The sequence below is a fragment of the Lycorma delicatula genome, chromosome 1 (assembly GCF_047948215.1).
Source record: "Lycorma delicatula isolate Av1 chromosome 1, ASM4794821v1, whole genome shotgun sequence".
Lineage (NCBI taxonomy): Eukaryota > Metazoa > Arthropoda > Insecta > Hemiptera > Fulgoridae > Lycorma > Lycorma delicatula.
In genome coordinates, this window is record NC_134455.1 from 287259151 (window position 1) to 287403329 (window position 144179).

At 31.9% G+C, this 144179-nt stretch overlaps 3 protein-coding genes across 3 annotated transcripts; all 3 read left to right on the top strand.

Annotated features, from left to right (window-relative positions):
- Positions 1-576: 576 nt before the first annotated feature.
- LOC142332546 (basic helix-loop-helix transcription factor scleraxis-like) lies at positions 577-52372 on the top strand. Its single transcript, XM_075379004.1, has 5 exons — positions 577-712; positions 8745-8867; positions 35403-35533; positions 50637-50731; positions 52061-52372. Exons 2-5 carry the CDS (start codon positions 8755-8757, stop codon positions 52196-52198), a joined length of 477 nt encoding a protein of 158 aa, XP_075235119.1. The 5' UTR covers positions 577-712; positions 8745-8754; the 3' UTR covers positions 52199-52372.
- An 11677-nt stretch (positions 52373-64049) lies between these two features.
- Positions 64050-88255, top strand: LOC142332533 (pancreatic lipase-related protein 2-like). Its single transcript, XM_075378981.1, has 11 exons — positions 64050-64199; positions 67584-67637; positions 70536-70707; positions 77643-77808; positions 78467-78570; positions 79258-79388; positions 80471-80614; positions 82426-82533; positions 85287-85407; positions 86347-86486; positions 87998-88255. The coding sequence occupies exons 2-11, from the start codon at positions 67595-67597 to the stop codon at positions 88054-88056; spliced, it is 1188 nt and encodes a 395-aa protein (XP_075235096.1). The 5' UTR covers positions 64050-64199; positions 67584-67594; the 3' UTR covers positions 88057-88255.
- A 19738-nt stretch (positions 88256-107993) lies between these two features.
- mRpL46 (mitochondrial ribosomal protein L46) lies at positions 107994-109009 on the top strand. The gene has a single exon (XM_075378995.1). The coding sequence runs from the start codon at positions 108090-108092 to the stop codon at positions 108942-108944; it is 855 nt and encodes a 284-aa protein (XP_075235110.1). The 5' UTR covers positions 107994-108089; the 3' UTR covers positions 108945-109009.
- Positions 109010-144179: the final 35170 nt, after the last annotated feature.

Genomic DNA, 144179 nt, shown 5'->3' on the forward strand with positions numbered 1-144179 from the left:
TTGTGACATCTTTCAAGCAAGAATGAAAGAAAAAAATTGCGAGATCATCCTAATTGATGCCATAATTTGAATGTAGATTGAAAACCCGAGGTTTTTGTTATATAGACTACCAGTAGGGTGATGGTAGAAACGTAATTTATATGAGTTTTTTTTTTATATCATGAAAGACGGTAATTTTATTGTCTGTTCAGTGAAAGGTCTTAAATTGATTTTTCACTGCATAAAAATTGATATCACCGTTTATCACTTACTTTGAATATTTAAACAGATTTACAGTCTATCTGAAGTATGCAAAATCATCATTCTTTAAAAAAATTTTACATATTTTCTTGATCACTACTCATAAACATACAGAAATAAATGCACATGCACGTAAGTTTATGCGAAAATAAATTAAGCTTTTAGGTAAACAAAAATTTGATAAGAAAGAAATGAATATATACTTCTTTTGCGATTAACAGAAAAAAAATTTAAAAATAGGTATTGTATGCAGCAACAAATAACTTTACTTGTTTTAAAGAGTCAGAATCAAATAAGCCAGTCGTTTATGCGTTCACTCAATTTCGACGCGAAACTAAAGAATGTCATGTTTCAACATCCCTTGGGATTTGTCGGGTGTAGACAAATGCGTAGGAAGGAGAGACAACAGAAACTTGTGCAGTCTGTAAAATTAACTCTGACAGTTAGCTTCTCTACTAGAGCACACCCATCGGTGAGTAAGAAGAGATTAATATTATTAATATGCAGTCGTAGTAAAAATAAAATGTTGTATTAAACATTCTGTTAAATAATTCGATATATTATATAAAGTTCCTTAAAAATTTATCTGGAAGAATACTTTAATTCATGCATTTGTATAATTTCCTAATATTTAGGTTGTTACTATAGACTAGTCGCTATCAATACAATTAATACTTGTCAAAAAATTAAAGTATCTTATAATGATCTAGTAGTTTAAATTTCTATAATTAAAAAGCTAAGCAGAAACTTAATATATATAATATATGTACAAACTGTAACTAATTTATTCATTTAATAATAAACCATTAATAATTTTGATGAAATTACTTCTCTAGTTTCATGACATTCAGAGATTATAAACTCAGTAATAGTCTTATTTAAAATGTCTCTTAAGGTTCTATTTAGCTTAAAATTTAAAGAACATTTATTAAATTTGTTTTATTGTAAAACGTTTTCGTACTTGGTATTAAACCTTTCGACCATTAAGGAATTCGGCACATCAATTTTTAAAACGAATTCGTTTGTCTAATGAATTATTTTTAAAGGATTTATTTTTTATTTATGTAGGAAATTTTAAATATATGTATTGGATAATAAATATTATACACACAACCTTAGCAGTCAAAGCAGATATTAAAAATGTTTATTTTAATGAGAATAATCTAGCCAACTGATAAATATAAATTCAAAAATGAGAATTAGGTTATGAATAATAAAAATAAGAGATTGCCAAGGGATGTTCAAGATTCAAGAATTCAATATGTAAGACAGCAACTTACAATATTCCTATAACTAAATTGCTTTTGGACATATTTATAATTATCCGAATTTTCAGATTTTATTTTTGTTTACAATTAACTAAACGTGAGAAATGAATCTTTTCAACAGCTTATCCAAACCAGTATTTTTTTATTTATTTTTTTTTCTTTCAGAAAATAAAAAACTGTTATGAACAGTTTGAAAATGTTTTATTTTCAATCAATTTTGTCCGTATTGAGGTCAGCCTCTTTAAGCGTTTCTTACTTTGTTGCTTATTGTTTAAAAAATAATCAAGAATTTTTAATTTGAGAAACTCCTTCTTGATACTACTAATTGTAACAACGAATTTCTTCAGCAATCGATGAAAATCAAAAAGTACTATCTATTATAAAACAATGCATGTCAATAAATTTATTTACTACTTTTAATACTGAAAATATGAAAATTCTTACTTATGATTTATTTCATCCTGGCAGTAGATAATATTTTTTTACTTTATCTTGCTTTATAATATTGCTACATAAGCATGAAGTTTGTACGTAGAATATGGAAATGGAATTTTTTAGCGTATGAAAAATGCCATATCTGACCGGGATTCGAACCCGGATGAAAGGCCGAGACGCTACCACAATGCCACGGAGGCCGGCATTTATTAGTGACTCATAAGAAAAATGTATATGTAAGTTCATCTAATATAATTTAAAATTGGGGCTTAAAATGATAAAATTTGCACTACAATAGACGATTTAATATTACATAAGAATAATAATATAGATTGCTTGCATTTATTTTACATATAAACTTTAAAAAATTAATGAAATAGATAAAACTTATATAAAAAAACCCCTCTAAAAAATATTTTTCAAATCTTTAGATTAAGACTTTTTGAAGTTGGCATTAGATTAAAAACTAATTGCTAATATGCTTAATTTGTCCCCGAATTAAAAAAACTCGAAATTTAAAGAAGAGTAAAATGTTTAGCAGTTAGTTATTTTTAAGATTATTTTTTTTTTTCATTTGTTAGTTTTATTGTAAATATGAATAGGCCTACAAAAAATGGTGCCTATATGAAAAAAATATTTTATAAAACGATTCAGCGATTTTCAAGGGAGGAGCGTGAACTAGGAGTTTCGTCTTCTTATTTCAAGTACCTTCTTAGCGAAGGTTAGCGGTCCACATAGCCAGCTCCGAACGTGAACAGAGCCATGCCATGCGAACTCAAAGGGATATTCTTCAGGATCTTTAATGCAGTGGTTTCCCGTTGCCCTCTGCATACTAATGCCGTTGACTAATTTTGGTTCTTTTGCGTTCTGGGGCCATTTTCTGTCCCAAGGACAATAAATTGTCTTGATCTCTACTCGCTCATTCACCCTCAAAGAGGTTGTTGGCACTTGGTAGAGTGGATTTTCTTATCCCGAAAGATACTCGGTCTGTTCATTCTTTTGCCGTCTGCATTTAACATCGTAAGTTTTCTTTAAATTTTCTGACAAAAATAATTTGAATTTTAGACTGACGTCAGATTTTATACCATTATGCTCTAGTAATCCAATATCAAGCAATGGTGAAAAATAAAAAAAATAAAAATCAATTGTGTACATAGGGTTTTATTTTAAATACACTCTACACGAGTTAAACGAATAATATATAATCATCTGTTAGAACTAACGGGTACATCAGTTAGAGTAACTTTCTCTAAAAAAAAATATTAAAACATAATAATTGAAATCGGTTCAATCGATGAATAAAGAACAAAAAATACCGGTTAAAACGAGAACTTCCTCCTTTTATTGAACTGGTTAAAAACATACTACATGAACATAATTGCAGGACAAAAGTTTGAGACTTTAAAATTGTGATTTTATTTAATATTTCCTTCTTGTTATCATTATCTGGTTAAAAGTGTTGAAGAAGATCAAACTGTTATTGTCATCCAGTTTATTTGAAAACTATGTTTTTAAGCCATTTTTTCAATTTATTTGTTGTTAATTAACTTTTTAAGAAAAATCGCAATTAAATTTTTCTTTTTTTTAATTTCCTTGTATCTCTAAAATTGAATCAGTCTTCATATAGTACAACTGCTACTATGTTCTTGTCTCCAAAATAGTGAAAATAATAATAATACAGTATAATATAAATATATAATTTACTTCTAATTCTAAAGAGTATATGAGACGTTAAACTGCTGGTATAGTAGTTTTCACCTTTATCTGATCCTATTTCTTAACTATGGTAACTTTTCTGAAATCGATGAATATTTTTTCAGTTTCATGAACTCTATACATTTTTAATAGATTATTCAGTCTTGTATCTCCTAAGTAAGAATAACTCTAACATATATTTTTATTTCCGTATTTCTATTTAAGTACTGTATTTAGGAGTTCTATCAGTCTTTGGTGACAATAAGTCTCGTTATCTGAAAACATTGGTCAATAATAATTCTGTTACATGTAACAAATTCAATATTTGTTGAAGTTTGTGTTTTTTTGAGCGCTGATTCCGAATATGAAGTCAGGATTTCCCTATCACCCTCCAATATTTTGTAATGCCTTTTCATATTTTCCAGCAAGTACATGTGCATAAACAATGCAATATTTGATTTTTTTACGTTATCTGTTATAATATATTATCTACTTATTTATTCTATTTATTGTAGCAATTTAGTAGCTAAATAAACTATAATTTATTTCAGTTTATAGATAGCCACGAAAAATAATAATATTATTATTATTTACACAGTAATTAAAACTATTACAGATGATACATATATGATTCATGTCATCTATTTCTAAATGTAATTTTTGTGTTTTTTTTTGTTTTACTTCTGGGGCCACCGTTATGTATTACTTCAGAGAATGAGATGAATGACAAGTAGAGTGTGCAAATGCCATGCCTGACCGGGATTCGAACCCGGGACCTCCAGATGAAAGGCCGAGACGCTACCAGTCCCGCCACAGAGGCCGGCTTTCTAAATGATTTTATGTCACTAATTAGTTACATAATGCGCAGCATACATAAATTTTGTTTAGGTGACTCAGTGCTGGATGTAAACAATAAACAATGAATCATGCTAGTTAAGAAAAATATCTCAAGTATGAGCTCTCGTGTGTGTAATATTTAGTGATGTAACTGCTTTTCCTACCAATTTGTGATTCTATCTTTCCCTGTAAAGTCAGTGTATATACACCCAGATAGTTTCTGATTCATTTGCAGTGAGGTAAAATAAAAATTTCAAAGGAGAAATATAGCTCCACTGATAAAAAAATCATTTAAATTATATTTTGGATATAAAGTGGGTGATCATAGCAAGTTCTGGGATTCTCATATTTGCTGCAATTTATGTGTAATCCTGTTGATTGCTTGGTTGAATGATCTTGTCACATGACGTTTGGAATTCCAATGGTTTGGAAAGAAGCGAAGGATCACTTCACAGTCTGGTATTTTTGTATAATAAAAATGCCAGGAATAAAAGCTAAGACCAGACACACTGTTTAACATCTTTATATTCTCCTTGCTATAAGACCAGTGCCTCACTGTCCACAGTAACACAGGAGTACCACAAGAGTGTGGTAAAAGTTTCACACTTTCCGTGACATGAGTGAATTTGAAAGTTTCTTCTTCCAGTAATAGAATTTAACTTACTGTAATGTTGTGGACAATGCTTTTAATTTATGCAGCCTATGAAGGAGTCATATGAAAATATAAGACTTCTGTTAAATATTTTTAACATGAGAAACATTTTTGTCATATTTGTGAAGACTTGAAACTGATAGCACTATTACTTGGTTTACAATTTCAGTATTGTAAATATATTTTTTTTTTTGAGTGTGTGGTACAGCAGAGATAGAAAGTATCATTATGTTAAAATAAAAGTGGCCAAAAAGAGAAGCACTTACTGTAGGGGAGAAAAACATTGAGTCCTGCACTAGTAAAATCTGAAGTTTACTTTCTCCTCTACTATTAAACTAAGTTAGAAGAAAAATTTTATTAAAGCAACGGGTCAGGATTGAACTGGATTTTACTTTCTAAAAACCAAGTTCCCTTAATGTAAGTGATATTAAGGTAAAGGAAGTTATACTTTTTGGATCACAAATAAGAAAATTAATGAATGATATTTAAGACAGTTTTTATGACTGCGGTTGCTGCGTGGAAATCTTTTAAGAAGGTTATATAAACAGCTTCCTTGGAAATTATAAGGCAAATAACTACAAAGAATTTCTAACTAAGCTTTTAAAAAAAATAAAGCACTTTGATATAAAATGTCACTAAATATCCATTAGGATCCCCATCTAATTTTTCCCTTACCAGTCTTAGAACTGTGAGTGACAAACATGGAGAATGCTTTCACGAGGATATATCCAACATGGAAACACTCTTTCAGCAGAAATGGAACCCAAGAATGCTGAAGTATCAAGACTGATGTACCTACAGCAAACTAGACCAGAAAATCCAAAGAAGCATATTTTAGACTTGTAGAAATTGCATGTATAATATTGTTTCACTACTATTCACAACGTTTTTTCTTGCAACAAAAATGGTAATTACAAAAAAAACCTATGCCTGATAGAAAGAAACTATTTACATATTTGTAATCAGCGTCAAAAACAGTAAAAGATTCTAATATTATTAACATTCTTTTAACAAACAAAAAAATGGAATTTTGTTGTCTAGTGTAATTTTTCAATTTTGTATAGTCCTATTGCATTATATTTATGGTCACTGTAAATGTGCCACCTATTAGCTCTTTCTTCTTTCCCTAGCGATGAATGGGAGGAAACATACACCTCTGTTATAACTTTTCACAGCAGAATAGTAGCGTTTCTCAATTTCATCCAAAAGGTTCTGGATTCAAATCCGGATCAGGATTGGCATTTTCACACGCTACAAATTTCATTTATCATAAACCAACTCTAATAAGTATAAACCTGTTGTTGCCTTGAAAGTAAATAAATTAAATATCTTTCAAGACTTACCAACAAATAAATACAGTTCAGCTTCCAGTTAAGCATAAAGTATTGGATCATGTAATATAGCTAAGGATTAAGTTCTCCTTCCTAACCCACCGGGTTGGTCTAGTGGTTAACGCGTCTTCCCATCAGCTGATTTGGAAGTCGAGCGTTCCAGAGTTCAAGTCCTAGTAAAGCCAGTTATTTTTACACGGATTTGAATACTAGATAGTGGATACCGGTGTTCTTTGGTGGTTGGGTTTCAATTAACCACACATCTCGGGAATGGTCGAACTGAGAATGTACAAGACTACACATATACATATCATCTTCATTCATCCTCTGAAGAATTATCTAAATGGTAGTTACCAGAGGCTAAATAGGAAAAAGAAAGAAAGAAAGAAGTTCTCCTTCCTGCAAGAGGTACAGTGATGCAGAATTGATCACCATCTTTTTTATTACGAATTAGTATTTAGCTTTGTTTTTAAATTATTTTTTTAAAAATCTTATTTACAACATATTCTTCCATTGTATCTCAAAATTCCCTTTCATATTTTTATTGTTGATTTTTCTTTATATTGCTAATATCTAGTTATTAAAGAGTGCATGATAATTTTTAATAAATAAACATATTATAGTCTGGAAATCTACCTAGTAAGCCTAAGGTTCAAACTTTGTTTCTTTTTTGTGATAAATAAAACTTGCAATTTGCGAGAAAATAAAAAATTTAGATACCGACTTATAAATGTTCAAAATGGATTGGTTTCATGATGTAGAATTGTGTTATGAGGGCAGTATATCCTAAGAGTTCTTAAATCTATTTTTATTACAATTTTATGTTGTGTAAAAATGAGTTTAAACTCGATATGAGCTTTCACTGGTACTTTATTCCCTTTGATATATAATACTGAATGAAGTAATAAAATCAACCCATATAATTACACTTTGAGCAAAATAAAAGTTTTATCTCAACTGCATACCTTCTAAATATAACAAAATCATCAAGATAAGTTCTTACTGAAATATGAAACAAAAGTTGAGGTAGATTGGTAAATTTGACTTTATAAAAGTAAGATTACTTTTAGAGCTTATGAAAAGTGTTATTATTTAGTAATAATAATAATAATAATAATAATAATTCACTGAGGTAGGTAATCCCCACGTCCAGAACACAACATCTACGTTCCACGTTCAGGGCGGCAACAGCTGTACTTATGTACAATACACATAGCTGGCTAACGGGGTTCCGAGTAAATTCCTTGGTTATGCTTTTTTACGTTTGACCTGTTTCCAACTTCAGGTCACCAGACGGACTGGATTTTTCGGCAACCTACAGGATATGAACTACTAATGATTTGGAAATGGACTCACACCATATTTAGAGCTGGCGATGTGGTGGCCAAAGTCAATGTTATTGCAGGTGTAACGGAGACCCTTCCGTTGTCCACATGCCCCCTGTGTTGGCAAGCATATAGCAATGGTGCCCATGTATGTCGGTGCATGGGAGCTCTGAAAGCTTCGGTGAGTAGGAGCCTGGAGTCAGTGCAGAGATTGTGCACTCGCTCTCTGCCAAGACATATGCCGGTTCCACCGGAGTACCGGATCGGACCTCCAAGGTTAGTAGCCCTGGAGTGGGGGTGTACCCCGGCGGCTAGCCTTGCTACAGAAGAGATAAATGTTCATGAATATTCTTGAACAAACAAACGTGGCAGAGGATGCACGCAAACACCCTCGTTTAGAAACCTCCAATTCGCTACAAGCGAAGAGGAAAAAGAGCAAGGAGTAGATAAAATCAGGAAAGATGCTGACAGAATCAGTAGAGAATTGAAAAAGTCGTTGTTTGGAAACAATGTTCCCAAACCAAGATTTTTAATTATTATTAATAATTATTATTATTGGGGAAGTGCTAGAGAGCAGAAGTGCTACTCGTCGTGCTGCTGGAATTTTGTTTTAAAAGTGGTTTTATTTCGGTTATCGGTGAACCCAATTTATTGTGTATGGAGTGTCAAAGAGACTTCCCGTGCGAGGTTAGTAGGCAACCTGACATGAGTCATTTCCAAAAATGGTACACCCACACTCAAGAATAACAACCTTCTCATCCTAGGCTTAATACAGAAAATTCTCACTTTAACTCCTCAGTGAAAAGATTTTCTATCTTCCTCACTGATAATGTTATAACATTCCAAATCACCATGTCAGTACACAGAAACCCACTTTTTATGGGAAACATTGAATTATGTTCTCTGTCACTATTAATTAAGGGAATTTTGATTAAATAAATGCTAATTATTATTATTAAAGGTAACGGTTAATGGAAAGGTGCAGCATTAACAAACACAGACGCAAGAAATTCAGTACCGCTTCAGGCTCAATGGCACGTCAAAGGAGTCAGGCAAACGCTCGAGAAAGAGATAGAACACACAGGTAAGCTCATGTTTTACAATCTATTGTGTTATCTATCTATTTTTTAAAACCTCTTAACTAGTAATCTAAGAAAAGATGCTACTCAAGGAATATGTCTTTCTTCTTAAAATAATTATTCGGTACAAATAGAGGTAGTGCACAGGAGATTATACAGTATTAAGATTTAATGAGAAATTGAAAGCCAGATTAAATAAGTTGTAATGATAATCATTAAAAGTAAATTAATAAAATTGTACAAGTTAATAAAATTCTCTACAAATTCAAGTGTTCAATTCTTATTACAGCCAGCCATTTATTTTTCGACCACGGTACAACTGAATGACGGGTCTGGTCGGAGCTTCACAAATATTTTACTTCAATTACAGCGTAGGAGTTATTATTTATGTTTATTGCACACAAGTATATAGTTATCAAAATTGAATCTTAAAGATCATGACTTATAAACATTAATTATTATATTACTACTTACGAATATAACATAAGCATTTATATATATTCATATAAAACCGTATATATAAATTTACATGGTATGAATTTTAACACTAATAGGAATATGTAGGTTTTCCGCCACCGGCCAAACAGATTGCAGTATTTTATTTGAACTCCTGACACAGAGCCCACCCATTACCCCATCCTCTCCTCCAGAAGCAAATAGGATTGAAGGCCGGGTCCATCCGTCATCTTGAATTTCCTCCTCACCACCTTCGTGGAACAATGAGACTGCAGAGTTTTGGTTCCACTCTTCTCTCCTCACTGGTACCGCTACTTTTCAACTGACAATCCATCATTTGAAATTTACCTTTTTCCCTGTGAAAAACTCCCTGTGAAGGTTGTCAACTTAATGATGATTCTCCTGTTAAAGCAGGAGAAACCTGTTTTTATCGTCTGCTAAGTTCAGACGTGACAGATCGGCGGTAAAATTAAAAAAATAATATTTGAAGTGTAAAAGAGCACTTGGTGTGGCTAAGTCTGGAACTTGGTAAGAGGTCTCTCCGTGTAAGAGTGGAGGCTGTTACCTTAAGCCTCGCGGCCATACGCTCTGCCAAGTGGTGAATGCGAAATCTTTTCTGCATAATCCGTGAAATAAAATCTGTTTAAATAAAATTAAATATAGATTAACAAATTTAATATTAAAAATATACTTTATTTGTGTGTGTGTGTGTGTGTGTGTGTGTGTGTGTGCGCACGCGTGTGTGTGTGTGTGTGTGTGTGTGTGTGTGTGAGTGTAAAATAATAACGTGCCTCGAGGAGGATCCTAACCGTTATAATCGCTGCACCGGGAGGCGGAAGGCGATAGTACCACAATGTATACCGTATGAATTTTGGTGTGCAACTGAAAAGGAACTATGTGTGAGATTAGAAGTACATGAGGATGATCCTGGAATAATATCACCTACTAGCAGGCATTTTGACAATCTGAACATTGGTAATGATGACCATACAGACCATCGTTTTTCATATGAGAAGATATATCTTTACACGGTATCATCTTTAAAAGACAAAGATATAAAGGATCTTCGGGTAAGGAATTATATTCACAACGATTTAAAGAAGCTATATTCAGTATAGTTTTAGTAAGCAACAGAAATATTGTTGACTTATAAACTGATGACAACGAAATTCTAGGTTCTTATTAAATATTTTGTTTCGATACTTCACTATGCAATCGTCCAAAAAGCGGAGCCAATCGCAAGGGGGTCGATATGATCAGAGAAATGTATGCCATAATCGAGAGAGACAACTTGTGCAGGGGATTACATTGACTTTATTTGGCCACTTCTGCTCCTCTCACAATTTACACCAGAATATTATGTACACATGCACTCAAATCTTGGTAAATGGCTTGGGATTTTCTCATCCAGTTACGTGTGTAAACTATTGTTTGAAAAAATAAATCTTTAACAAACAATAGGTATACATTAATGTACGGGGATTTAGAGATCTCTGAAAAGGGCCTTTGGGAATTTGTGATTGATGAGTATGCTATTAATTTTTTTAAGGATGTTTGTTTTATTCCTGAAATTGATCCTATGATTTTTGGTATTATTATTAATTTTATTCTGGTTATTTGAGTTGAAATAATTGTTTGAATTATTTTTTGCAGGGTTATTATTATTATACACATATTTCATCTTATTATTTTTATTATTTTTGGTAATCATAGGTGAAAGGGGATTATACCTAATTTTATTAGAATTCTCGTTATTATTAAAATTCCTTCATTAATGGGGCAATTAATGGTTATATTAATAATTATTGAGGTTATTATGATTGAGGATGATATTCTTTGAATAATTAAATATTTTATTGATTGTTCATTTATTTTACTTATTTTTTTAAAGGGGTAAAAAGGAAATTAAATTGATTTCTATATATTCATGTAAATATTACTCTGTTTGATGAAATTGATATAATTACTCTTGTAGTTATTGTTAATAAAAATATTATTTTTGATAAATTTATTTTAAATAAAAAGAGAATTTATTCATCGAAGGAGTATGAACCCATTAGCTTTAATTACTTTATCTTTTTGTAGAAGAATGTTTGATGCATAAAGAATTTTGATTTCTTTAGTTTCAGTTTAATTCTGGATTTTACAATACTAGCATGGGTGAGATTTCACTTAATTTACTTCATTAAAGTAATCCTTTAATCAGGCATCTTGCTTAAGTATAAAAATCCATTCTCTTTTTCCTTTTTTATTATTATTATTTTTTTTTTTTTAGTACTTTGTTTTTACTTATTTATTTATTTTTTTGAATTTTTTTGCAATTTTTTTTCAAAGAAAAACAAGGAGGAGGAGGTTGTATTCAACCTCCCTTCATCCGGGTGGTGAAAGGAGGTTGAATACACGCTTCTTTGGCAGCATAATCTGCTTTTTCGTTACCTAGAATCCCTACGTGGCTAGGGACCCAGGAAAAACTTACTTCTGTGTTGCGATTACCTAACTCCGCGATTGCATCGTAAATTTCAATGACGACAGGAATTTTGGAATAAAAGTTTTCTAGCGCCTGTAGAGCACTAAACGAGTCACTGCAAATAAGAATGTTTCTATATTTAGGGTTAACGATATTTAGAGCCCTATTTATAGCGAGTAGTTCAGCGGTGAACACACTTGTAATACCGGGTAGGCCAAACATATAAGTCCTTTCATTGACAACAAAAGCACAACCAACGGTACCGTCTTGTTTCGACCCATCAGTGCAAATCACCGCGTCAGGGTTCGTCTTGGTGAGAATATACTGAAACATTTGCCGGAAAACAGTAGGTGATGTTGATTGTTTATCTTATGTTGTAAGGTCAAATGTAAAATTTACAAGGTTTATTCTCCACGGAGAAGATGGCGGCTGCGACACTAGCGCTCCTAGCGACCACTAGGAGAACTACTGGCGCAGTGCCGCTATTTCCCCACTACTGACGAATTGGCTGGCTTCCCCTAGCACCAAAATTTGGATTGGTCACCATCGCTGCCGATCACCGCTGTGCACCGATTGGTTGTGGCTGTACAGGAGCCACAACCACAACCTCGTCTGTGTGAGAGTCGTCTTCCGGGTCAGCGATATGACAATCAGGATCATCCTCATGTACTTCTACCTACACACAGTTCTTCTTCAGTCGCACACCAAAATTCGTATGGTAAACATTACGGTGCTCTCGTCTCCCGGTGCAGCGACCATAACTGTAACGGTCGTCCTTAAGGTACGTCTTGTTTTTAAACACTCGCGCGCGCACACACAAACACATACATAAATTAAATTTATTTTTAATGTTAAATTTGTTAATTTATATGTTTAATTTTATTTAACATTTTTTCGCGGACTAATAGAAAATATTTTGCATTTACCACTTGGCAGACGGAGTGGCGGCGAGGCTTAACGCACCAGCCTCCACTCTTACCGGATGACCTAGTTTGAGACCTAGCCAGACTAGTTACTTTTTATACTTTACACACTATTTATTTAATTCTTCTGTGATAAGTCACGTTACAAATAAGCACATGCCACTAATAGCTAATGATCCTGTATTACCAACCTTGAAATAGTTTGAAATATATGATTAATATTTATTGTGTAAAAGTTAATTAGGTTAGAACCCTAATTCCTCCGAGGGAATGGGAATTTCAAAATAGTGGAGGGGCAGTGTCAGGGACGATGGAAATCGTGGGACCAAAACACTGCTATGCTACTGGTCTAAGTCAGTTGTGGGGGGGGATCCAATATGGCGGATGGGTCAGGCCTACAATACTATTGGCTTCTTGACTCGGTGAGACGGAAGTGGGGTGGGACCTGTACCATGTGGCCGAAATACTTCAATCCTAATGGTCGGTGGAGCGATATTAGCATATTCCTACTAATTTTAACCTACATGTTTTAACATATATATATATATAGAGAGAGAGAGAGAGAGAGAACGTAAAAATAAATCTGATAAAAAACAATTTCTTGAGTAATCGAACTCAAACCATTTTTATTGAAAGAGCAACAAAATTTGTTTCCTTCAAGATCTTGAACAAAAATATTATTTTATTTCAAAATGAAAGTAAACGTTGAAATAATTAAAGTGAAGAAAAACAACGTTTATGATATCTAGTATTCGAATATAGCTTTAAAAAATAATATTAATTGACAGAAACTGTGTAAGATATGTTAGTCATATTCTTTCACCTCCTTCTTTAACTTGTCTAAGCTTAATAATGTTCATTTCTTCCTTAATAATAATTTGCTCTGGAGCAGCAAAGCAATAATTTAATATCTTATTTCCACTAGGCGATATAACTTTTACCTACATAATTAAATATTTTATCCACCAGACCTTCAAACGTGGGCATTGAACATGATAATTTGATCTGGAATTTTTTGAAATATTCTAAAAATCGCCAGGGAAAGCAAAAAATTCCGTTTTACGTGAAGAAATAAAATTTAAACATAATAAGAATCAGTAAATCAAATTAAATACAATTTTTAATGTAATAATAATCTTCTGAACATTGGTAGATATAATTATTAATATTTTAATTGCTCAGTTTTTCGGACATAAATCATTTTAGTGACTGCTGATGTATCGTTTGTTTTACTAGCTTCTACGAAACATGACACTTTGAAAAAGAATCGATTGAATTTCCCATGCTCCTTTTTAATTTTTAATTAAAGCCTGTTAATTATTACTGGCGTGAAAAGCTGCATTTTAATATTTTTTAAGTAGGTAAAATACGTTTTTTTTTTTAATATTCTAATTTTGTAGTGTTTTAATGGTTGCTAACTGAAGTGGCTAGGGACCCATAAATTCTTTTGAGCGCAAAAAGACATGAACCTCTTCTTCTTTTATACAACTTTTTTTTAAATAGAACATGTTCTATTTAAAATAGAGCATTTATATTTTGAAAAGAATATTAACATACTACAATTTCTTTTACTTTAGGGGCTTCAGGGCCAAAAATTCCGAAGATTTTACAATTCAATATTTATTTTAACTTTATTTTTATGGTAAAACACTATTTTTAAAAATGATTGGAATATTGCAACACTTCACATTTTTTTAACAGAGGATCTGGTGGACTAGAGTTGAGGACCAGAAGGTTTAATCCACTTGAACATCTACACTTTTCCTCAATTTTTTTGAAGAATCATATGTTGAAAAGAAAGTTTTGAATATCGAAATTTACAATCTTTTATGGGAATAAATAAGTGGGTACTGAAGGGGATCAGATCACAAAGTTCTGTGGATGTGTGATAAACGGCTTTCTCAACTTCAGACTTTATTTTTCACTGATATATTACTAAAAATATTTTGACTTTAATATTGCTAGCCAGACAATTAGATAGTCTATTAAGTTCCAAATAGGAAAAAGAATTAATTTGTGCAGTATATTTAAAAAAATTAATTTAAACTCTACATAATTATTCACTGTTCCCGAATTAGTAATTAAGTTAATCGACCTGAATAAATACCATAAATTAATTTCTCAAACATAGTACCGCTGATATGTTAAATATCATATAAATAAATTAATTAATTAATATAATCTCTCTACATAATTATTCACTGTTCCCGAATTAGTAATTAAGTTAATCGACCTGAATAAATACCATAAATTAATTTCTCAAACATAGTACCGCTGATATGTTAAATATCATATAAATAAATTAATTAATTAATATAATCTATCTTACCAGCACATTGATACGTTTTCTAGATATTTCGGATTACTTGAAAGCCATTATCAGGAGTTGAGATTAATGCATTTTAAGTCAAAGTTTAAAAATCATAGTTAAAATTTAAAAACAGGCGTGACTGCCCCGGTCCTACTAGTACACTGAAGGATACAGTGTGTATAAGAATATACATATACTCTGATGGATTAAAATGAAATCAAACGGAACCAATTATCAAAGAGATAATTATTAGATTAAATTATTACTTCTTTATATTTATGTTTAGTATGATCTTAAATAATATATCGTCTTTTAAAGATTTTTGTTCATTAATTAAATTTTTATTATTACAATGTATATGATATTTTTCCAAATTAGAAGTATTATAATATTTTTTTTAAATATCTAAGATTTTCATGAAATTATTATGATTGTATATGTGACCGTATTCTATTATATGTTTGGCAAAGTTAGAGTTTTCTGGTTTATTATTTCTAATGCTATTTGTATGCTCTTTAACACGTGTGGAAATTTTGCGACTGGTCATACCCACGTATATCAAGTCGCAATCATCACAAAAAAAAAACTGTGTACTCCCTGTTTATCAAATTTGGAATCATCATATAGTTTTTCATTAAAAATCATAGCTAATTTTAAATGCAATAAAATATGGATTAAAAATAATATTACACTCAACTATGTTAATATTCATATTAAAAATAAAAGTAAATCAGCCTTATAACTAAAATCAAAGCTAAAATAATATGGATTAATAACGAAATAAAAAAATTATATATTAATAAACAAAAAATTAATTTTCAATTATATTTAACATATTCTGATTTAGTTCATGAATTAGGAAACATCATGTTAAATCAGGTAATAAAGATTATAGATCATAAGATTACAATCATATTGAAACAGAAATAAAATATAATGAAAATTAAAATAAATAAAGTTAAAGATATACGTATTAAAAGCAATAATATCAATTTTAATAATATTATATATATTAAAACAAGTAGTTCAAATTCTTATCATAAATTTGGAGATAGTGCTGTCAATATGACACAGATTGATTTTAGTAAAGAGGAACTTAATAAGATGACCTATGCATATAAATATAATATTAAACAAGATAAAATAAAATGCGTAACGAAGCAAACAATAATTGATACTGACGTTAACATTTATAAGATTCACGACAAAGAAATAAGATATAATTTTAGAAAAAAATAAATCTAATTTAATAAATAATAATAATAATAATTACAAAATAAATAATAAATTCATAAAGGACGATATACGTAATATAAATTCTAAAATACAAAAATATATTAAAACTAAATTAATTAATAATAAAGCACATATAGTAAAAGCTGATAAAACAGTACACCCATTATCAGGAATATAGAATGTAAATAGAACTAATGAATTTATAGATATAATAATTTTTCTGAAATCAAAAGTCCTACAAATACATATATAAATAAAATCAAAACTTTAATCAATAAGTCAAAATGTGTTATCCCAGATGAAAAAAAAGTAATAGTTACGCGCCATATATGAAACCCTTATCAAAAATAAATAAAAATAACATACGGATAAGACCATTAATAGATTTTACAAATTCACCATCATAATTTTTAAGCAAATTTTTAGTTAATATATTAAAGGAATCAATTAAATAATAAAATTTAAAAAATGATTATAATATCATAGATTTTTACATAATATTAACGTAAACAATAACGCAAACTGCATATCTTTAGATATCTGTAATACGTACTCTACAGATTTAAATAAAACTTTAACTGTCATTAAAAACATTCGAACAACAATAATGAAATAAATAAACATTATAAAAACAAATTAATTAATATGATCAAAATATGTTGTGAATGCAGTTACTTTACTTTCAACAATCAATATTATTAACAACCATTTGGCTTGGCTATGGATGAACCGTTGTCGGCAATTTTGGCAGAGATATATTTGCAATTTTTAGAAGATTCTTGTATCAATAAAATTCTGATTCAGCATAATATACTACTGTGTAAACGTTATGTAGATGACACTATAATTATATACAATGAAAATGTTAAAAATGAATCAAATTTAATATTAAATGAATTTAATAGAATTGATAAATACATAAAATAAATAGATAAAATAAAATTAGAAATATATCGTAAAGACCCAATAATTAATTACCATTCATTTCATACATGTCCCAAAAGATGGCTGTTTTTAATTCATTGCTATATAGTGCCATAAAATATCTCAAACACGAAAAACTTCCTTAAAAAAAGAAATAGAAATAATTAAAAACATTGCTGTTGCTAACGGTTATAATGTCGGTACTATAAACAAATTATATAATAAAATAAATAACAAAATTAATGTAAATAACAATACAAAATTATTACCTGATAAAAAAGATAAAATATATATATAAAATTAATATACACCTTTTAGTAAAAAAACTGAAAAATCTAAATATAAAAAAGTGGTTTAACACCTGCATATCCTACTAATAACAATTTAATTTAATAGATTAATAATAATTTTAATAAAAAATCGTATGATAATGATTCAAAATTTGATAAACAGGGAGTGTACAGTCTTTTTTGTGATGATTGCGACTTGACATACGTGGGTATGACCAATCGCAAAATTTTCATACATGTTAAGAGCATACAAATAGCATTAAAAATAATAAATCAGAAAACTCTAACTTTGCCAAACATATAATAGAATATGGTCATACATACTATCATAATAATTTCATAAAAATCTTAGATTTCTTACAAATATTATAATACTTCTATTTGGAAAAAATTACTTATATATTGTAATAATAAAAATTTAACATAAATATAAAGAAGTAATAATTTAATTAATAATTATCTCCTTGATAAAATGATTTGGTTTGATTTCATTTTAATCCACCAGAGTACATATGCATTCCTTCAGTATACTAGTAGGACCGGGGCAGTCACGACTGTTTTTAAATTTTAACTATGATTTTCAAAGTTTGACTTAGAATGCATTAATTTTAATTCCTGATGATGGCTTCCAAGTAAGCCGAAAGATTTAAAGAACGTATCAACGTGCTGGTAAGGTGGATTATATTAATTAATTTAATATCATAAAATTAAATAAAATTATTTTTTTTTAAGTAACGAATGTTTAAAGAAACTCTTGATTACTCTACTCATACATAATGATGCACTCGATGATTGCTCAATATCTACAAGAGGCTAGCAAAAGTCTGAGCCGTTGTTCTCACTTGTTACTCTTTAGTTTCTTAAGTCTCTCTTTACAAACCCTACTCTGTGATATTAGAGCTTTATTCTTAACCTAATTTATTCTTCTAGGACATAAAACTTCAGTGATTTCAAAGAGGTCAGGGATCCCTTGTAAATCGAAGTTTTCAATTATTAAAATTTTAATTATTTCCTGGTTTCAAATTACGAAATTATAATTACATTTTGAATATTTTACTAAATTTTTTATTACATTATTTTTGGAGCAAGCAAAATTTCCAGTCTTGTCTGGGCCTTCCTTTGTTCCTTCCTCGCTACCCTACTGATATAAAAGTCTGTCGGTCTTCTCAATTGCATAATATAAATGTTTACAGAAATTAATAATTGTTGAAATTCACATATATAAATAATATTTAACTCTTGTACACAAAACTTTAATCAATGTGGTCTTTATGTCTTAGGGATTAATAAAAAACTTCATTCGAACAAGCTTATTGTATCACATTTTGTACTATTTCTATCACTTAATTACTTTCATATCACGTAACTATAGTACTAGTTTTAATAAAATTGGCATGGGAAATTGATCGTAAATCACGAGTGAAATATATTCTATTTTTTAACATGAAATATTTACGGAACAACATTCTCCCATCTAATGGAATTCAAATCATCACACCTGTGCTTAATAAAAGTTATGAAAATTGTATTTTGTTTCATTTGGACTTATGTATGTTTTCTGGAAATAATATAACTTCTGTGAGTGATAGTCGTACATTACCACCCGGATGAAATCGAATACTCCTCTAATGTATATCATTAATTAAAGTGAACACACACAAACAATATATATATATATATATATATATATATATATATATATAATAATTTATTATAATTGTATCAAAGATTAAAGAAGAGCTCTTCCTTTCTTTCCCCTAGCTGCCATTCCATAATTGTCAAGCTGTCCATTCTTTTTAGAATGGTTTGTCACCAAACCGTTTTAGCCGATTGCATTCAAATATTTCCAAAATCGATATTTCTACTTGTGTAAATCGTCTTCATAATCTTACATAATCGTCATCTTTATCTTTCGTCTTTAATTTTCTCACAAATCTTTAGAAGAAAGGGGTTTATTTCAGTTACCATTACTCTCTCCTACTGTCTCTTATTTTTTAGTTTTCTGATCTACATAGCACCACGGTTCTAAAGATGGTCACATAGATTGTAGTTTTAGTTCTATTAATGAGACGACTACTTTACAAGTTACAAATTACTTCTAATAACTTTTGTACCCGAAATAATTCTCTGAAATCCCATTGTAGAATTTCCACTCCTTTACAAAACCGAATTACAAAAAAAGGTTTATGGTTTTCTTTTAACATTTATAAATAGTTTATCAGTCATCGGTCAGATTTTTGTATAATTAAAATTAATTTTTTAAACGTTACTACCGATAATCGTCAGTAAGTTTGTTACAAATAATAGTAGTATTTTCTTCTTTCTGGGACGTTATTATCTGGATGTCTGCAAATAAAAAGTGATGTAAATAATATACCATCGATCCTATTTTTCTGTACTCATTTCTTTACACTTGACATATTCCATTCGTAAACTCATCTCTAAAAAACAAAAACATTCTAAAATATAAGTTTTAAATAAAAACATAATGATGAACTTGTTCCTGATATGATTATCAACAAATATACAAATATAATTTAAGCTGGGCAATTTTTTTTTCCTAGCAGTTTTCTCAGGTTGAAAATTATGCAATCTGCATATTATCTACCAGTACGAATAAATTCCGATTGTTATCTATTCGTTACTAAATTTCCACCACTTCATAAATGAGCTAGTAACAAAATGTTCTCGATTATAAAGGCAGTTTTATTTCAGTATTTCTTCATAAACGTTATAGTAACGTAAATCGGCTTCATTTCACTCGATATCGTATTTCTAATACAATATTTAACTATTGTTGATATTATGAGTAAAATCTTCTCACTGAATCTCATAATTTATCTCTTAATCCCTCATATGAAAGTTACACAAATAACTTAGGTCTGAAAACAGATTTGTTTTAGGCTTCCAAAAGAAGGTAACTTCGAATTAATAAAACATTTACTTGTTTTACTGTCAGACTGTCAGAATACAGTATTATATGATTTTGCAAAAACCGGTCGAAAACATAACCAGTACTGAACTAGGCCTAATAACTTTCTAAATTGTAGTTTATATTTGTCAAGACAAGGTTTTAAGAGACAGGATAACAGTGTGTATATGAATTTGCTATATTACTATGATAGTCCCTACAAACAAGGCCCAACTGTTAAAACACTGAAAACTTTGAACGAGAAAGATCAAATCTTACTGACCGAATGTGAGAGACGGTTAACAAAATTACATTATTGAGTGTGTACTGAGCAATCGTCTATGACAGGCCATTGTAACGTTGTGACATTAGATCCGCTAGAAGAATTTGCTATCATACGCGTAGTAATGAGCATTAAAACCTGAACATTATAAATTATTATAAAAGTTATTTAAAATCGCAAACAATAAAACTGATTTTTTTTTTTTTTTTAATTTTTCATGAAAAGAAAAAATCTTGAGTGTCTCATGTAAATTGATCTCAATTACAATCAGAAAAAATAAACTAAAACAAGTAGTTATTCTGAAGTTGAAGAGCCAAGAATTTGGAATATAAAATCAAAAATAGCTAAAATTACAATCGCAAACACTAGGTTTGAATCCAAGATCCTTCGGAAGTCAGCTCGGATAGATTCCGGTGAAGCAATCAAAAAGAGCAAGAAATCTATCTTTAAGAAATTACTCCGAGCTACACAACTTGGATAACTGTGAAAGATTTACCGGTTAAGAAATAAGGTAAAATTTGTATCTCAGGTAGCTCAGGTAGAAAGCAGAAGAACTGTGTTTTAAACGTTCTCAACTATTTGTTTGGTTGTGGAGGTAAATATTTGTAAGATAAATAAAGTAATAATCATATTAATAAAGTTTATCTAAACTTAGCACGTATAATAAAAAAGTGTGTTGTGTAAACTGTTAGATGAAAAGAATATGACATCACTGGTCGGCTTAGTTCAGCAAACACAAGAGTCATCTGTACACTTGCCTAATACTACATTAACTCGACCGACGAGCAGTCAACCTGAAAAAACAAACAAGAAAACCTCTGTCTGTCTTCATCCATCCCCTACCACTCGGTTCCCTAGACAAATGGCCTTTATTTTATTTCAAAACAAACGTTTCCTTCAAACACTTATTTCATTAGACATAATCTACGCATTTTTTTTTTTTTACTCATTAATATATATTAATGTGTTTTTAGCTTTAGAATCTTCTTTAATGTATAAAGTTTAACTTACTGAAGTTAATATAGACCAACACTCTACAAAAATAATACTTGGAACAATAATACTATTATAAAAAGATTATTTTTAATAATTAGAATTTCACCAAAACTGTAATTAGAATCGCTGTTTATTCGAACTAGTTTATTTATAATGTTAGTTTTTATATTAACCATTACTTTTTTAAATGTTTACACTTGAGAAGAAAAAGGTTTCAAAATAAAATCCCAGCCTATAAATTATAAAACAATTAAATTTATTAAATCGATTCTGGACGCACTTCTAGTTACAAGTTAGATATTTTTTCCAACCTAGCATAAATTTTCACTTCTTTTCAAACTATTTCAAAAACGTAAAGTAAAACAACCCAAATTAATATGGCCTTGAATTTCGAAAGATTTAACTTTATTAATTTGCATTTTACTCGCAAATTCTAGAAAGACAAAATATGTTTACAAAAACTTTCATTTCTTTAATCATATACCTTAATTTGAACATTTACCAAATTGAAGCCTAAATGATAGCTTTTGTTGTTTTTACGTACCTGAAAATTACCTTTCCCCCCCCCCCCCCGTTGATCCTAAAACGATACCAGAAGGTTATTTTGTACACTTGCCACGGTTTCTACACAACCTTCGGCGTCACTCATATCGTGAGTATCATTTTAGAGGCACCGTGATGAGCAGACGTTTCAGTTAATAAAAAATAAATAATACTACCATCTAATTTGATTTTTTGAAAAAATCTTTATATTTTTAAAAGGTAAAGTTGGATCTTTCTAAAGCAAATTTTCTCTTCAAACCAAACCTAAGTTAACCTTTTTACTTTCTTTCTTTTTCCTGTTTAGCCTCCGGTAACTACCGTTTAGACAATTCTTCGGAGGATGAATGAGGATGATATGTATGAGTGTAAATGAAGTGTAGTCTTGTACATTCTCAGTTCGACCATTCCTGAGATGTGTGGGTAATTGAAACCCAACCACCAAAGAACACCAGTATCCACGATCTAGTATTCAAATCCGTGTAAAAATAACTGGCTTTACTAGGACTTGAACGCTGGAACCTCGACTTCCAAATCAGCTGAATTGGAAAGACGCGTTCACCACTAGACCAACCCGGTGGGTTAAACCTAAGTTAACCTAACAAAATTGCATCAAGCCTAACCCAACTACTAGTACTTTACAGGCAAAATTGAGATCTTTCCAAGAATCATATTCTCATTACTGATTCTTTAATGAATCTAAAACTGATGGATTCCCAATCATTTACAATGGTCTGATTCTTGTAATTCCCCAAACATCTTTTTTTAAATTAATCCTCATCGGTGCCCAGTGCAGTTGTCAATGATATAAGCTGTTAATGTTCCTTAAATGTATCTAAGTTTGGTAATGGGAATTTCCAAAATATTTCATAAAAAGCAACAAAATACAGTAAATTTATCGATGAAACAGATTATTTTGCAGGTTCTGCATCAATAGTCGTAGTTTGATATTAAACAATATCGTTAATGTAACATTAAATAAAATAATAATTAGTGTTTTAAATGAAAATTATAGAAATTAAATTTAAGACAGCTATTAATAATATAGTAGATAGCATTGACTTCAAGGAACACTCACAAGGCCGGAAAATGCGGCTCACGCCACATTGACTCGCCGCTTATGAGTGGCCAATTTTCCCCTTGACCTCTAAGTTCCAGGGTTGTCTGAGTTCTGACCCCCCCAAAAGTTGGGCAGTCGAACATCATATGTTCGTTCGACTGGACCTCCCCGCAGACGCATAGCTCATCAGCTGCCGGGTGGAATCGAAATAAATATTGGCTTAAGTTCGCGTGGTTGAGAGGGGCATAGTTGAGAGGGCCCCCCAAGTCCTGTATAAGTCTATACAAGGACCTTCCCTTAGTCGTGGTATGCCATTCTTGCTACCATGAATCTATCGCGAAGCTTTAAAGCCTCCTCCTCAGGCGGAAGATGGGCAACTGAACGAAATTTAGAATAGCTGCATTGTGATCACCGTTCAGCTCCGGTACAGGCCCGGCTCGAAACCGCATCCCAAATACCTCAGCCTCCCTAACTCTTCATAATTTTACATGACCGTCCAAACTTTCACCACTAAATCAATTGTAGAGGCTTTCCCAACACGGTGGTAACTTCATAGGAGGATGTTTTAAAAATACCAGTGCATACTATTAATGCTCTGCGCTGAGAACTCCTTAAATTCTGAATAAGTGCTCGATTTCTCTGCAACCTATGCGCCCAAACGGAAGCAGCATAAGAAACCATACTTTCGAAGACACCTCGGTACACCATGTACAAATGACGGCCCGACAGCCCGTAATCCTTCCGAGCAATCCTCCTAAGCTTGTGCATCACAGAGACATCCCCCTACTTGCCTAATGTGGTTGCTAAACAGCAACTTCTCATCAAACAAAACACTTAGGTAATTATGAAATCTAACTCGGCTGATCACACAGCCGAGTTTTTGTTAATGTCTTACTTAATGTGGGAGTTGCTGCTGTACGATAATTTGTCTGTACCCTTAAGAAGGATAAACTTCGTCTTGGGCACAGAAATCTTTAAATTTTGCACGTCCATCCAGCCCTGTGCGGTCGAAAAAGCCGCCTGCGCTCGGTCTTTTAGCTGCAGTCGTGAATTACCACGAACTAACAGGAAACAGTCATCGGCGAAAGCCAGGGCCGTGACCCCTTCTGGGAATGTCAGTCTAATAAATCTGTCAAATACCAGGTCCCACAGCAGGGGACCAAAAACGGAACCCTGCGGGCTTCCCCTGGTGACGGACATTTCCACAACTAGGTGCGCATCTCTAAACAGAGCCGTACGGTTAGACAAATAGTCACGCATTGCGGCCTGCAGAGCTACGGGAACATTGCGGGGTTCCTACTCATAGAGAACAGAACTCCAACACAAGGAAGGAAATGCTGCCTCTATGTCAATAAAAATTGCCAAAACATATTTACAGTCGGCGCCTTCACCTCGGCAAGAGCATTTAAGATGCAATCCTTGGTGCCAACCCCTTTCATGAAACATACTGGCCTCGATTTTGAAGTGAGTTCATATCGATGCTTTTCCAGATTTCGCTGTTTCCCAAATCACTGTTTATTTAAAAGATAATATGACTTTAGCATGTTAACTTTTCCAGTCGAGATAAAAGATATAAAAAAATTTGAAATCGCCAACAGTTTCTATAAATATATGTACGCTAACAGATAATGATGAAGTTATAGATGTATGCAAACGTTGTTTTACATTCTATTAAAAAACAAAAATAGCGAATATAGAATGAAACCTCATTTAAAACGTTGTATGTACAATGAATCGGCACATAAAAATGCCAAAACCGGGTGAAAATATATTAAAATTTAAAAATTACGAAAATCAATTTTCAATGCCTGTTGTAGCGCATGTTGATTTTGAATGCATATTGAATCCGACAACGTATTGTCCAACATACACAAAATCTTATAGTTATACAACGTACGTACACGAACCCATGAGTTATTGTTATGTTGATGTTATTTTGTTTGTCATGAATTGGTTTTTTATGAAATAAAAAGCAGGTTTTGTCACAAAAACCTATACTTTATAGAGGTGAAAAAGCTGCTGAACATCTTATAGAAACTCTATTCTATTTCGCAAATCAAGTTACAAAAAAAATGAAAGATATTAAAATGGCAACCTTTTCAACCGATGAACGAAGAAAATTCATTTTCTATGCTAAGATTCCGAATTCATAATTATGTCATTACCTCCGACATAAAAAAAATGTATCAATAGGTTCTAGTTAAATCCAGTGATTTAATTTACAACGGATTCTCTGGCGTTATTCTCCAAAACACGAGATTATGCACTATATTATTATGCACTATTGCACTATTATTATGCATTATTATGCACTATATTATTATGCACATTATGCACTACGAACCGTAACTTTTGGAATCTCTTGTGCACCATACTTAGCCACAAGATGACTCATTCAAATATCAATTGAAAATGAAAATGATTTTCCCTAAGCTTCAACCCGGTGGGTAAGCTTCTGAAGCTATTAAAAGTGATTCTTACGTCGATTATCTCATTACCGGTTTAGACAACCTAAATGAAGTTATTCAGTTAAAGGACGATATCTCCAAATTATTACAACAGTATGGTTTTTCACTTTACAGATGGTATTCTAACACTTGCAGTACTTCTACATCTAATAATAATTCATCCATTTAAGCAAGAACACAACATACGTACTCTAGGAGTTCTATGGAACAAAAAGTCAGATACACTAAAATTCCAAATCAGTCATTCTAATAATTCTAAAATTTATACCAAAGGGAATATTCTTCCCATCATAGCAGGTGTCTATGATTCTTAGGACTCAATGGTCCCATTATATTTTTATATAAACAGTTTATGCAATCATTATGACAACTCAAAATTGACTGGGACGAAATATTACCCAAACTGTTAATAATACAACGGCTTTCACTGTATAATTATATTTAATTAAGTCAATTAAGATAAGTAGATCCTTTAATTTTAATAATGATAGAAATATTCATTCTATTCAATTACATGGACTTTTTGATGCCTCTATTATAAGGGCTACGGTTGTTGCGTTTATATACGCACCTTATTCGCCAACCATATAATTACATCTAATCTACTATGTTCTAAATCAAAACTAGCCCCCTTAAAACATAGCACATTTCCCAGACTTGAATTCTGTGGTTGTTTACTACTTTCACGTTTATACTGCGTACTTTCTACTGCGTTAAAGATATTCTTTGACGACATACGCTTGCAGACTAATTCCACAATAAAACTTGGCTGGATTCATGGACATCCTTTGAGTTGGAAAGCATTTATGGGTAACAGATTTTCTGAAATTCAACAAAACACTTCAATAACCAATTTGCATTACATCAAATCATCTGATAATCCAGCAGATATTGTTCAAAGGTTGCTCACCAAGCCAGTTAGTTTATATGGCACTGTGGTGGCATGGTCCTACTTGGCTATTACAATCTTCTTCCATTGGCCAACCCTATTGGATCGTAATATTACGTTTAATGATAGTAATTAAAATCCTTAATTAGAAAGGCATAAAATTATATTAATTTCATGTGTATTTAATGTTGTATGTGATTACACCCATCTTTACATGCTTTATTACGAACATTTCTTCTTCTGTTTCAGATTCATTCACAATATTAAATCAAAACCGTCTGAACGTAACTTTGATACTTAACCGCTAAGGAATTAGGTCATACTCTTTACTTTTTTAAATGTCAATCACAATCTATGTGTTTCAATAAGTTAAAGAATTTAAAAATAATCAGATTATTGATAAAGAAAGTAAGCTTAGTTCACTAGATCCATTCTTAGATGATTAATCCGTGTAGGAGGCAGATTTCAACGTTCTCTCCAACAATATCACGTTAAAACATCCTATCGTTTTACATCCTAGTGCGAATAGTACGAAATTAATTATCAACTCTGAACACTTAAGAATCATACACTCTGGTGTACAATTAACACATCATTCATTGCAACAGAGATACTGAATAAGTAGTAGCTCAATTATAATTCGTCATGGCAAGCAGAGGTTTAAAACATTGAGTTAAGATTACATAGCGGACTTTATATGTTTAGCCACTAAGACTATTCATTTAGTGTTAGTTTCTCATTTGACTTCACAGTCATTTATTTTCGCATTTAAAAGATTCATTTCACGCAGAGGTATAAATGCTAAAATATTTTCTCGTAACTGTGTTAACCTTCAATCTGCTAAAAATAATTTTACAACTTGTACCAACTTTTAAAGTCAGACAAATTTAAAATAAATATTCAAACCTTTTCAACATCACAAGGGATTCTGTGGTCATTTATTCTTCCTTCATCTCCTCAGTTTGGTGGTTTACGAGAAAGTGCAGTCAAAACTGTCAAATATATCGTATAATAGGAAAAACAATTGTCAACTTTGAGAAATTTTATACAGTGTTTACACAAATTGAGGCTTGTCTGAACTCTCTCCATGGTTTTGCTATTTCCACAGACCATAGAGACCCAGTACTACTTTCACCGGAACATTTTCTTATTCTATGTCCTCTCACATCTTTACCTGAATCCAGTTATCAAAGGGTTGAAATTATGCGATTACGTCGATACAAACTGCTCCAAAAATGTATATAATCCATTTGGAAACGATGGTCAAAAGACTATCTGCACTATCTTCAACAACGCAACAAATGACATTTTCCCAAACGTAACCTTTCGGTTGGAGGTCTAGTTCTGATCACGAACGAAAATACTTCACCCATGCATTGGAAGCATAGAGTTGTAACCCTGTTTTATCCGGATTCTGAAATTTAGTCAGAGTTTTAATTATATGAACAGCTAATGGTTCACTAAAGAGACCTATTTATAAATTATATTTTTTACCATTTTTTAAAGAATAACTTAAATTTTGTTATTTAAACAAAAAATTAGATAATTTAAATGATGATATTTTTAAGGTATATGGTTTGATTTAACGCATTATGTTATTATTGTGATTTCATGTTATAATTGTAATCTCCTGCTAGATTTAATCTATTGATTAATGTATTATTGTTACAAGCTAGATGAATATCAGTGTATCTGTTGCATCATGTTCATATTGGTCTACACTTTTAAAGGTACTTACGTATTAACGCCACCGCAGCTACAACTTTATTTAAAAACAAAGTAGTCAATCGGATTTTGGTGGAAAATGGGCCGATATAGAGTTTAATATAGATTCAAAAAAAGTCTCTTTATTAATTTTAATAAATGGTTATTTATATTTATTTTTTTTTATAAATATAATTTAACCAAACTTAACCTACGCTCGCTAACCTTGACTAATTAACAGGAGTGTTTTGATTATTTAAATAATAAATAATTGTAATAATTACTGAATTTATTAATTAAATACTAAAAAAATTACGGTGTTAATTAGTCACGGTTAGCGAGCGTAGGTTAAGTTTGGTTAAATTATGTTTATAAAATAAATAAATATAAATAACCATTTATTAAAATTAATAAAGAGGCTGTTCATTTTCCACCGAAATCCGAGTGACTACTTTGTTTTTAAATAAAGCTGTAGCTGCGGTGACGTTAATACGTACGTACCCTTTTAAATGATTTACAGACTGGCTATTATACTACATACATGTACATACATATATACATTACAAACATGTACGTTCATACAACATACAACATATACATATGCTCATTCTATTGAATTATCAATGCCAATCAATGTTCATTATAGCGGATTATCGATCCCAAACACAACATATTCCGATATTTACGTATTATTTATTTTAGCAGATAATCGTTCCCAATGGGAATAGATTTCTGATATTTATGCATTGTTTACACTAACTCTTCATTAGAATGAGGTGCTCGCCAATGAATACCCCTGGACGTCATAAGGACTCACGAACAACACTTTTAAATAAATCCTACTATCTATATGAGTTAGGTACAATAAGCGGTATAGATTACCCGATTTATTAGAAAAATTATTAAAATATATATGCACTTACTTTTTACAAAAGAAATATTGCTGATAAGCAGCTTATTATATATCCGAGCTCTATGATGATTATTATTATTATTTATTATTGAATTATGTACAATCGATGAGAACATAATTTGAAACTATTAATTCAATAATTTAACTATAAGTGACATGTATAATTAATTTTTTTTTCTCTGATATTTATATCATATTGTATAATATACATATAAAATTATTTATTTCATGTAATTAGCCGTAAATTTTCTTTAATAACCATGTTATTATACAGCACCTTAGATTATCTTACTTTATACAATATATATTAATAATTAATTATATTGTTAAACTTGTTGAGATTACAAACAAAAACTATTAATATTTCATGTTGTCGGTTGTAATATCTCATTACAATATTGTAAAAGTAAAATTCTCGGGAATTTTGACGGGCAGTTATGTTCAGTTTCAAATCCTCCTTTAAAATTACAAACTATGTAACTCTTTTCTTCTTACTTATGTAAGGCGTATAAATATGTTAATCTAAAGTTTAGTTCAACAGCTGTTTTATAATATATGTTTTTTTCTTTATAATACTATTTTTAATCAATTCAGTTCAATTAAAGATGTAGTTAAAGTTAAATCAGTTCAATAAAAGATGTAACTTAAATAGGAATCTAAATAAAATACTTTAATGTAATATTTCTTAAAATATATAAATAATGTACATGTACATCATAATTAACCTCAGCAATGTGAAATAAGTTACTAATAATACAATATTAAAATAAATGAAATGTATCTAAATATATTATAAACTACAAATAATAAAATATAATTGATTACACTAACAAGGTATTTATTGAAGACATTAAGGATCCAGCGGCATAAGTTCTGAATACTGGAAGGCGCATTTAGGTACAGTTACTCGAACAGGGAGAATCTGAACCGCGGCTTTTATGATAAAGAGTTTTACGATAAATACTGTGATATATTAAAAGATTGTTTTATCAAAGATTTTAAGGAATATTAAATTAATAATACTCAGCTGCAATTAAAAATACAAGAGCTTGAAAATATTGCGGAAAAATTACAAGATGAATAATTACAACTTAGAAAAGAAAACAATCGTCTTGTACATAAAGATTTAAATCATACATTACAAAATAAGCAATTAAACGTTAAAGTAAAGAAAATTAAAACTGTGGCGGCACCATATACAATTGACGAAAGAAAAATCAACAGTCTTGTAATTTTAGGTAAACGCGAACCGGACAACTATTACAAATATTACGCTCTTCGTATTCAACATTTCAATTTATCGAATGCAATAAATAAATTAAAATTGAAATATTCCAATTGCGAAATCGTGGATGAAAAATTAAAAGATCCAAACAGCATAAAATGTTTCAATCTCATTCAAGAACGATTCCAGTTTAAAAGGAAATTCAATCATTTTCATACAAAGATGAATTTTGATAGTTCATATGATAGAGTGATAGTGATAGTTTAGCTAGATAGTTTAGTTAGATAGTGATAGTAAGTGATAGTTTATATGATATGTGAGGAAATGATAGTTTATATGAAACATAATTTTAATAATTTATAATTGTTTTATTCTATTAGTTTGATGTCAATTAAAGCCGACTAGCAAAAGAATTACATAAACCAGCTGGGCGCCATTATTCATCTAGAAAAACCGAGATTATGGCATTGGGTGACCTATATCAGACAGATCTAGATAAAATGATTCCTTATTCCAGACTCAATAAGGGTTAAAATTACTTGTTGACCGTTATCGATTATTTTACTAAATTTGAGTACCGTTAAAGAAAAAAAACGGGTATAGAAGTCGCATCCGCCTTGCTGCGATCGATAATTGAAAAATGCAAAATTAGACTTTTTCAAACGGATCGGCCGAAGGAATTTTACATCCCGCACGTTAATGCGTTGATGGAATAATACAACATAACCCATTATTCGACATTTTCGGATAAAAAAGCGGCTATAGCGGAACGTTTCAACAGAAGGTTGAAAACGAAGATGTGGACAAGATTTACAGAACGGGGAAGTTTAAAGTAGATGGATATCCTGCAAGCATTAGTAGACGAGTACAACAATGCCTTGCATTCAGCTACAAAATTTAAACCGAAAGATGTAAATAGCGGCAACAAATAGCAAGTGCTGAAAAATCTAAACGAAAAATGCAATAGAAACCGATTAAAATCAGATTTAAAGTTGGCGATGGGGTTTGCATAAGCAAATATAAATAGACATTTGAAAAGGTTTATTTACCGAATTGGACAGATAGAATATACAAAATACGTACGGTACACGTCGAATGTCGACCGATTACGTATGAATTGACTAATAGTAGAAATGAAATTTGAAAAGGTCACTTTTAAAATTTATATCTCCTAGTAGGCCAAGACATAAGCTTAGTAGATTCCCTTCTGTAGTTCAACGGTATAAATTCTGCTTCTGATAATATGCTGTCAATCGGACTGGTACGGAAAGCTCCTGTAGCAAGCCTGATTCCTTTGTTGTAGATTACGTCGAGTTTCTTATGATGAGACTTTTTTGGAGGAACCATACGCTAATACTCCGTAATTTATTCTAGACTGGACCAATGCTTTGTAATGTTTTAAAAATAATTCTTTATCTTAGCGCCAATTCAAACTTGATAGACACTGGAACGGCTCTGCAAAGCATTGAGGGGAACGGTTTTCTAAACCGACGCGAGTATGGCTTCACAAAAGAGGTTGGCACCAAGGATTGGATCTTAAGAGCTCTTGCCGAGGTGGAAAGCGCCAACTGTAAATACGTTTTGGCAATTTTTATAGACATAGAGGCAGCATTTCCTTCCTTGTTTTGGAGTTCTGCCCTCTATGAGTTCGAACGCCGCAATGTTCCCGTACCTGACTATTTGTTTAACCGTTCAGCTCTGTTTAAGGATACCCACCTAGTTGTGGAAAAATCTCTTACCTACGGAAGCCCGCAGGGTTCCGTTCTCGGTCCCTTGCTGTGGAACCTAGTATTCGACGGATTTCTGGACTTGACATTTCCAGAAGGGGTCACGGCCCAGGCTTTCGCCGATGACTGTCCCATTTTAGTTCCAGATAATTCACGACCACATCTAGAAGAACGGACGCAGGCGGCCTTGTCAAACGTAGAGAGCAGGATGGACATTCGACATTTAAAGATTTCTTTGTCCAAGACGAAATTTATGCTTCTTAAGGTGCAGACAAATTATCGTACAGTCACAACTCCCATATTAAATATAAAGGCTGTGTAATAAGCTGAGTTAGAGTTAATAAGTTCCTCGGTGTTTTGTTTGATGAAAAGATGCTATTTATCAACCACATTAGGCAAGTAGCGACGGACACCATCTCAGTGACGCAGAAACTTAGAAGATTGCTCGGAAAGACTATGGGCCGTCAAATGTACATGGTGTACCGAGGTGTCTTCGGAAGCATGATCTCACACGCGGCGTCCGTATGGGCGCATAGGTTGAATATGAGTAGAACATTTGTTCAAAATTTAAGGAGTGCCCAGCGCAGAGCCTTAATTGTATGCACTGGTGTTTTTAAAACAATCTCCTACGAGGCTACCACCGTATTGGGAAAAACTCTGATTTAGTGGTGAATGTTGGGGCAGCAATGTTGAGATTGTCAAGAGCTTAGGAGGCCGAGCTATTTGGGATGCGGTTTCGAGCTGGGCCAGTACTGAAGCAGAACGGTAATCACAATGCACTGGATCTAAATTTCTTTCAGTTGCTTATCTCCCGCCGGCGGAAGAGGCTGCAGAGCCTCGCGATGGAAGCATGGCAGCTGGAATGGGACACCTCGATTAAGGGAAGAACCTTGAATAAGGGAAAACGGGTGCCCGGGTGCTCACCAACCACACTAACTTGAACAAATATCTGTTTCGGTTCCGCCTGGCAGCTGATGAGCTGTGCGTCTGCGGGGAGGTCCAGTCAAATGAACACCTGATATTTGACTGACTTGCTCTTGGGGGGCCAGAGACCGGGCCATCTGTAACTTAGAGGTCAAGGGAAAAATTGGGCACTCACAAGCGGTGAGTCAATGTGGCGAGAGCCGCATTGTCGGACCGTGTGGGAGTTTCTGGATGCGTTTGCTTTGTTCAACCGGCATCCGTAGTTCGTTTAAGGGAAAGACTCTTATCGCATTGCCGTGGGAAACTAACCCTAAGTATGGCTGACTACTAGCAAATTATTATGGCTCCAAGCTCTATCAAATGATGGGACAGGTACTTTCTGACATTCAGTAACCTAGCCGTGTCAGCGAATTGCGGCTTAGACGAAATAAATTTTATTATGGATGTCATATATGGTTTTAATAGTTGACGGGGTGCGCCTACCCATTTTAGTAAATGTATGACAAATGAGCGGTTGGGATACGTAATCCGATGGTGTATGGCACCACGCCTAGTCCACTCACAGTGTTAGGTAAGCTCTAGGAGCTATGATGGGATACTAGTCGCTAAACTGTTTGAGGATACCTGCAGCAGCCTCGAACCCATCCCGCTGGCGGGGAGACGGGTGCTGGCGCTCTTCGCCATCAACATCGAGGGAGAGTTGGTCCAGTCGCGGGAAACCACCAAGTGCTTGTGTTCGTGGCTGGACCACAAGCGATCATTCACCAACTATATGAAAGAGGTTAGCGAGAAGGCGGGACAAATGGTGGAGTATTCTGGCTGGATTGCTCTCAAACATCGGCGGACTACGAGCATCGAAAAGAAGGCTATATTCATATGTGGTCAATGTAACACTTTTCTATGGTGTTTCAGCGTGGAAGAGGACCATGGCCATGGAGCGCAACAGGAGAATCCTACAGAGGCTACACAGCATCGCATGGCCCTCAAGCTGGCATCAGCATATGCCTTAGTGTCGATAGAGGCGGTGCTGGTAATTATGGGGCAGCCACCCCTTCAGCAGCTGGCAAAGGCTCGAGTGTTGGGCCACCGGGGAATTTCCAAGGGGGACATACATGCGGTCCTGTTTCGAGATTGGCAAGCTAGGTGGGATGCGTCTAGGTGGACGCACGGCCTTATAGCGGATATAAATGTGTCGGCCAGTCGGAGGTTTGGTGAGCTGAACTATTGGCTCACGCAACTCTTGACCAGCCATGGGGTCTTCCCCGCCTACCTGTGTGGTAGGAGGAGGACGGATGACCCCTACTACCCATCTACGGCGACCCGGATACACCAGAACACGTCGTGTTCTGGTGCCCGCAGTGGGATTAATACCGCCTAGCTAGCTCGGCGATTACCTGACCGATTGTTACCATCAGATTGCTATTCCAAGACTTGTTCTTAGTGTTGGGGTCGCCCATGAGTATCATGGGCCCATCCCAATTTCCTAGCACGGCATCTAGATCTGCGCTGGGTACCGCTGAGTTTGGTTTATTATAAGCCGAAATCAGCCGATACACCGTGCCTAGATGCTCCACATGTACACAAGTCTGCTCCATTACGTTAGTGTAGAGGAGGAACCGCGTGTGTATATGGCGCCTGTGGACTAAAATTGCAGTTCCGCTGCTGGAAGGGCGTCCGGGTCGTACTGGCCTATCCGTCCGATACGTAAAGTAATTCCGAATGGTCAGTTGTTTGTTCGCGTTCAGACACGTCTCAGACAATAGTATTACGTCTATTAGTAGATCCTCAGCCAAACGGCAAAGTTCTGCCGTCTTGCCTACTCCTGAATTGTACATCTCGTAACGCCTGTATCAACAACCATCAGATTCTTGACATTCCGATGGTTTCATCTTCTGACTTATTTTGTTTCAAAATTATCTTTGAAAAATTTTTAGCAATATCCATGAATCATGCTGTTTTTTAAATACAGATTACCTTTTGATTAAAAAAATCAAGAAATTTACAGATTCAAATAAGCATCAAGTGTTCAAATACATATGAGTAGTAGGCATAATGAACAAAGGCATACATATTTTGAAAAAGAGTATACGATTTTGTTTGTAAATAATAGCCAGTGAGAGAAGAACATTTCTTTCGTTTTCAAGCTATCACCTCATCTTATTTTTAGAGTAATAAATGGTATTTATTAGAAAAAAAATTAATTTTATTATTAATATTAATGTAAAACACTCATACTCTTATTAGCTAATAAAAGAGATATTTTTTACTTTTAATTATGTTCACATTTTTTCAGTGTTAATTCTGCATTCACTGTATTAAGAACACTTATCCCAACTGAACCGGTCGATCGTAAATTATCAAAAATTGAAACTCTTCGCCTAGCAGCAAGTTACATATCACACCTAGGAGCTCAGCTGCTTGCAGGTAATGAAATTAATTTAGTAATAATTCATAACTCATAACCTTGGTGCATAGGCCAAAATCAAGTCTCTGTTATCATCTCAACTTATGTTAATTTTTTTGTTATTTTAAAGTTTGCCTTGTAAGAAATTATTCTTAAAACAATATTGCGCACTTTATTTTAAATAGCTTGCTATTATTTTACTATTAACACTTTGCTTTGTGTAAAAATCTGAAAAATTCGTGAAAAATCCAACTTTGTTCAAAAACATAAGCTTTTTGTTATACTTCTTAAACAGTCTAATCTAATTTCTTCTAAACTGTTACTATTACTATTAAATTAGTCAGTATAAAGTTTGAGATTTCATATGCTTGTTCATATATACCACAAAGAGTAACAGAATATAGTTTTTATTTACATGTTTGAAGTAACGTGCTCATAATTTTTTTTATGTTAATCCTTCATTTACCATATTTTTTTATTTTTTAAATTCCCGTGATTCCAAGAGCTGGATACGCATTAAAGCATCACACAACTCCGGGAAGTGCGTTCGCCTCTAATCATGAGGGCGCGCGGTCAGGCCTAGCTATGCCATTTCCAACTATCTCACCTCCGCAACCGGGTCTTGGTCTTTTGTGCCTCTAACAGGGGTAACCCCGAGGGGAACCCCTGCCGGGTGTCGGTCTTAATAGCTCAGGGGCTCGAAAGTCCCTGACCTTCATCGCCGCCGCCCACCCGTGTAACATGTTCCCACAGAGAGAATGGCGGAATATTCTCTACCTCTATCTCTTCTCTGGGGGGTTCCTCCCGGTCCGAAAAAAGCGCCCTCACTGCTGTTCTGACTTGCGTCTCAGTTAATGCCGGCAAAGATCGACAAAGTTTCCCAACCACTAATCGATAGCCACGACCCCACGAGACATCGATATAAAGACATAACTCCTTCCAATATTTCCTCTTCTCCTGTTTAATTTATGCTTTCAAGGCGGCACAAAACGCCATATACTCTAAGCGGGTATGTTCCATCTGTACAGGATCACCTCTTCGATTAGCCCATTGGTTAACCCTCTTCTTAACCCCTGCTTGTTTGTGCAGCCGCCCGATCTCCTCACACCACCAGTACACGTGCTGTCTTCAAGACCTGCTATAGGTGACTCCAGTTTTTCTGCATTCATCTTGCACAATGTCCACAAATTCTTCTGGCATTACCCTCTCCGTTAATCTTTGACGTATTCTCTGCGCAAACTTCATACATCCCTTCTTAGAAGTGGCCAGTTTCGTCAGCCGTTCTATTTTCTGTTAGGTGAGTCGTACCGAAATGTCAGATGATACGATAGGCTCTCCTCCTGCAGAACCTCCCTATCACAGTAATCGCCGATGTAGTTTTCGTTAGTAAACGCCAAGTCGAGCACCGAACGCGACTCCCTCCGTACAAATGTGTAACCTTCTCCGTTAAAACATATCAGCCCCAGAGCATACGCTCATTCATTTAAGTATCGTCCTCGTAGTGTAGTAACACGACCAGCAAGATCAGGACACTTAGCGTTGAAATCTCTCACTACTAGAACCCTTCTACCTCTGTTTCTGTTTACTTTTTGGCTAAGGTCTTCCAAAAAATCAAAAAAGTTTTCAGTGATTGTATTGGACGAGTGATAAAAACTATACACCATCTCGCCCAGGTCACCCCACACATATATTCGTCCCGTATCATTTGTTACTACCGTCGTACTATTCACTGGGAACACTATCGCCGCCTAGCCCCTGTGGTTCACCAACCATCGAGGCTCCGCCACCACCGCCGCGTTCGGTTCAGCTACAAGTATTATGTCGACGTCCTCTCTCTGTGTGACTTTGCAACAGAGTTCGATAGCCCGACTGTCCTGCTTTCCTGCAATTGAAAAAAAGGATTCTACCCTGACAATTTGATTCCACGTGGCCCGTCACGCAGTACCTGTAGCACTAGCGGCTGTCTCTCGTACATAAGCTAGACAGTGCACCCATAAATGTGTACTTAGGGGTTTGACTACAGAAGCATATAATTGACCATGAAAAGGAGCTTACGAGAGTATTCACAGAACTGCAGGCGCTGAAAGAAATGTTTCCTCCTTTAGTCAGCATTACCATAGGCGACTTTTACTGAGGAAATCAGGGGCAGAGACGTGACCAAAATCATGGAGGAAAATATTGATGACGAAAAGCTCGAGCTACTGGTGACCAGACGTCAGCCAGCGGAGACGTTAAAGAACCTCAAGTACATTAAGAATGTGGCGGAAGCGGAAGTCTAACCGTTGCACGGTGATTAGTAACAACTGTAGCATTCCTCGTTTCTCCAAAGACAGGACGTACTGATGTCACTCTAAATTCCTCCTCGTCACCAAGCACCTGAGCTACTGCGTGTTGGATTTTCTGCTCAGTTGTTTCCCTCTCGATGTCTTTAATTGGTACTATGGCTCTTCGGCTCGCTCTTGTCCTGAAATTAACATCGAGATCGGCAGCTTTGTTGCGCAATGTATTTTTTAACTCTTCTGCTTTCTGTGATCCTTTAACTCTTATACAAAGTTCCTCTCTCGCTCCTCTTGTGAACGAGAGAAGTTCACTCGCCTCCTCCTGTGTGACGGTCTCCTTCATTTGTCTCAGGAGATCAGCATAAGTCTTACCAGTCGCTTTCAGTATCAGAGTTCTACTTTCCTCGACCGCCAGCGTAGATCTCTCAACTCTTGGCGATTTAACTCTTTGTGTTCTCTCGTTCGAAGAGGTAGTAAAGATTTTAATCGAGTCCTCCCATCCTCTGCCTGCGTATGCCATCATCTTCTCTTCATACTGCCAAGTCTACCTTCCGGTATGACAAACGTCAGTTTCTGCGATTCATTTAAAATCGCTCTGATCCACAGCAGTATTGCAGCCAGTGTCTTCTGCACTCCGTCCGCCTACGCGTAATGCACTGTATAACGCGTAATGCATTGTATAACGCGTCTTGCTCACAAATGGTGCACCTCTACCCATAATTTTTGTACCGTTCCGTGTAACATCTCCGGGCTTAATTTCATGTTTTAGCAGTAATTCCGTTACAACACCGGTCTGTAGTACTGATAGATCGTACAACTGCGCCACGTCACCTTCCGCTTCCGCCACATTCTTAATGTACTTCAGGTTCTTTAACGTCTCCGCTGGCCAACATCTGGTCACCAGTAGCGCGAGCTTCTCATCATCAATATCTTCCTCCATGATTTTGGTCACGTCTCTGCCCCTGATTTCCTCAGTTTGGATTGCCTGTGTTAGTCTGACTAAAGGAGGAAACATTTCTTTCAGCGCCTGCAGTTCTTTGAATACTCTGGTAAGCTCCTTTTCACGGTCGATTATATGCTTCTGTAGTCAAGCCCCTAAGTGCTGCTTCAACGTAAATAAACATACTCCTAATTGATTCACCAGATCATCCATGCTCGTCGGATTCACCTCCTCTTCATCAGACGACGGCGGTCGGATCCTCTTCTTTGCAGACTTAGCTTCAGTCATCTTCACCATGATCGACGGCTTAGAAGTGCCTGGCACCACCATTTCTTCAGATGTTAAGGAACTACGCCTCTCCATCACACTGTATCTTCTAATAATTAACAGAATCGGTTTGAGCGCCCAATTCCGTGTAATTAAACACGCCACAAGCTTATTTTTAAGGGGGAAGGATTAAGAGGGTTTGGGGGGACCGAAAATATGTCCCTCCAAATCCGACCCCGAATATGGTGGGATGGGAGGAGGAGGGGATTGATGTAGATGGATATCCAAAAGGGTTTGACCAAATTCGAAGGGTTGTAGGGAAAAAGGAATTTTAGTTTCCTCCTTATAATCGTACTAGTTAGCACTTAGAATATTTTAGCCTACTCACCAGTATAAATTGCAAAAATTTTTCTAAGTCCTTATTTATTGATGACGTCACCGTCTTGTCCAATATCCTATAGTTTAACATGTAAACACTTTACAAAAATCTAAATAACTGGTCAGACCGTCGTCCGATTTTCACCAAATTTTGTACACACGTCCGGTATATGTCCACCAACAATTTCCGAATGTCCAAATCGATTAAATCACAAAAAATCCTGTTCAAAAAACACTTCAGCGCGGAGTTAAAAATTCCTCAACCGTACAGCTCGGGTTCCTAAACTCCATATTAAGAACATTAATTTTTAGACTCCATATTAAGAACATTTACCTGACTCAACCAAATGGAGTGACATTATTTTTTGGTTAATATTGTGATTATTATTCAGGTTGACATAAAAATGTTGTATTGGAAGAAACGTTTTATCTGTATGTAATTTCCTTACACATGAATGAAATAACTATATATTGTTACCACATATATGCCTAACTTAATATGGCGGAGGGCAACGGTAGCTCAGATCAGCGGAAGCAAGTACACTTGCACAAGCGTCACTCTCGCAGCGCAGATGACCGCTCAGTTCTCCCACCATAGCGGCGCTGCGGCGCCACCACTCTCAGGCTCCAATAAAAGAGCGTGCACGAAAGAGAATTTTTAATTCATTCAGACAGAAGAAGTTCCCTGACCCCTGAACGTGAGACCTTCCGGCGGATGCCAACATCCCCGCCGGAGCAGCAGGCCTGGCCGGCCGGCCGAGAGAGCCGCTGGACGCGGACGCTACCTTTCCGCTTCAGCTTGCCGAACTTCAATCGACCTGTACGGCGGACTCAGCAGCAGGAGCCGGCCCAGCGTGGAATCGCTCAGGGAGATCCAGCTCGGCCGCTCCGGCAAAAGGCTACCGACGCCGACCCGACACTGTGGTACTCTGGTGGCCACCACTGCCACGCTGTAGTGGGGAACCAACGGCCGCTGAGGGAAGCCCGGTCTGATTTCAATGAACGAGCCGCAACTCCTCGACTACAGCCAAGTCGACTTCACCGGAAACCAGCTTCCGGGCCCAACAGCTCTTCTCAGAGCTAACGACTAAAACTGTCCTTTTCAGGGCTACTACAAGGTTATACAGGGCCAAGTGCCATCGTACCCTTTCGGCGACACTGTACTAAAATTGACTCATATCATTGGCTGTGATTTCTAAATGACAGTTTTTAAACAACTTTTTTTAAGATCCTATCTTACTAAACGGCATTTGTATGTGTGTCTGTGTGAGCGTCCCCCTCAGCTTAACAACGGAATGTACTGATCACTAGCAGAAAATCCCGATTCGTTAGTACATATTTCGTCGTGGTCAGGTGTATATTTGCTATATTATTATAAATCGATATACTGTATATATATAGATTTATACATACATAGAAGTTTAGGAGAAATATAGTACTTTTAAATAATTTTAAGATGGTATCTCAGAATAGATTTGAGAACAAGCTTTGATGGCAATATATAAGATTATGTGAGTCACAGCTTCAAGTTAAAAATTTGATGTTTTTGCCAATTTTTTCTTGTGCGTGTGCACCCCACTCTTTAAAATGACCCTGCCCTTAATATATGAAAATTAAAAAGTGATATTCATACTACTCTTTTTCAATTCCTTTCTACCATCAAATAAAAGTAAATATAAAAACTCAGGTTTTAAAAACCTTTGAGGGTCATTTTTCTTCTTTAGATAAGCAGTTCCCTAGCTGGCAACAACTAACAAAAAATAAATATAATGATATTCAGACTTTCAAAATGCATTTTACTTTCAGGTAAAAATTAAATTTTAACATGCCAAAGAAGTTCAAGCCTTCGCGATTCCCAAGTCTCCAATTAAAAGAAATGAAATATTAAAAACTGGTATTTCTAAAGAGGGTTTTTTCCAAAAACTTGTTTGAAAACTCATGCTGTCATTTGGAAGTAACATCATGATGAAATTTGGATCTCTTACGCTCCATTCTAAATTTTGTTGCTTATCTGAATAAACAATTGAAAGATATTTTAATATTTGGATCTAAATTTTTTATAATGCCTTCATATTCAGCAATAAGTAAAAATAAAGCACCCCTGTGTGCTCAGGATCTCTAAATCTCAACCCAAACAACAAAAGTTGAAAATATGTACATTCAAAATGTATTCACCTTCCAAGGAAAAGCAGTAAACACTAACTAAGCAATAAATTGTCTTAGACCTCTTTCTCCTCAGGCCCTCTATTCTCATAGCTTTTTTAGCAAAGAGAAATTTAAATACAGCCATAATCTTTTTCAAAAAGATCTGTTTTTGAAGCCTAGTAAAAACAGTCTGTGCCCTGTTGTCTCCTGGGCACCTCTATTCTAGCTCCATTAAAATAACAAAAAACAAATTAAATATTCTCAAATTCAAATTCTTATTTTAAAAATACATTTTATTTTAAATGACAAAATGTATATTTTCTGCCATATTAGACTATTTATTATTTTTGTAATTTCTGTAATGTTCAAGAAATTTAGTTTTAAATGATCTATTAGTCTTTCTTATTTAAATATCATCACAGTCATTATATTTAATTTTATAAATTTCCACACAGATTGTTTATTTTATTAGTATTATTTTTTGTTTGTTTTTTAAACATTTTATTATATGGTTATTAGGTTTGTGTGCTAATTTAAATAATCCTTTATAGTAAGTTTTAGTAATGTTTTCAATGATTTTATGAGTGTGTAAATACTTCATGTATATTTTTCCATTCTTTTGTCCTTTAATATGTATTGGTTGTAAGTTAGTTATTTTGATATTGTGTTTTGATAGTTGTCTTTTATAAATATTATTAATTAAAGAAGTATCATATCCATTTTCAACTACTATATGTTTTATGGTATTTATTTCATTATTTAAATTTTCTTTGTTATTATGTAAGTATTTGATTGCTCTATTAATCTTATTTTGGTAAGTGTTAATTTTATAAGAGCAAAGGTGATTTGATTCTTTATGAATTGTTTATTAGATGTAGGTCTTCAGAATACTGATGTTTCAATTTGGTTATCCTTGTTTATTTCAATATTGACATCTAAATAATTTAACATTTTAGTATTATCTATTTCAAATGTGATTTTCATTATAAGAATTTAATTTGTTTAATATTATTAGATGTTTATTGTTTATTACTGGGTTATGCATAGTGAGAATATCATCAACAAACTGTGTCCATATTAAACCTTTATGTGTATGAGTGATGCCATGCACTAATTTACTCTCAAAATCCTGTAAATATGTTTCTGACACAATTGCTGATACTGGAAATTCAATAGTAAGGTATTTTTTTTATGTATAATATTAGTTATTAAATTCAAAATAGTTTTGTTGACATATATTTCTTATAATAGTGATGATACCTTAATAAATTTTGGATCTTCTTGATTACATTTAATTTATTTTTTATTATTTTCAAGATATGACCTATAGGTATGCTAGGATACTTGTTAGTCAAAACGACCATTCTTGTGTCTTTATTTACATTTATACTTTTTAATTAATTTACTAATTGATAACCATTTTTTAATATTAATTTTAAATTAGGTAAATTCATTTTATTCCTAAGAATTTTATCTATTACTTTGCATATAAGAGATTAATCAATTTCAGGGGTCAGATTTAAAATTGATTAAAGGTCACACTGGAATACTTAATTTATGAATTTTTGGTAGTCAAGTTAACTTAGGGACAACCGGTTCAAAAGGAAATAATCTAGAATGGTATTTTAAATAATTTTTTTAGTTTTATGGGCATTGACTGCTGTGGTCATTAGCCTTTTCCACATAAAAAAATGAAAATATATCTTTCACTACTTGTTAAAAAAACACCAGTGATTATAGTCAGAAGATTAGTCTTGTCAAAATAGTTCATCTAATAAATAGACTTCCTAAAGGCCTCAATGTCGAACTCCAGGGTGTCAGAGGATTTGTAGATGAATGGATTCTTCTTATCCTCTGCAGTAAATCACGTACGATCTCCTGTTGCTGGCGTCAGCTGACACCAACTCTGATGTTGTGATCAGCAGTGCATCAGAGTCGAGACTTGATGCACTGCTCTTATTTAAAGGCTTCTTATGGTCTTTCAAAATCTTTTTCTTCTAACATCTTTACTTCTGGCTTCCCAGATCCCTGAATGAGGATTTTTTCAATCTGAATCTTTTCTGAGCTTTCACTTCATTTGGCTTTACATTAGAACTGGTTGAAGGCCCAATCCTTTACGTAGAAGAAATCTTTGTTTCTGTAACAACTGCTACCTTCTGCAGTGGTTTATGACTCATTTCTTTAATTGCTTTGTTTTCAATTTCTTGTTAATTATACGTTCAACCATCTTGACTAATGCTAGTACCAGTCATGTCTACTGTTTTAAAGACAGCTGCAGTTACTGCTGGAGCTGCGGCATCCTAAGCATAGGATGCGGACTTCAGTGATCTACTAATCACAATTATGTTTGCATCATAGTAGCTGACCTTCTGTATGGTCTTCACTTCCTAGATAGCTACTTCTTATTTATAAACTGGACAGTTATGTGATCTTGCTGAGCAGTGTCCTTGGCTATTGACATACAGAAGTGGGTCCCTGCATGGATCATCAGGGTGCAATGGCTCACCACACACACACAGATTTGTTTTCTTGTATATCATTGCTGCTGTGTGTCCAAATTTCTGGCACCCAAAACATTGTAACAGAGTTGGGATGATTTGACAAACATCTAGTCGATGAAAACATCTTCTCTGGAGTTGGCTGAATGTCAGGACATGTGACATGGAGAGTATAACTTCTTCATTGCGTAGTGTTCAATCTTTGACATGCTTTTTAATCACTCCTTGTAGATGAAACTCCTCAATGATTTCTTCTTCTATGCAGTTTAGTAGATCCCTGTACACAACATCCTTGGATAAAGTACTATGTGGGACAACTTCAATGTCGATGAGTCCCATATTCTTTGTTTTGAGTACCTGTGTTGATTGTAGGTCACTGACTGTTTCAACAAATAATCCTGTTGCAATCTCTCTTGTTTCCTTATGAGATCCTGTGTTTCTGTGATGCCTCAAGCTATCATGAAAGGACTATTTGAAAAATCATTTTCCTTCCTCTTGATTACCACATATTAAGGAATCGGTCTGCCACTCTTTGTTCAAAACTTTGATCCTTCTTTTGCAAAACTCTGCACTCTACTTTATCACTAAACTCTACACTTTTTCCCCTCTTTGCTTCTGAAGAAGTGGTTCTCTAAGACAAAGGTTTTTACAAGAAGATATGGTTGGGCATGTCCCAGATCATAGTTCTCGCCTGGGTTCCTCCAGTAAGTTGCCTCCCACAGATTTAACCCAAGCCAGAAAGTCAAGTATTGCCTGACCCACAATACCGGTATCCCAGGGATTGGATGTAGCAACAAGGGCTTCAATACTTCGATACCCTTATCCATGGAACAACCCTTGCTAACAGCCAATGTGACTGACCCACAATGGATAGTGCAAAATTTTGGCAGAGCAAGCTCACAGAAGTGAAACGCTGTGAGCTTGCACCCACCCCTGCTGCAAGCAGTGAAACGGATAATAACAACCACAACCAGGTCCGATAGATCGAGATTGCCAATCCAGTACTCCAAAGGGAGTTCCTGAGCAAGACCATTTTCTCGTTGGCCGACGTAAGTGCAAGTACCGAAGTACCATGTCGTTGCCTGCCAGGACGTGTGCATAGATGTTGTTGCACGGACGTGGGGTTGGATTTATCCGGGGCATTATTATTCTTCATTACTTATTATTTTTATACCAAGACTTTCCTTTGCAAACTACATCTGGTAACGGAACGGAACGCAACAATGGCGGGAGTTTCAATATTTCTCCCTACATTTCGCAGAGCCTGGACAATGTTCCTTGCTGCTGTATCTTTCTATTATCGGGCGGATTTCATCGGTTATTTAGTGGCGGTTATAAACTTTAAGTTTTATTTATGGACGGATTTGGTCATTTGCGTTCCTATCCGTATGGTCCAGCGTGAAATTTATTTACTGGTTCTGACTAAGCTTTTGAGACTAATAATCCCGGCGTGATTCCCCTTCAGTCCATCCGCTGAAGTCCTTTCGGTACCGGTACCAGCACCTATGGGGTAGCAGGAGTGCCCCTAACGAAGCCCTAGTTATTTGAAGGGAGAAATGCGCCCCGTTCTCCGGAGGGAGTCGCATATGCTGACTAAATGAAATTGTGGTCTCTTCGTGGAACGGTGTGGGGTGTTGTCTAGCTTTTTATAGTATTAAAAAAATTTAATTGTGAAAACGGTCAATTTCGCGGCCGGAATTTTTGCGCTGTTTCCATTTATAGGTTACGCGATATAGAGGCTCCTAAGCCTGGTATGTCATTTTTGACTCTCGTACCGTCTCTTCACGGTGGTTCGTTTAATATGGCATTTCTTAACCCTGTAGAGTACGGTCCTCTGGGCAGATGTCCTGGAGATGGCCGTGTCTGGACACGGCCGCTCTCCCGAACAGTCTGCGTGCCTGCGCCACCCCCACCTCGGATACGGTGTGTAGTCCCGCATCGTAGCGAAGAGTGACGTTTCTGATTAACCACGGTACTCCAAATATCGTCCGCAATGCTATATTTTGGACGGCTTCTAATTTCTTTTGAAGCGAGCAGTTCAACAAAGCTCTCCATGCCGGGTAAGCATATGTTAGAATCAGCAGGACGTATAGCCGAAAAATGAGCAATTTGGTCGCCAGTGGATATGAGCTGGCACTGTTCAGTACTGGGTATAGTGAGGCCCTGACGGTCTTTGCCCTTTGGGTCATATATTTAACATGTTCTCCTAAGGTAAACCGTTTATCCAGGACTACTCCCAGGTACTTGACTGTTTTCCCAAAGGGGATTTTCTCTCTTGAGATTTCGAGCTGCCTGGTTGGAGCACGTATCCTGTATGTGAACATCACTGACACCGATTTTTCACCGTTGACCTTGATTCTCCACATATCAAGCCACAGCTCTACTAGATCCAATTGCCGTTCGAGTCTCTCGATCGCGTAATCTACACTTCCGGATTCATAATAATATGCCGTGTCGTCTGCGTATAGAGCTGTTTTCAAATCTTTGGGAGAGAGTCGCTTGGAGTAATCGACCGTGGTGTGGAATAGTACACGAGTTTTTACCTTTGACCTGGTTGAGGGTGTTCAGAATAGATTCTTGAACTGGATGCGTTTTAAGTTTAGAGATTGTTTTGTTGGTGCTAGTAGAGAAGACGTTGAGTAGAGAAGAAGATATTGAGGCGACTAGACCTTTCCAGATTGTCTGATAGAAGAACATACTTTGACATGGTTTTCTTTTATAAAGCTCTACACAATAAACTTCCGACGCATTACCAAGTTGTCTTATAAAACCGGACCAGGTCAGTGAGGTCTTTTAGACAATTTGTGACACCGGATGGTTGGTTCTACCGTGTCTCTGATTGAACGCTGTATCAGCATTGCAATGAAGTTCCAGGATAAGCTAAGCTTTTGGGTGTACGAGAAAAGACTTTCATTAAAAATTTGAGAGGGTTACGTAGCGATGGATTATTATCCTTAGAACTGCAACAGTAGAGGCGACACATAACATATAGTTAAAAATTTCTTTAGCTCTTAGAAATTGTTCTTTGACTCTCTTAGAAATTATAAACCTGGTGGTAATGCTCACTTTTATGATTTTTAAATTACTGTTATTTTTAAAGGATTGTTACTTATAAATTGTTGTGATATTTGAAATGTATTAGTATTAATGTTGTGTTTTTGATTTAGTATGTTTTCATCTATGTGTTTTTATTATCAGTCCATAACTACCGTATTTAAAGTTCTAATTATTATTATTTTTTTTTAATATTTGAATATATTATTATTATTATAATTATTGTGTTTTAAGTATTGTGTTTTTAATTTATATGTGAGTTGTTGACATGCAGTTATTGTTGTGATTGTTCTATATGATTTTATGTAATATTTGTAATACAAAACTTAAAAGTAGAAAACATGAGAGTATAAACATTTGAAACAACTTTTTCAAGAAACAATCCCTTTAATTCCCACCAAATTACCCCTCACTCATAATAAAAGTTAATAAAAACTTTTATAATACATTTTTGAATCAAATTTATATACCACAGATTCTGGGAAGTGGGTTTCATTAAAATATTAAAAATGATTTAAGCACCTTTACACTAATATTTCACGACCTCCTTAATAATACTCATCGCATTACATATTTTCTAGTGAGTTTCAAGGAGCACATTTCATAAGAATGATAAACTTTCAAGCATGGTTTCATTTTAAATCCTTACCATTCATTTTTCTATTCTACAAATTTTCATTTCATAAGCTGAAAAAATAGTAGCAATTTTACCTATTTATCATTCAAATAGAAGTACTGTATTATTACTCAAATAATTTTACAGAAAAAAGTAACATTTTCTTTTTTTATTTTTATTAAAAAAGGCCGTTGGTAATCTAAACCCTAGTTAACACAAATCAAACTCAAAAATGTGACTTTTTTATGAATGACTCGATTATGTGTCTTTTTTACCTTAACTGATAAATAATTTGATTCTTTTAAAAAACACACCATTAATAATAAAAAAAAATATTGAATATTGAAGAACACTTTTTTAAAATAATAAAATATATAAAAATACGTTTTCTCATGCTTTTTTAATCATCTGTGTCAACATTAGTGCTTTATAAGTTGGCAAAATCTGACATTCAGCAAAAAATGTTTGTTTCATTCTGGTACATACTATTTTCTTTCTTACAAGCCTGCCATTTTACTTGGCATAATAGTTACTTTTCTTTGTAGACTTTATTAATTAGAAGAGACACATATTCACTTTTTAGTGAATATGTTCAGCTAAAACATTCAGTTTTAGCTGAACAATCATTGAACATGAACTCCTTATATATTCTCTCTTCTTGCTTATATGTGTAAGTTGTCTGAATTTACTGATAGCAAATAACACTTTTTTCTGATGAATACTATTAGGAAATTTTACAAAATATTATGGTCATACATTACATAAGTAAATTATAGATTATATAAATCATCCTTAAATCAGTCATTCAACCATTCATCATTTATGAAATTTAAGAACTTCATATGGAATTAGTTTGTTAATAAAATTTACTCCAAATGAACACAATTTATCTAACCATTTTTTTGGCTACAAAGTTTGAGTATGTATAAAACACAGTAGGCTAAGAGTTCAGGTCATAACTATTAAAAACATAATACCACAGCCAATAAAAATTTTGCAGGTAAAACATTTTTCTATGAGCATAAAGCCAAGGGAAAATTTTGCATTTAATCTCACATGGCCACAACACTTGATCATTTTTTTCTTTATTCACTCTCTTTGTTCAACTTGATATAAAATTGTTTGGCCCATCTTTACCACATTATGTATTCTGCCACAGCTACATTTTTCATCATCATTTAGACTGCATCATTTTATTTTGTTTCAAAGTTATCTTTGAAAAGTTTTTAGCAATATCCATGAATCATTATTTTTTTTTTAAATACAGATTATCTTTTGATTAAAAATATCAAGAAATTTACAGATTCAAATAAGCATCAAGTGTTCAAATACATATGAGTAGTAGGCATGATGAACAAAGGGATACATATTTTGAAAAAGAGTTTATACAGTTTTGTTTGTAAATAATAGTCAGTGAGGGAAGAACATTTCTTTCGTTTTCAAGCTATCACCTCAAATCAACAGCTGATTTGTTTGCTGCTCCAATATGTCAATCTTATTACTACTTTATATGAAATAGCATTCAAATTTACACATTCATAAGCTTTATGACAAAACCGAATGAATGTTAGTTTTTAAATGATGTGTTTCATTTAGTCTTCAGTAAGTAATGGTACCTAGACATTGACTCTTTCTATCAAATTCATCAATTGTGTTTTTTTAATTTTTAAGTCAGGTCACTTGCTAAATAAATTTGGTCATATTATGTTTTGTTTAATTCAAGTAAAATTCAAGAAAAATTAGCCATATAACCTTTTTGATTTCCACAATCTGGTCCAGTTTTTCTGTCTAAACCAATAACCTGTTGATATAACAAATTCTTCTTCCTTTCTTTGAAATAATTTCAAAATATTTTAGCATGCCATTTCCTTATTAACCTTAACTTCTTTTTATAGATTCACTAAAACTGCTATTTCCACTTTCCATGTTTATATCATACATGAATATTTAAGTATGTATTTAAGCATTTACACATTTCAATACTGATGAAAAATATGGTAATTTTACCATACAAATATTAATTTTATTAGTAATTATTATATTTACATACTTAAAAAAAAATAATCATTTCAATTAAAATGTTAATCAGTGCAAAAAAGACCCTTGTAGTATTTTAAATTACAAAATAAACCCAAAACTTTCAGGTCAGTATCAAAATATACGTAATTTTAATAATCCATGTCAGCAAACAATGATAATAAGTAGGTGAGCTCGTTATAAACATAGTAACTAAACCAAGAACTGAAGTGCTAGCTTTATCTTGAGTGGAAAAATTTACATATTCATGTAGTGTTTCTTTTCTTGCATTCACTCTTACATCAAAGCCTATTTTCTGGTGTAATGCAATGTTTGAATTTACTCCTTTTTCTGCTGTCTTATGGAACTACATTTTTACTAAATATAAAATATAAATATAATATTAACTATAAGCTATCTCAGTTTAACTGGTCTTTGTTTTTTTTTTTACTTTCACTTTTATCCAGTTTTACACCCATAAAAAAACATGCAGATAAAACTTCTAAAAACATATCCTAATAACTACCAAACAATTTTATTTTTTATCTTGCTCTCAACCAATTTGGGTACATTAAATAACTTTTAAATAATTAACAACATTTGAAAATAAAACTTAATTTTGTATTTCTGAAGTTAAATGATAACGAAGGCAAGGTCAGTACTATTTATTTATACAGCACTGTGATTGCTGAACAAGAGTCGTCAACTAATGACTATTTTTAATATAAATATAATGACTATTTTTTTATAAATGTCATCTTACGACAAACCTTCTTCAATTTTTTTATCAGCGTTTAAAAATTTTATGTAGTAAATAGTTTCCTTTTACCTAAATTATTAAATTATATTCTGCTAAATAATTTTAAATGATTTGAACTGAAGGTAATATTTCATTTTACATAAAGTATAGAATTCTTTAAAAATGTTCAGGTCCAGTGGATCAGCCTTGTCATCAGTTCCAGTTTGTATCCTTGAATGACAATGGGACAAATGTTTGCACATTTTGTCATGCAATGTACAAAAAGGTAATTAAATATTCATTTAATTATACTGCACAACTGCCTCTAAGATTACTTATTTAAGAAAGGGGAGGAAATATAGAGTTTGAATTGAACTCTAATTTTAGAGTTTTAATTGCATTCCTCCTTATGATATAATTCAATATTTGTATACAGGTTTAAACATGTTTTGTAACATAATTCACTATGAGAGTAGTTTTCTAAGAAAGTATTAACAATTAAAATTATAGAAAAAAATATATACTATCTTTGCCAATCAGATCATGATTCCTAAAAAAAGAACAAAAAATTATTCGTTAATTAAAATAAAAAAACAAAAAACAAATTAATTTCTAGTATATTGAACAGTTAAACAAAATATAAATATAAAATGTGAAAATCATAAAGTGAGACTTAATGTCAAAGAAGCTGAGACACATCATCTGAAAACCCAGCTGTACAGTCATTCAGCAGACAAAAGATATTCTAACTCCTACAAAACAGAAAAAAATAGGTGAACCTATAATTATTTTCTATTTAAACAACTGAAAAGAAGAATCTTATGTTATATTCTTAATACAACAAATAAAATAAGTACACAGTAAGTCTATTATTGAGTTTCCATTTATAGAGGAGATAATCTCCAAACCTGTGATTTATTTAAATTTTCCATGTATAGAATATTTTAAATTAATCTTGACACTTTCTTATTCCCAGCACAGGAGTCTGATAAGCTAGATTTAGCCTAAGAAATTTACTATAGTTAAATTATTATGGTCAATTATTTTTTATGGTTTTCTGATAAAATAAATAATAAAACCTAAATAGGCAAATTTTGCCATGGAAATCCTCAAGTTAAGAGATTATTTGTCTGTGGAGCTGGCCTAAAGGTTTACATTTGAAACAGAGTAAAAATAAATAAATTAAGAAATCACTCATTGTTATGAGACATACAAACACACTAAATACATCTTAATGGACAAATTAAACATCCACTTATCCAACATACATACATACCATACACAAAAACCACCTGATAAATTACTCAAATAATTATTTCAAATATCTCACTTGTCTCTGAATACCCCTCTATTATTAGTATTCACTTCATTAACAGTTACATTATTCTAACATGTAGCTTATTATTTAATATAATTGTTGCTGTAGATGTGCAAAGAAAACAGCATGCAATGCTTGTTTTCAGACCATGTTCAATGAATTCTACTAAATACAAGCCATATTTTTGTTACAGTTTTACTGCATATTTATTAATAACATTTTGCTTAAGATATCTATTATAATTTGGGCACAAAAACCTACAGATTGTAATTCATAAATAAAATTTTTATGTTTTAGAACAATGAAACAGAATTATTCTCATACCATAACACAAAATCTCCAACATCAATAAGATATCCTTTGCCTACATTGGATATTGAGTGTAATGACTTAATACAACCTCTTGCTGAACGAATAGGATGTACTCAATTATGAAACCTCATTTTGTTTGTATTATTATTTTTTTTAATATAGATCAATAAATTTCAGTAAAATTTAAATTCAAATAAATAATGTAATATGTATAAAAAATATTTACCAAAAAAAAAATTAAAAAAAAAAGAAGATTATTTGTTTTATTTTTAATAAAGTAAGCTTTTTTAGTGTCATTGTTTCATTTATTGTTTACCTGATCAAGAGATTATGGTTTTATTTTATAACAATTTTTTTTAAATTCTCTAGCTTTATGAGGGAGAAATCTTGTGGAATTTTCATGGTCAGCTTCGGTTTCTGCAATTAGTCTACTGTAATTTTCAAAAATCTTCATTTTATTACTGTGTATAATATGTAGTTAAAATCCATCAGATTTACACAATAGATAGTTCCAATCATCTAGACATCTAAGATCTATCAGCAAATAAAAATCATCAGTTGTGCTCATCATAATATTAATTTGAAAAATGGCTATCATTTGTCCTTAGATGTCTAGACAACTGATATATGTAGTTGTAAATCTGTTGGGTCTTAACTACCCAATAATAATATCTTTATATTCTATAATAAAATGAAAATTTCTGAAAATGTCATGGATATTATTATTACAAAACTGAATATAGCAGCTCTACTTAAAATGAAATTTTTAATGAGTAAATAAATCCTATAACTAACAGCTAAATTTTCATAAAATTTTATTTTACCAGTATTCTTTTTGCTCTCTGAATGTTTTAAGTCTTTTTTTTTAATGTAGTTTCTTGTTTTACTGTAAATGTTGACAAATTTGTATAGCTGTTGATTATTGTATTTTTATATGGTTTTTTTTTTTACCTCAACCAGATGTTTTATTGCATTTAGAGTTCTTCATTTCTTTATCATTCAACTACAAAAGCATTCATCTAACATAGGAAGATAAAAACAATTCACCTTTTGAGGAAAGATTTTAAAATTCTGGTCCATACTTTTCAAATTATTTCACTTCAAATATGGTTTTGAAGTTGAAAGGAACTGGCATTCAGAAAAATGAAAAACACAACATTATCCTGCAATCAGTCCAACTGTATTCTATATAAGCCTAAAGAAACTGTTAGAAAGTGATTGCTTATTCGTATAAAAGAGATTTGATTCAATTGGATATGAGATGGAATTAGATTTAAAATACTGCCCAGGAAATCCTGGAATCCAACAGTTATTTGATGAAACTGAAATTATAAATTATAATATTGACAAAAAAAGTTCACTTAAATTAAAGAAAAATAATCTATAGCTAATATGAATATCTTGAAAAAAGTATTTCTGAGCCAGTTACTTTCTGTGCAGTAGACAAACCACAACTGCAACATCTTTGAGAGAATGTGAAGGATTTTTTTTTTAGATAAATCTTACAAGATTTATCTGCAATAAAGTTTCTATATAAGTTTCATTAGAAGTATTATAGAAGTTTCATTACTTTAGCTCATACATTCTAATTCCCACTGTGGAAGACACACCTTGTGACGATTCCGATCACACCATTCTCTCCATTCCTAGTGCTGATGGGCTTTACCGAAGGTTGTCTTATTGACCCCCTTCACTGGCTAACTTTTACACTGATGTTCATCAGGATGGTAGAACTTCTTTTACCACTTTACTTTAAATATCTCCAAATGTCTACAATCAAAGCCATTACAAAGATATCATTCTGAAAATAATACAAAAACCAAGAATTGATAAAGAGAAACAAAGATACGCCAGAGAATAAATTTAAAATGTGAAAGTTATAATAATAACACTGAACAACTATTCCTTCCTTATTTCTTAGGAAACAATTCCAAACAATATTGTTTGGAATCAATTTTATTCAGCTTAGCATGTATTTTTTGTCATGTCTAGTATTCATTAGTATTTATCTAGAAAAGTAAACATTTGTGTTCTCATCAAATTTTCATACGAATTATTACACAATATTAATATTATTTAAAATATATATTTGTATATAAGTTTTTTTTTTTTTTATAATAAATGACAGCAGATTAAATTTCATGTATAAATACTAAAATTTCCTATTAAGTAATATAATAACTATTCAGGCTAACAAGCTTTTGAGTTCGTATTATATTTTCATTAAAGTAAAATCTGTCATATCCAAACTTCTTGTAATCGGATACTTATAAATTGAATAGTCAAGAATCTGAAAAATCAAGATTTTTTAATCTGTAGTAAGAAAGGAAATTTGGTAACATAGTCTTTAATTCTATTTTGACATAAAAATAAACTCATATTAAATACGAGTATTTGCTATTATTTTATGTAAATAATAACTCTTAAATGATGTATATGTATGGTACGCATGTAATAGACACCAACCTGGGCAGTTTGTTGTGGTTTATTCCATCGTTTAGGTAAAAGATTGCAGTAAAAACTTAACCTGGGCTATTCAGTATAAACTATAATTGTTTAAATGTCAACAGTTATTATTAAGTGTTTGACATACATTCAGCTAGCAGATGAAAATTCAAAATAAATATTTTTATTGTATTTGCAATTTCCTGTTTTTTGATTGCATTTTATTGTAAATTTTTTTATACTGTAATTTATTTTTCACAATGCCCTGACATCTGCAGACCTCCAAGTCATAAGGAAATGGCAGATGAAATCTTAAAATCATTAAGGTTTATGTAAATTTTAACCACTAAGAAATTTCCTGTTTCTTATTCTATAAATAAACCTATCATTCAACTTTTAAAAAAGTGTTTGTACACTTTTTTAAAGTGTAATTAATTGTAATTATGTTAATTAATTTTTAATTATTAATTTTTTTCTTCCTTAATGAATCTATTTAATTCATCACTTCACCATCAAGGGGGCTAAGACCTCGGTCTATGGCTTAAAGCCTTTCCTGAGATACTACGAATCTATCATAAATACATTTGTATTTGTGTACATCTGAAAAATATTCATGTTTTTATTAAGTAATTTGGTGAATACTACTGATGGATACATTCACTGAATGTATACAATCACTGCAATTCAGTGCTTGTATCATTCAGTGATACAAGCACTGAATTTTAATTTAGAATAAAATTAAAATTCTTTAAAAATTACCTCATTCTCATCTTCATATTATTCATCAAATAATTATGAAATTTATTAATTCTTTGGATTAATATTGTTATGGCTATTTATATAAAATAATAGATAATCTTTTTACTTTCATAACATTTTTTGTAGGTAAATTGTTAAGAGTCCTACAATATTATGGTAATTTTGACACCTTCCTTTCAAGTTCATTTATCTGATACTCACTTGAATTTTTAACTTTGAAAGTTGTATACTTGAAAGGGGATTAGTTTGAACCAAATCATGTAATGACTTCTAAATGTAAAAGCAAATTAGGGGACTATCACAATAAAAAGAATTTTGATTATTTTATTACTGGATTCAAGATGCCAAATCAAATTTATTAAACTGTTTTGTTGTGGTCATTGTAAAGTTTTATTTTATTGTGTCAGTTTTTGTATGCAAAGGTTTTATAGTTTGAATAAACTGCATTGTATAACTAACTGCCTGGAAAAAATATCCCATTTAATGAAAATGTGTTAAAAGTAGAGCTACTTAAAATAATTAAAAAAAAAAAATGAAAGGAAAATATGTCTAATCAAGAGCTCTTAACAAGAGCAAAATATTTCATAACCAAGAGATCATAATATAATGAGAATTCAGGTACATCACTTCAAGCTACTGAAATACTCTTGATAAATGTAAAAAAAAAATCAGTAGCCGAATAAATTACAACCTTCAAAATTAAAGATATTAAATGTTTATGCAAAGACAAGTTCAATTCACTGATGGCATGAAATTAGATTTCCAAATTTGCACATGTTAAAGAATTGAAAATCAGTATTACAAAAATGTTGTGACATTATTTCATTCATCAAGGTTCAAGTATGGGTTCATCTTAAATAAACAGAGACTAAAATTACTTTATCTGGATTCAAGCATTTAAGAAACTGATTATACTCTACTTATAATATGTTAACCTCATTCTATTGTGACACCTTTTTTTCACTGATTTTACACTGCAATACAATCTCCACCTTAATTTATTACCCCAAAAATAACTTTCTTCCTCTTTTACTCGGGAAAACACAACAATTCTTTTCATCTATAAATATATTTGTGAATTATTTAAAACATATAAACTGGTTAGTTTTAAAATATTTTAATGAGTGAATACTTTACATTAATTCCCAAAACATTTAACTGCTTGTAAACTTCATAGTTAAAAATAAAATCCCGCAGATGGAATGGTTAATGAACTTTTGATTTTCTAAATATTAATTTTAAAAAAATATTTTATGTTATTAATTACAATTACTCAAGTAGTGGTTAGATGACCACTTCGCAGTAAAGATTTCAGAGATGAGATTCCCTAAGTGTTCTTGGTCTCTTGTAAATTATTTTCCTAGTCATCAGATGATTCATCTTTCTGCTGATAACACTACTGCTGACAATCGTATTAACTTAGATTCCACTCTCTGTATCATTTACGAATCTATATTTATATATTTATTAATATAAATTATATTATTAAAAGTTTTCTTTTAATAGAAGAATAGAAACTAAACATATATTATTTCAATACATTTATCATGTTAAAAACTGTAATGGAAATAATGTAATAAGTTTCACAAATCCCGGGCTAAGTCTAAATCCCTTCTAACTAAACCTGCAATAGGTGATTGAAAAGCAGAATTGTTATAAGATATACTCTTTGAACTGTTATTGAAGTTCCCAAAATAGATATTAAAAATCCCAAAAATATATATGTATTTTTATTAATCATGGATGGATTCTAACTATGCAAATTATACGAATAGAACCATTGCAATTCTAATATCCAGCTCAATTGTGTGAATTGTATTTTCATTAATGGAAGTAATAGTAGTTTATTCATGTTAATTATATGTCAAAAATTTTTATAGTATTTTTAAATAAAAGTTTTATTAGAAAATCAAATCGATTTTGTTACCAAGAAAATCAAACTGCAATACATTTCTCTGAAGCATCCTAATCGATAAACTCATTATTGAATATTTATCGAATAAGCATCACTGCTGAGTATTTATTATGTGTATGGTTACTACTTTTTAAAATAATCCCATTAAAATTTTGGGACAATCAAAAAATCAGAATAAATTTTCAAGACACAAAAAGAGCTAAGATCATAAACTTGGTTCCAGTAAATATTATAAACACAGATTTAATTGTAGTAAATAAAAAATTATATAATTTCTATGAATTTAAATAGGCCTATTTCAAATCTGCAACTGGTTTTATTCTCATTATTCCCCCAAAAATAGCAGTATTTATTCATTTCCAACTTGACAACTCGTAACTATTCTCACGTTACACATAACCTGATAATTCAGTCTACAAAGAAGGGCATTTATTACAGATCAATTTCTTTTTTTAACAAAATAACTAAAGATTTTAGTAACCTTCTAACTTATTTGTTTAAAATTATCATTAGTTTAAAATTATACAAAATTTTCTGCAGAATTGTTAAATATGTACTCTTATATATTTAAAATACATAAGAGTATTATGTATTATGGTTATGAACACAATGTAACCCTAATTCAAGTGAATTTCACGTAAGTATTTCATGTAAATTCTTTCCTCTGAAGGTCCTCTGATAATCTACAATTAGTATCTCAAAATCATTTTATTTTGTACTAGATTTTTTTATTTATTAACTTCACCTAGTGCTTAACACTTCATGGGTCATGTAATTGTTATTTTTGTGTATTAATATGTACAATAATTTTTTCTGTTTGTAAAGATTACTTTTGTATTTCATACTGATGCACTGATCAAGGTTTTTCCAAATTTTCCCTCAATCTTTCCGTTCTAATGCTGGAGTAGTGCCTTTTTGTTATCTGTCAAATATAATACATATCGTTCTTCATATATATATATATATATATATAATTATGCTCTGATTCGAATAAAAGATAATATTCATTAATTTAACTAAAAAAATTATTATTGAACATTATGAAAAAATCATTATGAGAAAAGTAATCCTAAAATATTAAGTGCAAAAAAAATAGTAAACATTAATTAACTATTTGATCTGTATCACTAAGTTTATTAATTAATAGCCGATGTAGTGAAACGTAAAACTTTGGAGCTTGACTCTGATTTCTGTGGTTGATTCAGTCCATTATTACGACACAAGTTGAAAGACAATGCGGTCTTTATCAGTTATTTATGCATATCTATCTGCTTCATTTATGTGCCTTTGATCATGTATTTCTTTAAAAAATAATTTACAGATATTGAATAAAAAAGATTATTTTAGAATTGCATCGGACTGAAACTCATTCTCTTATCAGTATCAATGTAATGACGAGGTAGGCTGGTGTATTGTCTAGCTACTGCTTATTAATTAAAATAATATCAATCATATTATTCAACAGAATTATTTGTAAGCAGTTCAGAGTGTTATCAACTTAAGAACTTATTTTTTCAGCACGTGTTTATCATGTAATAGATGTCATAGATAAAACCTATTTTATTAATTTTTTTATGTAATTATCTCTGTGTTTTGATGTGCTGTAATGGTAAAAAGATGAAATTCAAACAGGTGTTCAACCAAAATGAATAATTAGTCTTTGTTTTAATATAACATTTAATCTTTATTAAATGTTGATAAGGCAGAACAAAATTTTAAAAATAATAAAAGTTATGAGGACATGGAAAATGTGAATTAAGTGATGCATTTATAAAAATTCTCATTGAATTTGTTAAGTTATAAATTGCACATGCAGCTTGTCGGGGCAAATCACTTATATAAAATCCCTGATTTTAGGAAAGGGATTTAGTAAAAAAAAAAGTTTTCTTATGGGTATAATTCAATAAGTAAATATTTAATAAATAAATTATGTTATGAGGAAAGTCATGAAACAGAAAATTCACATTCTGATCTATTCTAATTATCTCTAATCCTCTAATCTTTTGTCTCATTTATGCTGCTGGAAAAGCTTTAAACTACTAGCGACGATGGAAACTATTTAGGTTGGTTTAAATGTTATTTTGTTTTAAAACAGTACTGTGTTTCTTTAGCAAGTAACAAATTCAGTGAAAGCAAAACAAATAATTTTGATGTTAATAGGGTTGTTAAGATCTGTCCCTTTATAAATTTATCCTTCTAAGTTCCTTGTTTCTACTGAAGCAGTTCTAATAAAATAGCATATTTTATTCAGATTATCTTATATAAGATTATAGAGTACCTATTTATAATTGTATTTAATAGTGGATGATATGGTTACTGTATTAGGTGTTTCATTTTTTTTTAGAAATTTTCCATTACATGGTACAGGCCTTGAGTCTAATCCAGTACTTTTAAACATGATGATTAATAAATTAATGTAAAACGTATCAAACTATCTCTCTTTATAGTTGAATTTCTGAAACAGATTAAGTATTGCTTATCTGAGAAGTAACTTTACTGAAATGAAATGTTCGTCTGCTGGATACAAGGAATTTTAGAAAACCGAAAGAGTCTCATAAAGGATTTTTTTTACCGCTAGTGTTACACTGGTTTGAGTGTTCATTTAATAAAATAGCAGACGGTTGAATAGAATATTCTTAATCGTGTTATATACTGTCAGTAGAATTTATGTGTTTCAATACATCGCGTTAGAAAGGAAATCTCCTGCTGCCCTAAAGCACTTGTTACATCGGCTGTTATTTAGATCTTTAATTATCTTCCGTCAATATCTTTAATTAAGATGATTTTATTTTAAAAGTATCTATATTCTTAGTATTTTTCTGGTTATGTTTGAATTAAAATTAATGTTCGGTTCTTTCCTTAAAAACCAATCAGGAAGTTCAAAAACGCAATAACGAAGAAACTCCAATCACAGTTTATCTTTACAAAAAGATTTTAATACATCTATTGAAAAGGTAGATACTTCATTTTCATTATTGTTGTTTTTATTTGCCGCAAAAAAGTAGCTGTAGGAATCTCACAAAAAATATATACGAGTATATTGCAGAATCAATAGGAAACATTTATGTTTGTAAATGTAGTATTTTTTCTTGTTTCTAACCGACTTACCGACTTCAATAAAATGTGAAGGTTCTCTGTTGGATGAATATAATATATAATATATATATATATAATTTTTTTTTTTTTTTTTTTTTTTTTTTTTTTTGCTAGAGATCGAGCCACACATTTACCTAAATGGATTGAGTAGTTCTTGAGAACAATTTTTATTTTTAATAACAATACATAAAATATGTAATATGAAAATAAACTTGTGTAAAAAACATCGTTTTTTTTTTAAATAACTGCTCTAAAACAAAAGAAAATAGTATTTTTCATTTGTTATTTAAATTTCAACCTTTTGAAGTAGAACCAAATTGTTTTTTTGATTAATTCTTCCTTTAAGCTCGAAGCTTATGCATGGAGGTATGAAATAGAAATTGGGTAGCGTATGAACAATGCAGTACTCGACTAGGATTTGAATCTGAGATCTTCGAATGAAAGGTTGAGACGCTACCACTTCAGTGGTTGGTGGTATTCAGTAAATTAGAGGTTATTAAATAGTTAGTAGTCATTTTTATTTGGCCTCAACTCAAAAAAATAAATTTAAAGAAGATTTGAAAGCGTCATTACCTTCCTTATTTAGTTTGATTTCTTAGTTTATTTATTTTTTAATATATTTTAGTTTAAATTAGTGCTTTCAAACATTTTTTATCGGCATGAAAAAAAAGGAAGAATGTTCTCAATTCGACTCGTATATTTTTTTATGTGTATGTAAGCTGTACTCATCAAATTTTCTGACTTCGAGGATTATTTTTTCGTTTCTTGGTGAACTTTCTATGGTAATCATGATGTCATTTTTTACCACAAAAATTACGTGAACGATTTTTAAGCGAAGAATTGGGGGTAAAGAAAAAAATTTTGTGCTCACAGTTTGAAATATTCCAAACAAATTACATTTGAATAAATATTTTTCTATTGAAATCGATTAGAGGTGAATTGTATCGGAATATGTACCCTGAATTTATTCTTATTTTCAGAATATTTTCACTTAAAAATTTAAGAGAGTACCAAAAAGTTCAGGTTGTTAATTATCCATGATTCTTTCTTAATATTAATTTGCTGATTTTTATTTATTCGATTTAATATATTACTCGTATCACTGTTACTATGTAGAGTTATCACATCAGCCTATTGTTATTTGAGATTGTATGTATTTGTTACTAGGAATACCAAAGTAATTTTGTATGCTAAATCATCATTTTCTTTCTTAATAATGTTGTAATTAATTTCCTACGTGAATTAACAGTCATTAACATATCATTTTTAGAAAGGAGGTAATAAAGTATTTGGATGATACCACCAATTTTAATGTGATTATGAAAATATTCGTCTCATTTATGACGATTTGCATTAAATGACCATTAAAAATCAAAGAAACGGCAAAAGATAATAAAAAAAAGTTTCTGAGACTAATTACATGAAGATACTAACAGCACAAACGTATACTGTTAATTTATAATAGTCATATGTGTTTAGTTATATATGTTAAATTATATATATATATTATATATATATATTAGCCAATTAGACAATTAGTAAACATAACGAAATAACTTTGTTAAACAAAAGTCAATCACTTTAATCAGTTTCAAAATTTGAATTCGAAAATAGTGTTAAATTATGTACTTTATAAATTAAGTAACAAATTGTATCAAGCCGGGAATCTCTTGTTTAGTTTTATTACAATTTCCACTAGACTTTCAAAAAGGGCACTGATCGTTATACACATTCGATTGCCTTGTAAATTACAGGTAGTGTCTGTTGGATAACCGTAAATTTTGGGATAAGTGTAGTGTTCCACATATATTATGAAACAGAAGTGTTGTCTAAAGTATTAAGTAAACGTAATCTAATGCGAATAGAGTGTTTATATAGTATATTTTTTACAGCAACGTAGTTAAATTTGCTGTTTTATGACACTTTATTCATAATTTATAGATAATAGTAAAAAGAAAACATTATTAAAGATGGTGGTTGCCTGACTGTGCATGAATATTTCATAAAATTAAATAATTACAGTTATTGAAAACTTAAATTTCGTATGCGGTGAATAACGTGTGACAAATTCTGTTTGACTCTAACATGTCGCTCGTCAAAATCGATGTTGAGACACAACTTAAAACAAAAACGAAAAAAATCATCGTTGTTATAATTGTCTATGTTAATGCTGATCGGTTGAGAAAAATCGAAAGAAAGATTTTCACCATATTGTCAATAATTCAAGGTACATTTGTCTCAATGAAAAAATTGTATTTAGAAAATTGAATGCGTGAGTTTCTAATTGATAACAAAACACATGTCACTTTAAGGGTATTTTTGTAATACTAATACTAACAATCAGTAAGAGTTAAATAAGTAAGAGTTAAGATTGAATCTTTGAAATCACCGTAATTAAATATTATTGTTTTGCGTGTTCATAGTCTTTCATAATATAGACCCCGAGCTTGACCATATTTGTTTCAATCCTACAAACTTACTTTGAGAACCACTAATAAAAAGTATATATTAGTTTTATTATTTTAACAGCTTATCCTGCACATACTAACAAAAGGAGTAAAGTAACTGTTTAAAAAAACAGTTTTTGAAAACTGCCTTTGCAGAAGTTTCAGAATATCCTAAACCGTAGCCAGGTATAAGTTTATACCTACAGAAATGTTTTTCACTCAGCCTTGCCCATTAATCAAATTAAAGTTAGACAGAACTAAGACTGAAATATTATAAAGGTGCTTGGATTTTTTTAGAAGATCTCAACAATTTCAAGTATTTTTGTGTTGTTTACAACAGAATGTTTACAAAAGCAATTCATGAATCAAAAAGACCCTACTACACGATACACTCGATATTCGTTACACCAAGAGCACTTGAATCGTTAAAGCACCTTGATACTGATTTATATCATAACAAGTACTTATTTTATTTAAATAAAACCTGCAGTTATTTGAGTAATAGAGATTAAAGCACATTTAAAACAGTATAATTAATAAAGCAAATGATTTTCCCAAATCTCGAAAATCAGAAAATCCAGTTCTGGTTAATTGAAAACTAAAATAAAACGTGATCTTTCTACAGATTTTATTTGTGAGATTCATAGATTACAACGATCTCCTCCAGAAAGAATTTTCTTTAGAGGCTTAATATTTGCCTTCAAGAGAAACACTGTCTTTTATTTTAATTTAAAATGGCGAATCATGATCTAAAGCACAGTTATTGAAAGGAAAGAGAAAATTTTTAAAGAAAAATAAAATAAATGTATTGTAATTGTTTACGGCTAAGAAATTATGAATTAAGTTTTTACCCGTTAGAGTTCAACACTATGCAGTGAATGTTCCGTCATGAAGTAGCGGGTAGGTATTCTTTTTGAACGGAAAAAATTTCAAAACTTTTTCTAATGGTTTTTTTTTTTTTAAATTAAGACAGTAAATTTCCTCAACATCTTACAAGTGAAATTTTACAGAAACATTAAAATCTTTAAAGAGTTATAATATAAAAAGATCAGCTTACATATTTGGTCACGCGCACAAACTACCACACGTGTAAAAATAATATCTGTTATGAAGTTGCTACGTAATGCAGTGTTGTTTCCCCGCTAAAAAAAAAACAAACAAAAATTCGACCAAACTCTCGTGTAAGATTAAAAGAACTTTTTGTAACAATTTCTTTGCTTAGTTAAGCGGTAATTAAATTGCCTAAATATTTAGACTTCTCAAATTATTGATAATTTTATCATCTAAATAATTGCAATGTAATACTTTTGCAGACTATTTAATGACTGTAATATGGAAGCTGGTCGCAGTTCGATTGATATTTCTATTCTGTGAATATCTAAGCATACCAAAATAATTATTAAAATAGAGTATAATCTTTTAAAAATAATTTCAATTGCAGATTGACAACGCTTTTACAAAGGTATGATGCATTACTTTACATACATATATATTTTTAATTATATACTTGAAAATTATCTATTTATTAATACTTATTATTTTATATTATTGTAGAATATTAATAAAATAATTTTTTTCAAAACCAAAAATATTCCATTTTTTGAATTAATTTTATTTGTAATCAGTTTAATTAAAAACTTCGCATAAATATGACAAAAAACTAATTAGCTGGGTTTGGAAGAAAACAACAAGCAACAATATTATTTCCTATATATAAAATTACTTAAAAAATTTTTCAACTTAATAAAATTCTACTCAGAAGTAGAAAAAATGATGGGCACATTTATCCTTTGTTCATTGACAAGGTGTGCAATTTCTACTTGTAGATTATGATATGGAAAAACTAGTTCTTTTTTTTAATTAATATATTATCAAACATTAACATTAAGATGTAACTGCTGAAGAATAAAAAAAAATTAATGTTATATGTACCAATTAATTGATATTACTGATCATCCAAATGATAAGTAAATCATTGTAAAAAGAATCTTTTTGGGTTCTGCATTTCTAAACAAGCTTCTGAGATGATGTTGTGATTATCCAGTAAAATTGCAAATTAATGTTCTTATCATTATTCTATCAGCGGTTATGAGCAGATGACTCACATTCAAATAATGTTGTAGACTTTCATCAACCTTCTTCCTCAATTTTTATTGTTGTAATTATCAGTGTCTAGACTTCTTGACTTCGTATAAAATCTATTTGCTTAAATATTATTGCATCACACATATAATGAAGATGCTGTTATAAATTGTATTTATAAAGTTGTCTACAGGTTAGTTCCTTATTTCTAGCATATATCTAATGGTTTTTTTGTAGACTAATGCTTCTTTCTAAATTTTGTTCAGAAGATTTTTAGTTCAATCTTCATGGACTTGCATTGCCTATTCATGGCATAAGTTTCTCATCATGACATATTTCAGCCTTTACTCAACACTACTTTGCACTGCTTATAATATTAGAACAGGTGTCCATAGGGGAAAAGGAAGCAATCTACATCATAAAGATTTATAATTCCTAAGTCAATAAAATGGTGTGTGATAAAATGTTTCAGTTTAAAATTTAATTAAAAATAAAATAGACAATATAATTGTAATTTTTTAACTGTTTTTCTTAATTTACTCTGATATACTTGCAGTAGTTTACACTGATTTATGATGCATGAACAAATTGCACTTCTTTCTGATACGTTACTTAATATTAGTGAATAAGAACACTTACGGGGTAACTTTTAGATGTATCATGACAAATGTGTATTACTAAAAATGACATTGTTATGCCACATACTATTTGAAATAACTCACCTTTGCACTAATATACCTATATTCATACATACTTCACATCTCACCCATATTTACAGCAACTATTACATTCACCCATTTCTAATAAAGGGTTCAATTTTAAAACTCCTAGTTTGTATATTATTATAATGCTTTGAAAAAATATTTTTATATGTTTATTAAAATACAAATCTCACAAGATCACATGACATATTAACAAACGTCCTTATGGATATCTTAATGATTAAGAGATCATACATAAGAAAAAAGTAGATTGTAATAAAAAAGAGATCATATGATGTAATGGTACTCATTTTTCAATTTGAATTGGCATACTATATAAAAGAATCACCTTTTAAAATACTCTTGTCATTCTGAACTAACTTCTGACAATTTAAAACTCTTATTTACTCAAAAAAATATTTTAGTAAAATATCAGAATAATTTCATTTATTTTAAAGGCATGTATTAACTTAGATTCCACTCTCTGTATCATTTATGAATCTATATTTATATATTTATTAATATAAATTAGCTCCCAATCAGTAGCTATCTCTCTGTTATCATTTATACTGAGTGGATAATTTGCATTACCATTACAATAGACTAAGTTGTGGTAACTTTTTTATTTTTAAGAAAAGTTTTCTTTTAATAGAAGAATAGGAACTAAACATATATTATTTCAATACATTTATCATGTTAAAAACTGTAATGGAAATAATGTAATAAGTTTCACAAATCCCGGGCTAAGTCTAAATCCCTTCTAACTAAACCTTCAATAGGTGATTGAAAAGCAGAATTGTTATAAGATATACTCTTTGAACTGTTACTGAAGTTCCCAAAATCGATATTAAAAATCCCAAAAAGATATATGTATTTTTATTAATTAAGACAGTGGTGACGCACTGATTATATTAAAAATTCCATACTACATCATCTGTTTCTATTATTTCCTTTATTGTATCTTATTATTTCTTTATTTGATATGTGAATCTTAAACTCATACTTCCATATGGTTTGGTATAGAATACTAATCATATTAACAATTTGTTTAGGAGCTGCCTTACTGAATAAGTTACTTTCAACATTTAAGTATTCAATAATTAATTTTTTTTTAAATTCTAAAGATTATTTATTTTTCTTTACATTCTCAAAAGCATTTGATGAAATGAGATTGATTAAAAATTTTTCCAGTATGTGCTTTGTAACCTAATGAATCATATTCACATCTAACTAAATATTATCCTTAACAAATATTTGTAATAAAAATTAATGGTCTTCTGACAGATACATTTTTATGAAAAACTAAATTCTCATAAATTGAAAATGTGATAAACAATGCCAAGGTGTGAAATGAACTAGTTTTTTTGCAATAGTGTACTTATGGCACTGTGGCTAATACACTTGAATGCCTTTAGAAAATAGATACTGGAAACCTACATCTTGCTGAACCTAAGTGATCTCTTATCACTCTAGAGGATTATGTTTCATCTTGGTTATAATAGCAGTAGTATTCAAATTAGAATAATATTAAAAACTAGTAAACTTGCCTTATTTAATTCTATTTATCAAATAAGACTGTTTTCAGCAATATAATATTAAAATAAATATAAGAGAATAAAAATTCTATAAACATTAGTTTAACATTTCTGTAATGACAACATTCATAGTCATTATTTGGATAAAAATATGTTTCATCAAAAGAAATTGTTCAAAATTTCAGGGTCATATAGTAAAATTTTAACAGTACTTCAGAGCTTTTAACTGCTTCTTTTACCTATAAGAAACTGTAATAAACAATTTTTTAGAATTATATTTTACACTTTATGTATTTTCAAGAGTAAAAACTTCTTCAAATAATCATACTATTACATTTGTCAATTTACACATGAATGGCAAGTTGCTAATCAGTTTGATATATTTCTATTAAATTTATTATTACAAAAAAGACATTAAGAGTATTTTTCTTTTACTTAGACTCAAATTTTAATTTTAAAATTCTTTTACTAAGGAGGATATTATGAAAATTATAAAATAAATTAACTCAAGTTTGTTTTATGTTTTAGTTCTCATCATCATGTTGTTTACTATATTCGTATTGGCATTGCCTTTTAGTAGTGGTAAGTAATATTAATACTTATAGTTTCTATAGTAGGTGAATATTTATTGATCTTACATATAATGTTATTTTATAAAGTATTGTATGTATTGTAAAATATGATGGTTATTTAAGTATTTTAATTACTGAAGACTAAAGAAAATAATCTACTACCTACAGTTATCGAAATTTATAATAATAATTTACTTGTTGAAATTTATAGTGAGCTCATTACATATTATATTTCTAAAACTTAAAACTCTAAATAATTGTTTTCCTTCTAAGAGATACCAAAAATGACTAATGGAAACTGAATGATACAAATAGAGTAGATCAGTAGGTAGTTAGCAAATTCTTTATTTAGTAGTGTTAGAAGTGCAACCAGGCTGTATAACTGACAGCAATCAATGATTCCACTATTTGTATTTGTGGAATGGCAGTTTATATTTAAAGCTGACCCTTATAATTGAGCAGAAATGAATCAAAGACCAGATTGAGAACATATTTCTACCTTAGAATTCCAATTAGAAGTATTAGGAAAATGTATACTGGTACCTTTTAGATTATTGTACTTAAAGTAATATATTATTTTTTATAGCTACACTAATTCTCAAACTAGAAAATACATATTAATTAGGCTTTTTTCTAATTTTGTCTCAGAGCTTTTTAATTACAATTCCATCTAACTGTTTTCAGACAATTGCTTATTTTAAACTTGATCTGAAATATTTTTGCAACTAACCTTTTTAAAACAAATATAAGTAACACTATTATCAATTAATTTTATTTTACATATGTTTATCATTTAAATTGCTTATGTTTTATTATGTAATAAAGGTAGCAATTAAAATTATTAATCACATCATTGGCCATTATTATAGCATTATTTTTACTTATATATAGCTAGTTCACTGTGTTGATCTAGTAGTTAACTCATCATTGCAAATCAATTACTTAATAGCTGATTTTCAAAGTTCAAGGTTCTGAGGTTCAAATCCTAGTAAAAGTTACTTGCTTTTATATGGATTTGAATGGCTATCAGTGTACTTTGGTGTGCTTGAGGTTCAGTAAAACCTACGTCTGTGGAATAATTAGCCTAAGTATGTGTAAGACTACACCTAATTTACACATACATTTCATCCTCATCTCATAGGGCCTAGGGGGGGGGGAGTTACTTATTGTTCACTTGTTGAACAGATTGCAGTGTACATATTAGGAAAAATAAAAAATAAAATATATGGCTGACTGTCCAAGAAACACCATAGAATGACCTCTACCTTCAGTTTGAATACCCTTAGTTATATGAAAGTGATTTTGTTTTACAACATAACTTTTTCTATTGCTGTTTGACAGAATAAATTATTCAGAAGCTCTGACAATATTCTTGCTTGCAACAACTCAGGCAAGGATACACTGAAAATTCACTTTAATATTTATTTATTTTCACTTTGATTTACAGAATTATATACAAGGTACTAAGATAATAAAAGGTACTTAGATAATGGCCAAGAGAACAATAATGAATTTCTTGTTTTTGGGAAATAATGAATAAAACTCTCTTTACTCACTTTTTGGATGAGTTCTCCTTTTATGCAGTATCAAATTTTGGGCATAAAATTAAAACACTATTCATTATAACATTGTGCAGATTACTTTCTAAAAAAAAAATAAAATATAAGCATTACTTGTTTCTAAATACAAGAATGTGCTTCACTTCAAGTTTAATTTTTGTTGCTAATATAGTACTTTTTTCAATGCTGTTACTGGTGTAATACTGTAATAGAGTTCACTCTCATGTTCTTATCATTTAAGATAAACAAATTATATAACTCTTTCTTCTTACTTATGTAAGATATATTATATATGTTAATCTAGTTCTACAGCTGTTTTATAATAAGAAATACATATTATATCTATTGTAAAAAATATTCTTCTTTTTATGTAATTATTAAAGCTTTTTTTAGTCTAATACAAAATGGTATATAGTAAACAATTCAGTTCTTAAGAAGTAATTCTAATAAGTTATTAAATATATTAAAATAATTCACTTATTATAAAATGTTAGTAAATGTATATAAAAGGGCTTCAATCATATTATAAAATGTAATTTAAACTGTGAATACTTAATAATAATAAGCTAACTATATGAAAGTTATTAATACTATAAAATATAAAATTTATTTAATTCTACTACAATAAAAATATAATTAATCACAGTGAAGCGTATTTATTTGAAAGTATTATTGAACCCGCAGCATATGCTTTGAATACTGCTTTGAAAGGTGCATTAAGGCACGTGTTCGAACAAATAGCACCAATCTAGAAGAACTTAGGCTGTCCCTTTACAAATCATTCAAACACTAAATACAATAATAAAATCAATTTTTTTTTAGATTACATCATGGAAATTGGACACTTGTTTATTACAGAATCAAAAGTTGATAAGGAATACCAACAAAGTCAACATTTGTTATGTGATTTACAAATATACTATTACCCTAAAGAAAAAAAGAATGTATATAAACTGTTTACGTTCATATAATATATTTTTACTTTTAATACTTAAAAACATTCTCAGTCATCTTTGAAATTATTTCAGGGACTGTTTTGAATCAGTTGTTTACTGAAGTTAGCTGTAAGCTATATATGATTATATTTATTAAATCTGGTTCATTTGTAATATCAAAAGTTTATAGTTTTAATGAACACACGCATGTGCACATACACACACTAATTTTTTTCTTTTTGTTTTTTTAATACCATTAATATATTACAAGTGGCAAGTTATGACTAACATGTAACTGCTTAGAAAGTTTAATGTACTATTTATATCAGGTGTAATTTCTAAAAAATGTTTGCTTCAAAAATGATTAATCCATTTTGAGTTTTTAATTGAATTTATTTTTTCTTTTAATTGTAGCTAGTATTTCTTCCTTTGTTAGAGAAAAAGTTGAAAATGCCATTCCATTACACAATTGTTATAAAGAACTTGGCTGTTTTCCAAATGATTACCCATGGACATCTGTTTTAAGACCTGTTCCTCCTCCTGAGCGACCAGAGAAAGTAAATACAGAAATCTACATGTACACCAGGTAATGTTAATTTGATGAAATGAAAAATAATTAATGAAATTAATTAATGTCAATGAAATCTATAGCATGTGAAAAATCCCGTGCACAACCAAAACTCTACCCTGCAACCTTGGAACTCTGTGATGATTATGATATATCGCATCCTTAGAAATTTAATAAAGTATAACTAAATAACATATGATAAATTAAATTTTATTATGAACTGATTAATTCCAGAAATAAAACTGTGAGAATTTGAATGGACTTCTGTAAGATTTTGTGATTTCAAACATTAATAATTAATCTTTTTTTACGATTTGCTTTTACAATGAATATATAAGTTAACTTTTATATAGGCCTAGTATGAATTAGCCACCTACAAGAAAAATTTCTATCAAAACAAATTTACTAAAATTAAGGAAAATACATGGTAAAACTTTACTAAACAGAAATTCAAGATATATTTGACTTTAAAAAATGAAAATAAATATAGGCTAGGTGAGATTTTTCCAGTGATGAAAGAAAGAATGTTTTAATAAATGTAATAATAAGGTAAAGTGGATAATAATACTTTTAGTCCTTCCCATTATAATTCAATAATGATTTTCCCCTAGTCAGAAGATAATGGAAATTTCTTCCTATTAAAAACCTAGTTTTTTGAAGTGAATATCAAGCGAGATAAAACTAAAGCTTTTATTTTAAAGTTTACATTTTGTTTGGATTTGTCATCAAAATTAACAATTTTGTGAATAATTACATTGGTCAACGTAAAGTTTGAAACTGAAAAGGAAGGAGGTGTTATATGTAGTATTTTATATGCTGAATCTGAAGATGTTAAACTAACCCAGTGGTTAAAAGGGAAAAAAAGCATTTGCTTTTTGGTGTACCTATGATTTGGTGAGATCCTACTAACCATTATGATAACTGCAGTTTTTTCTTAACAAATGTTACTGGCTTCAGTTCAAACAATAAAAGCAGTATTGTATACCCAAATGTTCGTTCAGCTGTGAGGCCAGTAAGTACTTCATGGTGTTGATTTACCGAGTCCAGTTGCTCCAACTTCTTGGAAAGAAATTTCTGATTACCCAGAAGGCTCAACCAATGAATTCTCAATTTCAGTAGATATTAATTACATTCCAGAAGAATTAAATACTGAACCTCACATCATCAGCAGAACTGAGTGACATAATTCGTAACTTTTATTTTTCGAAACAACATGCAGAACTAGGATAATAAAATTTCAGTACACAGAAATCAAAACAAAAATTTATTAAAATACTTTAGAAGAGATGGTTTAATTTGTTCCTGCCATGATGTTCCCCCTAACATCATGTCTGAACTGAATATTGAATATGATATTCATATTGAATATATATTTTATATATATATATATATATATATTCAATACCTTATTGAATATGATATTTATAGAATCATCAAAAAAAGCTTAAAGGCAGTGCTGCTCCATAACAACTCGAATAAGTTTTCTTCTATACTGGTAGCACATGCTGTAGGAATGAATGAAATATATAAAAGTATGTCAATGATTTTAAAAGCTATTAAGTATGATGAACACTTATGGTGAATCCTTCCTGACCTGAAAGTGATAGGGCGTCTTCTTGGTCTCCAGAGTGGCTTTACAAAATGTATGTGTTTCTTGTGTTTTTGGGATATTCGGGCTACAGATAAACAGTTTTACACAGTTGAAGACTGTCCAAAGAGAAATAACTTTACCCCAGGAAAGGAAAATGTTGTCAATATTGCCCCTGTCGAAGCAGATCGTATTACTTTACCACCTCTACACTTGAAACTAGGCCTGATGAAGAATTTTGTAAAAGCAATAGATAAAGATGAAGACGGCTTTACACATTTAGCTTTAAGTGAAGCCAAATTAAAAAAGGGAATATTTATTGGGCCACAAATAAGAAAATACTGTAAAAATATATTTGACAGCAAACTGAATCCTAAAGAACTAGTACAGAGTGATTTTTTAGTCCTGTTACCCAATTTTAAATGTAATTTAAGAAAGGGAAATTTAGGTGGAATAAAGAAATGTATTTGTTACTTACAAAAGAGATTAATAAAAAGCTATTACTTACAAAATTGTTAAAGAATGTGCTCAAAATGCCACCCCTTGCGGTTATACATTCACGGACTCTTTTCAGTATATTAGCATTTACTGTCTGTTTGAAGAATATGGGTCCGACTATACGATGACGAGATATCGCACACCACATACTAATTTTTTAGGATGCAAAGATTTGTCTTGTAAAGCGTTAGGATTTTCAACCGCCCAAATTCGACAGTTTTGACTGTTCACAACCATCGAGATGGATTCAAGGTTCATCATTAAGAACAGAACATTGTGTTCAAAAATTCGATTCCGTTATCATTTACGAGAGACCTAAACCAACGGCAATATTGCAATCGCTTGTTTAAATCTGGAGGCTGATGAAGCTCTTGGACTAATCCTACGCGATACGGATACAATTTCAATTTTTTAGCAGCTTTCTGAATACTCGAATGTGACATACCAACTTGCGTGGAAAGTTTTCATAAACTTTTCCGTGGAGAATTGAGCAATCTTGTTTTCACATTCTCTAAAACGTCATCTGTCAAGCGAGCTGATCGACCACCACGTTTTCTGTCGCAAATACTACACCCATCTCTCGAAATCGGTTTGCTAGTCTAGAAATTGACATTTTTCCTGGCGGAGGATCACCAACAAATTTAATTTTAAATGATTCTTTTACACACGCGTACGATTTCGTAGCAAAATATTGTTCAAGAATGAAAACTCGTTGTTCTATGGTAAAAAACATTCTGTTCGTAACACGACCGAAAACGGCACAAAAGTTTACACAGCTCAAGGAGAATCAACTCACATTGCCGTATCTATACCGGTTGAGAAGCGCTACCAACTTTGTGTCACAAAACAAAATTTCCCTTTCTTAGAAAAAATTTACCAGACATTAAAAATTGGGTAACAGGACTAAAAAAATCACTCTGTAGCATGGAAGTCATTCAGAGATGTCGTTACTGGTTTTCTTGGAAACAAAAAAGCTGAAAACCATGATCAGCTTATAAATTAACTCTTAGTGAACTACAAAAAAAATAGGCTCAGAATGTCATTGAAAACTCAATTACACATTTTCATTTGGACCTTTTTCCTTTAAACTTGTGTGACATAAGCGACGAATAAGAAGAAAGGTTCCACCAACATATATTGCAGATGGGACAACGTTATCAAGGCAGATGGGATAAATCTATGAGTGACTATTGCTGGATGATAAAAAGAGAAAACTTCACTGAACACAAAAGAAAAATAAGGAAAAAGAAATTAAAATAAACGTAAATGTCTGCAAAATAAAGGTAGGAATTATAATTGTAATAATTATTATTTTTGCATTCTATAATTTAAGAAGTTTCTTAATATTTTAAAGGGTCATAACTAAAAATCTGAGGGTGATAAAGAAAAACTGATTTCATTTTAAAATTCAGCATAAAAATGCATTTTAATTCATCTGCTTTTATCTCAGTTCCAACTAATTTTTTTTTTTTTTTTGACCTGTGTTAAATAAACATTTTCACCGCCAAGTAACGGCAAGCTTAGAGCGGCGATGATTACTATCAAACGTAAAAATGATCCTCATTCTTAGTAATCCCGCATATTTTTAACAAATGAATGCAACAATTCTGAAATGAAATTCAGTCAGCTAATTCTCTACAGTACTTTGAAAAATGTAATAACGGATGAAAAAATATTATCTATTATTAATTATACAGTAAGCATTACGATAGGTGGTTGTGTCTTACTTTAATTACTTAATGGAAAATTAATTATCCACTTAATGCCTCAACTAGAACACTGTTCTTGTTGTCATAACTATCTTCAGTGTAATTGCTCTTTTCTCAATGTCACTACATAAAGAGACAATGAGAGATTCTGTCAGAGAATCTATTACAGATTCTTTGCTTCTAAATTCACCTTCGAGTTTTTTTAACTTTTTCACAGTAAGGTTTCCGGCGTTCCTTGCTTATCGAATTTATTGTATCTTCACACAGTTCCTGCACTTCTGACATCTTAAACGTTGTGTTGTGGCTCGCAACATGTCATTTTACCTCTGACCTTACCATCTCGATTGGATTTAAATCAGGATGGTAAGATGGAAACCGCAGAACTTGATGTTCACTTCTTTTTCAACAATTCGTCAAATTGGTATCATTCTCTGTTACTTTGTTCAACTTAATTAGTTTGTACAATTGTGTTTTAAGCATTTCAGACAAAAATGGAATATTATATTTCTGTAGACAAACATGGAATATTATGTTCCTTATAGACAAGGCCCTCCATGTCTTGTTTCTTGCTTGATGACACTGGAAGTTTTTCAAAACGTTTATGATATTGAGCATTATCAATAACCTGCTACATATTCAGGAGGAAGGTTAGGAACTAATTTTGCTTCAGCCCATTTCAAAAAATCTTTAGTATTCATGTTACATGGTAATTGCCACTTTTTGATTTGGCTGTCCAAGTTAAAATTGCGTTTCGAATAAACCCCATTTCACTTCCGGCGTGAATTGTAATTAAGCGTTCACCTTTATTTATTTGTAAATGAAGTCCTACACCTCTGTCATCATCACATGACTTTGACGTTCATAGGATCAAAAACTTATGACTTTGAATCAAAAACATAGGATTCATTTAAGTGTACGTTAGTCCGGTTACATTTTCTAACATCACTTGCCTGCAAAAATGAAATCCTTTTCTGTCTAATATCATGTTTTTCGAGTAAAACTTTCCTTTTGTTTTCTGTTTTGCACCGCTTAAATCCTAATTCTTCCAAAATTCTTTTTAAACTAGTTTTACTGCCGTTAAAATTAATTTTAATTTTCAATTCTCTACAGAGTTTGTTAACTATTCGCTGATCCCTCCTAACCACACACATTTATCAAAATCATTTAATCCAGTAACTGGTTTAGAACGTTTCTTTTTCTTCTTCGGGGTGATGAACGAACATTCTGATCCTCCGGATCGAAGAAGTTCTATTTTTCTTTTCTTAGGCTTTGAACCTGAATCCTGGAAATTACGCAGGCAGTTGTAGTTCTCTCTTCACAGTTCTGTAAATCAATTAGATGCTTGTCACTTTTTAATATTACTACAGCTAAAAATTCTTTCTTCACGAAATTATACACGATGTTTAAAATTTCACGTACCCGTCTTCGAAGTTTTTTAACTTTCACAACAGACTTAAATTCAATCATAACTATTCACACGTGAATGAACTACTTTAAAAAGTTTGAACCGTAAACCACAGTATAAATGTTTTACAAAATATCGTATGGTACATAACTGAATACGTAACAAAGTACACGACACACGCCAAAAGAACAGTACCGAGAGGTAGAACCACAAAACTGAACTTTATATACATGGAAAAGTAAATATAAACAAAAGCCAAATAAAAATAATTGTTTTGTATTTAAAACATGATGTCACCTTCTTGATACTGTAAGCATACATAAATACATTGCTTCGTAAAAAAAGTTGCATCATGTTTATGCCTCAAGAGATGACAAATCATTATGTGCCAATTTTTCAGAGAACAATAGTGTAGCAGTGACGTGCCGGCTGATCATCGAAGTCGCCGTTACTTGGCGGATATTGTACACAGTACTCTGTATCTTTACCCTTAACCTACTAAGCCAAGTACAAAGTATTGTGGAGAATTTATTTTTATTCATATACTGCGAGTGGAATTCCATATTTAAAATATGTTTACTTGCATTGTATAATATTTTCAGATATGTTATCAGTGAAAATGTTTCAGAAGTAATAAGAAAAAATTATGGTTTTTTTTTTTAAGGGCTAATACAATGTAATATGATGGATATTATATCAAATTAATACTGCAATGTGATTTAATATTTAGAAAAATCTGATTCCAATCACTTAGACAAACACAAGTTTTCTCTGCTAATGATTTTCCATTATCATGAGATCATCATATTATATGTACATATATGTATTAAACACTTATTTTGAGAAAGAATAAGGATTAAAAATTAATTTGTTTTAAAAGATATATTTATTAATTTCTTAAAAGTAAAAATTGAACTATGTGAAAATTTTAAGTAAGAATTGTGGGTTCTTTTATTTATTTCTCACTTGTAGTAGTAGTAGTCAGTCAATTTCAACTGGCTAGCGGTCTTTGTATTATCAGCAAGGTTACATGGGGTAAAGTATTGCCTTGACGAGGGTTATTTCTTTTTAAATCAGTTGCAAAATGGCATTATCCAAACACGGGCTCAACTAAATTAGTTTCCTACAAGTTATCAGTTTAGAGTGCTCGAAATCTTATGAAATAAATTGTTTTTATTTTGGAAGAAAATATTTTGCATGTATCACTCTTAGTTGTAAAATGAACAGTATTTTGAAGATTTAATTTTATATTTCTTATAAACAAAAATTTGTTCAGATAAAAATGTTCATTATTTTATGTCCCTTAATCTACATATTTTCTACAGTTTCATAAACATTTTATTCAATTTTTCTTTTTTGTGAGGCAGGAAGAGCTATTCACAAGAAACAATTTTTTTAATATAATTAAGTATTCCAAAAAAAATTATTAAATCGTTGTTTTGAGAAACATTATTATTATATTAATAAATTTTTTTCATATTTATGCAAAACTTCATATAATTACTTACGTTTTAAGTTTTATAACACTTGCCATTTGTGCAAATTACTTTTTATAGTTCAATTTATTATAGCTGTAGAACAATATATTCTTAATCATACTGTAAGAGAATGCAGTTTTATTAAAATGATCACATATATGATTGCATGTAATTGATAAGCACATGCAAAATAATCATTAATGCCCACATTTAACAGTTAGTAAATTAATAAAGGTAAACATTAAATTATAAGTTTTCTTCTATTCTGCCAACAGAAAAGACAAAACTGATAGATATACACCTAGACTCTGGCCAACAATAGAAATGCAAGGTTCAGATTTTGATGCTTCAAGAGAACAAACAATATTTATAATACATGGTTTTATTGAAACAGGAAATAAGACCTGGCTACAAGATATGAGATTTCAACTCTTGGGGAAAGTAAGTAAAATTAATTGAAATGATTATTTGTCATAAATTAAATGCCTTAAATTAATAGATCCGATAATGCCTCAGATTAATAATTAATCCTATAAAATTTAATGTAAAAAAATCTATTTAACTTCAAATCAAGTAGAACAGTATTATAATTTCTTGCTCATTTCTTTGAAGTAAACATGAAGCAGAATTTCTTAATACTGAATAAATTGGTTGATTTTTTTTAACTTAGCATCTAGTACATTTATTTATTGTAAAAATATTAAAATTAAACAATTACAAATTTAATGTTAAGTATTCTTACTTCCTTAATGATGTATGTAATAATAATAATAACAATACTACATTGTAATTGTTACGTGTGTAATTGTAATTTTAAATACAATTGTACATTGTAATTGTGTTTAAAAATATTATATATATATATATATATATATATATATATATATATAATGGGTAAATATTCTCAACTTGTTTTTTTTCATGTTTATTCTTCTCTAACTCCCAGTACTTATGTAGTATTATTTATTTTAACGAGGCAGAATATGTTATAATGTTTCCTACAGAATTTTTATCGTTTAAAAATAATAACTGTTTAGTATTATCATCAATTATTGCATTGAATTTATGTTAACTGTGAATTAAATTTTTTTTTTTTAAGTATGATGCAAATGTATTTCAAGTAGACTGGGGACATGGTGCTGTGTCACTTTCTTATTTCCAAGCTGTTTCAAATACAAGGATTGTCGGTGCTGAAGTAGCCAGGTAATTATATCTTTATTTTATTCACTAGTATGCTTCATACTAATGACTACTTAGTTCATATGAAGTAAGAAATATGAGATGACTTGAACAACCAAGTGATCTGCATGGATTTATGCGGTATTGTCAGAGTTAGAGTTGTTAAAATGTGTTAGTATAACAGAATACACTGATTTTAGTCTATTTTTTACATAGATTTCATTTGAGATCTTGTAGCATTTACATTTTTTAATATATATTACCTTTTGTAGGTGAATATGTGTGTGTTTTTATACGTCAGTAATTCTTTTACTTTAAGTGATCATATCCAACAGTGCAAGCAATAAATAAAATTGTTATTTCTGTTCTTGAGACTCAGGAAATATTTCAGTTGCAATCTTCCAACAAATTTTAGAAAAACTGAAATAAATTTTACAAAAAAAAATTAAATGCTGGTTCATTAATAAATTCACAGAGTTCAGATAATTTTAAGTGTATGTGAAAGAATTTATAATGATTTTATTTGTTAAAAATTGTGTACATTGCATGATTTCAGTGATAAGTTTATTAAAAAAGACAAAAAAAGTACTTTGAAAGATAATTAGGATAATGATTAAAACTACTGTAAATGAAAACTCATTGAAATCTTGTAATTATTACATATAAATATTAATTATAATAAATATCATTAATATCAATAACTTTTTCCAGATTCATAAAATATTTAGTAGATCGCTATAATCTCTCATTAGACAAAATTAATATCATAGGACACAGTTTGGGAGCACAAGTTGCTTCATATGCTGGTAAGGAGTTCAAAGGTCAAATAGGACAGATAACAGGTAATTGCTCTGATTCAACTTAATTAATTTCTTTTTTGTTAAAATTTCATCTATATAATAATATTTAATTAATGTACTACTTATACAGAGTGTGCTCTCCTGTTCAGTTTTTGGATTTTTTAACTGAGTACATGAAAGATCATCCTAACAATATAAAAACCAAGATTAAATGTGCATTCTAACATATAATTATCAGTATCAACTTAATACAAATTTACATTTGAACTATGTGGCAATGTAACATTATATTTTTTGTTATATTCTAACAAAATCTTTGTTTTTTAGGAGTAAAAATATTAATGCAGTTTTCATAAAAATTAAATGCATGATAGTAATGATGTTTATTCACAGAATTTTAATTTAAAAATGCTTTTTTTTTAAGTATGTGAAATCTGCTTTTCTCAACATTCTTAATTAAAGTAATAAAATGTATATAAAAAAGATAAATACTCAGTCAAAATTATATATTTCATGATTAAGGAAGTTATTTTCTAATAAAAGATATTTTAAGACAAATGTTATTCTTGAGCTATAATATCAGATTGTAAACTGATACAAATTACATTACTAAATCATGAAATTCTGGTAATTCAATTTGTATATAAGCTACTAGCATACCAAGTCTCTATCTATAATAGTTTTGGTTGTACATTGATTATGAGTCAGTGAATCAGTCAGGACATTCTCTTTTATATAAGAGATATTAGTACTAATCTAAAAAAAATTAAAAAGTTGTACCTGCCAAAAAAACTGCACAGCAGTACCTGTAAAGCTATACTAGCCATGGTCTCTTCACAAAGTTATCAGTAATCTTACCATTATCAGTGTTGATCTCAGGTACAATCAATGGTATTATTTCAAAACTGAAATTAAACAAGCAAAAATATGTGGTATTAACTTCAGAAAAGTAACCAAAACACCAGTTACTTTTCTGAGAATTACAAAAATGTTTTGTCTCAGAAAAAATTCATTCCAGGCATCAGTTACAAATAAATAATTCAAATATATTTATTTATGTTAGTTTAAGAGTGATAAATTGTCATAATCTAACACTATTAAAACATACTTATATTATTTTTCAGCTCTTGATCCTGCACAACCTGGTTTTGAAGGCACTCCTGATAAAGTTCATCTTCATAGTTCAGATGCAATGTTTGTCCAAGCAATTCACACAGATGCAAGACCTTTTGTCCCATTTTTAGGTTTTGGAATGATGGCACCAGTAGGTAAGTTTAATTTTAAAAACATACTTGTATCTAGAGAAGTACAGAAAAAAAATCTTCTATATTTGTTTCCTATTTCTGGGATTGCTCAGATTTTTACAATTCCCCTTTCTCATTGTATAAACCAAAAACTCTTTATTAGTTTTACTGCAACTGGACATCTTCCTTTACAAAATACAACAATTTTCCTCTTGGCCTAACATTTGAGTTTTACCTTTACCTCAGTTTTACCATCTCAATTTACCTATACCATATCATCAATTATTAAATTATGTATGTATTTTGGAAATATCACTATTGACCACAACATGATCCTTCATATTACTTCTGAACATTGTAATAAGGCCAGTTAGTTACTTTTCCACTGTTAATTTAAGTCTAATATTGTTCTAATTATTACCTATAATTAAAGAATATCAAGATTAAAATACATAAGAAATTTTTGTATTCCAACACTGAAAGCTCACAATTTGATTTTGAATTCAGTTTTTGGTTCAGTGAGGACAGTATTTGCTTAACCCTCTGGCGAAGTGGTAACATCTCTGTCTTTCATCCGGAGGTCCTGGGTTCAAATCCCTGGCAGGCATGGCATTGCTATGCTAAAAATTGCCATGCTAAAAATTTCATATTTCATGCACAAGCTTCAAGCTTATGCGGTGATATCATTAAGCCAAAAAAAGAAATGAGTATTGCATGAGTTTTGACAGATTATTAAATTACTTTTCAATAAAACCTTTTAAGATTTTACATATTTTTGCAAATAAATTCTCTCTGGCTTCTGGAGGAATTTAATGTCTTTTAATGATCTACATTTAATAAATTCACTAAAAACTATGCGATAAACACATGAAATGAGTAGATACTATGAAAAATATGTGAAGTATGAATTTCTCATTTCAAACAGATTTTGTATTTATAAAATCATTTCAATTAGAGTACTAATTTTAAAGAGATTTTTTGAATATGTTATGAAATAAATATTTTTCTGGTTTTTTTATGTCATGTTTATGGTTTCCAAAATAAATTATATTTTATATAAAAATAACTGATTGGTCAGTTGGTGTAAAGTTTACAACAATAGTTTCTTTATTAGTATTTGGTTTCTTATTCATTTATTTGACCTGTCATTTTTTTATCTTTTATTTCATTTTCTCATCTTATTATTAATGAAATATACCCATAGTTGTAACAATAATAATTTAACACTATTTTTTTTTGTGTATAAACAAGAAGAATCATTATTGAAAGAATGAATTATTTAGAACTTTTATTAACACAATTTAATATGAAAAGGATGCAAAATCCATTTGTATAATCTAATTATAGACTGTTTTCGTATTACTTACATACAAGATTACACAATACATCATCATAATAGTGAATTATATTACATTCTATTTCTTTCCAAGTGAACAGAAGTTATTTGAATACCATTTCACAGACTATTGTATACATACTACAACTACATTTGGCATCCACAACAAATAAAGCAATTTTTGTAGACAGAAAAATTTGAATTTCATTGTTCTACTTATTACGCAAATATATAAATACCAGAGTAAAGAAACACACACACATGCATTACTATTATTTTTTTTATCTACCAATTGCATTACAGTTATTTTTAATTTAATTACAAAGTCCTTGGACATGCTTATGCATACAGTTTAAACAGGAAGATGTAGTCGATGAAATGATATATGAAGAAATTTCAGACCCTCAGGTGTGACATTATTTTCTCACATTTCATTTAACTATAACTTTTTCATGTACTTTTATTTACAAAGTTTTATCGATTTAATTTATTGTTGTAGGTTCTAATGACTATTATGTTAATGGAGGGCATCATCAACCAGACTGTACTGTTCCTGACAGAACCAATGCGGTCACTTTTAAGCAGCTGGCTACACTTCCAATAGAAGGTGAATAAAAACTTGCTTTATTCAGGTTTAACATGCACATATTGGTATATATGTAAGTACATGTATAAATGAAAGTGCATTTGTGTGAATATAAGTGTGTCATATATGGAACACCTTACACAATATAAATCACATCAAACATAATTTTATGGAGCAAATATTATTAAAAAAATATATTATTAAAAAAATATATAAGTAAATATATAAGCAAATATATAAGTAAAAAAAAAGTAAGATGTTCAGTGAACATCGAGTTGAGCTTTTTCAACAAATTCATATATTAAGACATATAATTACAGATATTGAGGTGATTACTATACAAAAATTCATATCATGAATATCAATAGAATTTGACTCAACAAAGACCATGTGTCCACAATTAAGAAGGGATGTTTCATCAGATACTGTTAAATACAATTTAGAAGTTAAATATAATTTGTTTCTTATAATTAATTACTAAATATTAATGGAAATTACTAAATATACACTACTTTGGATTGAAGGATTTTTCTTAAATATTTTTTTAATTTTTTGTATTTTTATTTCTCTTTTTGGGTATTGTTTAACTTTTTGAATCACAGATCAACGAGTTTGTAATAAGTTAGTAATTCAAATATAGTAAAAGCTAGAATTTGGCTGTGAAATTAGTCAATAATATCTATTCAAAACTGATTTGCTTACTTAACCATTCTTGAAAGCAGGTGTGATAAGACCAAATGTTTATCGTAGCAAATTATTTCTTTAGAACATATTTAGAATATCAGATATATATTTTTTAACATATTTAGAATTTCAGACCTAAAAATAAATAAAATTTAATAGCTGTGTAAGTTTCCAGATTGAGATAGTGTGAAATGTTTTTAAGATTGCTTACGATGATAAATTCTTTTAAATAATGCTTAATTAGTTTTAATATGATTTTGCTTAATTCTAATCCAACATTAACTTAATGCTAAACCAACATTTGGACAACGTCAAACAATCAAAACGAATCTTAATAATATGTAATCGAACGAAAATTACACGTTAATGAAAAACATTTAAATACTATCCATTAACTGCATTAGATATATCAGTAATATTGTATAAATAGGTTTTCTATACAGGTATATTATATTTTCAAAAGTAAAAAATGTCCTATACAATTTGAAAGTTGTTAATCTTGTTTAACAAGATTAAAATGTGTGGATGAAAATGTAACAATCTATAAAACACATTATTTATTGTGTGGAAGTAGAAGATGGTTGACGCAATCACTGTCTGTATTTGATCAATTTGAAATTGAATTATGAGCTTAATTTCGGAAATTTTTAACAGCTTCAAATTCAAAAAGAGAAAGCAGGTTAAAAGCTATGAAAGACTGTTACACAAAAATTAGTTATACAAAAGTAATCTTTAATAATGAAAAAAGTAAATAATTACAGAATTGTTTGATACATCACTGAATACCAGTTTCATTCCCACCTAACAATGTTAGTTCCCAATGTATCAAAGAGGCACGCGCGAATGAGTAATCCATGATGCAGAGCGTACTCAGTGTTTAGGGCTTCATGAATCCAAATCGGCTAATACTGTTCGAAGACAATTCATGACTAAATATTGCAAGCATCCACATTAAAGACAGTCTTCTTTTTCCACAAAGATGGCGCCCCAGTATATTATCATCGTGCAGTTGTCGCGTACCTTAATAGCAAAGTGCCAAATTGTACTGGATGTGGTGGAACAATTTTGTGGCCATCACAGTCAAATGATTTAATTCCAATGGGTTTCTCTGTATGCGGTTACATTAAAGACAGAGTGTTTGTTCCTCCGCTTCCAGGAGACATTGACTATCTGTATTACGAGATATCACAAACAGCTTCCACCAAAGATCAAGCAAGATTTGCTTCATAAGATTTGGCAGGAGATTGATTACAGATGGGACATCTGCCGTGTTACAAAGGTAGCCTCATTGAACATTTGTAAATGAAACTTGAAGATATACTTACTGTATTCAGAGTTTTACCAAACATTTCTGTAAGTTATTTAATTTTTTCATTATCTAAAGTTACTTTTTTATAACTAATTTAGAAATACTCCATATATATATTCATTCATTCATATTACACTAAGTTTAGGCTGACCGGTTGGCTGTAGTAATATCTCCTACACTTCCCTATGGTTACTTAGGTATGAATTGTACAGGTTTAAAGTGAGTAACAATCAATTTTTCCATCAATTGTAAAATCCAGGCAATGTTCTCGGAATTTCAAAACGTGTTGCTGGCTGAAATTCTTATGTAACTAATTTCTGTTAATGCAATGAATGAAATAACAAAAATACTGTAGTCATGTTTCAAGCAAGTGAACGAACTTACATGATAAAAAATCAAATTCCAGTTGATCTTCAACGGCTTAAAGAAGAACGTTAATAAAAAAAAAATCGTTGAGATTTTCTTCATCTAGAAGAAAAATAATTTTTCTCTTATTTTTAGTGCAGTTATTGATAAAATTTTACACAAAATTTGAGTAAAATAATTGCGCGCGTTGGACGGTTTGCACACAATCATTAAAGCGTCCAATTCAATATTAAGCTCATCAATTACATTCCTCAACGGACAAGGTTTTATTTGTATATCTACTGTGCACAGTTCAGAAATTATGAACCGTGCACATAATAATACTTCATAAGTATTATAAAGTAATACTTTTAGACGGTTTCGCTTAAATTATTTGTTGAATGTGATTTATTTCTAATTTTTTTATTTTCTGCAGTTTTAGGAAAGTTAGTGAGCTGTTCTCACCAATCTTCAGTACGATTTTACATAGCAAGTATTAATGCGGACTGCAAATTATGGGGATACAAGACTAGCAACAACTTCGAGGCGATTTTAAAGTAAGTGCAATCAAAAACTTATATTTGGTTCACTGCTACTTTTAAGTAATACTAAAAATTAAAATAATAAATCAAACCAGTCAGACATAGTTTCACAGCTACAATAATGGATTTTCATTATCAAAAATTATGATTTCAAAATCTGAAGCTTGAGTGTCAGGAATTGGGATGCTCAAACTTTCAGATTTCCTCTATGAATTATTAAAAAGAATTATACATAAACCATAAAATTTATCATATTCTACTATGACTAACTGAAGAAGTTTGAGTATATGCATCAAGCACTGTAAACAAGAGCCTTTACAATTATAACACCCACGACAGGATATACCAATCCTTTTTTTATCTAGTGGTCATTTCCATAATCAAACTGGCAAATTTAGTGCCAAATGAAGTATCACAGCATAATAATCAATTATAATTACTGGTAAAATTTTATATCAATTGATTACGTTGTTCATGATTCCATAAACAAACCTGAATTTTTTTTATAGTCATCATAACCTGCAATTCTCTAAGTTACAAATATATTCTCAAAGTTCCAAAATGTTTTCCCGTCAAATAATTCATAATAAGCGGCAGGTATTTTACAAAATTTTAATTTTTATCCAAAATCTGAAAATGTTATAGAGAATTTAATTCTTCCGAAACTGAATTTAATGATTTATACTAACAACAATGTATCATTTAAGAACAATCTTTATCACATTTATAATGCTGGTAGATTTCACTCATCAGAAAATACAAAAGTATTTATTGTTTTAACAAAACATTTCAAGTTTTTTCCTAGAGTATGAAAACATTTAGTTTCTCATAATGATTATATTAAGTTTTGATTGTTGTATTGTTTAAGAGGGATAATAAATTTCATTGTTAAATAAACATTGATTAAGCTGGAGAGATATTTGCTAATAACTAACAAAATACTTATTGTTTCAGTACTCGTACGGTGCAGCAACTAAAAGCTATAGTGAAGGGATGCACTGCTGATACATGTTCAGTTTTGGGCCCAGATGCTATTAAGTACAAAGCTAGAGGTATATTTGTAGTACTAACTACCAGTAAGGCACCTTATTGTGGTAAGTCATTTAAAATTCTAAATCCTTAAAATTAGCTAAACCTTTTCCAAAACTTAAATCCATAGTATTAGTTAATTTAATTTTTTACATTGAAGCATTATGCCAAGGAGCATATTACAATTTCTCTTGTGACAGAATATTAATTGCTGTATGATTCCTTGAAAAAGTGAAAGCTGGAAAGTAGGTCATATTAAGTCAGAAAATATATAAATTTACTTATGTTTTTCAAAGCAAAATATTTCAGTTATGTAGCAATCGATAAACAATATTTTTATATATGCAATAAATAAAAAAAATTAGTTCCAATATAATTAAGTTTATATTGTAATTAAATTTCCAGTGTAATTTCATTTTAAAATAGACATGATGCAAAAGTTTCAGGGCAGATGGGTGATGATGATGTGCTAAAGATCTCAAGCACAAAATGACAAAAAACCTGTACTTCTATAATACGCAAATTGCTGCCCATAAACAAAGGAAAAATTAAAGAGAATTAAACTTTTCATTATAAAAGCTATGTATCATATATTTTATTGGTCACTTAAATTTTTTATTCCAAGCAGGCGTAAGGATGGTTAAATAATTAGGAAAAATATTTATTAATCTGATTTGATAAGACACAAAAACAAACCCTTCACACATGGGACATTTACTTCAGGTTAGATATGAATACTGCAAGAGAAGAAGTAAGAATAAAGATATTTGGAAATCAGGTATCGAGAACAGGACACAGTTAGGAAGATAAATAAAGAACCAATCGGGTGCAAGCGACATCACATTTTACATACTCATGGTGAGAGCCTTGAAAAGGAACAATGAATAACAGTAGGTAATAATCATTTCAAAAATGTTCAAAACGCATATCTATTTCTTTTGTTCTTAAAAAAATATAACGTCTTTCTCTCTTTCACAATGGAGAAGTAATGTTACCAAGTAAGATGATTAAATATTAAAAAGATTTGTTAATATCCAAGAATATGTGCCTCTACACAAGAGGCATGGTAGAGAAACAAGCCGAAGTAGACGTAGCCGTCGTAGTAGCCGAACAAGTACTAAATTTCGGAAATGGGTAGTTTTTATTTTAAAAATTGTAATTTATCTTAAATAAGTTTTCAGCACTGAAAATAAGTTATTTTTGTATCCAGAAGATAATTCATAAGTACCCTTGATTGTTAAAGATTCAAGAGTGCTCGTACTCTAACTTTATTAAAAGATATGATTAAATTACAGTGTACAAGCCATTTCTTAAATTTACCAACAGCTGACTGAAATTCAGTTCAAACTATTATTTATATAACTTGATATTATAATATTCATACTTACAAAAGTTAGTGATTTAAAAATGACCTCGAAAACAAAATATACCAAAAATTTTTGATATTTTGACTGATAATATTTAGTCTGTAAATACCGTAGAAAAAGCCTATTTACAAATTAGACCAAATCTCACAAATATTATTCTATAGTTAAATTAGTTAATATTTCCCTTTAAAAATTGATTATTTTTACAGATACAACGTACGATCCAACATATGACCAGCAAATGCAAGACGCAATCGATAGAAGTTAGACAAAAATGAAGAATTTAAAAATATAAAGAATAACTACATATTATGATTATTTATTATAAATACAACTTTACTTGTTAAATAGAATTTTTTTGGAAATATTGTGAATTATTATAACCTTAATTATAACAAAAGTTATATGAATGTTATTATGTAAAAAACTATTCTATTTATAAATAAATATCCTGTACTGAAATTTCACGCATTGTCTTCTTTTTTATCTATCGAGAGCATTTAAATATTTTCAGAAGATATAACTTAAAAAAAAAATACTCCAGAAAATAGAGGTGAGCGTTTATGTGGTTCGTGCTAAATTCAAACGAACTGTTTGTTAAAAAATGGGAAATAACAGTTGTAAAAACTGTTGGGGAAAAAACAGGTTGAATTATTAATTTGTTAATAGTCTTGACTGATTTTTATGCTACATTACTAAATTCCTTTTTTTTGTGTTTAAAAACACGCATTTTTTTCAACGCAATGGCTGCTGGCTGCGGGGTTTTTCGGTTGACACCAGTGAATACCATATATAATTTTAACACAAGATTTGAAAGTTGTATGACCTTTTTATTCTGCTTAATGTTCCAGTACTTTAATGAATAAGATTTAATTTTTGAAACTGTTCAATGTTAGGAGATGGCTTACAACGTAGTTAATTTAACGGAAAGTTTTTTTTTTTAAAAATACTAAATCAAACAAATCAAACTAAACCAACCAAAATAAACCTAAATATTACAACCAACATAAACAAAACAACAGTATATAGGAACCACCAATGTGGCTACCGTTGTTAAAATAAACAAAATCAAACAAACTATCTTTAAACATAACAAAAACATAAATAACTCAAAAACAATTATAAAACTCTCAAAATTAAACGAAGAAAACCTCCAAACAGATTACGCCAATAAAAGGGGTGACCTAAATACGTAACAACCACACAACAAACGTCCCAAATAACCTAACGTTAACAAAAACCTAAAATTAATTAAATTAAAAATAATACCAAAACAAACACATAAACAAACAACGCTCTCTTTAGACTCACAAGATTCTCGTAAGAGATCTTGAGGCGTAAGTAGCTAGCGTGTGCTACATTAAGAGAATCTTAATTTTCAGATTTTATTTTTCTTTTGTGATATTTTGCGTTTTATTTTGTTGTATTATGTTTCTGATCTTTTTTTTTCTTTTTTTTTTCTTTCTATTAATTGGGTAACCGTACAGGTTATTTTTCTTTTTCTATTTAGCCTCTGGAACCACTGTAAGATATTACTTCGGAGGATGAATGAGGATGATATGTATGAATGTAAATGAAGATATGTGGGCAATTGAAACCTAACCACCAAAGAACTCTGTTATCTAGAATCTAGTATTCAAATCCGTATAAAAGTAAATGCCTTTACTAGGATTTGATCCGTAGAATACTAGAGTTCGAAATCAGCAAATTTGCGGTGACGAGTTCACCATTAAACAAACCCGAAGGATTAATTCGCTACATTCTTGGGGGTTGGCCTCCCCACGGGCCTAGCCTCTGCAACTTTTCTTCCCACTACACACTGAGCTGCATATCCTTTATACTATACACATACGCTACACCGAGAACCCTACACAATTTACAACATATATCGTTAAACAACTATTTTGTAACATTCTGCACAATTTGTTCTTACGCATACACTCCGTGATGTTGACACCTTTTTTTTTTTCTTTTTCCTGTTTAGCCTCCGGTAACTACCGTTTAGATAATTCTTCAGAGGATGAATGAGGATGATATGTATGAGTGTAAATGAAGTGTAGTCTTGTACATTCTCAGTTCGACCATTCCTGAGATGTGTGGTTAATTGAAACCCAACCACCAAAGAACACCGGTATCCACCATCTAGTATTCAAATCCATGTAAAAATATCTGGCTTTACTAGGACTTGAACGCTGTAACTCTCGAGATGTTGACACCTTACGAAGCGCAATCGTAACCCAACGTGGAACTGCCGTGCCGATGGGTGAATGGCTCTACGTAGTGAGCCTTGAACGATGTCCTCTGGGCACCTGGGCCAACCCAGTTGTATTTAGCTCTAGCTCCAGTACGCGTACGCTCTTCTGGAATGGGCCGTTATATCGCCGGTACTCGTGGAACTAAAATATCAAGTCCACAATCAAATTTTATGATGGTTGGTGGTCCATCTGCAAAAACCACCAACGTATGTTTTGTGGACCTCGATCGGCTTTGTCCGATGACGATAACTGTCCCGAGATAAATAATTTGAATACAAATTCCCTTTACAATACCTGAATGTCAGATTTGCAGTTTTACGCAATAATCAGGAAGGTGGCACCCTTCATAAGGTTTCACCTTTCCTGACCAATAAGGTGGTGACAGCTTCAAGCGGTTCCCCCAAGAACTTAAGAAAACTGAGAGACGGATCAATTCTAATAGACACTTTCAGTGATGAGCAAAGTCGATCGCTCTTACGTCTCACCAGTATGGCGGTATAAGTGCGGTATGTCATGGAACCTTGAATACTAGCCGAGTAGTAATTTTTTGCCCGGATCTTCTTGAGATGGACGTAAAAGAAATTGCCGAAGAGCTTCGTCCTCAAGGTGTTACACAGGTGAGGAGAATAATGAAACGTCAGGGTGGGATGGAAGAACCTATTTTTTTTTCTTATTTTAACCTTCAACCTTTCCACATAACCGGAGAAAATAAATGTAGGATACTTATTGGTTAGAATACGATCATTTGTCCCTAACCCATGACGGTATTTCCAATGTCAAAGTACGGACACACCACAACTACTGGCCAGAACACTTCAATATATGCTAGATGTGCGAAAGAAGGCCGCACGGCCACTGAATGTCAGGAGGAAGAAAAATGTGCAAACTGTAGGGGATCACATTCAGCTCCATCTCAAGATTGCCCAAGTATTACAGATCTAAAAATCAGTATCGAGGGATGCTTTCATTCCCAGCCGCCAGAAGAAAATATAAAAATACATAGCTCCCGAAATCTCGTTAAACCAGATGTTTCTTTTGCCGCTGCGACATCAAGTAAACCTACTATGAATGGAGCCAACCAACAGTGCGGATTCTGCAGTGTGCTATAAAAACGTATTCAGATGTTGTCTGATCAAGTTGCCTCACTTACAACCACTATTTCAGAGCTGACTAAAATGAAGAAAAGGTCATTGGTGCAGTTAGCGAATCCAATCGTGGAATCCATCTGAAAGTCCCCATACCCAAAGTTTTAAGTTTTACCCGTGCGGGCAGGAATAATCACAGTTGGCGGTATATTATCAACTAAGCTTCCTATTAAGGGAGCCCCCACAACCACCCCCTCTGGATTGTAGTCTACGACTTCCCATTCTTCGAAATCTCCTCCTCCATCAACTCGTATACTGGAAGATTTTTTTTTGTTGGTTTTTCTGGGCGAAAAATGCTTCAGCGTTATCATAGCCCGAACTCGATGGAAGTGTTTTAAAAACTGTCAAAAAAAAACAAAATTTAAAAGAAACGCCCACAAAACAAAACATGGAATATAAACACAAAACAATAGTATAAAAAAACAAATAAATAAAAAATAAAACTTAAAGAAGAAATTTAAACACAAAATCAAAACAAACTAAATTAATAAATTAAAGACAAAAAAGAAACAATATTAAAAAATGTGTAAAATATTAGTACCTCGAAGAAATAAAAGCTTCTTTATTATTGCAGGATTTGACAAAACTTCCCGGGCAATTTACACCTACGACCCAAGGCCACATATAGTAGTATGCATTCCACAAGAATGTGGTGGACAGTCAAGCGGCAGTTACATTGCATGCATACTGGTGCGTTTACTGCTAACATCAGATTCCCGTGAGTAGCTCTCGTATGTCCTATCGGCAATGGGCAGAGGACGAATTCCTCACAACGAATTTTCCTGTATGAGGAGACCCATGGCAACACAGAACCTTTAATGTGCCGGAGTTTGGTATCTATCGTAGCCGTCCAGTTATCTTGCCAGTTTGCGCGAAGAGTGAGTTTTATACAGTTAACAAAGTCGGATGCAGTAACGCGGGAAGTGAAGGATGGTTGACCTCTTTAGCAGCACCATCTGCATGTTCACTACTCGGACTCCCCACGTGGCTAGGGATCCAGCAGAAAATCGCTTGTGTGTTGCGATGATTCAACTCGGCGATTACATTGTAGATGTCGGTAACAATAAAATGTCTGGAATCAAGATTTTCTAAGGCTTGAAGAGCACTACATGAGTTGCTAAAAAAAGGACACGACGGTAATTAAGCACTAAAGACACTCGTAATACCAGATAGACCAAACATATAGGTTCGGCCATTAACAATAAACGCGCAGCCGGCGGTATTGTTCTGTTTCGACCCATCTGTGTATACCACTGGTTTGCGTTTGCCTTGAAAAGAATATGGTGAAATATTTGCTGAAAGAAAATAGGTGGTGTTGACTCTTTATTGTATTTCGTGAAGTCAAACATAAAATGTATGTGAGTGATTGTCCACGGAAGATATGAACACGGATAAACAGGAAAAATGGAAGGTAGGGCTACATTCATAAGGTGCAGTAAACGTCGGGTACGAATACCTACAGGTGCAGTAGAACGCGAACGGTTTTCATACCTGCGAAAGTAAATATTTCCAAGAATTCCGTTAAAAGCCGGGTGATTTTGTTGTCCATTAAGGCGGCTAAAATAAGATGCTAATACCTGGTTCCGTCTATCCCAAAGTAATGGCTCATCGCATTCGACAAGGATGCTCACGACAGGGCTTGATCTACAGGCATCTGTAGCAAGCCGAAGGAAAGCATGATGTACAGGATCTAGCATCTTAAGCATGGTATTACGCACTGAAGAGTAGGCGACACAACCATAGAAATAGTAGAAACGCAACATACACGAGTGATCTGAGTGACCTCAGTTGGTATTGCTAAGCACCTGCAGCATATCTAAAAGTCTGGAACATCTCGTTTTCAATTCTTTGATGTGTTTGACCCATGTAAGGCGGCTATCAAAAAATAAGCCTAAAAATCTGACAGAAGAAGAGATATCAATCAGCTTTCCACCAAGAAAGATTTGCGGAATAAAGAGGTTCCGCAGACGAGAAAAAATTACACATCTTGTCTTCTCAGGTAAAAATGTAAAGCCGGTAACCTAAGACCAAGCTTCAAGGCGAGTTACAATGTTTTGTAGTAGTTTCTCTGCCGTGGCTGACGAACGAGACGCAACATATTGATTTGCATGGCATTTCTCCTGCCTCCACCCAATTCGGTCGCCCTAAAGCATAAGACCGAATGTCTGTGCCACAAATGGCTACTGAGCCTCGAATCAATGTAGCAACCAGTGTCCTAACTAGCTTCTAGAGCTAACCTAATTGCATGAGCGAACTAAGTATGGTGCCACACAGCACTTGCTTTGTGTCCACCGCTCACTTCTCATATATTCTAAAATGGGTAGGCGCACCCTGTCAACTTTTCTTTTTTTTTGAGGGCGAAAAACACTTTCATCGCCTAGAATAAAAGCTTTCATAAAGAATTTAAAATAAGCGTAATTTAATATAACAAAATAAAAATATATAAAATTCACAAAAATAAAACTTTACAAACTCTGAAAGGGGGCATTCTTCTTTATTTTTATCTCGTTTGGCCGCTCTCACCGCAACGAAGTGCTCATTACGAGCCCTTCGATACCCCGCTACTTTCCACTCGCGACGCTCAAGGTCTCTCTCACGTTGCATATTCCGCCTTTTCTTCCTTACTGCACGTTGCATGACTTGCAGCTCGGTTGACCACCAGAATGCCAATGTATCTTTTCCCGTAGCTTTGAGAAAAGCCTCTTCTGCGGTCCACAACAGTCCTTCAATGAATCTTGTCACTAGATTTGCACCATCCAACTCACCGACAAGCGTCTTCCATTCATTCATTTCGCGCTGGAGGCCCCAACCGAACCTTCACCAGTCCGCCTTTCGCAGAAGGTATTTGCCTTTTTCCACCGTTGCCGATACGACAGGCACTCTCTCACGAGCCACACCAACTTCAACATCGAAAATGATGAATGGATGATCACTACTTCCTTCATCAATCACCGTCCAGTCCACAACCATAGAGCTCTCACCCTTCAACAGCGTGAAATCGACGATCGTACCCTAGAAATGTCTTCGCTCGTCAACGTTGCCTCTATAAATCGGAAGTTCTCCCTCCCGATTGCACACATCTAGTTGATGTGCAATCAGGTCTTCGATCTTCTCGCCTCGACCTCTCCAGTCACGATCCGTGCTGTACCACAACGGCGATTTCGCACTGACATCTCCAGCCAACACTATTTCCTGGCTTCTGAACTCCATAATTATTTCCTCCCATCGATGCAGGTACTCGTCTATCGAATGTCCGTACTGGAAATACGATGAAACGAGCACCAGACTACTTCTGTTTTTTACCATCTAAAGGCTCTACTACAAACTGTAATCGACAAACGTGCAACAAGCAACAATGAGGGACGCCGACTTACAAGCACTCCGGAACACAATGCAAGAAAGCCTAAATGTGTCTAAAAGCGGCCTAAATGGACGACGGCGAAGCGAGTTAAGAGGCAAGTCACTTAAACTACGCCCCAGATGAAGATATAGTTCGTATAATCACCCCGACGACCCGTTCAATACCAGAGAGGACCATAATGCACGCGCTACGCGCATGACAACTTACTTTCGACTATCGAGCATAAAAAGCGAACGCTAAGGACGACCGCAACGGAGCTCGAATATATGCATAAGAACCGTGGCCGGAGAACATTTGCCAGCTGAAGTCAGCGAAAACAGAAACTCAACCAGACTCAAACGCCCGCCGGGCGGCCGAATAACCAGCAAAAACCAGCATAAACAGCAGCCACGAACGGAAGAGAGTAGTAGGCAAGGAGGACGCACCGGACGCCCGGTGAAACAGAAACGCAAGTGGGTCCCAAGCCAAGACCATATCCCTTATAATACTCTCAAAATTGACTCCAATCGGGTCGCAAATCGGTACGAAATGTGAGGAAAATTAGGCTAAAAAATGTGACAACCGGCGCGTGAATGCGAAAAAATATTCGACGAATGAAGGAATCGGCGCCCTTTCGAATTAGAAAAATTTTGCTCAAAAAAAAAAGTTAAAGTAACGTGCATGCCCACCAAAAAAAAAAAAAATTGCTATATCTCAGCCGGTATTGACGTATGTTGTTCGGTTGTCTGGAAATTCGGTAATCCGAAATTTCACATAATTTCACGTGAAGCGAATTTGCAAAATTTTGCCGTATATATATATATATATTTAAAAATAATATTTCTACGTATATATACATATGCATCATATATATACGAGGGTTGCCGGTGTTTTGTGGTATTGTTAATTTTATTTTTTTTAATATAATTTTTTTTCATCATTTATTTTCGTCGTCGTCTAACTTTTTTCTCGAATGTAAATGAAGTTATAAAGGTGAAATTTTTTTATTTCTTTTTTGTCCTTTTGTCGTCGATGTTTTCGGTATACTTATTTTATTGTAACTGTCGCGTTGGCGGTGGAAAAAATTCTCCATCTCTCAGGTGCGAAATAAGTTTTTTTTGGTCGGTTTCATTTCGATGTCGAATATTTTCGTTATTTGTCAGTTTTTCCTGTCGTTTTTCATTTTTGTATCAACCATAATATTCCCTTAGATTATTTAAGACTGGTTTCGGGTCGGCGATATGTATATATTTTTTTTAAAAGGTTGATAATACTTCGGAAGTAAGAAAATTACAAAAATTACACGAATATTCGTCGAAATGTTCATACAGCCATAAAAAATTAACGTCCGCGCTTATTGAAAATCGGTTTCGCTACGTCGAAGCGTCTTTCGAGGGAGTATTTTTTCGACAAGCTTAGAGTCGGGAAAAGCGTGCTGCTTTTCTACGCAAGGGGCCGGAAAATCGCAATTCCTTTCGTTTTTCGGCCGTGTTTCTTGAACGGAAAATCAAAACCTATGAAATAAATCATAAATAAAAAAGCTTAGATCGTCTTGAAATGCGGTTATCCGGAGTCTGGCGAAATTTTTGTTTCGCGATCGATTCCAGACTCGGTCAAGTGAAAGTAGAGTACGCAAATTCGACTTAAAAAACCCATACCAGTAAGTTTACCCATTGAAACAATAATTATACCTTTAAACATTACTGAAAAATTAATTATTATAAATTTGATTATTCATGAAATTGATTATCATCATAACTATTTGTAAATGATTTTTATTCATCTTCATAAATAAAATCAGTACTACTCCATTCATACACAGTGAAGTTAAAAAATCATGCAAATAATAATAAAATTCTAAGCAGATATTACTAATTTACAGAAAACGCCCTTGTCTAGTTGTTAATAATAAATTAATTCAAATATTTATGTTACAAACGCTGTCTCTCAATTTCTGTTTAGCCTTCAGAACCACCATAAGGTATTACTTTAGAGGATGAATGAGGATAATATGTATGAATGTAAATGAAGTGTAGTCTTGTACAGACTCAGGTTGATCATTCCTGAGATGTGTGGTTAATTGAAACCCAACCACCAAAGAACACCAGTATCCACGATCTAGTATTCAAATCCATATAAAAGTAACTGCCTTTAGTAGGATTTAAACCTTAGAACTCTCAACTTCAAAATCAGCTGATTTGCGAAAATGAATTTAACCACTAGACCAACCCCGTGGGTTATAAATGCTCTCTAGAATGGAAAAACATATAAGAATTTAAAAAATTTGTATCACAACCTTGCAAGTTTGCAGAAAATACTAACAAACTGGATTTGTTTTGTGATCACAGTATTACAGAAATTAAAGTTAAATGTGAGAGATGAAATTTGTAATGAATGAGAAATGTCAAGCATTACCAGGATTCAAACTCAGAATCTTTTGGAAGATAGATAGTGGCACTATCACTATGTTAAAAAGGACAGAGTTGGGAGAATAGTACTTTAATAAAAAATATTACTTATAAAGAAAAAAATTTTATCTGATCTTTTTGCTCAGTTTGTATGTAGGTCTCTTTGAGACCACATAACATATGCAATTTATTATATAAAATTGGAGAAGTTCATAATCAGAGAAAATGAACCTCTCTAACTATTTTAGTATTTCTACAAAGTTTCAGCTTTATGTGAAAGGTTCAAGACTTAAGATCAAAAAAAATTATTTCTTTTCCCTCAAAGACAGATGTAGTATAAACAATAAGTATTAATAAGGAAGTAAAATCATAATAATTAAATATATCAGGTAAAAATATTTTTTTAATCCCAAGATCATTTCTAGAAACTCACAAACTAAAGAACTACCAAACAATCGATTCCAGTGCACAGATGATGTGAAACAGAAATAGTTAAAAAATAAATAATGCAAAAATTTGAAAATAAAGGCTTTGGAGAATTTGTTTGACAAGTAAAAGATGAAGAAACCAGACATCCAATGTGAAAAAAAATACACTGAATTAGTTAAATAAATATCATACAAAACAATCAAGCCCTACTGTAGGCAGAAAAAAAGGAAGAAAAATAAGAATACACCAAGGAGATAAGAATGATGTCAGAGATATTTCTTGAAATCGACACCCACATAGAGAATAGCATTTTAGAAGAAGAAGAGAAAAATGGGAGAAATTGATGAAGGAAATCAAGGACTATCAAAGTCTATGATAACTACAAAATAAGTATAAATTTATATTTTTTTTTAAGATTTTACTTTACTGTAATATACATAATATCGATAAAGTACAACTTAACTCTACATTAATTTTTAATGTAGGTGTAAGGAAAAATCATGTCAGAATAACAATGTAAAAGGCTCAAATGTTAATGAAACCTATATAACATCACCCCACTAATTTGGGTAAAAGTAAACCTATCTGAAAACCAGATTTTAATTTTTACATAATTTTATTAGTTTCAAAGACTTTTTATTAAAGTATGGTACTCTAGTGTACCTAAGACTTTTGAATACTAGATTATGGATACCAGACTTCTTTGGTGGTTGGGTTTCAATTAACTGCATATCTCAGGAATGGTTGATCTAACGACTGTACAAGACTACACTTCATTTACCATTGATTCCAGAGGCTAAACAGAAAAAGAGAGAGTACTTATGACTACTGAATTTCCCACCACCAAATTTGAGGAGATGAAATTTACCAATCTCACTAATCCAGTAAGATTAGACAATTTCATATTTCATGATAAACAACTTGTAACCTTATAAAGTTGGTGTCTAACTTCATTTGCAGTCCAATTTCCAATAATACATTCCATTTCCTGATTTTCATAACTGTGAATAGATTTTTGTGAGCTTTGATGTCATATGGATAAATTTTTACAATATGTTTATTCAATTCAGTTTTAGGTATGGATAGTTTCAATCAAAAAAATAAGAAAAACTTCTAGAATACAGAATGCAATGGGAACATGTGCATGTAGTAAAAATTTAAGATAGATTAATTTCAGTAGTATGGTCTGCTACTGGGCAAGTTTAGTGTTAAAAATTGTATAAAAGATTTTTGAAAATAATTTTAATAATACAGTAATTGTTGACAACAAACATGTCTAAAGTAAAATACAGTGAAGTAGACTACTAAATATATATATATTATTTTGCAATAGATGCTGGAGATTTCCCATAGTTTTAGTAAAAATGTTATTTCCTCCAAAATTCTTTTTCCATTTCATTCTACCATCCCACCCTATCACCGCGGTAGAGAGGTAACTCTTCGGCCTTTCATTCAGAGGTCCCGGTCAGGCATGCCATTTTTCATATGCTACAAAATTACATTTCCCTATTCCACACAGAAGCTTCAAAGCTTTGTTAATTTTATCAACCAACAAAATAAATAAAATTATTAAACTATATACTTATAACAAAACTTTCTTAAACATGTAGTTCAATGTAAAAAAAATTCTCAGATTTATCGAAAGCCAAAATAGCAAAAGCTGTCCTATTGTAACCAACCATCAAAAAACCTTTTGAAAAATACTACAACAAACTGCCTTTTTACTTAAAAGATAAATAGTAAATAGATTTATGTAGAATTAAAGTTTTTAAATTGATAAATACATTTATTTGACAGGTAAATGAATTATGGTCAGTAACTAACAACTTATTTACATAACATTAATATAGACAAAGAAATAATAATAAATAATAATGAATCACCACTTATACACATGTCTAAGTGGCAAATAACGTATGGGGTCTGTTCAAAATATATCCTGCCACATATGAGAAAAAAGATAAGCTCACTAAATGGTTTCTAATTCTAGTCTCCTTTGAAGTAGTTCTCTTGTGATGCCACATATTTAACCCACTGTTTCTTCCATTGCAGGAAATATTTTCCACTGACATCTTTTGGAACAGCTACCACATGGATAGGAACTGATGTGCTCAGTGAGGTTACAAAAAAGAATATACATGTTACGTTACTAGTGCTCTGCTCTACCAAGTCTTATAACTCTTCATTCAAATATTTTTTCAAGAAAAAAATATGATCAGATGCTTTTTGAACAGACCACGGGTATACAAATTAGCAATGAAAGAAGTAATTTTTTTTCAATTATCAATCTATTAATTCTTTCAAAATACTATATTTACAATTATAAAATTAATAATAACTTGTTGCATTACTGAATAGTCTTTTACCTTTTTTTAACTTTAAGAGCAAGATGAGATTGTCCACAGTCATGATTCACAATTAAATCTAACAATTCCACAATACTGTCTTTTGAACAGTCTTCTGGAGGATTTTTGTAAAACCCACCTGCTAAATCAAACAAATCTGATAGAAAAGTAATTAGTATCAATAAGTTAAGATTAACAAGAAATTTTACAATACTACATGAAAATTAATACTTACTAACATTAAATTTCTTTTAAAGTTAATCTAGAAAAAAACAGCTTTTCTCCTATATATAGAACAATAATTTATTAAATTAATATTGCTATTTTTTTAAAATTAAAATATAAAAGAGAGTCAATCAATCAATATAAAGATTAAAAACATTAAAAAAATGTTTTTCTACAGTAAGTTCATATTTAAAGCGCATTATTATCTAAATCATGAGAAAATATCTTAAAAGGTGCATCCATGCTTTCTTTTTCAGTTTTTCTTCCAGCACAGTTCAATATGAGTGATGGCTGAAATGTAATGTTCAGTCGCTCATAACAGAAAATGAAAAAGATAGTCAAATGTAACAAATATTGCATAAAAATACATTTTAATTGCTACAAAAACTTAATCTATTTTTCCACGTAGTCACAGTTACACATTTCTCCCAGTGGATCCAATTTTTCATTCCGCTAATGAAGAATGTTGGCAGTTTTTCCTTAATCCACAACTCTATTCCCCCTTTCAGTTCATCATCCATGGTGAAATGAATACCCTTAATATCCCTCTTTAACTGGAGAAACTGGTGAAAATTTCAGGACAATAAATCTGGTAGGATGGAAGGTATGGAACAGGTTCAAATTTCAACTTCAGAAGAGCCTCAGAAGTTGCACGCGATCTGCATGGCCAAGCATTATTGTGTTGTAGAATTATTGGCTCGATGAATTTTTGAACATGACACATGTATCCTAATGTGTTTTATTTAACACCTCTGTTAAAAAAAAGAATTTGCTGTCAATTCAACTTCCAGGTAGTCAGTCACATACAAGTGTTTGAAATTGCAGAACACTATCTAGAGAATTTTTTTGTACAGGGTTGTTTTTATTGTGGCAAACCATAGACGCAATATTCCATGCTTTGTCATTTTTCTTCTGGAACATAATGATGCACCCAAGTTTTGTCTCTTGTCAGAATACTGAAAAGGAAGTTATCCTTTGTCACAATCCTTCATCACAATAACGTTTAAGAGACTGTTCATAACATTCCTTTTTTTGACATTTGATCTTTTTTTGTGAGTTTGCATGGGATCCATAGCAAACAAATTTTACAGCAGCCCAGTTGTGCAATAATGTGTCCTCCTCATACTAACCGGATAGTGATGTGTTCTGTGATGCGGCAGTCATTTTGAATCTGTCGCAAAAACTACAAGATTCATTCTCAACATTCGCTTTATAACTGCAAGGTTCATGTTCATCCTTAATATTCGTTTTACCAATTTTTGAGGTAAAATAAAACTCAAAACTAATATCGCAGATGAAGTCTTTAAAATATAAAAGTTATAATAATAGAATAAAGAAACTATATAAAACTTACCTAATTCAGGTAGGTTGTGCAATAGGCTCCCTTCTTGGATAATGAAATTAGACATAAAGCCAAAAAAATCAAAATTGAAAGTAAAGGTTAAAAATTATCAAAAACTCTTCTAGCATAAAAATATATATGATAGTATTAACTTTTTTGCAGTAACCTGGTACCATGCAAAAACAGAAACATCCGGTCCAAAATTTCATTATTATTGTACAAGATATCATGGATGTTTCTAGGTAGATTAAACTTACGAAGCAATGCTGCATAACATATGCAGTCCACGAGAATGTGGTGCACAGTCATGCGGCAGTTGCATCGTGTGCATAGGGGTGGGACTCCTCCTGACATTAGGTATTCGTGTGTGATCCTCGTATGTCCTATCCGTTACCGGCAGAGGACCACTTCCTCACGACGAGTTTTTCTGCAGGAGAAGCTCCATGGCAACACTAAATCTTTAATCCGTCGGAGTTTATTATCGACTGTAGTCGCCCAGTCACTTTGCCACCTTGCTCTCAGTGATTGTTTTACACAATTAATAAAATCAAAGGTAGTAACTCGGGTGGTGAAAGGAGGTTGAATACACGCTTCCTTGGCAGCATAATCTGCTCTCTCGTTACGTAGAATCCCTACATGGCTAGGGACCCAGCAAAAACTTACTTCTGTTGCGATTACCTAACTCAGCAGCGATTGCATCGTAAATTTCAATGACGACAGGATGTTTGGAATAAAAGTTTTCTAACGCCTGGAGAGCACTACACGAGTCACTGCAAATAAGAATGTTTCTATATTTAGGGTTAACAATATCTATAGCTTTATTTTTAGCAAGTATTTCAGCGGTGAATACACTCGTAATACTGGGTAGGCCAAACATATAAGTTCTTTCATTGACAACAAAAGCACAACCAACAGTATCATCTTGTTTCGATCCATCAGTGTATATCACCGTGTCTGGGTTGGTGAGAATATACTGAAACATTTGCCGGAAAACAGTAGGTGGTGTTGATTGTCTATCTTATGTTGTTTATCTTATGTTATAAGGTCAAATGTAAAATTTAAGGGGTTTATTCTCCACGGAGGATATGAGCACGAACATGATGGAAAGAACGAGTGTCAACATTTATATGCTGCAGCACACGTCGGGTACGGACACCCACAGGCGCAGTACAACGTTGATGGTCCTCATACGTCCTTAAATTAGGATTCCTAAGAACTGGGTCAAAAGCCAGATTATTTGGCTGTCCTTTGAGATGGGCAAAATAAGATAACAAAAGCTGGTCTCGTCTATCATAAAGTGATGGCTCGCCACATACGAGGATCACACACGAATACCCAATGTCAGGAGAAGTCCCACCCCTTGTACACAATGATACTGCCGCATGACTGTGCACTATATTCTCGTGGACTGCATACGTTATGCAGTGTTGCGTAGTAAGTTCAATCTACCTAGAAACATCCGTGACATCTTGTACAATAATAACGAAATTTTGGGCCAGATGTTTCTGTTTTTGCATGGTACCAGGTTACTGCAAAAATTTAATCTTATCATTTATATTTTTATGCTAAAAGAGTTTTTCATAATTTTTAACCTTTACTTTCAATTTTGATTTTTTTGATTCTATGTCTTTCATGTTAGTATCCAAGAAGGGAGCCTTTTGCACAACCCATCGGAATTTGGTAAGTTTTGTATAGTTTCTTTATTCAATTATTTTTATTTTTTAACTTTTATATTTTAAAGACTTCATCTGCCGTATTTGTTTTGAGTTTTATTTTACCTTCTTGATTCTTGTTTTAATAAATTTTTATTATATGATTAATATTAATTTTACACCTTATAAGTTATATTATTTTGGAGTTATTTTACCCTTTTATTAATAAAATTCCAGGCGATGATAACGCCCAGGCGTTTTTCGCCCACAAACAAAAAAAAAAAAAACTATACAGTCGTATCTCTCACAGAAGAGTCCTCTGAGTGCTATTGGGTCATGTTGTAGAAGATGAGTTTCCTGGAAACACATGTTTATCGGATCATGTATGTGTACCAGTACTCCAAAATCTTCAATGCGGGACCGAAGACCTCTAACATTCCACTGAATAATGTTCATAAGGGAAAAAATGTAAATAAATAAAATAATAAATAAATATACTAAGGAAACCATATAAAATTTAGTGTTATGCTACTCGGATTTCCTTTTTCATGTTCTTTAATTTAGATAACTCCGACGCCTTTGGGACCGTTCTTCAACCATATCCTCCAGTACATGGGGTGATGGCGGAGGAGACTTATTAGAATGGGAAGTCGCTATTGACATCCCAGAGGGGGTGGTTAAGTGGGTTCCCTTTGTGGGGAGCTTGTTAGTTGGCTTACTGCCAGCTGTGGTAGACTCTGCCCGTACCAGTAGTACTTTGGGAGCAGGAACTTTCGTATGACGTAGGACTTTTTATTCATCTTTGTCATCTCTGAAATAGTGTCTGTAAGTAAAGTAACTTAATCAGAAAACATCTGAACGAGTTTCTTAAGTTCACTGCAGGATCTACACTGCGGATTATGAACATTTGAAGGATTTTTTTTTGACGTAGCGGTGGCGAAGGACACATCAAAAAAAAAATGTGTATATATAATTTCATAGGCATATAAGGAAGTCATGTGATATCCACATCAGTTTATTTTTATTAGTATGTTTTAGTGAAATGGACTTCTTGATACCTTTTTTTTTTCACAAATGTATTTTATATATATGGAGATTACCCAAGAAAAATATATAAAAAGCCTCCACTACTAGTAAGGAGGGCAAATCAGAGGCAAAAATAAAATGGTGTCTGAAAAACACTGTTGCAACTCATGTTTGAAAACATTCATTAGCCAGTTAAAAGATAAGGACCTTTTCACTCCCCATGGTAGGAGAGGAACACAATTAATGATTGCTACTTTTGTTCTAAAATCAATAATTCTTTAATATCTGAAACAAAATAGCCTACTTCATGATCCTTCTTATATATTATGACTTATCCCTAATGATGAATCAATGCCTGTGCCAAAACAGTAAATGAGTACCATAAATGTCCTAAACATATCATTCACACACATAATCTCAAAATACTTCTTACAAATGAGGCCAAGTACATCTGAAAAAAAATTGGGTGGGGCTGGGCTGTGTTGGGGGTGCACAGCTGTTGGTTTAAAGTAAAACGTTATAGACCTTGGATGAAGTTCCTCCAAGGTACAGATCAACCAACTTATCTGTAGAGTTGAATGGGAGAGCCACCATCTTATTTTTTGACCAAAACTGAAAATCTTCAATCAAGTTTTAGTTCCTTCATTTGGCCAGATAAACTGATAGGTCTGCAGTCAGCAAATCACTTTTAGTGTATTGGATTGAAATAAAAATGAGACATTGACTGCATACTAAATTTAATTTTAATATAAAACAGACACTAAATGGTACATGATATTTATTTTGACTAATATTCGACGACAATTCTGTTCAACATTGTTCTGTGATATGAGAAGTAAGAGACATAAGGCATAATATCAACAACAATGTGCCTGGTTAACATACAATCGATAGTGGTGTTGCCCAGTGTTGTTGGTTGTGGGGGCATGTAGTTGAGTCTGAATTCATTCTTTATGAAGTCAACGGGGAAGCTGTTGTGTTGTGGATCGTTATTTAAATTGCCACAAATTGCAACGATCAGAGTCTCCAAGTCTGGTTGAGAGCTTGGTAAGGAGTTATTGATAAAGACATAGCTTAATATCTTCAACTGATACTTTGTGATGTATGTATATAGCACCTTTGTGATGCATGTATAAGACGTTGTTTTCTAAAGACAGAGTTGCTGCACAGACTGATGGCATTGACGATGATTATTCATTTGCATCTTGTGGAGCTTTGTAGGTTTCTACAGATTGCAGAACCTCCAGCTGCAGAAACTCGTACCATAGGCGGTTTGGTCAAGGTAGATGATCTATACAAAATTCAAGCACCAATCAAGGGTTTTATCAGCATCTATCAACTTGCTACAGGTACTACATAAACAAAATACCACTATATGTTATCCAGGAAATTTAGTCTGAAGAGAATGTCATGAGCTTTCACCTGCTTTAAATCTTTGTCAAAACAAAGTCGATTACAAACGCTGCAAGATAGACCAAACTGATTGCTTTCAAATATTGTTTTAAGGTGTTTGTCCACTGCACACCAATGGTCCTGCATCGCATCAATTCGACTGATGTTGATATCCATCAGCCCAGGAAAGTCTTCAACAGATGTATGGGTGTTATCTTCACTAGTTATTTCCATTAGTTAAGGTACAGCAGCGGTAGAAGAGCTTGCACCATCAGCATCGTTTATTGAGCGTGCTGTGCCAGCTTTGCAAGCTACCGAAACAGTCTCACTTGCTCGCTCGGCACCGGACATTGGGGTACAGATCCATAACCTATTAAACACATGGATCACATTAACCAGGGCTGAGGCTGACATATTGAATTTTTATCCTTTTTTACAGGTTCACTTGAATATTTTGCACAAAAATATTGTCCAAAATACACTTATTACTTAAATCAATCTACCTCGACAAGCTCTAACACAAACACATGAATCACCATGCTATCATATCTAAGTCATGAAGTACACTGAATTGAAATGAGCGAGAGCGCCAGTTTTGGCCGATCTACGCTGTGCCCCCTCCCCACCAGACAGCTACCAGTGATGTAAGCTCAAAGTCATATCAATGAGCTGACCATGTAAGTTATAAAATGACACTGCTTTACATCTCTGAGAATAATAAACTTAAAAAAAAACTCAAGGCACAACTTTTAAAACCCAGTTTCTTGGATTCAAAACTTATTAGTGATTCTGAAAATAACACCTTTAAAAGTACAGAGTATAAGTATTTTATTTAATAATTTAATGATGAATGATGAATGAATTTACACCCAGTTTATAACAAAATCTCATGGTGTGAAACATAAATTAATGAAATAATCATGTTACATGGGTATCTCGTGTTTAATAACTGAACAGACATTAACCATTCACTTAATATAGTTTAGATCAGGTTCAGTAGTTTAATATTTTGAGATTATAGTATCACATTACAAACTGAAAACCTGATTATTGTTAAATGGTCTGTCTTAAGCTAAACAACACCTAACCTCCACTTACCAATGCAGTGTTGCAAAGACATATCTCTCCAATATAGGGGAACTGGAAGAACATATTGAAGAAATCTAATATAACCTTCTGCAAATATCCTTCTGTAGATACTGCTTTCCAATATTTCAAGGGAAAATGACAACAGATTATTGCTATGCTATGTTAACAATGGAATGCTGCCTGTAAATAAATAAGTAAAACAAAACTCAAATTAATGAGGAGCATTATTTAACATAAATTAAATAATACATTTTATAAATGTATTTCAAAACGTTTTCATTTATCTTTAAGACCATCCTTAGTGCAAAGCGCTCCTGCTTTAATAAATGTGAGCTAATGTTACTGCTGGAAACTGAAGGCATTTTAAAATAAGTTTCAATAAAAATTGATAACATAATTTAGTTTTGCGGGATGTTACAAAACTAAATTTCATACAAACACGTAATGGACACAAACATAATAAATGTTAAATTGAGAAAAACTTTTAAAATAAAGGATCTATATAGCAAGCCAAGGATCTACAACAAAGCCAAGTTCAGAACAAGAATTTTAAAGATTGATTTTTTTTTAATGATAAATCCTTAGTAGAACTTCAACAAGGGATTTATCATCAATACTCTTCAACATATACACAGAGACTGTTATTTAAATGTATCAGTAGAAAATCGTTAATAGCAAAATAATAAATAAATACAGATAATACAATTTTTTTAAGATGGTCATATCTTTATTTCTGAAAATTCAGAAAACATTTTACTTACGTTTCAAAAAATGCTGTTCTTTCATAGTAGAACATGAGAAACTGTGTTAACAAGGATTTGCTAAATAGTAAAACCGGCACTTGTGAAATTCAGGGGATACCGCAGTACGTATTAGCCTGAAATAAATTGCAAACTTTTGGGTTGTTAATATTACTCGATATAACCATTTTTATAACCATCTATATTTATTTATTTAATAAAGATGATTTAACCAAACTTAGCCTACGCTCGCTAACCTTAACTAATTACCACAGTACTGTTTTGAGTATTTAAATAATAAATTTGTAAATATTGCAATTATTTAAATAATCAAAGCATTACTGTTAATTGGTCGAGGTTAGTGAGCGTAGGTTAAGTTTGGTTAATTTACATCTATAATTATAAGCACAAAACGTTGGGTTATTTTTTTAATAATCAAGTCTTATTACTGTGTTAATTAGTCGAAGTTGGCAAGCGAAATTTATTTCAAACGGTACTGACTGAAGTGCACAAGTAGCGTAAAAACAACTATTTTAATTTAAAGTATAATAATAATAGGTCCGTTTTATACTGCGTTTACAACTCCGTTAACGGTACAATAGGAATTTAAAAGTACAAACTTAAAATACCAGAAACAATTATCCATGCAAAATTTGTGAAAATCCTTTCTTAAAAGGGTAAAATTACAGATCCTAACTTCTTTATTACAGTCTTAACTGCATAACAAATCTCAGTACTGTGCTGTAAAATTCAGTAATGGCTACAAACATATTCCTTTACCAAATAAAAACTAATAACCTTACATCAAGAAGAACGAGTCGTTTGTAAACTATCAATAGCAGTTAACAACAACCGAAAGGATAACCTATAAATCAGTTCAACTGCATGTGAAAGCAGTTATTTATAATTAGAAATGGTATTAACGTGTTTTTACCGTATTCTGAACAAGCGATATTCATTAAAAACTCTCTCTTATATACAAAATGTCAATGTAATTCAACGCTATTCTACGGACATTGATAACCAAAATCGTGAAAAGTGGGATTTATTTAGTGCGGTTAGCCTAGAAAGAAAACCTGTAATTGCAAGAAAACTGAATGATTTAGAACAAAAAATGTTTGAATTGTTACGTAAAATTGAGTTGGAAAATAGCAGCAAGTCTAATCATGAATATCAAATAGTTATGGACAAACTTAAGTTAGAGGAATTAAAAAAAGGGAAAAGCAAAATAAACTTAGATAATATACCCGAAAAGACAGCCCAAGATTTTGAGGATGCATCACTAAAAGAACTGAGCAATTTTGGATTCGCCGATAGGGAGACCGAAGGCGATAGAACTAAAGACATTAAGTCAGCTGAAAGATGTTTAGACAGAAGTTTGTTGTTATTGGTTAAAGAAAAAATTGGAAATAAACAGTACTGGATTTTACCGCATGGCATTCGACAAGATGGTGAAACTTTACGCCAAACAGCAGAAAGGATTTTAGTTGAAAAATGTGGTCCAGAGCTTAAAGCTTCCTTCTTTGGAAATGCACCAGTTGGATTTTATAAATATAAATATCCTACGACGAGCAGAACTGAAGCTGAAAATTCAGCAGTAGGTGCAAAAATTTTCTTTTTCAAAGCCCAACTTAAAGAAGGGAATGTTACATTAGATTCTAAGTTAATAACTGACTATCAATGGGCAACAAAAAGTGAACTAAGAGTGCATTTAGTACCCAATTACTATAAGAGTATTTCAATGTTTCTTATTGATGAAGAACACTGACTACTTGTGAAATCAATTTAAAATGTATAGTTTAAAAGTAATAAAAAACTTTTTGTAATTAATAATTTAAAGTTATTGAAACTCTTCATATATATATTTAAGCCATTTTGTATAACCTGGAATTTAAATACATTGCAAGACTAACATAAACACAAATTTCAAAAATTGGTTTTTTAAATTTGTATAACATTTTTATTACTAATGCTACATTTTAAATGAGAGCAAGGTAAGTTACTATATTAATATTAGCCTAAGATTTTACATTTATAACTTACTTTTAAATATATGTTCATTCACTATTAAATTATAACTTGCTGATTAAACGAGCATGCAAATACTAAAAGCATAACATCTTTGTTGACAAGCGTGAAACTAGTTTTCAAACCAGACTAGTTTATTAACTTTGAAATAATTTTTCCTGTATAAACCTAACCTGCTTAGGATTTAAAAAAAAACAAAATTAGATTAGATTATAGGTTACAGCAAATATGTCTAAAATTATAAAATTTCATCTCCAAACAAATCATAAAAAACTGTACTAAAAAATTAATCATTAATTCAACCAGATTTTACCTTAACATACAACCATATTTTACATTAACAACCATATTTTACATTATCACCTTAACTTCATTCAGTACTAAACATTTAATTCAAATGCCCATATTTAGATACTGTAATAAAAATGAATGCCAGCATTTGATTTTTCTAAAATTTTGTAAGGAATTAAGAATATGGTTGTTTGCATAAAATTGCAGCTGTTTATCTACATTAAATCATTTTTTACTGAAATATAAATTGATTACTTCTATTTTTTTTTAATGCTTAAATTAAATTAAATTAAATTGTACACAACAGAATTGAATCTATTTTTTTTTTTTTTTTGCTAATTAGGATTTTGCAGTTACTCCAAATAAGATACTTAATATATTTTATTTACTACTATAATTTATATTATTAGATTTATAATACAACAAATCAAATGCGTCACATTTTTATCTTCCACAATTTTAGTGTAAAGATAAATTATAAAAATAATTAATTGTAAAAATAATCAAAATGAACTACTAATTAATAAATTTAAAATAAAACAGAAATTCAAAACCAAGATTGTCCCACCTAAAACCACTAATTATACCGCTTTAGATACATAACTATAGAATTTATAAATGTGAAAAAGGAAATAATAAAATCATCTGTAGTAAGAGAGAGACAACTAAGGCTCATGTCAAACAAATATTTATATCCTGTAAGAATTAATTAACAGCAGTACTTCTAAGCTGTCAAAAGTTTTATTCAGGGATTTCTTTCTCTTATTATATAGCCTAATTTTTAATCTTACTTTTTTTAAATCAATAAATACCAGATGACTTTTTCCAAACACTTAGTGTTAATTATCAGCATCTTAAGTAGTGAAGTTACCAGTACCAGTGTAATTAATAATACTTACCTAAAAAAAGTTTGTAAACCTCTAAACTACACAATCCATTAATATGAATCTATGTTATATTAACAAAAACAACAACCTACATTAGGAAATGCAAAATAAATTTAAAAAAATTATATTACATAAAAGAGGCTTCCAAAACTTTTTAAGATTAGCATTATTAAAATCTACACTATCAATAACTTCTCTTCAGAAGGTCCTAATTACCTCTGTATTTTGAAAGTAAATCATGTACTGCTCATTAAATTGATAGTGTAATCATGTTGCTCAAAAATTTAGTTCTAGTGTTATAGTTCTTCAAAGTTATAAACATTTTAAATATCTGCCTATACATACCTTCTTCCTACATATAGCACAGAAAAATGTTATTTTGAAAGTTACTGTTGTTTAATAAAAATACAAAGACCACTTTTTCATAAAATTTCTTATTTTAGTCTATAGTTTTAACAAACTAGTTGATGTTACATTTTAAATGCATTATCAAATATTACATTCTCAAAAGCTTGAAATCTACTTCAAACTCTGTTTTGCTTAAAATTTTGTTCACCCTTTTCATAGATTGGTTATCATTACTTACAAATTTATATAGAAAAAGAAGGAGCTGCAGAAACTTGCTGCTTTACATTAACTATCCCAGCATTTCTTATGTCAACACTTTAAAGTACCTGAAGTATTGCAGGCACCAACCAAAGTAGCTTTCCCTAAGATTAATCATAACATTTTGGGTACTATAACATTTGATTTATTTTTCTTACAGTTGAGCACATTTAAAAAAATAAATGGATTTTTTTGGTAATAGATAAAATCTGGAAAAGGAAAATTCAAATATCACACTATATTTTAATCAGTGTTAATTTATGGGACTTGAAAGGGTAGAAGCGTATGGGAGACAAGTGGGCCTGAATCTCTTCTGTATGGTATTCATATTTTACCTGAACAAAGAATACCCCTGTTAAAAGATAAAATACAGAATACAGCAGTATTTCAGTGTAACTTATTTAATTTCACTGTAATTAGTGAAAATTACAGAAAGTCAAAATCCATTTTAGTTCAGTAACTGTGGGCTATTAGTTCCATAGAACTAAATGCAAATTTTTTGGTAAATGTGTTATAAATGTCTTTTCACAAACTTTATTTTTACCAATATATTAATTTTGTTAACATTAAGCACACAACAGAAATGAAATCATTGTAACACTCAAGAAGTAATCTTTAAAACGGTGTAGGAATTTTTCATATTGGTTGGATAAATTTTTACTTCTATTTAAATTGATAAATTTGAACTAATCCAACCTAATAAATTCCAGATTTCTATGTATAATATATAACACACAAACTCAATCTTATTTTATTTTACAGTAAACCATATATTTTACAAATTAAGTTTCATACAATTTAAATAATACAAAATGTTCAAGTTCCTGGCTAAAAAAAATATAATACTTTCCTCACACAAAGTATTTGACTGAAAACAAATTACTTTTCTGCCTTACAACCATAACAAAATTTTAAATACTTTGCTACCATTTCAAGTAAAACAAATACACCAGATAGAGTGACACACTATAATTTAGTCGGTCAATTTTTACTTAACCTTTTTTGAAGGAAAACTTTCATTAAATTGATAATTTCCTCAAATATTATTAAAGCAGTAATTACTATAGAAATATGAGTAGAATTATTAACTGACCACCCCTCGTCACATGACATCACATCTCATGCTAAGAATATATACAAGTTTCTTCTGCATTTTGTGGTGTGATGATATGGATTATAAATTAAGATAAAATAATCAGAAATTGTCAAACCACCACAATATATTTACACAATATACAGTAATAAAAATTTTAAAGTCAGTACAATTTAAGGCCTAATTTTTATGTGTCAAATATACATTTACTATTATCCTTACATACAGTTGCAAGTGTGCAGATAATAAATTTTACATTCCTCTTTTTCTGTACAATATAAACACTGTAATTTTTATTCTATAACAATATTTACATTTTTAAATAATTAAATGATCTCTCACATTTTACAGATACAATTATATGAGCATTTGATTCTTAAAAAAGTACTTCACAAGAAATCAGTTCAATATCATATTATTAGATGATTTCAGCCTAGCATTAGCATTTGTTATTACTTTTAAATACAAAAATCAGAATATTCATGTACTCCTTTATACCACTGTACGCATTTATATTGGTAAATGCCCATATAAAACACACAACCTCTGAGCCAAACCCCAGGATGGTTTTCTTGGTGATTTTCTTATCACTTTTCAATATACCCTGAAACTTAAATTTACAAGGGTCAATCAATTACAAACCAGAACTTTACCACACGAACTGAGGAAAAGCAGTGAATGTGGTGGGGCACTACAACCAACCGGCCACATCTACGCATGTAGGTCACGTTCCCACATCAGTAGCAGAATATCCAAGCAGGAGGTACCATCATCCATTGTGCAATGAATTATAATCAGATTTGTCACCAACAAAGATGACAAAATCATCTTAAATTTTTATGACTCCAGGCATAGTTCAGAGAAGTTACCCTGTCAAAAACTGAAGTGTTTGATAAAGTCAAAAAATGTTAAAAGTGGCCATGATGCAGAGAAGAACAAAAGTCATGACTTTTGTTCTTGAATGTTGATGAATCAACATTCATCATTGAATGTTGATAACATTCAATGATGAATGTTATCAACGATGATAACATTCATCATTGACGATGAATGTTATCATCGTCAATGATGATAACATTCAGGTGAACTGCCGTGTAACCGTCGCTGAAATTGCATCAGAGGTGGGCATAAGTGTTGGGAGTGTGCATACATGTTGTTGTCACACACTCTTGGATACTACAAAGTCAGTGAGGTGAGATCCATGTTACACTGAGGCAGAGAAATGTTTGAAAAGACATCTGTCAGCAGCTTCTGAATCGCTTTGAGAAAGGAGAGGTATTTTTGAACCATACCTGTGATAATATGTAGGTCCACCATTATATCCCGGAAAGCAAGAGAACAAGTATGGTGGTGGAGAAGTGGAGAGGGTACACCAATCAGGACCAAGAATCACTTCTCAGCTGCAAAAATTCTTGCAACGTGTTTTGCCAGCCTCCGTGGCATGAGTGGTAGCATCCCACGTTTTTCATCTGGGTTCAACCCCCAGTCAGACCCGGGTTCAAATTCCAGTCAGGCATGGCATTTTCATACGCTACAAAAATTGTCATTTATCTCATCCTATGAAGCAATACCTAATGGTGGTCCCAAAAGGTTAAAAAAGAAAACTGCGTTTTGGGACTCAAATAGTGTGCTGGTAATTGATTTTTCCTGCACAGACAAAGGATGGTAAATGCAACATACTGCGCCAGTTGTTGATGATGTCAGGACTGGTTATCACAACAAATGACAACAGCAACATCCTCCTTCTCCATTACAAAACACAGCCACATAATACAACAGCTGACTCACTAAAATTCATTGGACACACCTCTTGAACACCCACCACAGTCCAGACTTGCCATTGTGTGATTTTCACATGTTTGGTTTGCTGAAAGAAGCTTTAGGAGGGAATGATTCAAAGATAATGTCTTTGAATTTTTTTTTAGAGATTTAAAAATTCAGAAATACTGAATTGTTTTTTACATTTCATTTAGCAAACTCAGATATTATATAATATCAAAAGTTAGATGACTATCAACATGAATTATAGTTCCTCATTATCTATTAGGAGATAGTGAAGAACTAGTAAAATAATCCTATAAACATTAAGAAAAAATAATGAAGAATGACAGTAATATTAATAATTAAAACTAAACAAACTTGTGAAATATTATCATATGAGCAGGCATATAATGGCAATATACAAATAACTATATTATTCTATAATTATAAATTTACTTCTACCTATATCCATTATCCTGATTTGTGTCCGATTCTCTATTAATCTATTATTAAATATAAACCAAAACAGTTACTTGGCTGAGTTGAACAATAATACTACTTTAACAGTATTTATCATTTTTAGAATGGACTTATTTTAAATAGACACAATAATTTACATGATCAAATCTCTTAATGTAGCAAGCAATTAAAGATTAATAAAAAGAAAAGAACAGTCAAAATTTTACAAATGATTTAATTTCAGTTACCTCAGGTGTTTCATGTTAGATAAAAACTTTATTTTGAAATGGGATTTTCTGTATCGTTAATTATATCACTTTTTAAGAATAAAAAGATAATTAGGTATAAACCATATAAAATTTTAAATTCTAAATAAATATTTGAGAAAAGATAAAAATTACGGATTTCTTTGATACCAAGAATCAATACCCCCAGAAACTGAATTCCATTATTTTCAGCAGGAAATCAGTTTAAGAAGCCAGTGTAGCATTTTGAATAAAATAATTTAAAATAAATTGCATCAAAATTCTTATTAATCATAAAGGGAAAAGTCACTTATGACCAACCAATATTTGACTGACCTAATTAGGAATAATGAAAATCTTGTAAACGTTTGCAATACAATTTACAAAGATGTTATAGAACTATTAAAAAGATTTTTAACTCAATTTGTTTCTTGACATTCTTGGTAAAGAATTTTAACAAATGATTTGAGCATGAAATTCATTGCGGCAAAATTTGTGCTCAGGAAAACTGTATGTATGCTGTGATTTGAAGAACCGACTTCAAATGATCTTCACTTTCTTTTTTAAAGTGTGACAGGTGGAGAGTTATGCTATGGTTATAACCCAGAAACTAAACACAGCCAAGTTCAATCAAATATAAAATAATGTTCATTTGGTTTTTTGATGTGAATGGGACATTCATAAAGAATTTGTTCTTCCTGAATAGATGGTGAATCTGCATTTCTACATGAATGTGTCGAGAAAGATGTGTGAGTTTGTAATGAGAACATCAACAATATGGAAGAGTGATTTGATTTCTGCACCATAACAACCCTTCCATATTACACGCTATAACAAAATAATTTTTGTCAAAAAATAAGATTATCTTCGTCCCTTACCCTCCCTAATAATCTGATCTTGTTCCATACAATTTTTTCTTGTTCCCATATATGAAAAAAATACTCACAAGGAGTGTTTTTGTAGTGTACATAAAAAAGGTCTTTTTTATGTACTCAGGTCTTGGGCAACATTACTTTTCAAGAATTTCAAAAATGTTAACAGAAATAGGAAAACTGTTGGAACACACATATTCAGTTCTATTAGGAGACACCTCTTGTATACTCTAATATTCAAAGTACAAACAATAAATAATAATATTTCTGTAATGATTATTATTATTATAGAATTTGTAAGATACAGGACACTTAAGACACATAAGAAAAAGAAAGTGTTTTTTGAGTAGTTCTTTTATTTTTTTTTTTCATTAATAGCTGAATGGTATTAGTTCACAAAAATGCAGGATCTTGTTATAAATTCTAATAATTAGCTAAAAGCATATTTTTTGAACTGATAATATCTAAGTAACTGATAAATTACAACCAATGCACAGCAATCATTAGTTGCCAGCTATATCTCAGTTCCTTACGATTATAAAAAATAAGATTGGAACAAATAGTATAAAGTAAAAAATAATACGAGAGTATATCAACAAGAAGCAATTTCAGATATCTAAATCAGAATTGTTGGCCCAGTACAATCAACAGTTGACCCATTTTGTTTTCCATATCAATCAGTTTTTTTGTCAAAAAACAAAATGACCAGGCAACAGAAAACAAGTCTTGCTTGGGACAGAACAGAATGACAACAAAGTTTGGACGAAGAAATTATATGCAAGAAATACATTCCACGCATAATTATATACACAATGTTTAATTTACAAGCATAAAAACCAACATGTAATCTTGAGAAGACATTACACCTTATTTTAACAGAGCTACCCTTCATTGAATGGACTTTTTTTACTCTGAAATAAAAATTAATATAAAATGCTTTGCTTAAGATGATCTGAATTTAATTATGAATTTTATTATACCACAAAATAAGAAATCAAAGGATTCAGATCAAATCAATCCACACAGCCAAGACATACAATCGATTTAGGAATCAATTTTATTTAAGAATCATGTTGAGCCAGTTTATCACTTCAACAGCATTGTTAGACAGTCCTGCTGAAACCATTCTAATTATATCTCTTGCAACCAATCAAGTGATTAGTTACCTAACATGATCAGCATTTACATTATCTCCAATGACACACTTACTTTGTGCTCACAGTAAATATCCCTCTTCATCTGGCAAATATTGTTGCAATGTCATCTAACCTACAACTGCAGGACCATAGACCTTACTGTTCTATAGCACATTAAGACAAAATCCTATTATTCTATTAATTTAATTTGTTATTAATCAAGTAACTTTTAATATTTACAGAATTTTGCAGCTGATTAATTAATACAGTTCACTGACAAAAAGCTAAACTATCTTATTAAATACTCATCTAATGATTATTTTAATTTTTGGGACGAAAATTATATCTAATTCAGTTAACTTAAAGAGAAGAAGTAAACAAACTGTGCATATGAGTGTTCAGGCAGCCAATTCACAAGCACCTCCTATGCATGTAAAAAAACTACACAACGTTAATATTCAGTAACCATGCACTCATGTTTTACAAAAATTATACATATATTTTAAATTTAAATAAATTAAGACATGTTAAATGATCAAAAAATATTTCCTACTTTCTTTGGCACATAACCCATGAGTATTTTATTTATTACAAGTGTTAGTTGTTAGATAGTTTCCTTGAATTTTTTAAGAGTTGTGAAATTGTCAACTGTCCACTAACAGTAAAAGTTCATTAATATTTTTAAAAAATTTCCGTGACAATAAATAAATAATAATTCAATACAGTTATTGTAATATGACTACAAGAAGTCCGTAGTGCTGTCAGTAATAAGAGATACACTGAGAGGCTCAATTTTATTTTCTATTATCTTATCAAATTCCCAATCATTTGGTTCAACAGCATCCATTACATGTTTTATAGAATTTTTCCATTCCTGCTGGCTCATTTATCGATTGCTTTTAAGCATAAATTATTAACATCAGATATTTTAAAAGTAGTTTTTTCTGATACTATATAACTTCTGATTTGTCCCCAAATTAACTCAATTGGATTGAGTTCACAATGATAGGAAGGTAATTGAAGCACAGTTTTATCACTGAATCTTTCTAACTCATCACACATTAAATTACTTTTAATACATGAAAACCTTTGCGATGATTAGAGCAAAGAGGACAAACTTGAAGCGAACGAACTTTGCGAAGTTCGTCCTCTTCAAGAATCATTCCTTTTGAACTAAGCCACATTTTGATATCAATCTTTTTTCAAGACACGCCGGAATTTTTTCCTTTTTACATGAAAGATAAGGGACAGTGTCTAAGACAATAACCGATTACGTCTTCCAGAAGAGGTAACATCGTCAAACTATTTCATCTCATTATGATAGTCTCCTGTAGATTTACATTCAAAAATCCAGAAATACCACTGACAAACCCACTAACACTATTGATATGCATAATAATGAGATGCCAATCAAATCGAGCTTATCAAATTGAGCTTATTATGGGTTGATAAGCCACACAGAAAGGCTTCTGTTAAAAAATTCACAGCTTTTTTTTAAAACGAAACTTTTCAATGACCCAAGTTTCATCCATATAATATGTTCTATGGCCTTCTTGCCTCATTTTCTTTATTTCAGTGAGGTAATATCTTAACCATATAATGACATCATCCCTGTCAATTAAAGCACTTTCCTGACCCCATTTTTCATATGTAAAATTCATATGATTTAAAGATTTATAAAAAATTGTTCTTCAGAAATCTGGTAGATCATTATTATCTTTTACAACTCATAACACTTTGTCTATTGTAAGACGTTCATTTCAAAAATAAAACTGTACTTTTTTACGAAACGCGTTTTACCAAAATCTTCAACTGACCTACAGGATGTTGTTTTCTCAGACCATAATTCATTAGTAAATTAATACTTTGTAATCACATTGTACACTGAAGCAGCACAACTTCCAGTTATGTTAGCAGTTTTACTAATTACATCTGAAATCAACACTATTGGATTACTCTGTAATTTGCTTTTGAAAGCATTTAAAATTACATATTTTTCCACTCAACTTACAAGCTTTTTTACAGCCTTTTTTTCAGAGGGTCAATAATCATCTACTATCAGCTGAATCGGTATTGGACATGGTGTCAAAATAATGATAACACAAATCAAGGAATACACTTTACTCACCTCCAGTAAACTTAAAATTGCTTTAAATAACATTAGCGTAAACACAAGAACAAAAAAGTGATCATATGAAAAGATGAAGGGTTTTAGTAGAACTGAGAAGACAACATTTTATAAACGTTTGGTTATATGACTAATTACAGGATAACTAATATATGAGTAATGATTATAGTGAATCATTATGGCCGTGTTGTGAATCTGTACTGATACACAGAACATGACTCAGCAGAATCATGATGAAATCACTCATACAAACGCAATGTTAGTTTATTCGTCAGTCTACAAGCTAATTGAATGCAGTATAAGTATTAGTATTTTGGTTCTGTAAAATAGAATTATTGCAAACTATTAATTTATATGCTCTAAGTAAAGTGTAGTATAGATAGGGAAGAACATATTTATGAATAAATACTAAATATAATACCCAAAAATATTCCAAATCGGGTGAATGTCTGTCATAGGGAATCATTCACTAACTGCATATAAAATATCATCTATCATGGAAGGTAAAGTATAGATTATATTTTTTTATCTAATTTCTTCTCAAAATGATTTGACATTTTCAGAAATTTTAAAGCAATCAGGTATTCAGTTTCTTCATTTGCTGAAGGCTGTGTACATTCATTCTGAACACTTGGGAATTATTGTCTATCAGTAAGAATTTAATGAATTGAAATACAGTTATAGGATTAAGTTGATCATAGAGGACACCTGCAATTGGGGAAAATAGCTTTCTAAAATATCCTAGCTTGTTACCTTCAGAAAAGTAGTCTTGTTACCTTCAGAAAAAGTATATCCTTTGAAATAGTATTCTAAAATTCTTTCAATTAGTCAGCCTGGTCTGAAATGGTGAGCAAGAATTTTTACAGATTATTGTCATGGATATGCACAATTTGGATAGCATTAATAAACTTTCTTTCTGTATTGATAAATTTAACCTGTAACTACTTTTCAAGGCATTCTTAAAATTATGGCCACCATATTGAAAGTTCAAGATGTCAAAGGTGTTTGTAATCGGTTTAATAAAAATCTGATTTACCTTTTTTTGGAAAATTATAAAAAACAGGCTTTGAAAAAGTTTCAGATCACAATTCAACTGCTTCTCTAATGCTTTGCTGTTCACTTAGACAAAAATAAATGACTGTTTTTAGATTTGTGGTAATACTGTAAATTTAAAGCAATAATAATTTTTCAAGTAATTGTTTGTTTTATTTTTATAATTATATTATCATCAGAAATTTCTACCTAAATTAAACTGATGATTCCTTAATAATTTTAGGATAATGAATATGTCAACAAAAAAAAACACCCATAACTTTCTTTCTGAGTACTATGAAATAACTTATATGCTAAATAATTAACAAAATACCAATTAAATTAACCATTTTAATTAACAAAATGGTGTAATTTATGGTTTGACAGGTCCACACTACTAACAAATGCTCAACAATCAAAACCAAATTTCTTCAACACTAACAATTTTGTATTTTATAATTGTTTTAACATATGTGTACCAAACTCAAAAAAAGAAGATTATTTCTACTATTCAATCAAACTTCTTACAATTATATATTATAAATTATTATGAAGACCTCTAAAGCAGTCTTCAAAATTACCATAATAAATTATGTTGCACATTCATATGATGAAAGAACATCTCTCTCTTTCACCATCACTGAAACGTGTAGTTTGATCTTTCATAATCTTTAAATTGAGTTTTATTAAACCAGGCTGACAGTTAACACAAAACGCAATACTTAACAAAACATCATTCAAAAAGGGTAATGTAATATTGACAATACGGACTAATGATTTTTTGAGATAATGCTTGAAGAATAACAGATTTTGCTACAACACTGGCTTTCCATTCTAAAACTTTTAGTCGCTAAAACTTTCTTTTGACATTCACAGAAAATATTTCCTAACTTTGTTTCTTTTTCTTTGGAGGAGGGATAAAATTATAAGTTAATGAAGATAAGCTGCCCATTAGTAATACAATATCTGACTGCAAAATACGGACCAGTAACATCAAACTAAATTTCTTTTTCAAGATAACTACATACTTATGCAATTCACAACAGAAATTAGCTCCAGCTGAATCTAATGAAACTACTAATTTGCTGTCCTTCCACATTATTTTGGTCAGTTAAACTTCATCTTTTCATTACAAATTTTATTAATTTTCCTTTTTCATTTAGCTCTTTTTTTCAGTTTTTCCTGAATGTCCAGTATTTACTTTCACTAGAATATCTTAACTAAAAATTTAACCTTAACTAAAAGTTTTAAGAGAACTTCTACTTTAAAATTATAATCATAATTGAGCAAAATGACTAATGCAATACATCATTCTGCACTCTATTAAATTTCCTGCAACTAAGAAAATTTAAGCAACTGTTATCCGTAATGAACTTTCATTTATATGGTTGCCAGCAGTGAAGATGAGTAAGACATCTTAAAGACAAAAACTCTAAGATCCAACATCAGCCTTAAATCAATTCTGCTAACAAAGAGCCTCAGCTGACTACCACATGAAAAGGTTTAATTTAATTATAAAGATGTGTGACATATAATTTGTGTTCCCCGTATCACAGTCAAGGATTGAGAACCACCAAACTATAAGAAAAGATCACATCACAACTGCTTGAAAGATAAAATGGGGAGGAGGAAAAAATAAAATGCAATATCATATTAATCAATGAAAGCTTCACCATCTTACTTTTAAAATTAAATCATATAATGGAACATCTTAATTCATGAACAAAAAGCCATGAACATTGTTATGGGTAACAAAAGTGATGGCAGTTTAGTGCAAATTGGAGTTTCTGGGCTCTGGAGAAACCAAGGAAAACAGCCAGGGAGAAGTCATTCACAACTAACAATTCTCACCTTACACTCATCTATGGAATATCTGCTCACCTCACTGTAGTAGAATACTGATAGGAACTACTCCCATCCTTTCTGAAATCACAAGTCAGTGCTTTCAAGTTATCATTTCTTGAGTTTTGTGAAAGACTAAATGAAAATAAAATACCATGAGAATGTAACAGCAATCCAAATAGTTCTCTATAAGATTCTTCATGAAATTAACATGAATTTCTATTATAAAGGGCTTTTCAAATATCCAAAATAATGTGAAGAATGTAAACACAGAAATGAAGACTATGGGGAAGAAATAAAGTGAATAGTATAAGAAACATGTATCTTGTTCACAATAATATTCCTGCCTTTTTAATATTCTGCTGATTAGATTTTGGACAACTCTCTTATAACAAACCTGCCTGTTCAGTAGATAAATCATTCCCTTAAAATAAAATATTCAACTGTTTAAAAGACAAACTATAAAAACAAACCTGCATTTGCTTTACTGGCTATCGCAGAAATTAGCGACATGTAATTTACTTTATATCTGCCTACTGTGTTGGACTTCTCTTTCCTCATTTCTGCAGTCACTCGATCGGCTTCCTAAAATAACATGGATACAATATACATGAAAACTGTAATCGAATAATACAACCGACTGTAAAAAAAACTGGCAGAAAACGAAAAAAATTCAAGAGACTGCTCATGATTTGTGCAAGACAATCATGCAGTCAGTATTTTTAATTTTCATAAAGATTTCTAGTTAACCTAAAACCATTCTATAACAAACCAAACCATAAAAAATTGAAATATCATCATAACAAATAAGAATATTAATTATATTACATAAAATTACCTTTGTAATCAAACTGAAAAAATGTATTTCAGTTGTGGATCTCAAAGATTAAACAACTTTTATAATTAGTTATCACATTACTTTTAATCACATAATTTTAATAATTTATTAAATAGTCTTTAGGCAGAAAATACTTTATGGTATTATGTTGTTGCAATTATGCAGGAAATGATAAGGTCATATATAGTAATAATTTCATGTTCTCCAGTAATGTAACTATGTGGTCAGCAGCTAAAAAAATTGTCCACAGTCGCTTGTGTGTTGCTGGTTTTGTTCACACCTCATAGAAAATGACTTTGCCATATCTGTTGCTGTCTCACATAAAAATACACTTTCCTCTCAGCACTTTCAGAGACCCTCATTGCAAGAAAGCATTACTTAGCCCACCAGCAATCACGTGTGCAGTATTAGAACTCATATTACACATACGAGGTTTGATAAAAAAATAAGTGGAATTTTTAAATTTCCCAGGCTGTATAAAACAGTTGCAAGATAGTAACGAAGAAGTTTGGTCAGTCCCTTTCCATTCTGACAAAGGAGCATCTAGTGGATGCGAAATTCAAATTATTCCCCAAGGTAGAACAGGTGCCTTGGAGGGAGATTACTCTGTATGAAGTAGTTCCTCTGTTCAAGCAGGATGAAATATTTCCTGTGAATAAAAAAGCATCAAGCAGAAAAATATATATGGTACTCCAGTCTATCATAAAAGAAATTCAGGTTCAGGTTTCAGATGCTTGATACAATATCCTCTGCCTTCTGATATTTCTTCCTTAACATTTAATTGCATTAAATATAATTTATTGGTGGGTGACAATTTCACATGTGGAAAATGTGCTTAATTAACACTAAATGATATGGAATACTCTCTATTCATCAGGGTGATAAGGCATCAGAAAAAAGTATAAAATTGTAAAATTAAAATTCATTATTTAATCTAAATAGTATAGTATATTTAGTATTAGCGTACTTGCTTGTATATTTTATCTATGAATGTTAAGCCTAGTTAGTGAGTAGAGAACTCTAGTTTACTAGGCAGACTATGAACTGGTAAAGACTTGTAGTGATGTAATTAGAGAACTACTTTTAAATAGAACTTTGGTTTAGTTTTTAAAAAAGGTTTTGTATTTTGCAATTGCATAAAGCTTGACATATCATTTTACTATTTTCACTTTAATTATTACAAAATAAATACAATGCATATCTAACCAGAAAAAAGTCAATATTATATAAACGCATCAAAACATTTTCCAAAAGAATGTTTGTACTTTATTGCTGCAGTAAATAACACAGCTGTAATACAGCAATAATGCTATGTAATAATAAATCATTGTAGTATTACATTAATTATAAAATAATTTATAAAAAATAAAAATAAAAACCAACTTCATGATATGGCGTTAATCACCGATACAATAGAATATGCGCAAGAACAAATAACAGAACTCCAGAGACAAGCAGCTAAGGCTGGCTTACAGATCTCCTTTGAGAAAACACAATACATTACAAACATCAAGAACGCGCCACATCATCTTAAAATAAACAGAAATAAAATAGCCAGAACTGACAGTTTTAAATATCTAGGAGAATGGATAACACAAAACAATAGTGAAAAAATAGCTCTAGAAAACAGATTACTCAAAATAGAAAAAGCATACAATATCATGAAGAATGCCAAGAAATCCCTTTCCTGGAACACCAAACTAAGACACTACCAAACGGTAGTTAGACCAGAAGTACTATATGCGGCAGAAACGCTGAAACTACATAAAGTACAGGACGTAGAGAGAATAGAAAAAATAGAGAGAAGAATCTTATAGAAAATATTAGGCCCAAAAAACAACATAGGACTAGATTATAAACCAAGAGCTATATTCCAAAATAGAAAAAATAACAGATGTAATCAGGAAAAGAAGACTTCAATTCTATGGACACATATACAGAATGGAGAACACCAGACTAACAAAACAGATCTTCACCCTACTAAACACTCACAAGAACAGATAACCTGGCTTTAAGAAATAGACAATGACATAGTAAACAATTCAATAGACTCAGACATTTTTAAAAAATGAGCAACATTCAGAAAAACAATACAGGAATTAGAGTTTCAGGAGAGGAAAAAACTCACTTGTAGAAGAGGGAGAAAATGGACTCAAGAAGACAAAGAACATCACTCTAGAAAAATGAAAGAAGCATGGGCTAAAAAGTTGATTAGCGCGCCCTCTAAATTGGCTATTCGAAAAGAAAAAAAAACCAACTTCAACAAATAATAGTATTCAAAAAATACAAATAATTATATCTTTTATTTATTAACTAAAATAAAATTAATTCCAACAAATAACTATTTTTGAAGCTGGCACTAGCCAACACAAATTAAACATAAAGTTACTTAAAGTTAGTATCTCAACCAACCACTAGGCAATTAATCGGGATTCCACATGTAACATGGGCATAAAAGAAAGAGCATCTCATGATCATACCTCAGAGTTCGCTAAGGCATATATATTTTGTAATAATATATGAACCTATGCATTTATAAAGTTTTCTTATACTTTTGTATGTCACATTTTATTGTTGTATTATATTTTTTACATCTCATTTTATTGTAGTGAAACTTCTACTACCAATTATCCATTTCTGAAGTAGGATTTTTATTATATAGATTGATTGTTTGAGGAAGTAAAATAAAAAAAGAAATGCCATGAATATCTCCACGGAGACTAAACAGTGATAATGTAGATAGTTATTAATATCTGGTCATACAAGGAACAGAGAAACACAGTACTGCTGAAAGCAGTCAGCAGCTAAGAGTGTCAAGAGGTTCAGTTTTTTAGTATTTTTCTAAGATTATCATCGGATTTTTTGGTTAAATTTATATGGGACCATTCTGAAAGTATACTATTTCAATAAAAAATATTATATGGGACCATTTTTGAAGTCTGTTAAAAATTATCTTCATGCAAATTTGGTTAAAATAAATTAACTATAAAAACAATTCAATTTAGAATAGATATTTTATTTGCTGTTTTAATCATCTAATTTGATGAAATCTTCAGTAATTCAACTAAAAATTTCCATTCTTTTTTTTTTAAAGAGCTTTGCTGTTGGATTTATTCTGATCAACTTCAATTGAACAGGACATTAACGCTTTTCTGCACTCTTCTTAAACTATATACATCTCTTTGCACGTTTTCTTTTAGCTTTCTATTGTAACTGAAAAAATTGTTTAATTAAATAATTTTTTCATGTCATAAAATTATAAGTGGTATTATTTCTCGTAAACCAGGTTTTTATTTCAGCCCATATAACTTCTAAATGAACAAGCCTAGGGTGGTATGGAGGAACCATGAAAATGGAATAAGACTTTCCCAACGGGGAGTCTTATTTTTTATAGACTTCAGGGGTTGGCGTCCCCACGGGCCTAGCCTCTGCAGCTTTTCTTCCCACTACACACTAAGCTGCAGAATATTTTACAATATACACATATACTACAAGAACACTACACGAATTACAACATGTACATTTACTCAACTACACAACAACATCCAACACAAATTTCTCTTTCCTTTACACTCGATGGTGTTGCGACATCTTACGAAACGCAACCGTAACCTATGGTGGAAACTATCGTGCCGGTGGGTGAATGGCTCTACGTAGTGAGTCTCGAACGATGTCCTCTGGGCAGCAGAGCAAACCCAGTTGTATTTAGCTCTAGCTCCAGTACGCGTGCGCTCTGCCGGAACGGTCTATTATATCGCCGGTTCTCGGTGGGACCAAAATTTCAGTTCCTACAGCAAATTCTATGAGGTTAGTGGTCCATCTGAAAAAACACCAATTTCAGTCTAGTGAAAAGGCATCGGTCAACTTCGTCTGACGAGGATAATTTTGCTACAGCGGGCGAAGATGGTGTCGGGTGTAAAAATGTTCGCTTTGTTGTTATCCGAAATAATCAGGAAGGTGGCTCCTTCAAAAGGTCTCACCTTTCCTGATTAACAAATGCGTCACAGGATGTATTGGTTCTCCGAGGAACATTAAGAAATTACGAGATGTAACAATTCTAGTAGAAACATTTAACGATGAGCAGAGTCGCTCCCTATTACGTCTCACCAATATGGGCGGCATGAACATAAGTACAACATGCCACAAGACCCTAAATACCAGCCGAGGGGTAATTTTTTGTCGTGCCCTTCTGGAAATGCATTTAAATGAAATTGCTGATGAACTTCGTACTAAAGGTGTTGTAGAAGTAAAACGAATAATGAAACGGCAGAACGGAACAGAAGAACCGGCACCGTCTCTTATACTGACGTTCAGTCTTCCTGTTCCACCAGAGAAGTTAAAGTGGGTTACCTCAACGTTCGGGTACGTCCATTCATACCCAACCCACGGCGGTGTTTCAGATGCCAAAGGTATAGTCACACTACAGCATCTTGCTCGAGAACGGAGATCTGTGCTCGATGTGCTAACGAAGGTCACAATGACACTAACTGCGAGGAAAGTGAAAAATGTGCGAACTGCAGTGGTTCACATACGTCCGCTCCCGAGATTGCTCAACCTTTAAGGAAGAAAAGGCAATTCTCAAGATCTGTACTGAGCAGAAACTATCTTTCCCAGCTGCATGCAGGGAATATAGGAAGATAGTTAGTTAACTCACGGAATAAGTATATTTATTATTATTTTTTTTATTTTGTTACGACGATTTTGTTATTTAGGTTGCGAGCCGTCCAACGCCCACTGCGGAACGACTGCTACAGAACACTATATTCCGCCTTGAGGCTTGGTCCAGAACTACTGGTTTCACATTTTCATCCGACAAAACGAAATGTGTAGTCTTTTCTCGGCTACGGAATCTTTCTATTCCGCGGGGTTTTCTGAACAGAGAGCTTATTGCTATCTCTCCTTACGTCACGTTTCTAGGTTTGCTTTTTGATAGCTGTCTTACTTGGGTCAAACATATAAAGGAATTGAGGACAAAATGTTCCAAACTTTTAGATATGATGCGGGTACTTAGTAACATCAATTGGGGAGCCGATCGGTCATGTATGTTACGTTTTTACTATTCCCTTGTTCGTTCCCGTTTAGATTATGGTTGTGTCGCCCTCTCTTCAGCTCGTCAACCGTGCTTAAAATGTAGGACGGTATACATCATGCTTTTCTTCGGCTTGCCACAGGTGCGTTTAGATCAAGCCCTACCGCAAGGTTACTTGTAGACTGTGACGAGCCATCACTTTGAGATAGACGAGACCAGCTTTTGTTGTCTTATTTTCAGCCAAATCACCCGGTTTTTGACCCAGTTCTTAGGAATCCTAATTTAAGGAAGTATGAGGACCGTCCACTCTGTACTGCGCCTGTACGTTCGTACCCAACGTCTGCTGCAGTATATAAATATTGACACTCCCTCGTTCTTTCCATCATGTTCGTGCTCATATCCTCCGTGGAGAATAAACCTTGCAAATTTTACATTTTACCTTACAACATACGATAAACAATCAACACCACCTACTGTTTTCCGGCAAATGTTTCAGTATATTCTCACCAAGACAAACCCAGACGCAGTCATATACACTGATGGATCGAAACAAGATGATACCGTTGGTTGTGCTTTTGTTGTCAATGAAAGAACTTATATGTTTGGCCTACCCAGTATTACGAGTGTATTCACCGCTGAAATACTTGCTAAAAATAAGGCTCTAAATATTGTTAACCCTAAAGATAGAAACATTCTTATTTGCACTCGTGTAGTGCTCTCCAGGCGTTAGAAAACTTTTATTCCAAACATCCTGTCGTCATTGAAATTTACGATGCAATCGCTGAGTTACGTAATCGCAACAGAAGTAAGTTTTTGCTGGGTCCCTAGCCACGTAGGGATTCTACGTAACGAGAGAGCAGATTATGCTGCTAAGGAAGCGTGTATTCAACCTCCTTTCACCACCCGAGTTACTACCTTTGATTTTATTAATCGTGTAAAACAATCACTGAGAGCAAGGTGGCAAAGTGACTGGGCGACTACAGTCGATAATAAACTCCGACGGATTAAAGATTTAGTGTTGCCATGGAGCTTCTCCTGCAGAAAAACTCGTCGTGAGGAAGTGGTCCTCTGCCGGTAACGGATAGGACATACGAGGATCACACACGAATACCTATGTCGGGAGGAGTCCCACCCCTATGCACACGATGCAACTGCCGCATGACTGTGCACCACATTCACGTGGACTGCATATGTTATGCGACGTAAGTTTAATCTACCTAGAAACATCCATGATATCTTGTACAATAATAACGAAATTTTGGACCGGATGTTTCTGTTTTTGCGTAGTACCAGGATACTGAAAAAAAATTAAGATTATCATATATATTTTAATGCTAGAAGAGATTTTGATCATTTTTAATCTTTACTTTCAATTTTGATTTTTTTGGTTCTATGTCTAATTTTATTATCCATGAAAGAAGCCTTTTGCACAACCCATCGGAATGAGGTAAGTTTTATATAGTTTCTTTATCCTATTATTTTATTTTTTATATTTTAAAGACTTGGTCTGCGATATTAGTTTTGAGTTTTATTTTACTTTCTTGACTTTTTGTTTTATTAATTTTTATTATATTTTTTCTTTTTAATATTGATTTTACAAGTTATAAGTTTTATTATTTTAGAATTATTTTACCCTTTTATTAATAAAATCCCGGGCGATGATAACGCCGTCGTTTTTCACCCACAAACAAAAAAAAAATTCAAAATGAAATGAGCATATTCATTTAAAATTTATCTACTTTAACTTTTTATATTGCTCTCTACTGACTTATTTAAATAATAAAGCTCAATTTTTTAATGTCAACTCACTAAATGGAATATTTTTCTGCTTAAGTCAATCTTCTAATTCTATTTGGATTTATTAAAATTGGGGAATTTTAAAATTTGAACATTGTGGTAGGGTGCACAGTCAATAATTGTCTACAATAACCTTTCACCCAAACAAAGCAGATTTAAAAAAAGGTTATTAAATTTTTCAAGAAACCACTTCAAGTAATTATTAAAAGTCATTTCATTACAATAACCTCAACTTAATCATTATACTACAACATTATCAGCATGCTCAAAATAAAGCCCACTTCATAACTTACATGTATAATAAATAACCAATCAGGACCTTTCAGAAATCAGAATATAAATCTTATCTTCTCCTACTATATGCACTCATCTCTTACTCTGAGCTTGTGAACCATGAATGTAAGGCATACAAGACCTATTTGGAAAATACCCAACTTTGTGCTGTAATTTTAACATAGTGCCATATATGTACACTAATGTTCAATGTTGGTTGCACCCTTACAAATATCTAACCAAACAGTGTATCCAGTTGAACTATTCAGTTGGCAGTAGTATCCTGTAGTGTAACCACTACTAGCATTTGTGTTCACTGCATTTCATACTATCAGAATACATGAAGTACAGAGAGATTAAATTTTGCCATAAAAATTGGACATTTTTGTTCAGAAACCATGGCTAATATACATAAAATGTATGCCAATGGATTTATGATTAATACGCAAATTAAAGAGTGATTTAGGAGATTTAAAAGTTATTGAACTTCAGTTATAAAAATTAACCCATGTTTTGGAACGCCTGCAAAAACAAAAAAAAAAAACAAAAATCATGAAAATGTGGAAGAGTTGAAATTTTAATTAATGAAAATAATTGTTCGATAGTGCTAAAGATAGACTGAATTCCAAAAACTAATCTCAGAAATTGTGAACCATGAATTAAGGACGAACCATGTGGCTGTAAAATTTATTCCATTGATACTGATAGAAGTTCAAAAGAATTATCCAATGAAGTCACTCAATTTGGAAGCAGTAGAAACAAGACAGAAATGTTCAAAAAGGTCATTACTGGGCATGAGTCATAAGTTTATAGTTTGATCTTGAGTCGAAAATCCAATCTTTGTATAAGAAGAGCCATAAGCCAAAAATGCACAATAAGCAACAATTACTTTTTTATTTTGACAAGGAAGGTAGAAAAGGTCAGCTTTTGAACAAAAAGTAACATTTAAAATTTCTAAAGTAGTTCCTTGACATAGTGAGAAAGAAAGAGCCTGATTTTTGGAAAAATGGCAATTAGTTGCTTCATCACAACAATGCACCTGCATATTTATTGCAACTTATTCAGTAATTTCTAATGAAACACAGAATTTTTGCAACTTCATCAGCTCCCATACAGTCCTTATCTTCCTGTGATTACAACAAAATTAGAGAAAGATTCTCTAAAAGAAAAAAGATTTGATGACCTAAGAAGAATTTAATAAGATTTCAATGAAGCAACTGTTAGCTATTCAGAAAGAATACAAGGAATGCTTTCAAAAGTGGGAGCATCATTGGCAAAAGGATGTGGCTTCCAAAGGGGAGTACTATGAAGAAAAAGAAAGATATTTTGAGAGAGTACTTTGATCAAACATATTCAAAATCACAATTGACCATACTTAACTCTTACACCAACTAAAGCATGAGATCAGATACTTTCTGGATAGATCTTGTATATAAAAACTACTGGGCTACATTGAGCTTGGTGATCTGTTGCTTTGCTTTATCCCTCTAACTTCCATCTTAACTTGAGTAAAATATTTCTGAGACTAGACTTTCCCATAAAAAAATTTACCACAATCTAATTTTGAAAGTAATTTCCTCATTATAAAATATACTTTCTTTAATAAAAATGATTATACGACTAATGAATGAGTAATGATATGTCAAACCAACAACATCAGTTGGAGTATTAAGATGCTTATTTAAGAGTGCTCAAAGATAAACATTCTAAAATTGTACTTCCTTCAATTTTTTTCTTCCCCTATACTAAAGATAAAGACTTTCCATACTAAAGGTAAAGACTAAAGATGGAAGACAGCTACAATAGTCTTCATTATAGTTTTAAAATGTATATGCCCTATTACTAACTACCCACCAAATTCTGTATTAAGAAACTGAACATAAAAACAAACAGGAAATAAACACAGCAAATCATTATTAAAATTGATCATGACAAGATCAACTACAACAACTTTATAGTCTAGTAAATAGCATTCTAGCAGCTGATTATATAGTTTATAAAAAATGTACTTTCATTGCATTTTATATCAGTGACTGAAATGGTAACATACTTCTTTTAAATTAACATTTTTTTTTTAATTTAATTTCCACAAAGCATTTTGATAAAGCAGACATCACTGCAAAGGAGAAAAGAAAGAATAATAAACGTGTAGAAAAATTAGTTTTTATAAATAATTTTATTAACATTACTGCATAAGTTACAAACCTGGATCGTAGATAAATTTCTAATTAATTTCTAAAGTTCTCATGTAAAAATTATATGTAATACATTAATTTATTGTTAAGCATTTTTTAGTAGCCATGACACTGAATAACTTATGCCTTTATACAAAAATCTGTCTCCATCAAAGTAATCCCCTTGGGCACTGATACAGTGATCCAAGCGTTTTTCCCATGATTCCATGCATCCCTGGAAGTCTGCAGGTGTAAGTGTTCGAAGCACGTTCTGCATTTCTTCCTGAATCTCCTCAATTGTGTTAAAATGACGGTCTTTCAATGGAAATTTTATTTTCGGAAAGAGAAAAAAGTCACACGGTGGCACGGTCAGGCTAATAGGGGGGGTGAGGAATCACTACAGACTTTTTGGAAGCCAAGAGATTCCGTACGGTTAGTGATGTGTGCGTGGGCACGTTTGTCATGGCGCAGAACCCAGTTGTTGTTACCCCCCACAGATCTGAACATTTGCGCCCAATGCTTTCATGTAACCACTTCAAAACTTCACAATAGAATATCCCATTGACAGTTTGACCAAGAGGAACAAATTCCATATGGATAATGCCTTTGATGTCGAAAAAAACAATCATCATGGACTTCATATTGCTGCGAACTTGGTGTGCTTTTTTTGGCTGCGGTAAACTTGGCGACTACCACTGCGATGACTGCTGCTTAGTTTCAGGGTCATAACCCCGTACACCCATGACTCATCACCAGTTATGATGTTGGAGATAAAGTTAGGGTCATCTCTAGGTGAATTTTTCAATTCCCTACAGACAGCTATCCAATTTTGTTTCTGGTTGCTGTTCAACAGTCTCTGTACAAATTTTGCAACAATGTGTCTCATGTTCAAATTGTCCGACAAGATGCGTTGCACAGACCCATATGACATTTGTACAATTACACAAACATCATGGATTGTTTGTCTAAAATCTGCAACAATGGCCTCTCGCACTTTCGCAATGTTTTCCAGTGTTGTGCTTGTTGATGGTCTTCCTGAACGCTCATCGTAATCTACTGTCGTTCGTCCATCTTTGAATCGTTTGTACCACAAAAAAGTTTTACTTTTACTCATAGCATTGTCACCAAATGCTTCCACAAGCATGTGATGGGTTTCTGCACCAGTTTTTTAAGCATGAAGCAAAATTTGATGCAGGTTCTTTGCTCTTAAAAACTTTGCCGAAGCAGTAAAACACAACGTTACACAACCGCATGAAAGTCAACAATGCAACCTCTCACCGTCACAGCTGTTGGAACACTGTTAGCCACGTACCAGCAATGGTTCACGCGCGAAATTCAAATTCCCTGAACTTTTGGGTAGCACCTCGTATACTGGTTACAAATGTTAATTTCAACCTTACAGTATAAAATATTTATTTTTTATTATTGAATTATTTGGTGAATAATCAAAAATGAAAAAGAAACAATCATACAGAAAAAAGAAAGATAACATGAAGAAATATATTTTTTAAAAACAAGATGAATATGAAGGGAGGAAAATGTTAACAAAGGAAGAATAAAAATATTAAGAGAACATGATAAATATAAAGAGGAAGAAAACATTAAGACCAAGGAAAGAACAAAATGGGAATCCTAACAAAAAGGGATTGGCAACAATGAACTACATCACGCACATGGAGTAGCTTCATTAAGTAGCTATCAGTTATCTTGTCAAGTCTGTTGCCTGTCTTACCATTAGTAGTAAATAAGGATGGCTGCGACAATAAACATTGCTACCAGTTGTAAAATTCAGTGTGATAGATTTCTTAACATGAAAGCCCATAATGTTTTCAAAATTTATCATGAATTCTGCAAAATTTACCTACAGTAATGAGTGAAGGAAAGATAAGGCAGCGGTATCATGATTTTAATGAAGGCTGCACAAATAACTATATTAAAGAAAGGAGTGGAAAACCTAACATTCAAAACAATGACTTATTGAATAAGTGAACTGCAAAGGTCGATAAAACCAACAGTTTACAATTAATGTTTTAGCAATGGAATTTCCACACATTTCACAGAGTATAGTGTACAAGATTGTTCTGCAAAACTAGGCTCCTTAAGATTGTCCAGAAAATAATAACTAATGCACATAAAAATCAAAAGATGGCACATGCAAATGCGCATTTAAACCTTTACAAGAGAGAAAGGGATGATATTTTTGCATATCATAACTGGAGATGAAACATGGATTTCATACATCAATGTCAAGTCCATACAGTTGCTGGTGACATTAAAGTACACTGAAGCCAAAAAAAATTCATGTAAACTCAGTCATCTCAAAAACCATGTCAACTGTTCACACTGGAGCAAAAAAGATACACTATAAGTGGATTTCATGAAGCCAGGAATAACAATTTCAGTGGAGATGCACTGTAGAACACTTTCAAAATTGTGGAATGCTGTCAAGAATTGCTCTCATTTGTGATAATGAACATTCACATAATCCTGTCCACACTGTCAAGAAGATTCATCAATGTGGATAGTAAGTTTTTGATTCCCCTTACAGCCTAGACCTCACATTTAAAATTAATTAGTAATAAAAAGTAACATAAATTAGTACTGCATATTAATTATACAAAATTATGCAATATTATTAGTATATTAATACATTAATATATTATGTACTAATATATTATTACTACATATTATATACTAATATATTATTAGTATTACTATTATTATTATAAGTCTTGAAATGGCCATCTTCTAAAAGTAAATTTAACTGGACTTGAAACAGATGTAGATGACTGCAGCTGCAAAAATACTACAATAGAAAGATTAATATTTGTCAACCTCCGTAAGTCAAGCTTTTTTAAAACACAAGCCTATAATGAGATATATGATTTTTATTTAAAATTATGTGAAAAAACCAATAGCAGACTCATTATTCGAATACTACTTCGATTTTCAAGATATCAGCAACCAAATTACCAAAAACAAAAAAATAGACAAAATCACATTCAGATAAATGTACTTGTAACCAATAATCCAATAATGTATTTGTAACAGTTACTAATGTAAGCCAACTTAAAACACTATTAAAGCCATTCAAAATTTTATTCAATAATTTAGCAAGAGTATACACGATTAATTTTGCAACTTTACAGGAAGAAAACATTTCCTAATCGTACATGTATGTTAAATTTATGAAATAATACTGGAAATATGAATACCAATTCCTTATAAAGGCAGCTTTACTTTCACAAGACCACACTGTAAGAAAATAAGTTGCGATGTGCATTAATGGATTATAAAATAATCCTTAAAGTAAATGTAAAAATAAAACTAATCCATTTTAAAAATCTGGACACTTTCATTCAAATCTGATAAATGAATTATACAAAATTTAAAGTTTACTTCATCATCCAATAGTTAGGGTAATAAAAAGATAAACATAAAATGAAAGTGATGATTAAAATATATAAGTGATATAATATATAAAGAGAAAAGGGATATAATTTGGAACTGATTCTAGAGCTAAAAATAAGGAAAAAATTCATATACACATATGTCTGAAAACACTTTGTTATCAAGTTACAGCTAATGAAAAACTTCGCCTGGATTTCAGTTTCCCCCGTGAAATTGGGTCATACACATATTTTTAAAGCATTATAATAAGGGGTAAACTTGATGGTTTATTATGTTTTTGACCTGAAAATCAAATAAAATAGATTCCAGAACTGTATGTTTCCTGTAGTTTTCAGATACCCAATGTAAAACAGAACAACTTGATGACTTCAAACCAATGTGTGCATCGTTACGGATCTGACACGTTTTTACTTACACCACATATATACTTGGGTGACATGAAACAAAATTAATATATAAAATGCTAAAGAAATTTTTAGAGCCATTTTTCTTGAAAATAATTGTTTATTGCGTGTGAATATTTTCTGATGAAGACATGTAAACAGTGTACTATTCACACAAGCAATATGGTTCAAATGGGTATCCCAAACCCTGTGCCTTCTCCTTGTTAGCGAGGTGTGAGACTACCTTCCACTTGTTAGTGAAATGTGAGACCTACTGAAAATTCACGAACTATAGTAACAAGCGTTTTAAATTCAGAATAAATATAAAAATGAAAAACCGTACAACACCATACTCATTACAAACCTAGTAAAATCATGTAAAAAATGTAAAAAAAAACTTCGTAACCTTTTCCAGTTCAATTTTTATTTTCATTGCATATAATGAAAAATATATTTATAATGATGATGAAATATGATATGCGTGAATAGATAACACTTACTTGGATCTGCATTTCTTCAGTATAAACACATAATTTTCTTCTATTTATGTTTTTCTTTTATTTATGTTATTTATTTCAGTCTACTTAATAACAAATATCACTATAAAATTTAGTAACCTTCGTGTGTTTCATTTTTGTTTTCATTGGGTCAATCCATTTGAAGTGTCCAAAAAAAACATAAGCTACTTGCTTGACCAATTTAAAAAAAATTGACTTACCCACCTATCTCCTACTTATCTCAGGACCTTAAAACTATTTTTTTTTAAATTTTTTATTTAAGCAGTTTACATGGCAGCCATTTTTGTTACGGTGTGCGCACCGTATTTTTGTGATTGTAAGGGTTTAGAGAAAAAAATTATAAATAAAAAAATTTTGGTCCTGGAAGGAGGAAACAAAAAGCAATTTATTCATATTTTCTCAAGGTAAAAGATCCAGTAGTTTATTTACCTATCTCTCTTCTTTCTATGAGAAAATTACCAATACAGTTGAACATGAAAAACTGTGAAATTTTATTTTTGGTCATTTTTTCAAGTGACAGGGATGGCATACAAAGTTTGAATTAATTTGTTATATGTAGGTACATGTAAATATTTTACCATAAATAATATTAATAGTGATATACTTACCTCACCCCTAAAGTTTTATGAATTTTTGAAACTATTTTTTTTTTTTTAATTCAAATTTTGGCTTCAAATAACTCTGATGGGGTTGGTGATAAAAATCTCAAATTTGCACAACTTACAGTGTTTTTGTTTATGTTTATGGCAAATAAAAAAGTTTCTTGTATATTGTACTAATAAAAAAGTTATAACCACTCAAAAATCATGAAAAACTTGTTACCTGATACCATTTTACTCACTAAATAAGTGCTCCAACGGGGTTTCTTGTCTTCTTGGCACTTTAATATTTTTATACTTATTGCTACAGTTGAAACAGACTTGTTTGAACCATTGAACCGCAGTATTCATGTAATAACAGGCGCTTAAAGTCATTTCCAGTCATCAGGAAAATTCACGCTTATTTATGCTATTGCATCATTCTGCTTTGCAGTTACAGACTGGTCAGTCTGATCAACCGGTCAGTCAACCCACCGGGTTGGTCTAGTGGTTAATGCATCTTCCCAAATCAGCTGATTTGGAAGTCGAGAGTTACAGCGTTCAAGTCCTAGTAAAGCCAGTTATTTTTACATGGATTTGAATACTACATCGTGGATACCGGTGCTCTTTAGTGGTTGGGTTTCAATTAACCACACATCTCAGAACTTGGATTTAATGCAAACTCGTCCAAACTGGTGTATCTTGGCTGGTTGCATCCAGGAGTCATACAGTTTATATCTGCCCCCATCACCAGAACATCAAACTCATGATTGATGGTCCCAAACTTAATGTTGATTATATGGACTTAGTAGATATCTTTGTTTGTGACAAGGATAATACAGATGTATGATGAATGTGTGCACCAAATGTCCAGGTAACCAGGCAGTGTTTGACATGCTCAACTTTTCTGAAGAGTATAATGTGATGCCAGATACAATAATGTACAAACAGTGGGTAACAGCTGATAGGGCAGAGATGATTATTGTTCTTCAGATCAAAGATGAGTTTTTGAATCATTAGTAGAAAAATTTAAAAAGCTGATAACTCATAATTTTATGTTAAAATATCAAGCTCAGTTTTTCAAAAAGAAAAAATCAGAATTAGGGGAAGAAAAATGTTTGGTGTTGGCAGACTTTGCAGAAAAGTTTTCATTTCTTGTTCAAGATGTGATACAAAGCTTCCATTGGGTCAACAGCCAAGCCACAGTTCACCCTTTTGTGTTCTATTTCAAGGAAAATGATGTATTGCAACACACAAAAGTGTCTGTATTTTAAGTGATCAGTTGAAATACGATACAGCAACATTTTATTGCTTTATAAAACTTTTAACAGACCATATCAAAGAAGAACATCAGAACATTAAAAAACTCATCTATTTTACTGATAGTGCTTCAAGTCAGTATAAAAATAAAAGGAATTTTTCTAATTTGTGCAGTCACAAAAAAGACCTAAACCTTGAAGCTGAATGGCACTTCTTTGGATCATCCCACGGGAAACACATCTGTGATGATATGGGAGGAACAAAATGAGAGGTGGCAAAGACAAGCCTGAAAAGGTCATTAAACAGTCAGATAAAAAAATGTATTCATTTTGTAATCACAAGCTGAAAAACATCAAATATTCTTTGATTAAATCATGTGAGATAGTTAAGATTTCAGAAACTCAAAAAAACCATTTTGACTGTTGTGAAAGAGTTGTTGGTACTAGAAGCTATCACAAAGTATGTTCCTGTGTCAGAAGGCATTATAAGATGTTACTTTACTTCAGACTCCAAGGACTTTGAAGACCATCTCAAGTATGCTTCACTCATTCATAGAAACAGATTTTAACAAGGGAATTTTAGTGCACAGAAACAGCAAGTATGTATTGGTTCCCCACTAACCAAAACTATTGGAGAATGCCAGTTATAAGTAAATAAGTTAAGTTATTTAACAGCATGAACATTTTTAACCAGATAGTATCGAACAGAAGTATTTCAAGAACGGTTTATACCCTAACTTTGATTTGAATTGTACGCAAAAAAGAAACAAAAATAAAGATAATTTGAAAATTTTTCATACCTAATCTATGCTTTCACTGTTTTAAAAATGACTTGCACTACAAAAAAAAATTAAAATTGAAACACTTCAACCAAAATAAATAATAGCCTACAAGACGATAAAAAACGCACCGCCGAGCACATGGTAATTAATACCAACTGAAATTGCAGAAGAAAAAACTATCATTGACCTTTGCTAAAGATCACTTTTTCCTTATATAATATTTCTCCCTCTCTTGTACTTCTTCCTCTTAAAGAATTTAATTGTATTTTTTTATTTTACAATTTAATTATATTTCTTTCCTAAGATTTGTTGTGATTAACGATTTATTATAAGAAATAATAAGTATAATATACTTTACGAGATAATCGTCGAGGTGGAATAGACTCGCACTTTCTTTTTAGCAAGAGACCTGGAATCGCGAGACCAGAGAACGATCGACAGCAAGGATTATCGCTCTGATCAGACCGGCGGCATGGAGAGGTGGAGTATACGCGCTTAACTCCAAGCCATAGGGAAAACGTATTCCCCGACTGACTCTATTGCTCCGATGTACGGAGTGACGCTGAGCATACCTTTTTTAAATGTGCTTGGTGAACAGCACATTGAGAGACACTAGAGGTGGATCTCGGAACACTGAGCATCCACAACATGATTGCGATGATGCTCCGTAATCTGAGCAGCTGGAGTCCAGCGGAAGAACTCATACGGTGTGAACGTACGTTTCCTCTGCTCTGCGAGTTTGTGTTTTTTGGTAGGTTATTTGGTGATTATTTGGTTACGAACGACTGGATTTGATTTGATTGGTGGTGTTTTTCTTGAAGTGTTCTATTTTAATTTTAAGACTATCGGTTCACGAACGGATATTTTATTGCGATTTTTTCGGTATAGACATTATTGCCAATGGCAATAACCGGTATAACACCGGCGAGCACCAGAATGGCAGCCTGGGAAACCGTCCAATACGCGGAATCGACTCGCAAGGCCGCGGTGTGTTGTACCCGAGCAAACCTCTTCCGGTTTCTCTCGAATCTTAACACCTGGGCACACACTTCCGCCCCGTATAACAGTACAATAACTAATACAATAAGAAACAGGTGGTGTGATGATTGGAGACGATTAAATATCAAACTAGCCGCAGTTAAGACTTCTCTATATAAATGGAAGAGCGACGTGAAGTTGACTCGCCAAGAACAAGTGGCAGTAACCAGACTCAGAGTCGGTCACATGCGAATAACAATTTCATATTTGTTAACTGCCGAAGAAAAATCAATGTGCGGTGTTTATAATAAAGCACTTACAGTCAAGCATCTAATGGAAAAGTGTACCATATATGATGACTTCAGAAAGAGGCTCGGGCTAATAAAAAATATTGCTGCTGATATGGAAAATGGAAAAGAAGAAAAAATTGTTGCTTACCTACACGCCACTACTAACAAGTCTATAAGTAAATTCAAGCTGTGTTAAGGAATCTCTAAATGACGTAGTTTAATACCATGGGTGAAAAAATGAGGGTCTTTAAACGTGGCACGGATAGGGCCGGGAGGTTGCCCTATGCCTAGAACACTTCGAATAGCCTCCACGCAAGAATGGGGGAGTCAGAGCACATCCGATAATGGCATGGGGGACCCTCGAGGGTGGACGGAGAGCGCGATGCAAAGGATATACGCAAGGCATGCTTGGAGCCAGGTAGGTCAGGACCGGAAAGGGCAGTCTTCCCGCCGAGGAGTTTTTGGTGTCCTCAACACTACGGAAGCTGCTGGTGGACCGCTTAAAGAGACAACCAAAACTGCAGTAGAATTTTTTGTGGAAACTGTCAACGACGCTCAATCGTTGCGACTATTGAAAGCAAAGAAGATCGGAGTCATGGACATTGAGTAATCTCCCCATAGTACATTGAACACCTCAAAGGGCGTTATCATGTGCAGGGATTTGTTAAACTGTACAGATGAGGAAATTGTAGATGAACTGCAGGAACAAGGTGTTGTTTTAATAAACCAATGTATCCATAGAAGATAAAAGGTGGTTTTCGCAAGTTGGATTTGCATCCGTTTATCCCAACACCTTTGCGTTACTTTGGATGTCAGAGATTTGGATGTACAATTGCTTGTTGTTCAAGGTAGTAGATATATCTTTGTGTTGAACCATTACATCCGGATGACCATGCAGGAATCCTCCTGTATGTGTCAACTGTCATGGACACCATTGTGCAAGGTCTAGGAATTGTCCTATTTAATAACAGGAATAGCCTTTCTTTTTTTTTTATAGGTGGAGAAACTCCATTTATGGGCACTTAGGCATTTATCGGGCTTGCTCTGTAATATGTTAATAAATGCATATGTGTTCCTGCGCACTGCCAACTAAACCTCCACCCCCGACTACCCATCTTTCCTGGTACAGCTGGTGTGGATTACTTCAGAAAGGGAGAAATATGCTCTCACACAAATTCAGACACCACAGTCAACAGACACTGACCTCACACACCCATAAGGTACCTCACATCAGTAACTGTCCAAGAGATTAAGACAGCACAGAAAGTTAGCTACTTTGATGCAAGGGAACTTGTGCTTGCCAGAACACCAAAGGCTGTCTTATGCACAGGTTGCTGCTGCTCCTGTCACCTCCTTCACACCAAAGGACATGGTAATGGAATTGGCAACAGCCTTAGCAAACTTATTGGAACAAATCATTGACAAGAAATTTAAGAATTGTACAATTAGGGACAGTAGCTCAAAGTCATCAAGGAAAGCAGATGTAACAAAACAAAAGTGTCCTACTCCACCAAATAATGAGCCGTCGAACAGCTCAAAGGCAAAGAAAATTAAGACAAAAATGCAGAAGGAACTTTCAGCTAATGCTCAGACCGAAAAAATCCCAATTTCAGGAGCTGTGAAACCAGAAATCTTCATTTTGGAAAAGGAAGATTTAGGGAAAACTATAATAGCTAAGAGGCCTTTAGCTGAGAGGGCGAGACACTCAGTCACCCCACACGTTCTTGTGGTGAGTACAAGACTGTGGTGCAGTCCAGGGACTGCAATGTACTTCTGAATGCGCCATCAGAGCTGACGTCATCCGATGCCCGCAGCAGAAGATCCTTCAAGACTTATGGTGGAGGAACTGAAGACTCCATGTTCAACGCCTCTGATGCCATGGGTATTGACATCGACGCCTTTAAGAGGATGGAAAAAAGAAGCAAAAAAGGATGGCCGAAAGGGAAACCGAGGCGATCAAATTTTAGTAGAAATTGATATGTTTTTTAAGAATTTATGATTTTAATATAGGTTGTGTTTTTTTTTTACTTTGATGGAAAAGTAGAACCGTTAGTATTACCATCATTGTCAACAAGTTCAGTTCTTCTAATCAGCGTGTCATCATTACAAGGAGTTTTTCTAGACATGCAAGTTAAAACACTTAAATCCATTTTCTTTGTATGTAATATATTACTCCTCTGATACTTTCAGACAGCTGTGGTGGGATCTAAGACTACAAACAGAACATTTCAAAAATTTTTGTTTGCCATAAAAGGCATCGTCACAAATTAGGCATTTATCTTTACTAGGTGCCATGAGGGAAAGAGGGCTAATGCCCTAACCATGCAAAAAAAAAATAGGAACCAAAACAGGCTGAAGTAAGCCAAAGTCAACTAAATTAAATTAAACTAAGAAAGTAGTATTTTTTACAATACAGAATCAATATACAATACAGAATCACAGTATCTTTTATAATCAGATACAGTAATTGATTATTGTCTCAAAACTTAAATATATGTCTCATAATATTTTCTGTAATTATTATGTTAATTTTTATTTTTTATTGTGTATTTAACCTCCGGGTCCACCGTTAGGTATTGCTTCAGAAGATGAGACGAATGATTTGTAGCGTGTGTGAAAATGCCATGCCTGACCGGGATTCAAACCTGAGATCTCCAGATGAAAGGCCAAGAAGCTACCACTCGTGCCACGGAGGCCGGCTATTGTATTTATTACTAATACAACTCCTTGTTTACATGTACAGAAAAACCGAAAAAAATTATTTTATCTATTTAAAGAGAGCGCGATGTGATAACATAATAAAGCTGTTTACTTATCTTTCCATTTAAACTGACATGCTTTGAAGGTGAACAAACTTTTTCACTGTGCGCTATTTGTGGTTTAACTCCCATAGAAATATTAAAACGAGGTATTTTGTATTCTGAAATTTTGAACCCAATGAATTATTAATTCTATTTAATGACACCTTTTTGATAAATATTTAAAACACATATAATATATTCTTATATTTCTAAATTTTTGTCAGTGATAAATGATATAAAATTATTTTATATATAGCAGTAAAATATATTTTATATATAGTAAAGTTAAAATTATTATATAATGACATGGTGTAAACATCATTCTAAATTCAGCAGAATTTGATGAGATAAATAAATACGAGCATTTTTATTTTATGAAAATGCAAACTTCAGATTTATAAATTGTGAACCAGTTATTGATAAATTAAGTAGAATTCCAAACACAGTACTAGATATAATATAATACAGTATTATACTCTCAAAATATAATCTTCTTATAGTCAAAAATTAAAAACTCTGTTCTCATCAGTAACTACTTATAAAATAATACTTCAATAGAAAAAAATAAAAATAAATAAATACATATATATACTTGACCAAATTTAACTGTTGATTAATTTTGAATACTTATCAAAACCAAACTAGAGAATTCAGATAACAGAAGATTCGAGAGCAACTTTCTGGAATAATAATATACTTCCTTTTTTTTTTTTTTTTTTATCATTCTTACCGTAACGATGCCAGTTACTGGGGGTAACTAGCATCACCTTGCGGCACGTTACACCCGTAGTGACGTGGAAGCAGATTCCACCCCTAGCTTGGCCTATTCAGGCCCCCATCGGGGTCCTCCGTGCATCCTCGAGTCATCCAAACCTTCCGCTTGTGGATGGTCCCGTTGGCTCTCCGCAGGGAGGCTACCCACCCCTTCCCTAGCCTACCAAGGTCCAGACATGCGTTTCGCGTGCCCTTCTCTTTTTTTGCGCCCTCTCACACCTTCAGGGTCCACCTTGCCATCATTAGAAGCAGCCCGACCCGCCAGCTCTTGCGTTCTGGCGAATAATATATATAATAATAATAATGATGCATTACAGTCATTGATAGTAAAATTATTTGTTGTAATGATAGAATATAAGCTCATTATCACAGGCATTAAATTTAAAAAAATAAATAAGCTCAGATATTTTTGCTTTAAGACTGATGAAGCATATTTATTTAAGACTGATGTCTAAGCTTGGTAAATTGATGGGAGCAGCTTATATGGAGTGATAATCTCTCATATTCGTTGCAACTGTTTGTTGCTTAATGCTGCTTGTATTTAAAAAAGAGTTTTTAAGTTAAGAAAATCTTTAGATGTGTGGTAGGAATAAGAAAATATCTAAAATAAATATAGGCAGTCTTTCAAAGCTCTGATTGTTCTTTCATTATTTATTTATGAAGTAATAATCAATTGTCTGCAAACAAATTCCAAAAGAAAATTAGACATAATTATAGTACAGGAATCGATAAACTAGG

Excerpts from the sequence above, each read along its gene's own strand:
- LOC142332533 (XM_075378981.1), top strand. The coding sequence starts at position 67,595 with ATGTTGTTTACTATATTCGTATTGGCATTGCCTTTTAGTAGTG. Across the intron at positions 79,389-80,470 it reads TCAAATAGGACAGATAACAG|CTCTTGATCCTGCACAACCT; the intron begins GTAATTGCTCTG and ends ATTATTTTTCAG. Across the intron at positions 80,615-82,425 it reads TGGAATGATGGCACCAGTAG|GTTCTAATGACTATTATGTT; the intron begins GTAAGTTTAATT and ends TTATTGTTGTAG.
- mRpL46 (XM_075378995.1), top strand. The coding sequence starts at position 108,090 with ATGGTATTAACGTGTTTTTACCGTATTCTGAACAAGCGATATTCATTA.
- LOC142332546 (XM_075379004.1), top strand. The coding sequence starts at position 8,755 with ATGGAAAGGTGCAGCATTAACAAACACAGACGCAAGAAATTCAGTACC. Across the intron at positions 35,534-50,636 it reads AGGAGCTCAGCTGCTTGCAG|GTCCAGTGGATCAGCCTTGT; the intron begins GTAATGAAATTA and ends AAAAATGTTCAG. Across the intron at positions 50,732-52,060 it reads GTCATGCAATGTACAAAAAG|AACAATGAAACAGAATTATT; the intron begins GTAATTAAATAT and ends TTTATGTTTTAG.